The sequence below is a fragment of the Electrophorus electricus genome, chromosome 26 (assembly GCF_041902795.1).
Source record: "Electrophorus electricus isolate QZ-2024a chromosome 26, ASM4190279v1, whole genome shotgun sequence".
Taxonomy (NCBI): Eukaryota; Metazoa; Chordata; class Actinopteri; order Gymnotiformes; family Gymnotidae; genus Electrophorus; species Electrophorus electricus.
Window position 1 is genome coordinate 11,714,789 of NC_137522.1, and position 141,104 is coordinate 11,855,892.

At 43.1% G+C, this 141,104-nt stretch overlaps 9 protein-coding genes across 25 annotated transcripts; 6 read left to right on the forward strand and 3 right to left on the reverse strand.

Annotated features, from left to right (window-relative positions):
• The first annotated feature begins 677 nt into the window (after positions 1–677).
• Positions 678–32,269, forward strand: cdc14ab (cell division cycle 14Ab). Of its 3 annotated transcripts, none has more exons than XM_035523158.2 (15): positions 678–895; positions 2,922–3,012; positions 3,375–3,450; positions 6,964–7,056; positions 11,391–11,470; positions 17,440–17,506; positions 19,876–19,938; positions 20,373–20,460; positions 20,821–21,051; positions 21,606–21,744; positions 22,583–22,754; positions 23,286–23,389; positions 26,385–26,504; positions 27,353–27,758; positions 30,137–32,269. In XM_035523158.2, the coding sequence occupies exons 1-15, from the start codon at positions 802–804 to the stop codon at positions 30,164–30,166; spliced, it is 1,854 nt and encodes a 617-aa protein (XP_035379051.1). In that variant the 5' UTR covers positions 678–801; the 3' UTR covers positions 30,167–32,269. The 3 variants fall into 3 exon arrangements, with proteins under 3 accessions (XP_035379051.1, XP_081564195.1, XP_035379052.1); XM_035523159.2 differs by lacking the exon at positions 678–895 and adding an exon at positions 904–2,582; XM_081708069.1 differs by lacking the exons at positions 678–895; positions 27,353–27,758 and adding an exon at positions 903–2,582.
• A 145-nt stretch (positions 32,270–32,414) lies between these two features.
• On the forward strand, positions 32,415–34,666 carry gpr88 (G protein-coupled receptor 88). The gene has a single exon (XM_027005423.3). The coding sequence runs from the start codon at positions 33,386–33,388 to the stop codon at positions 34,427–34,429; it is 1,044 nt and encodes a 347-aa protein (XP_026861224.1). The 5' UTR covers positions 32,415–33,385; the 3' UTR covers positions 34,430–34,666.
• Positions 34,667–35,989: 1,323 nt separating this feature from the next.
• On the forward strand, positions 35,990–41,281 carry vcam1b (vascular cell adhesion molecule 1b). 3 transcript variants are annotated; one of them, XM_027005555.3, is made up of 7 exons: positions 35,993–36,152; positions 36,287–36,562; positions 36,832–37,134; positions 37,223–37,483; positions 37,877–38,032; positions 39,889–40,149; positions 40,359–41,281. In XM_027005555.3, exons 1-7 carry the CDS (start codon positions 36,104–36,106, stop codon positions 40,514–40,516), a joined length of 1,464 nt encoding a protein of 487 aa, XP_026861356.3. In that variant the 5' UTR covers positions 35,993–36,103; the 3' UTR covers positions 40,517–41,281. The 3 variants fall into 3 exon arrangements, with proteins under 3 accessions (XP_081564643.1, XP_026861356.3, XP_026861357.3); XM_081708517.1 differs by lacking the exon at positions 36,287–36,562 and having other exon boundaries at positions 35,990–36,152; XM_027005556.3 differs by lacking the exon at positions 39,889–40,149 and having other exon boundaries at positions 35,998–36,152.
• Positions 41,282–48,017: 6,736 nt separating this feature from the next.
• Positions 48,018–60,282, forward strand: slc30a7 (solute carrier family 30 member 7). 5 transcript variants are annotated; one of them, XM_081708309.1, is made up of 11 exons: positions 48,021–48,353; positions 48,943–49,044; positions 49,493–49,606; positions 49,826–49,913; positions 50,018–50,147; positions 50,587–50,769; positions 51,028–51,078; positions 52,320–52,455; positions 58,385–58,475; positions 59,000–59,149; positions 59,565–60,282. In XM_081708309.1, exons 1-11 carry the CDS (start codon positions 48,274–48,276, stop codon positions 59,601–59,603), a joined length of 1,164 nt encoding a protein of 387 aa, XP_081564435.1. In that variant the 5' UTR covers positions 48,021–48,273; the 3' UTR covers positions 59,604–60,282. The 5 variants fall into 5 exon arrangements, with proteins under 5 accessions (XP_081564436.1, XP_081564435.1, XP_081564437.1 ...); XM_027005557.3 differs by having other exon boundaries at positions 48,181–48,353; positions 59,363–60,282; XM_081708312.1 differs by having other exon boundaries at positions 48,215–48,353; positions 49,498–49,606; positions 59,363–60,282.
• On the reverse strand, positions 60,195–70,286 carry dph5 (diphthamide biosynthesis 5). Its single transcript, XM_027005558.3, has 7 exons — positions 69,579–70,286; positions 69,266–69,390; positions 66,971–67,079; positions 65,322–65,442; positions 64,151–64,190; positions 61,830–61,933; positions 60,195–61,562 (listed from the first exon to the last, which is right to left on the reverse strand). Exons 1-7 carry the CDS (start codon positions 69,711–69,713, stop codon positions 61,330–61,332), a joined length of 867 nt encoding a protein of 288 aa, XP_026861359.2. The 5' UTR covers positions 69,714–70,286; the 3' UTR covers positions 60,195–61,329.
• A 25,985-nt stretch (positions 70,287–96,271) lies between these two features.
• On the forward strand, positions 96,272–99,805 carry s1pr1 (sphingosine-1-phosphate receptor 1). The gene is made up of 2 exons (XM_027005414.3): positions 96,272–96,403; positions 97,175–99,805. Exon 2 carries the CDS (start codon positions 97,377–97,379, stop codon positions 98,481–98,483), a length of 1,107 nt encoding a protein of 368 aa, XP_026861215.1. The 5' UTR covers positions 96,272–96,403; positions 97,175–97,376; the 3' UTR covers positions 98,484–99,805.
• Positions 99,806–103,148: 3,343 nt separating this feature from the next.
• zbtb37 (zinc finger and BTB domain containing 37) lies at positions 103,149–116,827 on the forward strand. Its single transcript, XM_027005439.3, has 4 exons — positions 103,149–103,645; positions 103,843–104,842; positions 105,148–105,247; positions 108,848–116,827. Exons 2-4 carry the CDS (start codon positions 103,872–103,874, stop codon positions 109,376–109,378), a joined length of 1,602 nt encoding a protein of 533 aa, XP_026861240.2. The 5' UTR covers positions 103,149–103,645; positions 103,843–103,871; the 3' UTR covers positions 109,379–116,827.
• Positions 116,828–116,936: 109 nt separating this feature from the next.
• serpinc1 (serpin peptidase inhibitor, clade C (antithrombin), member 1) lies at positions 116,937–120,008 on the reverse strand. Its single transcript, XM_027005459.3, has 8 exons — positions 119,853–120,008; positions 118,833–119,216; positions 118,543–118,758; positions 118,323–118,460; positions 117,997–118,215; positions 117,564–117,738; positions 117,391–117,455; positions 116,937–117,284 (listed from the first exon to the last, which is right to left on the reverse strand). Exons 2-8 carry the CDS (start codon positions 119,196–119,198, stop codon positions 117,105–117,107), a joined length of 1,359 nt encoding a protein of 452 aa, XP_026861260.2. The 5' UTR covers positions 119,199–119,216; positions 119,853–120,008; the 3' UTR covers positions 116,937–117,104.
• A 611-nt stretch (positions 120,009–120,619) lies between these two features.
• Positions 120,620–141,077, reverse strand: rc3h1a (ring finger and CCCH-type domains 1a). 9 transcript variants are annotated; one of them, XM_035523225.2, is made up of 20 exons: positions 140,942–141,077; positions 137,079–137,515; positions 135,182–135,302; positions 134,557–134,796; positions 133,793–133,968; positions 133,212–133,412; positions 132,494–132,626; positions 131,628–131,746; positions 131,247–131,359; positions 130,864–131,157; positions 130,515–130,720; positions 129,993–130,366; positions 129,193–129,348; positions 128,829–128,981; positions 128,152–128,350; positions 127,784–127,874; positions 127,437–127,524; positions 126,844–127,005; positions 126,268–126,371; positions 120,620–125,906 (listed from the first exon to the last, which is right to left on the reverse strand). In XM_035523225.2, the coding sequence occupies exons 2-20, from the start codon at positions 137,307–137,309 to the stop codon at positions 125,744–125,746; spliced, it is 3,324 nt and encodes a 1,107-aa protein (XP_035379118.1). In that variant the 5' UTR covers positions 137,310–137,515; positions 140,942–141,077; the 3' UTR covers positions 120,620–125,743. The 9 variants fall into 9 exon arrangements, 7 of the variants coding, with proteins under 7 accessions (XP_035379118.1, XP_035379117.1, XP_026861261.2 ...); XM_035523224.2 differs by having other exon boundaries at positions 128,152–128,353; XM_027005460.3 differs by having other exon boundaries at positions 128,152–128,353; positions 129,175–129,348.
• Positions 141,078–141,104: the final 27 nt, after the last annotated feature.

Below are 141,104 nucleotides of genomic sequence, written 5' to 3' on the forward strand. Positions count from 1 at the left end.
GCAAAGACCTGTCTCTTGCACAGCATTCTTCTAATCTTGTTCAGCCATAACAAAATCAGCACAAATAAATGCCACTAAAGTTTTCCAGAAAAACTGCAAAACTGCAATCCTCAAGAGATGGACCATTAAGATAGCCCCTACTACACCAAGCTTACTTCTCAGAGAGAAAAACCTGTATAAGTGCTGACTACCTGAAAACACAATTGAACTAACTGATGTTACATTGCTTAAGCCAAGTACATACTTGTATAGTTGATTCTTTCACTAAAAATCCACCCCTCAGTAACACCCAGGTTAGGATGTTTGCTGTTTTTTTTTCCATGATGTCAGAGGCCTACAGTATCAAGTCATCTTTCTTAGCGTTGCTGCCAACACATGTTAGTATTGACAACGAGGGCAGCAGACTAAAGTGCTATCAGAAGTTGAGCATCTGGACAACACAAGGCCAGTGACGGAAGGCAACCACAACAATCTTGGTCTTGGCCTCTATCTGTGCCAGAAAAAGGAAACAATTGAGACCAATCAATCAGTGAAGAAACCTGAAGAAGCCTGAGAGTCACACCTCGGCAAGCTTGTAACCCAATCACCATGAGTGGAAACCTGAGCGAGTCACGTGAGTCCAATCCACACTGTTCTGTTCCAGTAGTACACTGTGTCCCCACAGACGCGCTGTACAACAGGCAGCTGTGTCTTAGCACGGCCCATAATACAGCCTGTCTCTGGAGTTGGACATTGCATAGGGCATTGTGAGGAGTGACAAGTCTTGTAAGCCCCCTTGTTCTGCCAACCTTCCATGAAGGCATGTCAGACGCTGTGTCCTGGAGAGCCCAGGAAAACAGTGAATGGAGTCAGGCAGCCACAGCTGTGTCTGGAGTCTGGATTTCCCTAATAGGAGGTAGGAAAGATTTTATCTTTTAAACATCCATGAGAGTTTTGCCAGCAAGAGACTCCAGGCCTCTCTGGGTTCAACTGTAGTCCATGTGTGTTTACATTTACACTTGCATGTGATAAGATTGCACTTGTTTCAGTGCAGCACTGGGCGCTCGTAAAATCATGCGCTGCATATCAAAGCTTTTACAGCACTGAAACACATCATGCTATTATTAAAATATAACATACACTGACATTACTGATGATAAACCATTAAGTGACAGAATAGGACTATTGATAACATTTTATGCATACTTCCATCCATTTAGCTTGTAAAAACATTACCAACCAGCATTCTGCAATCAACGTGCATGTTTGGCATTAACACTTTAAACCAATATAACTATTATTAGTCTGGTTTCATCACCTGTCAATCTGCATTATATGACCTCGCATCCTGCGACTTTGTTGATATAGTGCTGAGGGATCAGTCTATAACAAGTTAGTCACTCTCACCCCTTATTTTTTGTGGGTGACCTGGATAAACACAATACTGTCTGGCACAATAGGATGACATGTGATCTGTACCCTTGTCTTTTGGTCTGATGTGCAACAGAGAACAGTGGGAGTCATATATGTAAAAGTGAACCGTGGACGAACTACTCCGATATACTGAGCCCTTTCTTACATCGGTTAACCTTTATTTGTTTACACGTACGTTCTAGAACAAAGTAGGCTATTTTGTAATAACTACGTCTCGATCTTTTCCCGGATTGTTACTCAATATACTGAGGTTACTTCTTCAAATCTAAGAGTGCCACCCACACGATCCTGCTGCAGACATATTATTAGCTACAGCACTCGATCAGAGGAAACTTCGTAGCTAATGTACACACGGCTTTACATTTCACCTTGCGGTAATGTTTGCAATGTTTTAATTGGTCGCTTAGACCAAACCCGAATAGTCTTCCTACGCTCCGTGATTGGACGTCTGGTTACCATGTGACATCTCTTTAAGCCGTTTCTTCCGTTCGCGCACACACCAGGGTAGGAGGAAAGAAATTTTTTTTAAACTTAATGAGTGTGCACAAGACTGGAAGGTGCAAGAAATTCTCTCTTCTTAGTTTGTCGTTGAAGTGTTAAGGATTTATTTCAGCGGCAGAGGTTTATTTTCTGGAATTTGACGGAAATAAATTATTGTGACCTGTTTGCCACTTTATGTAGGCTATGGAAGTCGGACTGAAATGTCCAAGTGACGGACCGTTGATTATTTTAGCAGACTGTGCAGTTCAGTAGTGGTGCTAGTGTTTGTAGTTAGTAACGTTACATTAACGTTACAGTAACGTTACAGCCACAGCTCCATTCATTACTGTTTGCCTGATGTAGCATGCTAACAAGGTAGCACTCTAGATTTGCTGTTCTGAGTAGGGGAGCACAAATGTAAAGAGAGAGAGGTGGGAGGTTTAATTTACTTTGAGTTTTCTGATCTTTCCTTTAACATTGATTTCTTTGTGAGCTGTTTGAAAAGGTGTTGGCCAACATCGCAAAGAAACCAGCTCGCAAGCAGAGCGGAGTCGGTTTCCTTTCGCTCAACTTCTAGTTTTTTGTTTGTTTGTTTTAACCGATGGCTTTAGACAACATAAAGCACGCTGCTTTACTTTCAACTTTGATTAAAATGGCCGATGACAACGATTTAATAGAATTCGTTAAAGGTAAGTTTGTGACTTTTTTTTTTTTTTGTAACAAGGTTTTTTTTTCTAGACTTAACTTTGATTATGTGCTTCTGCGTTCAACTCTAGACCAACGTAGCCATTTCCATCCAAAACACAGTTTATATCTTAACAAATCAATGACTGTTTCAAGTTGAATACCTTGCAGCCTACTGTTTACGGTTTTTAAGGGACAACGCCGATGTAGTAGTTATATTTAAATATCTCTAGAAAAAGACAAATGCGCTCCATGTTATGGTGTCTTTTAAATGCGTTTATCTGGGTGTTCACTGTAACTTGTTTAGTGGATTCTGAGATTCATCTATATATGTTTTTTTCTAGATCGACTTTATTTTGCTACATTAAGAAGCAAACCGAAGAGTACAGTAAATACACACTATTTCTGCACTGATGACGAGTTTGTATACGAAAAGTAAGTGCGAGCCCCCGCCCAAATCCTCTCCACCAAAGCTTCGCTAGGCGGCAACAAGTAGCTTTAAGACTTCGATTTAAGAGCTTTAAAAACTTGAAGACGAATCTGTTACCTAACAGTAGTCAATTATGTCCCCAACCAGTTCATAAAAAGTATTTTCCCACTATCGATTACTTCAAATCGACTTAATAAAATTAACCATTTGCTGCTGGTGAAGTTCCTATAAATAGACTGTAGTTTCAGGCATGTAATTTCTAAATAGCTGCGGACTCGATTCTTTCATATCTAAAGTAGCATAACGTATGCCTTAGTGTTGCCTTTCCGTGTGTGTGTGATTGATTGATTTATTTTTTTATATATAGCTTTTATGCAGACTTTGGGCCTCTCAACCTTGCCATGCTGTATAGGTACTGCTGTAAACTCAACAAAATGATGAAGGTGAGTGGCGCATGTCTTTTTTTTTTTCCACTTTGTCGCCGACCTGCTTCCAGAAGAATGTACAGTATGTGGCAACAGAAGGAATGTGGCATTTCCACTTGCACTCCTTCCTTGTGTTCATGGTGATAGCTCTGGCATTCACATGCCTTACATGCAGACTTCATTGTTATACAGGTGGTTGGGCAGATTGCGTATGAAATGAGACCCGTTATTCAGACTAGTCCAGAACCATCCACTTTCATGGACCAACTCAAATTTAAGTTGGGAAAACAGGTTTGTCTGTGATTGGAAGACAGTGTGGACTCCTACAGAATCGATTCCTTCTCTGTAAAAGATGTGGTGTTATACTCCTTCCAGTACACCACAAGCCTGTCTGTTTTTAGCCTCCGACTCACCTGTCTCAGAGCTGCTCAGGCACTTTTTGTTTGGACAAAGACACTGTCCTTGGGGACCTCGGGACGCTCTTGGCTAAGAGTCTCTAGATTGCTCAGTGCTGTGTGCAGCCTCTGGCTCAGGTTTAGCATGTTCATCACAATTTGACCATTTTCCCCAAGCGGTGGGCCTAGGGGAGCCACTTGCCTGTGTCCTGCTTTGGCTTCTGCTCATGAAGTCCCATGGATGAGTTGACTTGTACTGTTGTTAAAGGTCAAGTGTTCGTGTTGTGCCCTCTTTGGCTGGACTTCAGCCGGCAGCTCCGTTTCTCTGGTTGTGGCTTTTAGACCGCTGAGGAACCAGCCTATATAAATATGTCTATTAGTTTTGCAGCCTGCAACCTCTGTACATTTCAGATGATTCAGTCATATATTATTAGTCAGTCTGTATCTCCTGTTGCATGACGTCAGTTGGGTCTCCGCTCATGCTGATCTGAGCCAGTAAATTGGACATTGCGTCAGCTGTGCCCTGTGGTGCAGACAGGTGATATGGCCTGTGATGCTTAAAGATAAAGATGGGTGTTTGGGACTGAGGTCATGCCACTTATCCAATGTGGTAATGGCTTGTCGTTTAGCTCAAGACCGCCCCTGCTTGCCTCCCAAGGATTTGTCAGAGGAGGATAAGGCATGTTGTTTGAGTGCTTGTTTGGGTTCATTAGTAAGAGTGTGTGAGGGTTGTCCTCTGGGTCGAGTGTTCAGGAAAGACGGTGTATATGAGGTAAGTGAAAAGGGGCAGGCATGATGGGTGCTATTGTAGAAGGGCCTCAGTCTGTTCGCTCATTTTCAATTCATGCCCTGAGCTCTCTTTAATCTCCATTTCTCCATTGTTCTCTCTGTCTCTCTGTCTCTCTCTCTCTCTCTCTCTGGCCTTGTGGTTAAGTGAGTAGGTCACGGAGAGGCACGTATGGCCATCAAGGACCGATACTGTTCACACACTAAATAGTGCAGTGCCTTCTGCGCCATGTACTGGACTTGCTTATCACTCACCTAAACTCTGATATAGTATTCATCAGACATGAGGGTCATGATCTAAGAAAGGTTTTGCCTTTTGTGTAGCAATTGGTAAGTTTATATAAAATAAGATTACACTTTATTGGAGAAAATCTGGGAAAAAAGACTACACTTTATTCATCCCTAGAGGGAAATTAATGTTGCAGCAGTATATGTACAAATCCAACATAGATTTTAGATAAGCCCTCTTATCCTAATACCATAAAATTTAACATTTTGATATAGCTTTCTGTGAATGTCTGTTAACATAAATCTTTGTGTATTCAGTGTTTTCAAAACTCAAGGCCCAGCTAAAAATGAACTGTCAGTACACTTCCAAAAAGGTTAGCTCTCTTTGCCTCAGTTTCCATTTACTCTAATTTAAGAGAAGGTCAGCATGGAGGACAGAACCCCATGCTCAGGAAAGTGCTCATCCCTTGGTGTCTTCAAATCAGTGAATCACTTTCATCTTCATTTGTGGACATTCTAAAAGCAGAAGTCGAAATAATCCCTCTTCTGTCTCTGTCTTTTTTTTGTTTTGTTCTGTGTTTCTGAAGCTGGCCAGGTGTAGTTACCTTATGTGTTCATGTATGGGAATGTTGAAGGTAATTTCCAGCACAAGCATGAAGTTCTTTAGTTTTTTTTCGGTTTACCTTTTTAAATTTTTTTTACCCTCCTTATTAAATGCCTTTCACACTGCACCCCAGCCTCCCAACCGTGTCTGTCTGCCACCGCCAGTTTGTACCGTTTGCTCTATGTCGCTATGGGGACGGCATTCTTTCTGAACCCTTGCTGGTATGGGACTGCATGGGTTATAGACAAGACAAGGAGGGAAGTGGAAGAGAGGAAAGATGTGCGTTTACTATTTTCAGGTGAAGGTCAATTTGACGAAATTGCAGCCCAGTATGATCTGTGGGTGTATGCTTGTGGCTGGTTAAGAGCCAGTTTTCCCTCCTTGCTTAGCAGTGCTTTTGCTGTGTGTTTATGCACAGGCTAATAAACGCAGCTAAGCTTGACTAGTATGTTTTATTCATTGCATTTGTTTTCATTGTCTTGACTTTTTGAATTCATTCTGATGACCCTCTCGCACCCATGTGCCCATATGCATGCGTACAGCCCAGTTTTGCAGTAGAATGATGTATTGAAGGATTATTTAACTTCATTTTTGCATTTAAGCGTACCTTTTAAGAGACAAGACAAGGCTCTGTTGACACAGTACAGCAGCCAGTTCTCAGTAGCAGTAGTGTGATGAGGGAAAAAATAAATCCGTCACAAACGTTTAATTATGCAATAATATGATATGATCAAGTGATGTCCTGTAGGGCTGTCTCTGCCAGGGCATGCTACCTCTGGATCAATTGTCATTCATTAAAATTGTTTTTTTTTTTACCATCCCTTTTAAGTAGTCTGGGTTTTTTTTTTTTTTCCCCTTTACACCTTGCATATTTGTCTGCCAAACATGCCCCAGCAGAGGAGAGGAGCGCTCCGGGGTCCTTTCGTTTCCAATCCAGCATGGATTATTCCCAAGCTTTCGCCTCTGCCTGTCTGCTCCTGGCATGATATCCGCCTTCCCTCTGGCGTGGGCCGCGTAAGGAGAGCTGTTTCCCTGGCACATGTGCACCTGCGGCCCACCTGCTGCTGGCCCTGCTGCGTGCCGAGCCTCCAGGCCCGGGGCTTGCTGCAGAAATAGATGCCGCGGTGTCTGCCTTGGCTTCCTCCAGCGTCCACTGCAAGCCTTCCAGATGCATGCTCTGCTCAGTCAGCAGAAGAACAAGTCATCTGGGCATAAAGCCAATATCTCAGTCTTCCCTTGGTGCATTTTGGAGGCATTGATGACATTGATTCCATGTTGTCCAGGAGTTAGTAGCTACTTTTTGGTAACAACTAACAAGTTGTATTGAATGCTAATGAGTTATGTTTGCAGTGAAGTATACGTTTCATTAACTGCTGTGATTAATCAAGATCTAAACGCAACCAGTGCATTTTTATTGCTCTGCTGTACTTTCACTCTAATGCTGCAGCATTTTGTTTGCTGTTATGGTACCTGGTGATCTTGTATATAATGAACTTTATGCCTGTTGTTACCCTCCAGTGTTTCTCACTGACCAGAAAGAGGATTGTGCACTACACCAGCTTTGAGCAACGCAGGAGGGCTAATGCTGCTTTCTTAATCGGTGCCTATGCTGTGAGTATAAACTTTCTCTCGTTCCTGCACGTTGCATGTAATTGATATTCATTCTTGTGAGTCTATCTTCTTTTTTGTTCTCTTTAATTCTTAATTTTTTTTTCTTCCTTCTGTCCTCATTTTCGGACTCCTCCATGTGTAGCTGGTTAAGATCCAGTACACTTTATATGTTGTGTGTGTGTGACACACTGTCTCAGCTCTGTTCCAACTTCCACCCACTTCCCTGCCCTGTCCCTCAGACAGAGAAACTGCCTGCCAACGGACTGATAGTTCCCCACATTGTGTGCCCACAATAACCCTGCCCTTGACACCACTGGCATGCTCAGTGTGTCCTTGTGCACAGAGCCCATTCATCCAGACCTTCTCCACCATAAAGACCCTTCTGGCCCCGAAGTACCAGTCACACACAAGCATGTGTGAATGGGATCTCTTCAGCAGTGTCTCTGCATCTCTGCCGGGCAGCATTAAAATCCTCCACTGTTTGAGTCACTGGGACCTTGCCCACTCAGCAGTAGTGTTGTAATGTAATGTCATGCTCATAAATTAATGGAATTATATCGTGACATGGGTTAGTGTTTCCCAGGCTACTTGCCCACCATAGTCAGAGACTGTTTGACATGCTCTTGATTGTGTCATACTCATGTTATCTTCATTTTATAGCTGCTTTATCTTGTTCTGAGCAGATGTCGCCTTTTGTTCAAGTTTGAGATTTGAAGTTAAGATGGTAAATGATCACTCTCTGAAGAGAGAGTGCAAGAGAGAGGGAGGCTGTTTAGTGGTCATAAATATGCATGACCGAGGGAAGTAGGGGTAGGAGATATCGCTCCTGTGTCCCTCAAAAAGACCATTGTCCAAAATGTATAAGAAAAGACATCTGGTAAAATGTCGAGCTGGCCTTCTGAATGTCCCTTAACTTTGCAGGGCTGATCTGAGTCTGTGTCCAACTGTGATCCCTATAGATAAACAAGAAGTCATAAACATGCTCTTCTAATCTGTAGCAGAGTTGATGGTCTGTCCAGGCTTTTCAGATGAGCTCTCTTCTCTGGCCCCACAGTCAAGAGCCCCCTGGATTATATTCTGCCTTTATAATCCAGGTTCCTCATCCAGGTTGTTTAGCTGTACTCTGCTCCTGTAGCTCTAGAAGACCGAGCAAGGCGATGGCAACACTAAGGTCACAGGAATGCATACAGTCATGCTGCTAAATATATCTAAGGCATTCTGGAGAAGTAAAAATGCTGAAAGTGTAAATGTTTATGCACGAATCCTCCATTTTGTGACTTTTTAGTTAATCTGCAACTGTGTGCTACATGCAATCAAAGCAATATTTAAATTAAATGAGTTTTGACATATTTATCGCCCTTTCATATAGGGGGTACCAATATCTGGTGGAAATATAGATGGAGGAGAGAAGACCTGTAGGTTGTCCATCCTGTCACTTCTACAGTTTGTTCAGTTTCTGTGTCCCCTGCCAGCACCGCTCACCACTCCCACATTAACGCAGCGATTGGGGCCGCCTGCGCAGCCACAGAGGGAGCTGTCTGTCTGCTGTGCTGTCCGACTCGCAGCTCCCATTTGCAGAACCGCAGCATGACTGTTCTGCTTCAGTAAAGGGGAGTCTTCTACCGCCGTGGCCCCACGTAGTTGCATCGTGCGGTTGATTACTAAAGGGAGACTCCGCTGGTAAGGCGGTCAGGATGAGGTAACCCGTACCGCAGGTGTGGCTGCTGTTGCTGTTTTTGGGTACAGGTTCATAATGGAAGTGGACCTGGACTGAGTAATTCCTGACACGTGTGACGGCAGAAACCAGTAAGCCAGCCTTATTGCATGTCTGTGATTTTGTTTTTCAGGGAAGGCTGATGTGTATTAGAAAGGTACTCCCCGTCCCCAAATTCTCTTGAACAACTAACTTGACGCCGTGAGAAATGGAGTTGGCTGGAGATTGAGACCAGCTAGGCAGCAGTCAGTGTGCCTGTGCTCGTATGGAGGAGAACAGGGAACAGAGCGTCCACTGTTAAACTAATTAGGTGACAGTGGCTCTTCAAAGCAAAAACTATTTCCTCAAAGTCAGTCTCTGAAGGATATGCACACCCTTTTGTCAAGCTATATTTAGTCTGAGTCCTGATCTGAACTCTGATCCTGGGCCTAAATTGGCTCCCTTTACAAAGGAAAACATACTTGCAACCTACAAAACCTTGACCGCCTGAGCACTCTGCACTGAACTTAGAAGTCACCCATCAAACAAAACAGAGTGAAATCAAGAACAACCAGTTGGATCTAATTCTGTGCTGACCTATAAGCTCATCCACCCATTGGGTGGTGGAGTGGCTCTGTTGCTGAACCAAACCTTGGCACTGCTGATGGGTCCTTATCTGATATGACTCTGAGAAGGGCAGTGTTTTACTGCTTTAACGTGATGTTCATCGTTGGCGGCTTCCGGTGCCCTTGAGCGGAATCCCAAAGGCCATTATTACCTAAGCATGTGTGCCTGCGCTCTGCTGCTCTCCATTGACTCTGTGCATGTCCTTCAAGAGGTTTTTTTTTTTAAAATTTGTTTATTTAATATTTGTCTATTGGTCTGGTCATGTGTGGTCTGGGTCTCTCTGCCCCCCCCCCCCCCCCCCCCCGACCAGCTGCACACGTTCTTGGTGTATTCCTGAGAGAGGAGCTGGAGTAACCGCTGGGCGCTGGGCTTCGGCCTTTTCTGCAGGCTGCGTCGGATAAGCGCCCAAGTGCACCCGTACGCATGGTGCCCCATCTTATGGCTGCAGCAGTTAATCTGCTGGGCTGTGGGAAGATCTAGTTGTCCTGCTGCTGCATATTTTATGTGCTCATGCAGAAGTAACGAAGCTGAAACCTCCTGCTGAGTGCAGCCAGCTTCTACATGCACACTTTCTCTGCCTCACAGACATACATACGCAGCCTCTTGGTCACTGGGGCTTTGCTCAGCCACACTCCCTTTTGTTGGATGGTTGTATAGGTATGCCTTGATTACTGTTGAATTTTTATTTATTTATTTTTCTTGTTCTGCCATAAAACACCTGGTAAAGCCATCAAGAAATGATCTGAAACCTTCACAATGCTGTAGCTGGAATTTGATATTAGTCCACTGAATGACGGATGGTGTTGATGATTACCTTAATTGAATAATGTGTGGTCGAGCATGGAGACTGTTTAGCTCGATGGCATCAGTTTTCAGTGTTTGCACATTGTCACCCTCAAGTCCCTGAGGGTCAAGTGTCTTGAATTACACTCTTGGAACTGATTAGATAAATCTGTCTACCAACTTTGCACACCTAGAGAGAGGAATGCCTGAACAAATAATTCTCCAAGGAGGAAAATGCAGTCACCATGGATGGACTTTACACCTGGGTTTCTCAAATAATTTGTATTTGGCTTTGTTCAAAATGTCCACTTCTCTGCTGCCAAGTGCCCAGTCCTAGGTGAAGAGAAAAGCCCTTCCTGGACATAAGACATGTTCCCTCAGTGAAATACTGAGGAAAGACTAAGATGTTGAGCAAGACTTGATGTGTCTTGCCACTTGATCTGGGTTTTTTTAAGGTCATACCTAATCAAGTTAGCAAGTATGCTTGTATACAGGTGTTCACCTATCTCAGTGAGGTATGTTAATGTTGTAATTTTATATTATCTTACTTGCCTTACATGGGTAACTTGTATAGTTTGGGTTTTACTTTTTAATGCAACAAATGGTTAAAACTTGAAGTTGAAATTAGAATCTTCTCCACTCTACTATACCTGTACTGTGCTGATTTGGCTGAAATTTCATTAAGATTCTTGGACCCCCCTCGCCCCCTACTCCCTCGCTCTCTTCCCTTAATCTGACCGTCTTTTCCCGGTTGTCTGTCTCCTGGTTCCCTTGCTCGGCTGCTGAGCGCTGCATGCCTGCGTTCCCTTCGTGGGCAGCGCTGCACCATGACAAGTTGCTCCAGCTGGAGTAGAGCCTGTTAGTGCTGGTCCACCGAGTCTTGTCCCATCTCAGTGCCACGTTCTGCCTCGCCTCTCCTTCTCCTTAGGCAGGAGAAAGGTGTGAAAAGGGGGATAAATAAGCAAAGAGGGGTGGACACTGTGGGCTAGGGGTTAGAACCGAAGCATATGCACACCCTTTATGGTCAAGCTATATTTGGTCTGAGTCCTGATCTGCACTCTGATCCTAACACTAACCTCTGATGAAAACCTTACAAGGCAACAGGGATGCTGGCTTGGCTGCCATTTACGGATGTAGTTATGGCCAAAGCAGGATCCACTGCATGTTGGATTGCTCCTGCTCTGGAGCAGAAGAGGGTGTGTGCTAATGTCTGCTTCTTTTATTCCTTCAGGTGATCTACCTGAAGAGGACACCAGAGGAGGCGTACAGGGCTCTGATCTCTGGCTCTAACGCGTCATACATGTCCTTCAGGTGAGAAAAGCCTTCCCTCGTCTCCCACGGCATGCATCATGACAGAGAGAAGGAAGGAAGGAAAGACGAGACGAGACGAGACAAAAGAAGGGCCCTTGTTTTTGTGTCCCCTGACTGATGTCCTCAGATGCTGAATGCACGCTAATCGCCCGTCACACGCACACCACAAGGGAACCGCAGCTCAGCTAGACACATAAACAATATTAAGTATTTACTTGTCTGTGTATGACCTGCCTTCTGCCCAGTTTCACAGAATCACCCACATAAATGTCTGCTGTCTTACAGGAAGTGCAAATACAAAATCTCCTGTCCAAAACACTGTGTTGACGTTTTGTTTTTTGGCTTGTTGTTGTTTTTTGGCTTGCTCTTGCCTCCCTCCTGGCACAGCATGGTGTAATACAGTTTAACACAACATGAAATGACAAACAAAAGACTAGAATAGGATTGAAGTACTTTTTAGATACTAGATAAACAATGAGGGACATGGAGAAAATATGTTGCATGATCAGTTTTGCTGACAGTTGGTACTGTTCATAAGTAATGAAGTAATGCGCATGTAATCCTCAATGAGGGCTTGCTGGTTTAACCACGCCAAAGACACAAGCAAACGGTTGCCAGGGGAGATCGCCACAGGGCCAGATTTCTCTCACTCTTGCCAGCTGTCAATCTCTTAAATAAGAACTGTTAAGTAGAGCTGGATTAGGACACTTCAGCTTGGAGCATGGTTGTTTGGTTAGGGGATGAGTGTGCTAGTGTGGCTGGGTGTACTCTTGATAGGGTGTGTGTGTGGGGGGGGGGGGGGGGGGATAGTGCCCTTAATAGAGCAAACTGGTGTTCAGGGCTGGTGAACAGAAGGAAGCGTGAAGGAGGGTGGGGTCAGTGGTGTCCAGTTTCTGCAGGATATGTGAATGGGTCAAAGGGTCTGAAGTGAGCAACTGCTGCAATGCAGTTAACATTAGTTAAACAGAGTCAGTAGGATGATTTGGCATTTTGGCAATGTGAAGGCTAGATGCTAATTATGCTTGAAATGGATGACGTCTACGTGTGAAAGTCGAACATTTAATTAAAGGAAAAAGAATCTGCTCATAGCCTGTGGTATGAGTGGGCACTGTATGTGTGTAAGCAGGTTTGATGAAGTCTGAAATAGACGATGCGTCTCTAACAGGACATAAGGGTCGCCTGTTTCTCAATCTCTTGGTATTGAATAAAAGTCACATTGACTTGGCAAGGTCAGCTGTGACATTGCGGATAAGCACCTATGCCAACTCTGCTCCAATCGACACTGAGCCACTGCTACCAGTGCTGTTGTGCTGTGGATGTGCTTAAAGACCTCCTCAAGCTGGTTCTTAGAACTGGGGGGAAACCCCTTGGAGGTGTTGGCACTGCACATTGAAGCCCCATCCATCATCTTGGGTTTAAACACATTTTGAATCCCGAGGAAGCGGAGCAGTGAAATGACTCGCTTTACTGTGACGTGTAGTTAGCATTCTGTGTCATTCTTGCCTCTCTAATGTTCGCTGGTCCCTGGCCAGTCCGTCACCAGCACGGAAGCCCTTTGTGTAGCTTGTTTCATACATTTCAAATGCATCTTAAAGCGCTTCACAGTAAGCCTCCAAATAACCAGCACAAAGCAAGGCATGACCATGAAAAGCCATAAGTACACAAGTATAAAACCTTTAGTGTGATGCATGTGTATGTAATGAGAGGAGTAGGGATGGAGGTAGGGGCAGTGCAGTGGTCTGGTGATGGTCAGGGTCTTGAACCAATCTTTAGAAAGTTCATGGATCCTGCGCCATCTACCATTCTGTAAAATAAGACGCTTTCAGAGCTGATCTATCTGGGCAAAAACACAGATCAACTGCTGTTTTGCTATTAAAAACCATCAGGGCTTCATGAGGGTTTTTTAAGCACAGATGAGATTGGGCTGACTGAGATTTCCACTGGCCTTCAAGACCTTGTAACTGTAAATCAGCAAAGCTAAACAGGAAGTAGAGGCATTGTTCTCAACCAGCACTTGGTGGCTTTCCCAGAAGATTAACTGTCTGTACTTCTACAGATTATTTTTCTTCCACTGTGTTTTTCTTGGGTGTCGCACCGATCAAATTCAGTTAAAAAAAATCAAATTTCTGAACTGTCATTTTTCATGTCGCAGAACTTTATATTGCACACCAGTGAGCCTTATTTTAAACAGCAATCTTTCATCACTTGGGATTCGGAGCTGCTCTTCCTGATCCTGAGTTGTAGCTTCTGAGTCTCTTGCAGTGGAGCGTTGGAAGAGCAGGAGCAGCTCAACATGCGTCGGCACATTTTCTGATGATCCAGTCTCGCGTGGTGCTTGCTGCATGCTGTTTTCACATCATGAGGGAGTTTGTTCTGAGGCCTTTGGCAGTCTTTCTCAGATTTTATGGCCTTAGAGATTAGCTTCAGATTTATCCAGCTGTCATGTTTGAGTTAGTGTGTTGATACAGCCACAATCAATTTTCCGGGCTTGCTGGAACTTGCAGAGGAGCAAATATTTATCGTGCTTCCGAATTTGCTCTGCAGAACCCTAGTCAGCTACTTAATTGTTCTGTATTATGTTTGAGCTAGTTATTGTAAACTTGTGAACTTTCTTCATGATAAACATTGTGTAACTGTCTAAACATGTTCTTTGGTGTGTGTTGGCCTTCCCAGTGGAATACTCACTAGAGGCAAAAAATTGAGTAGTTTTCCAAACACTGTTTTGAGCAGTGTGTTGCCTTCATAGAATGGGAATCCTCTGGTTTGATTCATGTTGAGTGACCATGCCCTGTAGGCTCCCTGACGTCCCTCCCTCACGGATCTGATTGTTGCCCCTGTCCGTTCTTGGGGTTAATTGAAGCCTTTATCCCATCATAAAGATGTGCTCGTTTGGGACTGTAACAATGGCAAAAAAAGCATGGTCGGCATACCCCTCTCTTAAATCGGGTAGCCGTGAAAGTCTCAAGGACCACAGTGCAGTAATTTGGTTATGTAATGTCCTGCAGTTGACTAACGCAGGAAGTAAATGGGCTCATGTTGGTGAGGGATTGGTAGGGGGAGGGTGTTTATTGAGAGGAGCTGAATTCACTCCCTCGTGGGGAAGAATTTAAGTGGACAGGGTTTCATTGGATATAGCGCTGGGGTCAGTGGCTAAGTACTGGGAGTGTAGAAGTGTTTAAAGTGCTGTTCCCCAGGAAGAGCTTAATGACATCACTGACAATGTGGTTTGATTCTCGCCCATCTTAAAAACAAACAAGAGGTGCTTCTGCAGTTGTCTGGTAGTTGAAAGAAAGCGTGGTGGTGATGTTATTTCCAGGCACCTGATCTAGCCCTGGGATTTTTATGATTTTAATTTTTTTAATGGATTTCAATTGCCTTTTGGCCACTTTCAGAGCACTGGTGTAGAGCCATGGTGTTGACCTCAGTGCTAATGCTAATGTGCTGCGTTCATCTGTGGGGTGCTGAGCTAGGCTATGGAACAGCGCCTTTAAAACAAGGGTGAATTTGCATACACACCTGCTCACGCAGGGAAGCGCACCGTCATAGCGGTTCGTACCCACTGAGCAGTGTAAGGAGATGGTGGCCTGTCAGATCCATTGCCTTCCAGGAGCTTATTTTTAGCACTAAAGCTGAAGAATGTTAAATGGCAAGCTCTTGTTTTCTTTGATAGATGAGTCTGACCTAGCCTGGATGGCATATATTGAGGAGGGGGCTCAGAATTGGCAGCAGACTAGAGCACTATGGAAGAACCTGCATCTGCAGCAGCAAGGCTCAGGGACTTGGCTCAGCACCGTTCTTGTGTAAGATAGGGGAGATGGCACTTTCGAGCAGCCAAATATTTGGAATGCCATAGCAGGGAAAGTCGCGCAGGTCCAACAGAGAGAGTTGTGATCTCTGGGCTTCTCTTCATAGGCCTCATGTTATGCAGAATGGCGTACAGCACATTCCAGTCCACATTGAAATCTGTGTTAAAATTTGCAGCTTTGTGTTTGTCAGGCTCTGGTTAAATTTGCATAGACAGAATTGAAATTTGCAGCACTTTCTTCTCCCTGTTCTGAAGGCACCCGACCCAGGAGCCGCAGACACTCTGAGAATCGCTGCTGGCCTCAAGTGGGGCATTCCACACCCTGTCCCCAGAGAACAAGGGAGGGTCCGAGTTCAGCGCGCCTTCGCTTCCTTCTCTTTCCAGTTTCAGTTCTGTGTGAAGATGAGAGGAAGCTTGCTAGACTCAGCCCACTCTTGTGGTTTCCTGTCATCTCCTCCACTGCATCCACATGCCTTCCCCCAGGCTTGTGTGCTGGGGGCTCGGGAGCCCTGTATGATAGAGACCCCATGCACAGGGGCCCTGTGTCCTGGGGCACTGGGAACCTGTCCTATTTTTCATTTGAGAAGTAGCGAAAATCCTGTTAAGGATACACTATTGCACTGCAGAAGCAATTTATTTTCCACACAGCATACAGCAGGTCTTTGAAATAATGCCGTTTTGTGAACTTTTTGAAATTTAAAGGGTGGATGAGGGAACAAATGCAGCTTAATCAACATCAGACCTGGTATCCTTTAAGAGTACATTTACCAAAAATAACGGACACCAATAAATTTAAGCTGAATCCTTCCTGTGTCTTTCTATGACCTTTTATCACCCATGCTGTCCCACTGGTTTCTATCTCTGCCCTTTAATCCTCTCACCATAATGCAGGCTAAAACTTCTCTTACACCTCTTAGAAATGAATCATTCATTGATGTTAACCTCTAAATCTGTTTGAACCGTGAACCATGGTGACGTTTATCCGGGGCCATGAGCACGGCTTTGGATGTGTATAAGGGCATTGGCTAATCACCTGTGGTCAGGCTTGCGTAACAGCACAGGCGTCTGGCACCTGGAGACTGCCTGAGAGCTCCCTCCCCCGCATGAGCTGCTCCGCTACATGCTCTGAGCTTTACGCCCAGATTGAACTTGATTAAAAAACCCCAAAATAAACCCCCAGATTGTACATGAAATTTGGCTCTTTTGCAGTTTCAAGTGTCACTAGAAGAATCTTTTAGGTAGGTCGTGGTTGTGTAGGTAATATAGGTAACCCGAGCTGTCATGCTATAGGCGGATGATAAAGAGGGAAAAATGCACAATTTTGCTTTTCCTCTGCTCAAAGGTTTATTCGGCCTCTAGTTGAGCTAGTGGTGTTGTGTAGCCCCCATGGCATGGCTGTTTAATGCATGTGCCTTCACTCTGCGTGCTGCGTACCTTCCAGCCTGCGGGAGCGACCCAGACCCCCAGCCTTCAAAGCGCCTCCTGATGGGTTAATGGCTGCCCCTGGGGTTTGTAGCCAGTGCAGAAATCAAGAGCATCCAGCTCTTCTCAGCAAAGCCATTGCTGCTAGCATTGCGGTATAGCTGCTCCAGAGAGAAAGCTCATGAAATAATTTAGCATGGAGATTTGTCATGTTTAATTTTTAATAGACGGCACATGTAATTTTTGTCTGCTTTTTAACAATGAAATTCAATGAAACTGTAGCTGATGCGTAGACATGGGTTTTTTGTTTTTTTTTCTTCTGTGCTTTTAACACAGCCTACATGTCCTTTCACTCTCTGGAAGCTTTCTTCCCACCATCATTGTGTTCTTGTTAACATTTGTGCAGGAGTATCTGGGTCAGGTGTAGGAAGCTTTACAGAAAGCCAATCTTTTGTCTGTGCTCTTGTTGAAAAATTGGCTAGCCATTTTTTCTGTGTTTTGGAAGTGTGGGCTCATTACAGAGACTCCAGTAGCACAGGTCTGTGATCTCTGGTTATTAAAATGAATTAAAAAGAAATTGCTGTCAGCTCAGCATGTGACATTGGTGCACACCTGTGTTTTCTATATTTCTTGTTTTTATTTGCTGTATCTCTCACTTGTCATGAACCTTCATCCATACTCATCCCCCCCCCCCCCCCCCCCAAGTACTCTATTTCTCACGTGTTTGTCTTGTTCTTTTCAGGGACGCGTCATTTGGGGAGTGCACGTACAACGTGGCGATTCTTGACTGTTTGCAAGGAATCAGCAAGGTGAGATGACCACCCTGTGAGGCACATTAAACATGGGGCCAGTACTCCGGTGTAAACCGTGAGGGAGAAAGTCTGGCTTGTGAAGTAGTTTCAGTGCCCAATGCCACAAGCCTACAGGGTTTTCAGCTCACGCCGATGACAGGATCCCTGACGCTGCTTAATTGTTTTCTGATATGGATCTGAGCCAGTACCAGGTAGAGGTGAAAGTTCCATAAGGGGTGTGTCAGCCCCTCAGCACATGGTTACTTTCCTTTTTGCTTTTTAGTGGTTATGTAAGTTGTTCCTCATTGTGCTACACCCTCACATGCCCGCCCCACCCTGCCAACCTGCCTGCTGTTCCACTTATACAACTTTGCCAGAAGCAGAGTGACTGGTAGTTTAAAAACAGTTTTCATGACTTCTTAGAACTTGTGCATTGCATTCATATGATTGCTGCCCAGTTATGGATTTTATTTTGATTGCACAGCACCCTCCCGCCCTGGTCGTATCCGGTCGTGCCCATATCCAAATCTAGGTCCCCAAACGCTGCTCCTGTTCTCGCTCTGATCTTTTGCCTGGTGCCGCCCACGCGGTGGCCTGCGCATGCACAGGGAGCTTCGTGTGCGTACATTTTGGAAGGCTCGTTCAGTGTCTGTCCAAAAGGAACGCCAGGACATTCTTCTGCACATTCTCTCCCCGCTCTGGCTCTCTGGCTGTCCTCCCCCATCCTCCATCACGAAACTTCGGACAGCAGTCGCATTGCTCCTCCTGGGAGCCATAACTCTGTCTCCTTTCCCTTTTTCTAGTGCTGCCCAAAATATCGCCCTCCTGCTCTCTGCAAGCTTTAAGCACACCATGTGTGCAGCGTGGTGCAGTGAGGCAGGCCTGGTGCTGGGCTTGAATTCGCTCAGCCCTGCCCCCAGTCTCACATCACCCCCCTCGCTTTCCCACAGACAGAGTGGCAGAAGCTTCGTCTCCAACTTTAATTAACCAGCCATTAGCAGATTAGTGGCTGTAATCAGTTCATTCTGGCTGTCTGCTGTATCTGCGCTGCGTGCCAAACTGCAGCCCATTAAATGAACCAGTCCGACTTTCAGTGCAATCTCCCCCCTTTCTCTCTCCCAATTAAGCACTAGTTGTGTGTGTGTGTGTGTGTGTGTGTGTGTGTGTGTGTGTGTGTGTGTGTGTGTGTGTGTGTGTGTGTGTGTGTGTGTGTGTGTGTGTCCCATCAGAGGTCAGTATGGACGTTTCTCTTGTGGTTAATGTAATCCAGCAGAAAAGTTCTGAGAGGTTTAAGAGGGTAGACTAAGGAACGTGTTCCTTGTGCACGGTCAGTGAGAAGGCCTACCATCTGAAAGGCTGATTCAGAGGTAGGACCTGCTGACCCTACCTCACCGCGTAGCTCCTGCAGGGGAACACAGCCTGGAGCAGAAGCACCACCGACTGGGACTCGGCCTGTGCGTGCGGATAAGGCCCTCGTGCTGATGCTACTGGTGGCTTCCTTGCCTAAGCTCTTAGTCCAATTACCAGTGGAACAGCAGACATGACACCGCTTGACTTGCCCAGGACTACAGAATGGTTAGATAACCAGTGGAGCCTGGGTACCTGATGCATATCCAGCCATCAGCACAGGAAGCGCGAGAGTGTGTAAACAGCCTGACCTTACCATCTGCCGTGTGTATGCGAGTGTGTGTGCGCGTGTGTGCAGACTTCTGTTCCTTGTTAGGCATGTTGGTGATTTTATCTGAACTGTGCCTTTAAGAACGTGTCTATTCGTCCCTGTCTGCGTTCTCCCTGCTAATCGATGCCATTACCCTGCCTCACTTAACCCATGAGTCATCTGCCCACAGCTTAGAGTGGCCTTGCACAGTACCGTTACTTTATTAATGTATTCACCCACTGAATAATTATATAATATTTATATGTTGCAAAAAGCTGCAATATGCGAATCAGCCAGCTAACAAATTTCATATTTTGTGCGCGTGTCGTGATCCTGTCTGATCTCAGAAATTCCAGGTAAGTGTTCTGTAGGTAATTTTAATTTGGGTCAAAATAGTGCTGTCTAGTCTGTCACCATGACACTTGTAGTGTAACAACCTTCCTCCCGATGCCACACCACCTTCCTTCTGCCCCTGGCTTTAAGCGTTGCGAACAGATCTGCAGTATTGCAGCATTTCTGAAGCGGCACACCCACCCGCATTCGGGGACATGCAGAAATCTGTGCGCCTTTGATGCCAAGGAATTACGTGCCTGAGAAATATTCAAGGGAAGCACAGTCAGTCTTGATTCATTTGTAAATGTGCAATTTGTAAATGTGCAATATGTTCACAAAACTTGCCACTTGCCACAACACACTCCCTCTAATCGAAAACTTATTGTGTGTGTTTCAGGCTCTGCAGCACGGTATCTTGAACTTCGAGACGTTCAATGTCACTGAGTACGAGCACTACGAGGTAGCTCTTCCCTTCCAGAACGTTCACACAAGTGCATGCTCATTAGTCTAAACAGCATGGGTTCCTCCCAGCGAGGACCCTCGTCAAACCCCTACAGCAGTTCCCATACCCTTTACATAGCGACGTTTGCACTGCATTGGTGCAGTGGAGTAGTCACACAAGAGCTTCACACGCTTCGCGTGATCCGACGCGTCTTGCTGAACACTTTGCACAATCCTAACGTAGTCAGCTGAAAAGGTTTGGCAAGGTTCAGTGAGCCACTGAGCTCTAACGAGAAGGTGTGCACCGTGTTCGTGGAATCGGCTTGTTTTGCGTCACCTGCTGTGCCACTGCCCAGCCTCATGCCACCCTCTTCTTCCAGAAGCAGGGAAACTGACACCTTCTTACCTTTCCTACTTATTCCTGTGGCTTGGTTCTCTCCCCCCCCCCTTCAGCGTGTAGAAAATGGAGACTTTAACTGGATTGTCCCAGGCAAGTTCCTGGCGTTCAGTGGGCCGCACCCGAAGAGTAAAGTGGACAATGGTGAGCCGTCCATTTTTGCTAAAGTATGTAATTACACCGCCACCCTGCCTGTGTTCCTTGCCCTTATTGGATGAATGTGCATAACAGTATCTAGGATAACAAGTATTGTTGTCACTTGTACATTGTTTTGACTTCAGTGATGTATGGTAGTGAACAAACTAGATTTTTTATTTTATGGTGCTGGCTGCTTGGTTACCTGTAGAGGGAGCTGTTGGCACAATAATTCTGATACAATTGAATAGAAAACTCTAATGAGCAAAACTGCATAATTTACATGGTTGTAAACTGCACCCCTAAAGTGTCCTTGATAACCCTGAGCTTAGAGGTGAGCTGTTGTCGCGACTCTGGTCTCTATCGCAGGCTACCCTCTCCATGCCCCCGAGGCCTACTTCCCCTACTTCCGCAAGCACAACGTCACTACCGTCATCCGCCTCAATAAGAAGATCTACGAAGCCAAGCGCTTCACGGACGCTGGCTTCGACCATTACGACCTGTTCTTTGTGGACGGCAGCACACCCAGCGATGTGATCACCCGACGCTTCCTCCATATCTGTGAGAGCACCAGCGGTGCTGTGGCTGTCCACTGCAAGGGTAAGCGTACTCGCGCACACTCTCCCTCGTCACCCTTTCACCTTCTCTTTGCTTCTCCAACCCCCCCATGACATGAACGCTTGGCCACTTGGGGGCAGTGTTGGTTCAGAATTCATGCACATCTGACCATGAGCAACCCGTGTGATGGTATCCAGTTAAGACGTAGTTCTGCATGAGGTTTCAGATAATCCATGGAAAAAGTGAACAACTCTTGAGAGATTAATTGGAGGTTTTTTTGTTTTGTTTTTTTTAAACCCTGTACTGGTTACATGAAATGCACATTACCCTGTACTGAGAACAATTTCTTTGCATCATCTTTGAGACTTCTATGGGCTGCATTCCTCATCATTACATTTAATAGTTAATGTAATTTAGAATTGCTTACGCCAAGAACCATTAAATAATTTGAATCTGTCTCTTGAAATCATACTCATCACAAAACTAAATTTTCATTTTGAACCTTTTGTATATCAGTGCTATCCCCCCCCTTTCTAAACACGCCTTATTGATGATGGTTGGCTTGTTTGTTTGTCGTCTTGTTTTGTACTTCCCAGCGGGTCTGGGCCGGACGGGAACTCTGATTGGCTGCTACCTGATGAAGCACTACCGGTTCACGGCGGCCGAAGCCATTGCGTGGATCCGGATCTGCAGGCCTGGCTCAGTCATCGGCCCCCAGCAACACTTCCTAGAGGAGTAAGATGCACGTTACCCCTAACCATGTGAACTGGTGAATTAGTATTACTCAGTGCTGTGTGAATCAGCACCCAGCTCACCAGATGCTCTGGGCTTTGCTTGTTTTCTCAGAAGACTCTCTAAAGAAAAAAAACCTCCCTTCTGTGATTTTCTTTTCTTTTCTCCTGATGAAAATGGATGCCCAATCTTTGATTTTAGGCCAACTGATATCAGTAAATGCTCTTGTGTAAATGTGTGTGTGAGATTCCACTCCTCTGTTTGGGGGTAAATCTCTGTGAAGGGAAATGCACAGAGTAAGCAGAAGCCTCATGCTTCTCCTCCACGTCGGCCCTGAGCCAAGGGTTGCCTTTCTCAACCGAGCCATGCGTGTGAAAGTTGAGTATGACTGTCAGTGCTGATTTAAAGCAGACCACGTTCGTTTAAGTGTTGTTCCAGCATCAGCAGTGCTACACAAAGGTCGTAGATTAAGACGCGTTCCATAGTGTGGCTGGAAAGGTTTTTATCTTCCAGCATATTTTCCTCCTGAGGCATTGTGTAGCAAACGAGGTGGCATCCCACCATGGTTCCTCCAAAGAGAGCTTGGGCCGAGCCCAGCAGTGCAAATATGTACATTACACTATTTATACATGTAAACGCATGAATAACAAAATGCTACACTGAACCTTTTGTTTGTTTTTCTGTCTTTCATTCTTTGTCTTGCTTTCTGTCCTTTTTGCTTTTTCATTCTTCCTTTTTTGTTGTATTTCTTTGTCCTCCTTTTGTTTTTATTTGCATCTCTTTTTCGTCTGTCTGTGTCTGTTCATTTGCCCTCCTCTGCGCGGGGCCGTTGTGCCCACAGAAAGCAGGCGTCTCTGTGGGCTCAGGGAGACGCTCTGCGCTCCAAACAGCAGCAGACGGCCCGGCCGTACCAGGAGCGCAGCATGGCCCTGTCCCGCCTCATTTCCACCATGGATGGCTTCAGCATCGGCACCGGCGGCCTCAAGCCTGGCGGCCCCGAGCGATCGGACGAGGTGAGCGAAAGGGCCGTCACCATGCCGCCCCTGCCGGACGCCACCCCTTTCAGAGGTTCAGCTTCGGGTCTGCAAAACCAGCGTTGCTGGAAAATACGAATGCAGCTCCACCATGTGATCCTGATGCTAATGACTCACTGTTGATTTGTGCTTTTGGATTATGTTTCTACCCTGATTAATTGTCGTGGAATTTTTTTGCATATATTGTGGGGAAACTGTGTAGTAGACCATAGATACAGAGAGGTGTGTGTGTGTGTGTGTGTGTGTGTGTGTGTGTGTGTGTGTGTGTGTGTGTGTGTGTGTGTGTGTGTGTGTGTGCAACCACTACACACTAAACAGTATGTGCAAGACCCGTGTTCTGCCAGTTTTCAGGTTAATTTATGCAGCGACACATACCTGGTAATTACCAGGAGCTGCACCTATTGGCAACTAAATACACATGAATTGTAATGCGATATGTAATAATGTAGCTCTAGCATACCATGCAGTTGTGTAATGTGAAAGGCCTATACTGTGTGACTCCCTGAACAGATCAGTGACTACGGTGAGAATGGTCTCGACTTGACTCAAGGAGACAAACTACGTGCCTTAAAGGGCCAGCGGCAGCCCAGGGGGCCCAGCACCGGCGCGCTGAGGTGAGACGCTACTGTCACTCAAGGAGACAAAGGCCATCCTTCAAAGGGCAACACTTGCAGAATTTTAGCCCCGCCTCCCTTCTCTACGCTCTCTCTGGGTTCTGAGTTGACTGCTGCTGGCCAGCCAGTTATGTAAAGATGCTACATCAGCGTTATGGCTAGCAGCTAAGTAACGAGCAAGTTGCAGTGCAATGGCTGACACTGACAGCAGCAATGTATTAGCTAATTACATAAGATAGTTAGAGTAACTTAAACTGGCTAGTCACAGTGTTCTTGGTTACACATGTTCACTTGAAGGTCTCGAGTTAGTGTAATAAAGTGGCAAATGCATGAACATTTCACGGGTCCCTCGCCCGAAGCATCACAGCTAGGCGGCTACGTTAGGATTTCACATTTAAACTAAGGCTTATTGCTTTCTCCCTAGACCAAAGAAACCTAAAATCCTGGCAAGTGAGATTGTTGCCCTGCATATGCTTTAGCTACCTGTATACTACTTGTATGTGCAAGTTCAGTGGTTTTAGGCCAGGCCTCGAGGATGTCAAGGCATTTGACCAAAGCAATCCAGAGGCATTTCTTCTGAGGTTCACTGTCTACAGTCATAACTGATCAAAAGAATACAGAATCAGCTACTGCATTATATCATTGGTGTTGCCCTCATCTCAAGAAGTGTGGTTTTTGTTTTTTTTAACATTTAAAAATCATTAAAATATTGCTTTAGAATATTCATAAATAGTGTTCAAGCATTAGAGGAGTCAACAACCAACATGCCACTGTAGCTCATGCACTTTTATAAATCTTTTTATGCACTTTTAGACAATCTGCAGTCATGTTATTAAATTGATCAAATTCTGGACAGCATTTGTACGTGTGAACAAACTGCTCTGTTGAAAGATGCAGGCTCAGAAGTTACCAGGAGTGTCTGTACCGTGTAATGCCTTCAACAGCAATCTTAGACAGGACATTTATGCTCATAGAACGGATTTCAGACTGGCAACATGAACACACCTTCTTTTGAACCTAATCTTTCTGTAAGGTCTATATACAAACAATATGTAGGTAATGACCACATGATTCTACTTTTTGTCCCTGGTATTTTATTTGTGGCCCACCACTATGGCCATGTCATCTTCCATTAGCTTATAGTTGAGTAAGTCAAGCCAGTGGTTTTCCACCTTCTTAAACAAAAGGAACTAAAGTATTTTACACAGGAACCTGGCAGGCAAAGAGCTGTGGTTGGCATAGTAACCTGCAGTGTGAGTTGTCCTTTGTAGAGAGGTTGTCTTTGTTCTTTAATACAGGTAGACCCCCTCAGAGTTAATTTTGTTCTCTTGCTTCCTCATTTTCTTCTGATTTGCATTCTTAATTTCATGTCATTGGTTAAGGAAGGTAATATAGGCATTTTGGTAAAGAATATGGCTATATGGCTCAATTTCAAGTATGTGTTTTAAAAGCATCAAAACACCCCCCCCCCCCCTACTTTTAGAACAACTATTCGTTCTTTTGAGGTCAATTTTCGTTTGACCGTCAGCATTATGTATCTTTCTGTTTCGTCTTCTAGCTTGTCATTGTTTTCTCTCCAGACATAACATGGAAAATCTGTTCCAGGGGAGTTCCACTCAATCATAATTTTCCATTTTTTGTGTTAATGTACTCCAGGCTTAAACTTCTCCATACTTAACAGACTTTATTGTTCAGGACCAATTCAATCTTGTTTTTCCGTTTTGGCCCAGGCTAGAATTTTCCACAGAGTGGAAAAACAAACATTTCTTTGCAGATCCTTGTCAACATCCCCTTTGCCCCTTTCAAGCATGCATTATGCAGCACAGTGTCCTTGAACCCCTCGAAACTAAGGACCCCCCCCCAGTGTGAAGCTCTCAAAGCCTCGCATGCAGACTTGGCTGATGCTCATGATGACACAGGCAGGCTGCTTTTCAGCACTTTGGGGCCCTGATGCAAATTCAACATCCTCTTTCGACAAGAGTGTTCAGCCATTAATTAATTTTCCGCAGATAGTGGCGAGGGAAGGGGGCCCTTGGTCAGGGCTGCCCTCCCACTCCTTTCAGCGGAGTGGGAGAGAGATTAAGGGAGCTGGCGGCAAGAGAAAGGGAGAAGGAACCAGGGAGAGGGAAGCGACGGCCTCGGTGCTCGAGAAAAGGGATGGGAGAGGATTCGGACGGTCGGAGCGGTGGAACTAGGGCTGGGGCACGACGGTTCAGAACCGTGGCTGCCTATCTAAAGCCCTCCATCTGTTTTGACATCGTAGGGAGTGAGCAAAGAAGCTCTTCACGGTTGAGAGCTGCTCCTCATGCTTGAGTGGAAGTCACAGGACAGGGTGCCCCCGACCTGGCCTTGAACCCAGACTTCTTCTCTGTTCACTCACACGAGCTATTTTTGGACCACTTCCAGAGACGTTTGTGTCTGAACTTGGTGGAATTTTGTAGTGGTTTCAGGTCTTCAGTAGAATTGAAGAAATTTAGGAGACAAACATGTTTGCTTCATGGCTTGCGTGAGAGGTAAGTGGCAAAAAGGTAACTATATTTGCCATGGCCCCGTTGGTTTTGAAGATGGCAGCACTCCAGGATTGGTTGGGAATTTTCCCAGGTTGTTATCTGATGGGTGGTGGTGCGTTTGTGTATATGGGGGAAAGTCCAGAGCAGCACTGGCCAGAACATGAGTATAGCAGGTGGCTCTCCTGTAGACAAGAAAGCAGAAACTACTACCATTTGAGCCTTTTTGGCATTGTAAGATGGCCCAAGCGAGTCCGTAATCAGGTGTCCACAGGTTCATAATCACCCAATTTGTGTGAGGGTGCCCAAATAAAAAACACATATGAAGTGGATTGCTGAATCCTGTAGGACAGCATTGTAAAGGTACATGATTGGGCAGCTGTGTGTTATTACATGTGACTTGGGGACTTTTAATGGACTCATTGCTTGAAAAATGTTCATAAGAGTTGCCAGTTGTGTAAGGTCTGTCTGCTGTTTGTTCTCTTCAGTAGACTGCATTCAGCTTCCAGCACCCAGGGCTCCAGCGCACACCTCAAACCCTCCAGAGTGCCCTCCTCTGCCTCTGCCAAGCGGATCAGTCGAGCCTCTCCTTCCTCCAACTTCAAAGGGTGAGGCGTTCTGTCTCCATGTTGCCCTTCTGTACTTCCCTCTCTCTCCATCCGTCTTTTCCCGTCCAAATTTTCTGCCTTGTCTTCAAGGCCAGAATGTTGTTTTAATTTTCCAAGCCTGCCTTTACTCTTTGATTAATTTTTTTTTTCCTCTCTGCTAGCTGTTTAAAATGAAACTTCCCCTTTTTGTTTCAATATACATTTTTTTCCTTCCACTTTCTCTTGTTTTCCTTTCAGTCCAGAGGTGGACTTTCTCCCTCTCTGTGACTAACCCATGCTCTGATACCTTACTTTAGCAGGAGCAGAGATTCAACTTATGTAGTGGGTGACTCAGTCCGTCCTGCCATTGTAATGGAGAACGACCAAAGCTGAAGCTACTATCACACCCTGTAGTCCTGCTCCTACCTCCTCTTCCTTTGTCTCCATGCAAAATATGTGAGGGCCGGAGATGTTTTCCTTTCTATTTTTGTACCGAGTATTTTCTAACACATCTCCCGTGCTGTTCTGTGCAGCAAACGCAGACGTTTTCTATTGTTCTTAAATGGCGGTCGTCGAATTGCTTCTGGGTGTTCAGTCAGAACGCGTTAAGTTAAACGTGCAGCTTTGGCCGCATCCCCCGGTCATCTGGATGGGACGTGAGGGCTGGACTCTTCCCCTGCCTCCCTGTGAACTGGCATGCTGTGTGTGTGTGTGTGTGTGTGTGTGTGTGTGTGTGTGTGTGTGTGTGTGTGTGTGTGTGTGTGTGTGTGTGTGTGTGTGTGTGTTCGATTGGCTTGCACTGACGAGTCCACCATCCTCCCTCATTACCCCTGCATGTCTGTCCCCCCCCCCCCCCCCCCCCCCCCCAGCTCCTCTCTAAGATCTAGATTAGCCAACTCTCTGGGTAACCTGTATGATGCTGAAGAAGACTTTAGAAGTTCTGGACACCGGCCCTCCTCCTACTCCTCCTCTTTGTGCTCATCTCCGTCCTCTCCCACCCCCCGTGTGACCTTTGGCAACCCCTCCACCCGGGCTGCCCACACCTACCACCATGAAGTCAACAACAATCAGTATAACTCCTCCAATGGCCCGAACGCCAATGCCGTCAGCCCAGCCAAGAGCCTGACGTTAAGTAACCTCAACCATAATCACGCCCACATCAGTCCAGGCCGGGCATCCATGGGGGACAGGTTCGTCATGGAGGAACCAGGTCAGAACCAAGGCAACGCGGGCCTGAGCAGGCCCTCGGCACGCTACCTCAGCCGCTCCATCCCAGTAAGTGAGCTCCGCCCTTCACACCCCCACACAACAAACAGCAGCATCTGTTCTGACTCATCCTTTCTCTCTCACTCTTACTGAACAAGTTTAACAATTCTAACCCTTCTCACACCTCTGCTGTGCAGAAATTCAGCTTCATCTTTAGGCAGCAAGAGTCTGCCTTCTGCACTCAGATTAAAAAACAAAGTTATAAATAAATTCTAAAACTGTTTTTGGTCTTTGCATCAAACCACCGCTTTGTGAGTTTGAGTGGGTGCGTGGGCATGTGCATGTGTGCTCATATTTGCAGGAGCTGTGTAACTGCACTTTTCTAATGCTTCTGATCATTAACAGGCATGTTTCCTCTGTGTGTCTTTCATGCCCTTTTAAAGAAGTGCTGTGTAAAGCATTCATATATATGCCTAATTGCGTCTGTCAATTAGGATTTAATTGGCTGTGGCGATGAAGCTAATTTCCAGTTTTTGCAGCTATGCTCTAGTACATGGTTTTAACTTCTCCGCTTTGTATCCAGCACATACCACATTTATTCAACAAATCGTTTAAAGAAAAAAAAGAAAAGTCCCTGCCCTTCTGCTAACCCGTGGCTTGTTCTGTGCTTGTGCGGTGCAGTCGTAAACAGTGGCTTCTGTTTGACTAACACTGTTTCCGGTACTAACTGCTGGATTCATGCTGCTGTTGGATGCGCTGGGAGTGTCAGGCTACGAGAGACGCTTGTTCAGACCTGCTGAGTAGGTGCCTGTCCTGCTTTATGGCAAAGAGCAGTCTCTCTCTCTCTCTCTCTCTCTCTCTCTCTCGAACTCTGAGCAGTTCTACTTCACAAAAAATGTTCCATTCTCTCCACTAAGCAGTGAAGTGGCAGTTCTTGTAAGCCACGGCATGTCACTTTTGAAATCTTTGCGCAAAAGTCTCCGGTATGTTGTATGCTGGATGATATAACTGCAATTCATAGAAAGAGTCACTTCAGAATAGGAAATGTGGGTAATGCATGAAAGGAAACCACAGTAATAGGCGAGGAAATCAGGGTAATGATGGAAATGGAACAGTAGCGACATGGCATAAAGTAAAGCAGCTGTGTTTTTACAGATGGTGCTGCAGAGAACTGGCAAAGCCAGCAGGCTGCTCTCAGGCAAACAGAATGTGCCATGGAAGAGGAGCTATGCACTCTGACACACAGACGGTCTCTTGGGTCTGAGGGATGGCCAGGAATGGGTTTCCTTTCTCAAACGCGTGTGCTCACTCTGAGTAACTGTCGCTCCTGGTCTTGTGGTGCTCCACAATCAAATGACAAATCTACCGATAGGAAGAAGTGGAGTAATTCCCATCATTTCCCTGACTGCTATTCCCGTCTGTTTTGAAATGTCTACAGAACTGGTTCTAAATACATGCATCCTAAGTTGCAAACGGTTCTCGAAACATTTGTTTATTTATCTTCTTTTGCCATTATGAGCACTTCTATAGCCAACATCACAGGATGCAAGCAGCCAAAGGCCAATGGAAGAGATGATCAGATGTTGTGGCTGTGCTGTGGTGGCACAGGAATTTGCAGGCTGAAAACACCCACATGTTTCCGGGCTTAACGCGACTCGAAGAAGCCTCATTTTGTTTGAACTGCAGCCGAGCACCTCACGGCTATTTTACCATTTCATGTCCTCTCGCAGCTTCATCCATCCCATCTGCATCTGTGTCCGGTGGAGGAAGAGCAACCAGAATACTTGGCTGGAGTATGAAAAGTTGTGTGGGGGTGTGTTTCCCCTCCAACCTCTTTATCCTATGACCACAGTGGTCTCATGTCCTCCTTGTGTAACCAGTGGTTTTGGCTCCCCAACAGCCCAGTAGCACCCAGAAACCAGTAGCGCTCCCGGTCACCATTGCCTGCTCAGGCCTGTTGCGTGAAACCCGACCCCTGTATCCCCTCCCAGCGTCTCTGCTAGCTGCCCTACCGCAACAGTTTCCCTGCTTATTTGTAAAGACCTCTTCATTATTCCTGCTGGATATGTGCTGCTTTGCTTTTTAAAAATTATTTAAAATAAATAAATAAATAATTACCCCCAGGGAGCAATAAGCAGAAATCGGCACTCAATTATGCGTGTTGTACATCTGTATTCAGCAACTTCTATATCCGGAAGCAAAATGTTGTTTTCACTCTGTTAAAGAGCAGATATAATTTGCCCATTTTTAATGCAAATTTCATTCGGCTGTCAGTGTTGACCCCCCACCTTTCCTCTCATAATCTTTTTTACGTCAGCCCAGTTTTAATAGTATGCTTCAAAGCTTTGCCTTTTAGGCTAACATTTAGCCGGTCCCTGATATGTAATTTTCTGTAATTACGTTCAACGTGGTAATTGTTTCATCTTTCCTCCTTCCTTGTTTTGCAGTCCCTTCAGTCGGAGTATGTTCAGTACTAAAACGGCAAGCTTGCCCTGATCCTGGACCAGTCGTAGCCCGCCAGCACCTCCTCCACCAGCCGCCTTCTGTGACTGACTGCTGCTCTCCGGCCTGCCACAGGAGCATCCTGGTAACCTGAGTGAACCGACGGTGCTGTTTGAGACTGCCAGTTGATGCAGGCTGCTTTCCGCCCGCCTCTGCTAAAGTGCCCTGCCCCCAGCTTCGCTAGAGGATGCCTCTCAAGAAGGCTTGAATGTCATTGACTCTCTTCTCCCTGCGACATGCAACTATGTGGGGAGGAGGGGGGGTAGTGGGGGAACTGGGACCCCTGTCCTGCACTGGACTGGCAAGACTGTTTTCATTCTCTGAAGCACACTTGACTAGAAACCAGCCTGACTGTTTACTTTAGCTCATTTATTCTCTAGCTTCTTTCTTTCTTTAAAAAAAAAAAAAAAAAAAAAAGTGGTGTTTTAATGTGGGTGTGTATGTATGTGTATATACACACACACACACACACACACACACACTGTTAAAGGAGTGTTTAAAGAGAGGTTATTTTTAGATTCTATATTTTTTAACAATAGTCCCTGCATAAGTCTGATGTCCAGTTATTTGTTGCTGTATATTGTATGTGCTGTGTTTGCTTCAAGGAAATATGTTCTGAGGTAATGTTTTTGTTGCTGTCTCCAGATTGTACTTCTTTGATAACATATCAATCCTAAAGTACGAGGGCTATATTCAGACCTGGATGTGTGTTAACCAAGCTAACCTTAAGCGAAATGATATCTAATGCATACTTTAGGTGGTATAATGCTATACCAGTACAGAGGGGTCGGGTGTCCTCAGCTGGAGCCGTTATGGATTTTGAGTAGAATTATTTTTGGGAAGCACTGTTATGCCTTACTTTGTGTGGGAGCTGGAACTTCAAATGCTTGTAGTTCCATTTATATGAAATGATTAGATGGATTGCTTTATCTCCATGAGCCATCAGTTCGTAGTGTACATGATGATCACTGAAGTGTACTGGAGACAGAACACTCATTTCCCTGACCCTGGGAGATTGACGCTGGGTTAAAAAAAAAAAAAAAAAAAAAAAAAAAAGCAGCAGTGCTTTGTTTTTTCCCCCAAAGCTTCCACGGTGTTCTGGGTTCCCTGCAGTTCTGACATGAACGCAGGAGGCAGCTGAGGAGTGGGCACTCTGCTGGGGGCTGTCGCTTTCACACAGCTAAACTGCTTGCAGCCAGTAAGCTTTAGGGGCTCTTTTCATGTTTCAACACCCACACACCCATTAGGGTTCAGATTTCTATGATGATACAAGCTCAACTCTTTTAAAGCTGGCTACATTTTCTTTTGTAATGCATGCAACAAAGGTAGCTACAGGCAAAGCTGGGGCCACTTTATGTATTGGTGAACACCATGATTGTTTTAAACTGACAATAGCTGTCGATGGTAAGTTTTGATTTTTATAGGCTAATTTGGAGGAAAATTAGATCATTTGATAAATGTGTTTTGGCAGAGATGCTGAATGTAGATTTGACAGCAGCTATCGACTTAGGAATTGTAAACCAACACCATCCACACACACACCCTAGCCCTAGACTCGGTGATCCTTTGAGATGTTAAGAGCTTAAGATTAGTTTTTCTGACCTATGACAATTAGGTCCAGGGGAGGTTTAAAAGGCTGTTTCAATGAGTTTCTACTGACATTCGACCCATTGTGGGTATTACTGGCCTTACGTGTGTGAAATAAATGTTTGTTGTTGAGTTTATCCTTCCAGTGTGTGTGTTGAATAATGCATATTCCAATAAGGAAGACTGATGTCACCTCTTTGGCCATGTAGCACTCTGTTACATTCAAGACAATGTCATGCTTCGCTATGATGTTCAAACGATTCTCCCATAAATGTATAAAGTATTCTACCTCTTTAAAAATATTCAGATGACAGCTGTAAAATACTCTCTTCCATATACGGAATATATTTGGGGGCAGTATATGAAGAACATCTAACTCTATTTATGTAGGCCAGTGTTTTGCTTTTCATGAGCACATGGGCATAGTGAAGTGCAAATGCTGTACAGATTTTAAAAGAAGAAACAATAAAACACTAACTTTTGACATTCTATGTAAATGTGATGATTTATCTCTTTAAGCATATAACTGCATTCCTCCTAGTCTCCCACCAAGTAGTCATACTCCACTAAAAGGACCAATATTTAGCTATTTAGTAGGCATCATGTAACAAAATCCAAACTGCTTGTAAAAATTGTTTATAAAGACCTTGTCAGCTCCGTAGCACTACAAAAGCATGCAAATGGCGCGTAAATGGACCAGAGTTCGAGGTTGGTCGCGTTGCGCGTCTTTTTGCGCTGTGTCGTGTAGGGGGAAAAGGCAGCGAGGTTCGCTCCTTTGCATCCGTGTTGAGCTCTAATCTCTTTTGCTCGTAATTAGATGCTTTACACCTGTGCTTTGTGAGCCAGATCGGGGTTTTTTTTGGTGTGACTTCTAATGTATCCTGAATTGTTTGGTTTTTTTTATACTTGAAATGTGAGCGATCTGAAATTTTAAGTCCAATGTGACGCTTGTGCTCTGGTTGTGAACGGCTGATATTGTTGGTTTCAGGGATGTTATACTATCGCAATATTTTCCTTTGTAGAAATTCTTGGAGTTTTTCTCCCACGAGAGTTCTTGTTCTTAATTGCCAAGTATATTATGATTATACACAAGAGTGTAAGTATAGCATATAATCAATAAACCCATGGCTTACTGTACCCAAAACCAAAGCGTTTGCTTATATTCATGTATTGTATAAGGCCATTAATGTAAACAATGTACTATTATCGTAGCTGTCCCCTTTATTTTAAATGCTTCTATCATGTTTAATCGATTGGTTTAGGGTCCTATTGTTTTACCTGCGTTTGAGCTGTATGCTCGTTTTTCGTCTTCGTTGAGAGTACAACACGTGGAATGTGACGCGTTGGCGCTTGTTAATCTCTCACTTCTTTGCGTGCTTTAAAGAACACGGGATGGAGATTGATCGGCTGCGCGCCCTCAACATCATTAGAAAACGCCACCTACAAAGCTACTGTCTTCACTGCATCACTACCAAAGAGGAGATGCGCTTTCCATCTTCTCTCCTCGGTCGTCGCAACGTTAGGCTTTGATACAGTGTTGTCCTTATGAAAAGAGGGGTATGGTTATGCTGTTTTTCGTTGATTTGATATGAGGTTTGCCTTTGATCATGCCTAACGAGTCAGAGCCCTTAACTAATTGCGAGATAGGACGCGTGGCACGGATTTCCCTCACGACAGTCTACTCTTTGATGTGCGTTTTTGGCACTGTTCTAAATCTTGTGGTTATATATCTGGTTGTGAGTTTTAAGAAGCTTCGTACTGCTAGCAATGCTTTTATTGTCAACGGCTGCGTAGCGGACCTGTTGGTGTGCGCATTTTGGATGCCCCACGAAGCGGTGGCAATATCCACAGGGAATTCTCTAGTGCTTGGGTACCATGCTTTCAAAGAAGCCCTACTCTTAATCGGAATCACCGTCTCGCTACTCTCCCACTCCCTCGTGGCAGTGAACAGGTATGTTTTAATCACAAAAACCCCCGCTACTTATCAATCACTCTATCAAAAGAGGCACACTGAATGGATGATTGTTGGATCATGGCTCATCTCTCTCGGATCCTTGCTTCCTTGGTTCACGTCGTTTCGGTACCCGACTGACATATGCAGAGATGCGCAGGATGCAACAGTATCCTTTTCCAAAGGGGTGTCAGTCCTGTCAAACCCATTGGCTGCTGGAACACTTGCACTGACCATCATTGGACAAACAGTGGTTGTTTTATATTGTTACTTTAAAATATTTCGCCGAGTGCAGATAAGTGTGAAGAGGGTCAGCATTTTGAATTTTCAAATTGTGAATAACCTCCCTTATTCCTTTCCAAGGAAGGACAAGCGTCTCGGGTTTTATGTGCTGGCAGTATGTTTTATATTTATGTTAACAACTGGACCGATTTTCTGGACTCTGACAACGGGACTCTTCATTCGGGTATCCGTGGCGCTTTGGACTTCTTCATGGATCATCTTCTGCACAATCTTCGTGTCAAATCCTTTTCTGTACACGTGGAAAAACGAAGAGTTTAGGAAGTCTTTCAGGTCCATCATGAGGGGAGACTTTTGGAGAGGATCGACTGTGGGCGTTGAGCCCATTACAATCAATACCATCTCTCATATTTTCCCTCGCCAAAACAGTCGGAGGGCATTCTTGGGAGATATGAATTAATAGGACAAGCACGTTTCGCCACGAGGGAGGCCAAATTGTGCCTATAAGCAGTATTTGTGCCAAATGCATGCCATCTGTCTCTTAAATGGGGAAATGTGAAAAATATAGCGCTTTTGATATTGTAAACCATTGTAAGATTTGTGACTTTGTGAGGACTTTCCTAAACTGTCCATACATTGCTCCTTTTTCAAGTTAAACCAAAATTTGTATTAACTTGTATTATATGGAAATAAATGATAAGATCCATTTGCCTGTATGTGTTAACATATTATTGCTTTATTTATGTTAGTCCATGCTTGATAATCATCTACCATTGTATTTACTGGGTTGTTTCAGGTCAATTTAATCTTTATTCATAATACTATCCTAGACATTGCCATGGGAACAGGCAAAGCAGGCAAATCTCTTACAGGCCTGAAAGATTTAGATATGTGTCTTTCAGCTAATCAACACCTAAACAACTCTAAGTCAGTTGTAGGCTGTTCATGATAAGGTTAATAATAGAATGCTGTTCAAAAGATGATGCACTTACTTTGCTAACAGGTATTCTGGCCAGCTAATATCTTGTTTAGTAATATCTGGGGGGGGGGGGGGGGGGTTGTTTGTTTTTGTTTTTTTAACATATTACCTAATGCAAAAACATTAGAAGTGCTGTGTTTTATACAGGACATTCAAGTTAATGACTCTTGGCTAGTTTATAAGAAACAATATGCACTTACACTTAATAAAGTTAATTGGAATTTCTTGCTCAGCTGTTTGATGATACAACTTGCTCTCCTGATGTAACAGGTATACTTTGTTTTTATTTTAATACACATGCTGTAAAGAAGCAATAATTAGCAAGGGTATTTGGTTATAATAAGTTTCATTTGGCCACATGGCTGCTTACATGGACTGCAAGACATAAGAGCATACAATTTCTTAGTTGTTGGCACATGAACGACAAAAGTAGTTTCCTAGCTGATACAGATTGGACTAAGGCTATTTGAGATGGTTTCTGTAAAACCATATCTATTTTTCTGAAAGGCCATGTGGAAAGTATGACAGGGATTTGTGCTATTTTTAAAATAGCAATTTTCTAGTATTGTCTAATATAAAAAAAAGTTTTCAAAGTTAGTTTCAAAAACCCCGTGCTGTATAAACAGAATCACAATCACTCTCCATCCACTGGGGGCTGTTCTTTGCATTCCTTGAAGCAAAGCGTTTCGGGGAAGGACTCAGTCTGGCGCAGAGTCCAAATCTTACGAAATCTTTTAGTAATACAAACAGTAGCCTACTAAAAGAAATGTAGAACTTAAGACAGAATATTCAGTATTCCAAACAATGGAAGGCAAATAAATAAAATTCTAAAATTAAATCATTTTCACGACGTTAGAATAATATAAAAACAAAACCAAAACCAAAACAAAACAGCAGAGGGCGCACGTTTAAGCAACGTTTCTGATCCCCTCCGAGTGCGAGGCAGCAGTAGGGGAATTCATTCATGACATATTTGGTCTTTATAGGGGGTGTGTTATACTCCCCAGCCATCTGCTTCTGGACCAATAACCCCCTAATCACAGCTCTCAGATAAACTATAAATGAGAACTGAACTGTAGTTCATTATTGCTTTAAGCAGTGATACGGACTTAACAATTAAGTGCCATTCTCGTTGGGGCATTTAAATATTTCGACATGGTCCTAACTCTAGCTGTTATACTACATTTTATTTTGCCACTTGCAGGTAAGTTTTATTCGCCACTTTTCCAAATTTTCTAAACATTAGTAATAATCTAAAAAGGACCTTTGGCGCACATAGTGTGCACTGCAAAGCGTTATGCGCTTACCTAACGCCATCTGTTGCGTTGTATTTTTAAGGAGCCGGTCTCCGTCTGCAATTCAGTCCGAAGAATGCGCTGTTTAAACTCGGAGACAGACAGCAACTTACATGCATCTTAAGCGATTGCGAGGAGGATGTGAAATACATTTGGAAACCGCTTGAGGACAAACCACTGTATGGGAAAGTTATATCTTCTCCGGCAGAATCGAAGTTGATCTTTAGCAATATAACTAAAAATCATGAAAACACAATCATATGTGAGGCAAGGTGTAAGGACGTCTCAAGACAAGCGAGGGCAAGAGTAAACGTGTACTGTAAGTTAATCTGTAATTAATCTTGTAACTTTTAAAAAAACCAAAACTTTTTTATATGTTAACCTCAAACTCCAACCCTATCATCTATTCATTTTAGGATATATATATATATATATATTCAATACCTACTGTAAATTAAGTATGTTTATTATAACTATGTTTATGACGTGAATGAGAGTCGGGAGTGGACCCCCAATAACTTGCTAGAGCCAAAATTAACGACATTCTTTATTTTATTGCAGCCCTGATCAGTTTTCAATTTGTTTCAGCTTTTCCAAAAGACCCAGTAATCTCAGGGCATGAACGCTTGGTACTGGGAAAGGAGGCTATCTTGACCTGCAAGGTCTCTAACGTCTACCCAGAGGAGTACATCAAATTTGAGTGGATTCTGGGCGATGAGCTGGTCCCAACGCAGGACCCTAAAAATAACATGGAGACCACCGAATCCTTTTATACTTTCATACCACAGAATGAAAGCGTGAGGAACGTAACCTGCAGAGCCTCACTCGAGCTAGACGGCCTTCCGTCAGATCAGAGGACCAGGGAGACAACCGTGTCCATGCATGTGCTTTGTAAGTTCACCAACGCTACGTGGACACCCGAATGTCTGCCCTTCTCATGTAACGCGCGAGCGTTCTCATTCTCTTACGTGTGTTTCAGATGCACCACGCAGTGTTAGAACATCTGGAGCAGGCACGGTCCAAGTTGGCTCCAACCTTTCTCTGACCTGTGAAGCGGAGGGAAATCCGAAGCCGGAATTTTCATGGCGAACTCCGAAGCACGCCGGGCAGTTGGAAGAAGTGAAAGTGGGTCGGGAGATTCTGCTGCTCAACGTATCGCAATCCGATGCCGGGATCTATGAGTGCACAGCCAGCAATGAGCTCGGGAGACAGACAGTCATGGCGACTGTTACTATTCACGGTTAGTGGGAATTTCCGTTGATTATAAACTGTTACATACCTACTCACAATTTTATGTCGTTCAAGTTAATGATAATATCAGTTTCTATCTCGGTAGTCCTTGTGTCCATTCATTTCTCTCGCAGCTATTTTAGGAAATGTGATTTTTACAGCAGAAAAAAAAGGCTGAAACATGGTTGAATGAACTCTGGGCTTTTTTCGAGCCCACTGAATTTACATAAACAGTGTATGTTTCAACAATGGGATTTTTGTGTTTGTAGAAGTAAATGGCTACATTTTAAGGCAGGTTTCGTTAACTTTTCATTTTTCAGTGAATGTACATTAGCTACATTGGCTGGAACTCACTCCCAGCACTTTCCTTTGAGGGTCATTCATTACGTGTGTCATTCTGCAGGTCCTCCTGTGGACACTGTGATCTCTATGTCTCTCAATGAGCCAAAGGAACAGGGATTCCTCAACAAATCCTACCTGAGCAACAGCGTCCCAAAGAGCCGCCCGGTGCTGAGCAAGGTGCGGAATGGGAGCGAGACAGAGCTGGCGTCTGTTGAAAGTGAGTCTTGGTGATATAATTTTCTAGGGATTTCTTTTTTAATATGTTGGGTAAGTATGCTTCTGCAGCTGAAAGAATTTACAGTGGAAAAAAAGTTGAATGTTGTAATTAAAATTCAAGAAAAGACCCAGGCTTTTAATATAATATGCTTAACTGGTTTTGACTTTCTGGCCATCTTCAGCCTGTCCTATTATAAAAATTGGATCTTGAGAATGTGCTGTAGGGAAAACTACTTCAAACAGTCTCTCTACTCTTCAACTGATTAAAAGTACTAAAGTTCAGTGAAGGACATTTGATTTCTCAAATGTTCCATTAACTGCTGCATGGTTCACTGAGCTGAATATATAACTATGGGTAATGAGAGCAACTGATGACATGTCTTTTAACATATGAAAGAAACAGCTTTTGGTTACTGAATCAGGCCTTCTGGTTAGTATCAAGTCTATGCAGTTAAACTAATCTGGGAGGAATTTTACCACCTTTGAACATTTAGCACTTCACTACTGTGAACCTTTAGCACCAGGCAATCAATCAGTCAAGGTCTGAGCTTAAGATTTAAAGCAAAATATTTAAAACCCTTTTTTCCAAACACAGATTTAGTTATGTGTTGGAAAAAAACAAACAAACATGCATTGAAGTTGGACTTTCTATGCATAACACTGTTTTGTGTGGTGTCCGATGTTCTGTGTGTCGTCTTAAATTCTTTCTTCATAAACTGAAAGTTATATATTACTGAAATCTAATAAAATTCACTGGTGTGTTATTTGTGGTCAATTTATATGTTGATCACTGTACCTAGTCATAGTGCCTGCTCTGGAAGACCTGAGATGTACAATTAAGTTACCAGACAGAATGACCTGTCGTCCTCTATAGTAGTGAATCTCTCCTGAGACAGAAGCAGAGCTATGACTGCAGGTGCATGTCACCACCAACACACTCTGCAGTGTGTGACAAGTACTGAGGGTAGTTGATTCTCGTTTTGATGAGACGCAGCCCATGAATGTAGTTATTAAGGAGAGTGAAGCGGGACAAGTAGGTCTCTCTGGAGATGGGTGGTGTGCCAGCTGCACTAGCAGAGAAGACAATGTCTATCACAGTGGAAGCACACAGTGAATGAATACAGTTTTGGGGGGCAATTTGTGGTATTGTTTCCTAATTTAAAGTGGTTTATATTTTAAAAACAAATCGCGGCATTGCAACCTTACAGTGCTCTCACAGTAAAATGATTCTTGACAAAGCTTGTTTGTAATGAATGTGCTGGCAGTAGGCACAAGTGGTCATAGCCTTGCATCTCGATTGGGTGTTTATGGCTCAAAGCTCTACGGGGAAAAGACAGAGCTTGCTTACAGTGAGGGAAATGAAAGGAGGTTTATGATTCACGCCGCTGAATTGTCAGACTCTGGGAGTTATGAGTGTTAGGCTGTCAACAAGTGCGGCAGTGAGACTGACAGAGGCAGTGTCACTGTGCAAGGTAAGAGTGATGCGTGTGCTGTCTAACTGGCTTCAGAACTTCATCCTGACATTTGAAACACGCACTATAACTTTGTACTGTATAGTAATTACAAACTGAATATTAAGATACAAGGGCACCAAACCCTGGTCTTGGAAAACAGTGGAGTCCAACATCCCTTCATACTACATCATGTGCTCTTCAATAAAGCGTGGCCTAAATCATCATTTAATTGTCAGATGTTCCAAGACTACAGTCACTTCATCTTCATAGACTCTTTATCTTACCTGAAGTTCTAGATTAGGCCTTCACATTAAATTCTACACGACTCTTTATTGTCTTACCGTAATCAAATGCCTAGTTAGAAGGGGGCATTTTACTTAGCTGCCCAACCCCCTTCCTGCAGCTCCTCCCAGGAACACTTCAGTGCAGGTCCTACCATCCAAGTGGGTGCACGAGGGCGAGAACATCACTATCTGCTGCAATTCTGTGAGCTTCCCACCACCTGCCATTGTTCTGCGGAAGCTGGATGGCGGTAGGGATATCTATTCCCCCAATGGCACGTTTCTGCTGGTCAACCTTACAGCAAATGACACGGGTCAATACCAGGTCAACGTCACCAACGCCCTGGGATATGAGACTAAGAACTTCACAATTCATGTAATGGGTAAGAGTAAAGACTCTGGAGGAACATGTATCTGAATGGACTCCATTTGTCTTGAGGTGTTGAATTTTGTGCTAACGGTGCTGTTTGGGGGGGGATCTCACCTTTTTGAATTTTTATTTTTTTTTTAATTAAGAGCAAGGATAAACATAATTAATTTAAAGCTTCAGTAGTTCCTAATTTTTTCATCTCTCTGTTTCTTTCCACTGTAGAGACATTCACCAGTCCATTGCCCACTTGGAATGACTATATAATTCCAGCCACTGGCCTGGGAGTTCTGGCCTCAGTGGCTGGCATCCTGGAGTATTTAAGAAGAGCTAAGAGGAAGGGAATCTATGAACTGAGCAAGTGCAGACCTGGAACTGTGTAGACTGACTGAACAGACCCAGAGTCAGGCAGACTCTGATGAACTTGATCTGGCTCTTCTGAATTAAAATGCACTGTTGAACTGAATCAAAAATGTGCCAACCCCTAGCAGACTCCACTGAATGGAATTATATTCAGCTGAACCAAATGAGAATAGGACTCTGCTAAACTGAATCAGACCCTGCTGATCTGAACTGCACTGTCAGGGCCTGCTTTTCTCCAGCGCAGACCATGAGTGCTACACCACATGTCCCCGTAAGACGCCATATCTCAATAGAGCTCAGAGAAGAATGAGAGAGAGAGAGAGAGAGAGAGAGAGAGAGAGAGAGAGAGAGAGAGGATTATATGAAGAAAAAGAAGTGATGTATATATTTTTATAGAATTACCTTTTCTTCTAATGTAGCTGCCTCTTTTTACTTTTGGCAGTATCTGGTATGCAAGACAGGTGTATTTTCAAGTAAATTTGTTTTTCATTTGTCAGAATAATTTAAAGCTGATATGCAGGAGCACAGTACAAGTCATGATGTAATACAAGACGTGCTGCAGACTCAAAAGCATTAAAATAATATTGCATTCTCCTCTGCTTAGGAAGTATTTAAAGCTCATCCATAGCACACAGCTGTGACAGTACAGTTGGCTGGTAACATTGAGGTGACTCCATCTTCACAGCTCTCTTTATGTGTTTAGACCTCGTGTGAATTGTTGCATCTTTTGGATGTGTGTATTCATGTCTTGCCTTTCTGAAATAAATGGGATTTTCATAAATGGATTTTGAAATTGTCTCCAACCTAATAAATATTTATTTAATAAATGTTGGTATGAGAGTGAGTCAGCAGAGGGATTATGTGGAGTTTTATGGAGGTTTTCACTGACCTTCTTAACTGAATATACACCCTAGTTTAATTTATACTTTCAGATATGTTTTCTGGGAATTCAGATATGTTCACAAGGAAATCACATTAAACCATAATTGCACCATGAAATGTGGCTAGATTTATATTCTGATAATTGTGCAAGAAATGGCAGAAATACAAAAAACAAAAGCTAAAAAAGCACCAAAAATGTAATAATATTGCTCATAATATTAATAATAATTATGTTTCTTCTATAAAACATATTATAACCTCTTTGACATTTTCAAACAAAGTGTCCATTTACTAAGATCATTGGTACGGTCTAGTCTCCCTCTATAGATTATACAAAAAGCCCCCAGAAACTATTCAGGGATCAAAGGGCAAACTCTTTATTGCACTCTGGTGTTTCCCTCATATTATCAAACTCCAACATGTTCTATCTCTGTATTTAAAAGGTGAATGGTTTTCTGCTGATGTTCACACAGGAAAATATTTGAAGAGAACACAGTGTTCATGGTGAATGGATGAATGAGATTTCTCATCATCGCCTTCCAACCATGCAACAAGTGCAGCACTGTTCCCTGCTATTGTCACTGCTACTGCTACTCACCAAATCTCGGGCTTATAAAGGAGCCCACATATCACACCCTTTCTCTCCCTCTTTATAACACAGCACACAAATGGGGGTAGAAAGTGTTCTAACAAGCCTGAATCGAGTTTCTTGCTCCTTTTTTTAGCATCTATTGATTGCTTTTGCTGATGGTGCTATAACAGGCAGTCGTCATGGAGACCAGCTGGTTTCCATGCCCCTGGGGGGGTTGGGTCGTTTTTCTTGCACTTCCCAGAGGGAAAAGACTAGATGCTGTGGCAGCGGAGGTGCAAATGGCGACGTATTCCTGGGAAAACGGGAGAACCAGGGCAGGCTTCCTCCCCTGCTCAAATCTAAGACATGGGCAGGTCTGCATCCTCTCTCTCCTCATTCAGTACTTTTTTTTTGCTGACTACAATATTGCTAACACTTTGTAAAATATGACCCGTACTCTCTTATTTAGCTCTATTTTTATTTCTTTCATATTTTATTGACATGACTGAGTACAGTGTTCATCTATGGCAGCAATAAAACTCCATATGCACTATTCTGTAAAAAACATATTTGAATAACATCATGAATAGTATGCTCTCTAAAAGCTTAGTCTCACAATTTACAGTGTTCTAAACTCTAGAACATGCCTGTTGGGGGATTGGGAGTTATCAAATACAGTCAATTTGATCTCTCACAAAATGGCATTATTGTCAGTTTTAAATATAATCATAGTGCGTGATTACACGTACCTGGGTTTTGTCTGTTGAGGGGGAAAGAACATGCATTGTGGTGGCTTTATTGAAAAAAAAAATCACCCACAAGGAAAAGTTAGTTGTACTGCGTGCTTCACTTTAAGAACTGCTTCAAGGACTCCGGGCACCCCTCCTGACCTTCCGGCCCCCGTGCAAGTCTTCAAAGGAGGATGTTCAGCAAAAAATCAGCATCTACTCTGCAACTCTCATTTGTGCTGTGTCCTGTCATGTTTAATAGCTTACAGCTGCTGGTGTTTACTGGTTGTTGGTCGCAGGGGGCAGGCACTGTCCTCCGTGCCGGAGGAGGAGACACCACCTCCCTTCCAAGTGCTCTTTGATTGCCACATGAACAATAACAGAATATTTATGGAGGAGGAGAAGCTCCAGGTTGAGCAGATGGCATGTGACCCAGGGTCCCCACTCTCACGCAGAGCCTCCTTTCCACTAGCACAGCCGCTCTCTTAACAGATGATCTGCAGCTTTCAGCAGCTTTTTTACCGCCTCCACACTGATCACTGCTTTCTTTGTGAGGGTGCTTTTACGGAACACACGTGTCTGTGCATGCATATCTTATGTTTCCACAAGCATATAAGGACCCCGATAGACCCCTGAGTGGGTCATTTTGCTTTCCTGCTATTTGAAACGGATGATTATCGAATTTGTGACCCTGCACACATGGATCACATGACCGAACGTGAGCTTTGGTTGGCTTCATGTCCTCATCTGTGCACATTTGGTGAATAATCTTGCCCTCTCTCAAGGATAGTAATCCTGGACTATCTGATGAATCAAAGTTTACTTTTGCTTTTTGAAGCTTATCACATCGGACATTTTTTGACCATGCAGAGAGAATTCACGTCACTGCTTTGATATTGCAGAGACCCTTGCACCAAATTACAGCTTCTTTGCATTGAACTAGAGAGACTTTGACAAACGCAGGCCATGAGGTCAGCATGTATGCATACAAGGCATCTATGAAGAACAGAGCCAAGCAAATATCACCTCTATTGCAATCAATTTTAATAAGATATGAAAAGCAAAATCTCATTTAACCTCTTACGTTCCAGCTTATTATTTATGGGATAAATAATAACTTTCATCTTTTTCAAACATAGCAGTTTCATACATATGCACTCTCTGCTCCAGGATCAGCACTAGTTAATAGTAGTGACTAGTCACTAGTATGTGAGGATACACATTGAAGGTTCACTTTGTCCAGCCTTCCCCTTATTGCTAATATATTTCTTAGTCAATACTTGTGTGCGTCCCACATCAATCTGCACTCAAATTCACAAAACCTCTCAATGGAGTCCGAAGAAGCATTACAGAAAAAGTTAAAGTGAAAAGTTACAGGTACATTTCACATTAAGCCCACAGTAAAATTGGTCCTTATTCCCTGCCATATCTTTATTCAGGTTGTGGCAAATGGACAGAAAGCCCGTGAGTCTACACACATAGAATAATACCAACCAGAACTATTCCAGAAACCCCCCAAGTTTGGTACCCCAATAGTACCAACCAGGAACACTCCAAGCATCACAGCAGGATGCACTGTGTGGAAAAGTGTCGTTTATCTCTTATTTCATAGAAAGTGCAATAACCCCCACCAACCAAAAAGGTCTTAAATGAAAAATAAGTACCTGACAATAAAAATGCACTGTGTGGAGTGGACTTCAAGGTTTGCACCATAATCTTTATGCGGACTGAAGACCACAGGAGGCTGAACAGAAAGCATCAGTAAACAGCAAAGACCCTGCGAAGAGCGTAAAACGTTTACTGAGATCCAATACTGGCTTCAGTTCAAGTTCCACTCGGGTCCCTGCAGTGCTATAATGTGGTTGACAAAATGCATGATCTCATACTTTTACACAGGATTTGCAAGGTCACATGTCATATTAACACAATGGGCATATTATGCATACTGTTTGACCCCTGATAGGACTGCTTCACCTCACTGTATATCTACTGGGACATTTAGGCCAAATTAAGGAATGCCTGGGTCATGTTGCTGGCCTCAGCAGAACACCCCACTGTACAAACAGTTCTCTAAATGTTATGGAATTTTGTTATGTAAGAAAAAGCCCATGACTTTACTTCCCACTGAGGTAGAAAAAGCTGTTTACTTCAATCTTTTTTTTAATTATTATTACACATTACAATACAGATGCTTAATTATAAAATGTAATTATAAAATGTATGCACATGATTCTGTATGTCACTGAATCCCATACATTTCTTGTTGTTGTTGTTTTTTTTTTTGTGGCTTTCTTATGGTTTTTGCCACATATGTTATCAAACAATCCATGATTGCCTCGATTCTAAAACGGATCTCTTCAGTTCAGTAAAAGTGCTGCACTTCAAACCAAAAGTAACCCACCAGCTCTGGCTCTGTGTATGGGAATGCGTAAGGGACAAGTGGCCTCTCCATGGCTCAGCACTGGCAACTCCATTCTGAGTGCAAAATTTGACCAAGAATAATAATAATAAGACAGCAGCACTCTGCGAGCTGTCCCTCGCAGTGCCCTGTGCGTCTGGCCAGAATTAAGCCTCCTATGGGCTATTGTTTCACTCTGACAGCTTTGTAGGCCAGAAGTCTGCCGTGGATAGCACTTGACTCTGGGCATTTCTCCACAGAAAGGCACAGAAGGCCAACCAACACATCATAATGAGAGTTTCTGTACTCTGGCTTACTGATGTGTGGTGGCCTGATAAACCTGTTTTGATTCTGACTACAGCTTTAATTGCACTGGCTTTGTTTACTTGGTGAGAGTTAATGGTTAGGTTCTAAATCTTTTATATGCCACAGGAAGCATGACACAAATATATCTGCAAACAGAAACAGGTCTGATTTTAAATAGATATATACCCAAAGTGAGAATCAGAATCATGCTGTAAATTTAGATTGGACTGATACTGCATACCCTGTTTAATAACTCCACATAGACTGCTATTGAGTGAGAGGATGGGTGAAAGATTATTAATAGAGCTGGTCATGAGTTCAGCTTCGCAAAGGTACACTATTGCTAGAACGTGCATATTTATGACTAAGGAATGAAGAATATTCTAAATCTTTGAGGATCCTACTTTGAAGTATTTCCCCTAACATTTGACATTAGTTCTCCCCATGTTACCTATAATCTATTATTTGCCCATTCTGGTTCCTATTAAGGATCATTTCTATTAATATATCGTGCCATGCTGATGGCATAGTGTGTTGGAAGAAGTGAAACTACATGCTCTGCCCACTATAAACATATTTAGTAACCCCCCCTTCTCTGATCATGGGTTTCACACTTCTGGTTTTCTGGGTATCTGAGCTGACACATTCTGAGTATCTGGTTCTGGGTAACTGGGCAACTGTCTGAGCTTTAGTTCTCTCCCATTGCTAAAACAGTTTCCATGGAAACACCTTTAGTCTAGAGTTCTAGAAGTGTAGATTATTTGTTCTATTGTGGTTTTACGCATTTAAAATGCAGATCTCACACAGTTTGCTTAAGGGTTTGGTGTTTCATTATCCTAGATGGTAGTTCTTTTTTTTGTTTAATTTTCTTTATTTCTGTGCAGTTGTTGTGCATAAAAGGGATAAATACTTGAAAAACATTTAATTTTCTGTAAAGCTTGGTTAGAATGGTCTGCTGGTGTAAAATATTCATATCGACTCCAGAAGATTATGGTATTAAAATACTAAGACGAAGCCGCACTTCGATTGTGACTGACACTTAAAAATATTGTATACCATCAGTGCCATAACTATGATCTTCTGCCACTGTGCAAAATGAAATACGACCAACTTCCAAGTCCAAATTTGTATCTGGCATTTTCAATGAACAACCAAACCATTAAGCCTCAACTGTCTTCAGAAGTAAACATCCAGTTCAGAAAGTCTGCCTAAGTCAGCCAGGTGCCTGTGTTTTTCTCTACTCTTTGGAGCTCTGCTTGTGTGCTTGAAATGATTTAGCATCTTCACAGCTACCACTAGTACACCACAGAATGCATAAAAATTCAGACTCCTATAACATTAACCTAGATGTCTATCTACACTGCCTATTTAGACTGCAATAAAAATTACTTTATATTTAATTATAACTACTAGCCAAAAAATAATCTATCGAATGACTTTCATGTTTTAGGATTTTTGAGTCATAAATAGAAATAATGTTGCATCAACTATTTGTCTATTTGTCTACCAAGGATGAGACCCATGAATAAGAGTCATAAATGAAATGTGTAAAAGAATGCATCTTTAGAATGTTTCATGAGGGATACTGTTAAGTTAAAGAACTAAACGCCTCCCGCGTTACGTCACCTCAGCAACTACAACTACAATCCACTCCCCACTCTCCAAATGCACTTTAGCCCCGCCTCCAAAGCCCCTTCGTCTCAGAGGAGGCTGCCGTACACATTGTAAAATGTTAACATAGCTGCCCAACAAATAATTGGAATAAAAATAATTAAATGTATAAATAATGTACAAACAGAAGTTGTCAAATGATGAAAATCAAACTTAAAGGACAGATTTAGACAGCGCTTGTGATAAAGCTAGGATAAACAAAGATTAAAAGACACATTTACGCTTGACAGGTAGGTATCTAGCTAATTATCTATTAAGCTATTGCTATTAATGGAGGGATGGACAATTTTCCAGTGATGCTTATCTATCTACCATTGCTTTTCCGAAGTTCTTGAAGCCGTTCACTGATTGCCCTTGACCGAGTGAGAGCATACGCGTAGCAGTAGGAGGCGAGTTACCTACTGCTGCTTTAAATATTGGAGTTCAAATGTTCATATAAATCTGATACGATACAAGGGTGACACCTGCTGGTTTAAACTTGCCATTGCTCGACGAGTCATTCATTTTAAATTCAGTCTCTGTTCAGGTTCCTTTTAATTTATAAGTTACAAAAACTTTTAATTCACTTGCAGTACACGGATGCAGAATATTTACAAATACATGGCAAGAAATAATCGAATATGAAGTAAAAATTGATACCTGTATTGATACAATGTAGGTAAATAGGTTTGAAAAATAAAATAAAATAAAAAAGTAAAATAATTTTTTGCTTGTCATATGGTTTATTGGTCTATTACCATCTGATCTTGACTAGCTTAGTATAGCCACACTAACTAGGCACTGGAAATGACTGATTTTGCACATGAACTTATGAGAGAACGTTGATGATATTTAATTATCATTGTGCGCTTGCTATACAAAGAAAAAAAGGAGAGTAAAAATTGCACTCATGTGGGTAAAAGTCATAGCCCAACATTCATACAGCGTAGACATATCTTTCAAAATGGTTTATATCTGTAGACATAACGCTGGATGGATAGATAGAGATAGATAGATAGATAGATAGATAGATAGATAGATAGATAGATAGATAGATAGATAGATAGATAGATAGATAGATAGATAGATAGATAGATAGATAGATAGATAGATAGATAATGGTGTATAAGCGAATCTGTGTAATGACGATTACGCTGATATCGTGTAGACGTCATTCTATGATTTTTTTGCGTCAAATAGTTGGGAACACGAGCTTAGTGCCAAGGCTGCTGGCAAGCTAACATGTTACCATTATCAATTAAAGATGACGAATATAAACCAGCAAAATTCAATTTGCTCGTCAAAGTATCCGGATGGTTCAGGTAATGTGAATAAAATTTGTTTCATTTTAGTGGCTTGTTAAATAAAACCACATCATCTCAAGCTAGTTGTCCAGCCAAATGGTTAGTATGCTAACTAGCTAGCTCGTCTTTTCAACTGACTGCAGTAAATTTAGCTAGCTGAGTATAAATTCTCCTGTCTCTTTAACATATATAATTAGATCTAAGCGCAACTGAATACGTTATATTGATCATTGCAGTGTTATAAGTTGGCGGTTATACGTTTTGTGGGTCTGCAGTTGGGTAGATTACTCGGTAGCTAGCCAACAAGTTACACTGCTAGCTAGCTAACTTACCTAACTAGTCTAGATTTCAGCCGATGGTCAAGATAGTGTCTAAACACGCTGGCTGGCAAACTGCATATGCATACCCACCTTTTATCTGAACTAAAGGAACTGAAAATGTGATTTGGCCATTTGCGGTATACGGAAACGAACACAGCAAGCTATCGTATAGGTTTGGCTGGCTGGATAGCTAACGTTGTTGTGTGTGAGCTAGATGGCGAACCCATTCTTTGGGCGAGGTGTTTCGGGTGAAATGACATCGCTACTGATCTATCCTCTTTCCTCAGATCGATTCTCGCTGACAAGACCTCTCGGAATTTATTTTTCTTCCTGTGTCTGAACTTGTCATTTGCCTTTGTGGAATTACTGTATGGCATATGGAGTAACAGGTAAGAAGAGTGGTTCTTTAGCTAGCTAGGCTAGCTTACTAGCCGAAACAGACGTCGCTAGTAACTCAGGATATGCCACGTAGGTCTAAACGTGAATGAATCAGTTTTGTTTGTAGCCGGCCAGCTTGGTCAGCAGACGTAGACGTTGCTTGTGTAGCACAGAAAAAGCGATTTCTTTTTTGTTGTATCAAGAAATGTACGACAAGCGATAAGACCTTTTGAATGTGTTAACTATAACTGAGTTGGGAACTGAAGAAGCAGACGTTTGTGATTAGGAATCAAGACATATTCCAAAACATGTGCTCGCTTGATAAATTATTTTTGGCCAGAATACCATTAATGTTAAATCTTTATTGATTTTCTTGATACAAAAAGCTGTGTAGTTTTGAAACAACTCAAGTGTTTTTCTCTCTGTTTCTCTATCCCCCGTCATCCCACATCATATCAGTTTAGGATTGATATCAGATTCTTTTCACATGTTCTTCGACTGCACTGCACTTTTGGCCGGCCTTGCAGCATCAGTGATATCTCGGTGGAGGTCTAATGACTCCTTCTCATATGGGTAAAACCTCAGACAGATTGTAGCATTTTTGTTTTAACCATGATTTAATATTTAGATGCTAGTTTTGTTTGAAACTAAATTTGAGGAGCATGTGTATTTTTCTATTCAGTGTCTAAAAGATGTGGAAGTTTACTGCTGTGTTGTATGAGTGCTGTATTATGCAATTGCTTTAGTGGCCTCTGTTCCAAGTTTTTGCAATCACATGCTTCTGTTTTGCAGCTACGTCCGAGCAGAAGTGCTGGCGGGCTTTGTGAATGGCCTGTTTCTCATATTCACTGCCTTCTTTATCTTCTCAGAGGGAGTTGAGGTGAGTACACTCCTCGTCTGTGACAGTGTTCACTTCCCAGTTTGCTGGCTGGGTGTTTGGTTGACGCGTGGTGTGTGACCGCTCTTATTCCTCTCCTGCTCCAGAGGGCGTTAGAACCTCCTGATGTGCATCATGAGCGCTTGCTGCCTGTGTCTATAGCAGGGCTCCTGGTCAACCTCGTAGGCATCTTCGTGTTCCAGCATGGGGGGCATGGACACTCTCACGGAGGCGAAGGTTTAGCACCTATCTATCACCTGGCAAACTCCCAACACTGGCAGGTCACAGCACTGCACAGCTTAGTGGCTTTGCTGCTCTCCCCCATGTGACTGAACATGATAATTAGCCAATGAGCCAACGGAACTGTGCATTTCTGCAGCCTGTCAGGAGAGTTTGATTAATCCTCTCTTCTAGGCTGCCTTGGAGAACTACCTAACAATTAAGGTCCTGCTCAGATTGACCTTGTATGGCTTCCAACACCAGATTAAGTCTAAGCCCAAACTAAAAGGGATTTATTTTCTGTGGTAATTTAGCCAATGGTATTACAATTGAGTCCATCAATGGGTCCAATTCAAATCCAGGTCTAATAGTAGTGCTTTGCCACCTTGCTTTGGCATCTTGGTTATGAGTCTCTGAATAGTGAATAGTGCACTGGTCTCATTTCTCATTTGTTTAGGTCATGGCCACAGCCACTCTCTATTCAATGGCACTGTGGGCCACGGCCACGATCACGGCCACGATCACGGCCACGATCACGGCCACGATCACGGCCACGATCACGGCCACGGGCACGGCCACGATCACGGCCACGATCACGGCCACGGGCACGGCCATTCACACCAGGAGCCACACTGCCATGGTAAGGCGACGGAGCTGCATTCACAGAACACGCAAATGTGATTTTTTAATTTTTTTTATTTTTAAATTAAGTTAATAATTACAGTAAAACCTCCATCCCAGAAGTCCTGTGATGACCATTAAGCATACACACCGAGTTGTGACATTCTGGTTTGGCTCTGTGGTTACAGAACAGTACATATAATCATGGTTTGTTTCCTGTGTGTCTCTCATCTGTTGTTTATTTACTTTATATAAATCAGTGTCTTTCTTTTTCCAGATGATTTCTCACACACACCAGGAAAAGGGTCCAGCCAACAGATTTTGCAAGGTAAAGCACTCATGGTAATGCCTCTGTTTACCAACAGATGGCATCAGTCCTCTCATTTGTTTCCTAAAATGCTGATCACAGTGCAAGTGCACCATGCAGTCAACTTGGCTTTCCATGCATTTGATATGAAAGGTTTGCATTTGCAACAGTTCCATCTAGACTGTCCTCTATGGCACGGTTTGTAATGTTAATGCTTAAATGTTCCCCGGTGACATGAGAGATCTCCCGCAAGTGCGCTGAGTGGCTAAGACAATCAGAACAACCTGAAGTAACCAGTAAGGATTAGTCGTCCTGTGACCACTTTTATTATCGTGAGATAAATTGGATGATGGAGTTTTATTTGTAGCAAGGTGATGGGTCAGACCAGCCCAGCAGGCCGACCTTTGGCCCATGTCTAACTGGGTTAACGCTGACATCTATAAGAGCAGAGGAGCACTGTCACTTTAAAATTCTTTGTATGAGCCTGTGTGGGAAAGGAGCGGAGAAGAGAAAGTGAGTTTGTCCCCTGCACCCTGGCACACAGAGCGAGAGAATGGGTCCTTTGGGAGGCCTGCTCAGGGGAATCTCACTGGGGGCAGGGGGGCATCGAGCGGTAGGAGGAGGAGGTGACAGTGCAAAAGGTTACAGTGTCCTTCCATCCTGGGTTTTGCCTTTGCTGAGAGACCTTTGCGCCTTTTGTCTGCCCCCGTGATGAATTGAGAGTCAATTTTGTCCGCCCTTCCCGAAAGCCCTCAAATCCTCTCCATGTTCCTTTGTGTCTGACCATGAAGAGGATTCTTGCTTCTGAAGGCCTTAAGCATTCCTGTTTGTTTTGCTGGTGGTGCTCTCGGTGCACTTGGATGGGCTTTTTGTTTAATTTGGGCTTCGTTCACTCACTGTGGTTGTGCATTCTGGGAAAGTGACCACAATCATGACATCTTCCTTTTAAGGTGGTATTTATTACTACCCATTTATTTTTGACATTTGTCATAGTGCAGATATCCATATAACTGTCTGGATGCAAGTTATTCCCAGTAGTGCAAACTGCAACCTTAGCATGACATGCGCATGACTGGCTGCTTCTTGCTAGGCTGCTGATTCAGGCTAAACAAATTCTGGCAAGGCTGCTCCTGGTTGTTTCACACGCAAAGCTACAATACAAGGTTGAACAACCTGATCTTTTTTAAAAAAAATCTGAATCTTTTGAAACGGAGGGTTTTATTTATAGAAGTCAAGTAAAGTGCATATGTGGTGTCTTGCAGGAGTTTTTCTGCACATCGTAGCGGACACGCTGGGCAGCGTTGGTGTCATCATCTCAGCATTCCTCATGCAAAAGTACAACCTGATGATTGCGGATCCCATCTGCTCCATGCTCATCTCCATTCTCATTGGAGTCAGGTGGGAACACAACCCCACTTACAGCCCCACAAACAAATTCACACCGATACCAGAACATAGTGCTGGTCTACGGAAGTTTTAAAAAACAGGCCAAATGAACTACACAACCTTTTAAATGAATAATTGCCTTGAGCTAAGTTACAGCATCTTTTCCCCGTTTTTTTCTTTTGCCTTTTGAAAGCGCATTTTCAAAAGTGAATTTGGTTGACTGACTTTATTTAAAAATTAGAACGTTGTTCAGTTAATTCCAGAATATTTTTGATATATTCATGCTTCCCAAGTTCAAATTGGTCGTCATAAATTCATTCGGCTTGAATGACATTGTCATACTATTAGTGACTCAGAATGAGATCTTTTTGTTTCATGCACGTGTTTGTGGGTTCTACGCCCAGCTATTCTAAGCATCGGAGTTCTTTGTAAATTATTCTGCAGTTAGACCTCCTCCCTCAGCTCCACCCAAAACCCACAGCAGCACCTAACGCAGAGCAGGCAGAAGCCACTTCACAGTGGACGATCTCCCAGCGGGCTCTTCAACGTCTACCTCAGACGGTTGAATTACAGGACAAACACACACACAGGGCGCAGCAGGGTGCTGTCACATGTGGTAGTAGGAGTTAACTCCCTTATCTGCTGTTCTTCTAACTGCTGCTGCTGACAGCCAGATATCTGCAGGTGGCATCTTCTGCTATGCGTTTGAGCCTTGTCCTGTTTAGCTGTAAGATCTTATTATTTTCACCTGAGGAAAAATGTGCTTGAGTTTTGTCTGATTACCTTGTTTCGTATAAATACCTGATGAAGATGAACTTGGGCTGTGGAGTATAATTGAATTCTTTCACTTGTATCAGACCAGAGTGGGAGACTGGAAGTCCTGTGTAAGTTTGCATAGCTGTGAAGATGTCTGTGCCCAGCATGAACAACATAACTGAGCTTGAAAGAACACAGTTGTGATGGGAGAGAAGGGGTTGCCTCCTGCAGATGCATGGAGCAGAGCAAACTCTCCTGAACATTAACCCCAACCCCCTTGCTCGAAGCTTTTCTTCTCGTCCCTCTGGAATGTGGCCGTGATCAGTGACTGTTACTTTAAAAAATGTGGGAACAAAGGCATCTTTTTAAGATGGATTTTCCCTCCTTTGTAAAACGGAGAGAGAGAGAGAGAGAGAACCCTCTCTCTCTGTCACTGAGACCCGGCCTCCTTGCTTTGCCTCCTTTTTCAGTAGCAACTTGGTAAATTCAAAGAAATTAACTGTTCAGGTGGTTGACAATAAAACCCGGCCTACCGCTCATACCTAAAACTTGAAGACACTTCATTTCACTGCACACACTGCCTGAAGAGTGGTGCTCAGCATAGTCAAGCTTACAAAGCTACACAGCCAGAGGAGGCAATTAAAACTGGGCTGAATAACTAGAAACGGGTGCAAATGAGAGAAAAGGTATTGAGTGCCCTGTTACACTGCTGAATGCACATCTTGCTTTGAGGCATTTTAGCAAATTCCTTTGAGGATGTCATGAGTTGAGGGGAGGTAAAATTTCCTCTTTCTGATTTCAATTAGTTTCACTCTGTTGGAACTATTTTAATTAATTGTTCCAGTCCATATAGTAACTTTCTCTGTTGACTATAGATGGCACTACCTGTTCCATGGCATCTCCTGAAGTTTTTTTGTTGAGGGTTTAAGACTGTTGTGTAAGTGTGCTGTACTCCACTCAGCTTCTGCCTCTCATTGCTGTTCATTCTCTTTAGGATGTTTTCAGTAGGTTGGAGTCATTTGTCATTTGAATGTTCTTGCACCATAATGACTGGAAATGCCTGTGGTCACTATAGTTGGACTCCAGAATGGAGGTTTTTCTTTTTGGAGAGCTACAGCCTGCGTTTCTCCCTTGAACCTCTTGCAAAGAGTTTGATGGGCTCCACAGAGACACTAACCCCTCTTGCATTCTGGCACTCTCGCTAGGCTACGGGGCACATTTGCCTACCTCGGCACACGACTTTTGAATGCATCACCTGGTGATGGCCCTGTGTGTATGCAAGCAGCCACGAGTGGAACTCAAGCCGATCTTGGGACCGAGTCATCCAGCCATGGGGGAATATCTGGGATGTCTGTGGCTGCTGAAACTGTGTGTGCTGTATGATTAGTGTGTAAAGCAGCAGTTAAAGTGCACATAGAGGGCCCCTGCTGCCGTGACCCCGTAGACGTTCTTGAACCTTATGGCTTTCTAAGGTACTGCTAAATCGCTTTAAGACACAGACTGAAGCCAAAGGGTAGGACATGGAGAGAAATATTAACATTTGTTCTGCATTTCCTAGATGTGCTTAGTTGTGAAGTGTTTGGCTGACTCCTGTTGACCGTTTCAGTGGCTCCATAAATTCCACCCCCCACCCCCCTTTGGCTACTGCCTAATTAGCCTTGCCTTAAAGAACAGGATTGAGAATTATGGTATTTGAATTAATTGCTTTTCTGAAACCCTTGTCAGGAACAAGCTGTTTAGTTTAGATAGCCTTTAAAACTTTACACTGCTCTTACTGAAATCTACAAGCTAAACTTTGCAAGCAAACAAAATGGATATCTACAGCAGGCAGGTATGTAGACTTTGGCTTTGGGAGGGTCTAGTTGATTTTGTGTTTGTTGTGGGTAGTTTACGGTCTGATGAGATGGCATGCCACAGCATGCTGTTTGATGCCAGCAGCACCAGTGTCTAATGATAGGCTCTACCCAGCTGGGGCTTTGAAATACGTGGGTTTCCATTTCTGTTGGCTTTGACCAGTGACCACGCTCAGGCTGCACTTGTAATCCCATGGTGTCCCCTGTAAAAGACTAAGGCATTGTTTCCCTGGCAGGGGTCAGTTTCACAGAAGCTTTCATATTTCATTTATATTTGGTCTGTTGATGGCTTGAGCATTTTTGAATGGTCATCTATGAATGTGTAATGGCATGATCTGGTTAGGAAGGTAGATTTATGGAAAGCCTTCGTTTCTAAGCATCAGTATAAGATTCTGTCTCAGGTTTGGTTCCATATGAAGCCAAATCCAGATGTTATGGCAATGGCAGACAGCTGTAGTTGTCAAAACTGGCTGACACGTGGCTTAGTTTATTGCATTTAGATATAGCTTGTAGAACAAACAGCTGTACAATAAAGAAACTGTTTGACAGTTCTGCCAGAAAGTCATAGTTATATCTTAGAGAATCGGTGTTTATGCTTAAATGTAAGTTCTTACTCTGTAGTATTTGACAGCTGGACACAGTTTTCATATTTTCATCCAAATGACCATTCGTGAAAAGGAGCCAAATATTTAACTGTCAGAATGTGCATCAGATTTGAATACCAAGTACACATACTACATATAAAGGTTAGACGTGCCAAGACTGTATTGCAGAAAAAAATGACTTCAATAATTTCTACAAATATGTGAACACCACAGGACCTCTTGCACTATGTTGGGCTCCAGTATTGTGTTGCAGTATTGTAATGTCCCTCTTGTGCTGCATAAGGAACCAGGTAAAGCTGAGGGGCATGCATGTTTTAACATTTTGGTGCCTTTTATTTTTAAACTACACTCATTAATTAGGTCTAGCTTTAGTAGTCTACTTTGCACATAAGATGTTGGTTGTTTATTCTCATTTGATGACCCGATCTCTTGGCTAAACATCTCGTAATTATACCTGTGCATACCTTTGAATGATCTTATAATGGAAATACCTGATGTCTGGGAGTTGGCTCACTTGGTAAGATGTAAGGTATCAGCTCTTAACACCTTGACCAGGCAGTGATGGGACTTCTAAGGCTTTAGCCTTGCTGGTGATGTTCCAGTGGGGAGAGAGATGCCATGTGTGTAATTTATGGATTGACTTGCTCATTCTTTCGGGTCTCTGTGTACCGCACACTCCTCAGTAGGCCCCATTACTATGTTGGTCCAGCATGGAGTTGTAAATGAGCTCCTCCCCATATCCTTAACAAGAGTTTAGGTTGACTCACAGTAATGACTTTCTCTTACTATGTGGCTGAAGACTGCAGCTTTTCATGGACATCTACTTTTGTAACAGGCATGGCTAAACTCATCCCCAGCTATTTTAGCTTGTATGCATTATTGAGAATCACCTTGCTAACATGCACAGAACGGCGAAGGTTGGGTGTTGGTTGTGTTTCTACCACCAGCTTTGCATGTAGTCACTGCTTCATGACTCATCTGTTTCCAACCGTCTTTCTAACCTTAATGGTCCCCAGTGACGATTGTCTCTGATGTGAGTCACTCTGAGTAAGGAATGTGGTGCTCAGCTTCCAGTCTGTTGGTCATCGAGAGTGCCCTCCGTCACCACGCCGGAAAGCTGGGAACAATGTCATGATGTCAGAGCTTGGAGGTCCCCTCATGTACCCATTTCCTGTTTTTATTTCGTTGTCCAAATGGGGGGCAGGAGGAAGGAGTGGCCAGGCGTGTCCTGGCGTGTCCTGTATGTATTTGAATGTGGGAAATGTAGGAAAGAACAAAATGATAATCTCCAGAAGTAAACATGGCTAATTGGTGACTGTGACGAACATTCTATCCGTAGCCAAATATTTGCTCTTAACCTATAATTGGAAGCAGATATCTTCTAAATGAATAAATGACCTAGATTTTGAATATTCCATTGAGTTTCTTTCAAAATTGTCTATTTTTCTAACTCATATGATGGCATACAGCACTGGCTAAACCTCTACAACCTTGAGACTCAATGCTTGAAACAGTACTGTGACTTGCCCGCAGACTGTTTTTACAGGCCAGAAGTGCTGAGCTCACAAACTTCTATGGATTACACAGGGGCTTGCTATAATGGCTAATGCTGAGGCCAACAGCCATTACACATTCATTCACATACTGGCAAGAGTGGGTTGTATTTCTCAGGAAGTTCTTGCTCGAGGTGCCTGTTTGGAAATGTCACACACAGAGCCTGACCATACATGATTTTTTTTTTTTTTTTTAAGATTATATTGTTTCAAAACATGGTGTTAACTTTTTTGTTGTTGTTGTTGACATTTTGGTCCTGAGTTTCAAAAAGTTGTGAAATCCCATTACACTGTGAGGGTTTTTTTTTCTTGAGTGGTGGGGGTATAATTGTGGCTCATAAAGCTGGCCACAGTAGAAATACTGATGAGACCATGGTGTCTCCAGTAGTACTGAAAGGAAGAGCATGTGGAGGGGGACAGAATACAAGAGGGTAGAGGAAAGCAGTCCAAGCCCAGCAGCCCTCTGATGGTTCCCATATGTGCAGCTGGGTTTGAGGGTTTGGACGGGAACAGGGATGAAGGCCGTACTGCAGACTCTGCTCTTCGTTTAGGGACGAATAGGTACAGGGCCATATGTGGTTAGCCTGGCACTGGAGCCCCCCCTGGCCCCCGGGCTATGACATCACACTGCAGTCATGCTAGTCACCTCAAAAGCAGCAGTTATACACCACAGCATGACCTCAGCTCCAATGGGTGGAATCAAAACTCTGCTGCTCCAAATGTTCCAGGAGCCCAGGATTTTCAGGTTGGATAACATCAAGGTTGTTTTCCCACTAAGGTTTTGTATAACTAAACAAAACCTTCTCACTGGGGTGGATTAATATACCTTTCTTGCTCAGACTGGTCAGTTGGTTCATAAGAAATGGTGCGTGGCTTCTTTAAAGCCTCTTGTCTTGTTTTGATGTTAACTGTTTCCTTTTGGTACCACACACTTTGGTGTGACATTCTCAAGTGGCCAGGTTATCATATGTCCCGGAAGAACAGGAAGGCCTGGAGGAGGAGGGTGACGCTGGCCCTTGTTTTCCCCTTTAGTATTATTATTACATGCTATCAAGGGACACCTTTTGAAAGCAGTTGAAGATCAGTACCTTTTATGCACCGATTGGGCTTCTTTTTAAAACTCTGGGAAATGGAGGGGGGAATAACATGGACCTTACCTGTTGTGTTTTTGCAGTGTGGTTCCTCTACTCAGGGAGTCCATAGGGATTCTGATGCAGCGTACGCCTCCTGCCCTGGACTATGCCCTTCCAGAGTGCTATCAGAGGGTGAGTGCCCCAGCTCTGTGGAGGGCTCCGCAGGAGAACGACACTTCTTAAAGGGAAACCACCAGTGTGCAATTTCGTCACCATTCAGTGGTGATTTAATTAGATATAAGCAAATTCTGTGAGCATCCCACACCAAAACATTCTGGAGTCACATTAAAAAAAACAATCACGTTAACATCTAAACCATTGAAAGATGAAGGAATTTTGCAAAATTTGTTTCCTTTTAAAGGGATAACCTGCTGGAAGAATGCTAATGGTTTTAGCAGACTGATTATTAATCACTGTTAATAGTGTAACATTAGAAAGGTCTGTGGTTGGTCAGGATACACAATATTTGGTATATTCCAGGTCTCTGCAATATTGCAAAGGCTATATATAAATTTTTTTTTTTTTTTTTTAAATATAAAAATAATTGAGGCTGGCTATACCAGCAGGCTTTCTGGGTTCTAGTCATTGCTAACCTCATTTTTCTAGTCGATCTGTGCTTTTAATCATGACTTGTGGGTTCCTTTTGGGCTTTGCAGGTGCAGCAATTGCAGGGTGTGTATAACTTGCAGGACCCACACTTCTGGACGCTATGCACAGACATCTACATTGGCACTCTCAAGCTCCTGGTTGCTCCCGATGCAGATACCCGGTGGATCCTCAGCCAGACGCACAACATTTTCACACAGGTGAGGGTACACGTATAGCGAGGTCATGAGGCCTGTGGACATTTGTCAAATGTCTGCTCAATGGAACCAGATGTGGAAGCCCATAGCACATCTGACCACACTTGTCAATTAATAAGGAAAAAAAAAAGGCCCAGAAAAGATGCTGAACTGTCCAGTGTTGGTGCATCCCCCACCTTAGAGGACCATATGTTGATGACCTGTTTCTCTGCACAGGCGGGTGTGAGGCAGCTGTATGTTCAGATAGACGTGGCAGGAATGTAGGAGTTGCAGCGGCATGACTCAGGAGTCCAGGGACCAAAGCCACGCGTGCTGCTCTGAGGAAGCTCACCACCAAAACCTGTCCCTCTGTCTCTGTCTCTCTCTCTCCCCATTTCTCTCTGGGTTCCTGCTGCTCCACCACCTCCCTCGGACCAAGCTGGAGCAACTGCAGTATTGTACACTGACTCTTGACTAGAAAAAACAGTCATGAAAACAACTCGCCAAGCATGTGACGCGTCCAAGGGAAACAAGATCTTATATTGTGAAGATCACCAGCACTGGAGCCCTTGGCCAACAGTTCGTTTTCTTTTTTTTGTTTAAGCAATCTTCAAAGACATTTGTCGTCTCGTCTCCTTATGGGGTTTAAATGGGGTTTTAATTTTTTCTGATGTTTTCTTTCTGGTCTGAATATGTACGATGTTCCATGGACATTTGTTTTTTAAAAAAAGAGAAATTCATCTGCTACATTTGTAGCCAGCAGGTGCAGACTTCAGTCACCTGTGGTGTCACTTGCTTCAGCTCTGCTATTGCCCTTGATCTCTCTAAGTGCCTTTTTATGGTGGACCTCAGTCAGTTGTCCAACATCTGGAGTCATATCCAATGTGCTGAGTGAGCATGTGTCTCTCCATGCACACTGGGAGCAGGCTGGTTTTAATGGTTACCATTCCTTTGTAGTTGGGCTGCATCTGTACATAGTATCACATATCTACCCATGTAGTCTCGCGGAAGCACACAAGCTTTCTTCAGCCAGAAATGGATGGACAATTATGAAAAATGAAGTTCATGATTTAATTACCTTCCTGGATTTTTATTAAATAGCCCACCTTTGCCACTGGCCAGTACATTTGTGCAATGTAATAAAGGATATTATGTAAGATTCTAGCTTTTTTTTTTCACCCCCCCCTCCCCCTCTGACAAAGTAGAGGACAATCTTATATGAAGACAAGTTACATCTCAACTTTCAGCTGGATGAAAATGGGTTAGAGATGTAGTTACTTGTTCAGTGAAAGAAACCATTTAAGGCAGTTAGTGGATAATAGCACAAGTAACAAACTGCTTCAATGGATACATTAAGGTATAATTGATCAATGCCTTCATAAAATGGATTTTAGTAAATGCACTACTTTTTCCAGTGCAGTGTTGAACATTTGACAGCTACTCAAATTAAGTGTGTCAGGGTTGTCTGCATACACAATTGCAAAATAACTCGACCCTTAATAATAAATCATGAGACATTTTTGAACAAATGAAAAAACACAATGGAAGCAGTTTTCCAAATGGCACTCACAGAAAATGTCATATAGAGACTAATGAAGAGAGGAGAGTCCCACCAAGCACCCCTAAGGCACATCCAAAAATGTCAGGGACTGGGAGAACAGAATGGAAAACGTAATTTTTCACTGTAGGAACCAAACCATGGCCTAAGCATCACGATGCGGTGTAGTACAAGTTGATATAAGGTCAAACACCTTATATCCACAGGTCAAAAATACACTGTTCATCTTCATACAAATCATTTGCATTTAGGAAGTCATCCATTCAAATGCAGGATTCCAAATTCACTAAGTTACTAATTCAACCCAGATGAGGTCTTTCTCTCAATTACCTTTTTTCATTTTCTTCTGTGTAATTTTATCATGCTGTTCTCTGACAATACATGCAGCAGCCACACATATAGCTAATTAAGTGGCCCTTACTCAAATCCTATAATGAAATGCAAGCTCAGCTCAGCTGTTCCTCTGAGAGCAGTTCTGTTTGACCTGCAATAACAATTATGTAATTCATGTGGTTTCTTTTAACCTCTGGCAGCTCTGGGGTTCAGTTGGATAACCTTTGAGATTTGATTGCTTTCCTTCACAGCCAGTCTCCTGCATGAACATTTGGGTAGCAATTTACCAAAGCCCACTGTTCTCCAGAGGATCTCAGGAGGTGTATGTGGAGCTGTCTGTCATCTTCAAGCTGTTGAGACCCTCAGGGTCACTGAAGAGCTTGAGCATGTCCACTTCAAGAGGGTGGAGGTGGCCAGTGATGAGCATGGAGTGTAGTGGACCTCCCAGATCAGATGAAGCCATCTCACGCAGAGAACCTGCTCGGATGGCCTGGTTATCGTTGCCCACCCTTGCCAGACCTACACATACTGTCTCCTCGGTGATTGCTGCAGTGATGTCAGAGGTGACACATGCACACATTTAATAAGAATCTTGAATCAAATGTTCAAACATTTTCAATCAAGTGTAATCACATTTTCATGCAGTGCTTGACAGATATTTGGTGGGGGGGTTGACCAGGACAGATGGTCCATTTTCTCTTAACTTTTATTTTATTGGTGTTACACTAGCAGTACTTAATCTCAGTTCTTGGTATCTGGTGTCTGTTTGAACATACAAAATTCAGACCCCCCCCAAAAAAAAGAGATTCTCACCCAGTTTCTCTCCTTGCTCTCTCCGGTTCTCTACTATCTCCAGGAGCTGCTCGGCCGCCTGAGCCACAGTCATGAACCTGGGTGGCTCGTAAATTTTACGACCCCTTTAAAGAAGAGACGAATAGCAAGCAGTCAGTTTGTGGCAATGAAAACAAAAGCCATACAAACTAAATAGACTGTGTGTGTTTGTCTCCCCCCTGCTCATGTTCTTATAGCATGAGCTCTGGAGACAGGAAATATTACGTTTGCAGGCTTAAGTGAGATCAAATAACCTCCATGAGGGCTTGGTGCTGTTAATATATTACTGAGCTATAGGAAAGAGCTATGAGTGCTATGAGCTATGACACTATACAATTTGCTTCTCGGCCGTGTAAACATTACTAAAAGCCTTAACAGCATTTTAAAGTGAAAACAGATTATGTTTCATATTAACTGTACATAAACTATGGCCAAAGGTATGTGGACACCCCTGCTAATTACTGAATTCAGTTGTTTCAGCAAAACCCATGAGTAACAGGTATATAAAATCAAGCACATATGCTGAACTTCCACAAACACTGACGGTTGTACTAAAGACCTCAGTGACTTTAAATGAGGCACTTGAATTGTCTTGGAGCAACTCCTCATCCATGAAGCAGTAGACCACACAAACCTAGAGAGTGAGGACACTTGAGTGCTGAAAAACATCCAGCATATAAATCACCTATCCTTTGCTTTATCACTCACTACTGAGTTCCAAACGTCCTCTGGAAGCAACATCAGTACAAGAACTGTGCATCAGGAGCTTCATGAAATAGGTTTCCATGACTGAGCAGTTGCACACAAGCTCACTACATGCATTGCAATGCCGAGTGTCAGCTGGAGTTGTGTGAAGCATGCTGTCGCTAGACTCTGGAAACGTGCTCTCTCGAGTAATGAATCACACTTCATCTGGCAGTCTGATGGATAAATCTGGGTTTTGCAGATGCCAGGAGGACACCACCTGGAATGCACAATGCCAACAGCAAAGTTTGGTGGAGGAGGAATAACAGTCTGGGGCTGTTTTTCAGGATTTGGGCTATGCCGCTTAGCTCCAGTGAAGTGTAATGTTAATCCTGCAGCATACGAAGACAACTGGATGCTTCGAACTTTATGGCGACAGTTTAGGAAAGGTCCTTTTTTGTTCCATTATGACTGTACCCCTGTGCACGATCCATAAAGACATGGTTTGATGAGTTTGGTGTGGAGGAAATCCAGTGGCCTGCATGGAGTCCTGGCCTCAACCCCACTGAACACGTTTGGGATGAATTGGAATGTTGACTGCGAGCCAAGCCTTCTCATCCAACAGTGTCTGCCCTCACAAATACTCTTTTGACTGAATGGCCACAAATTCCCCTCACACACACTACAAACTCTTCCCAAATTCATCCCAGAAGAGCAGAGGCTGTTACAGAGGGGTGGGGGAATGGGGTGGAATGGGATGTCCAACATGCTTATAAGTGTGATGAGGTGTCTACTTTTGGCCATATGGTATATGTCTTTAATTTTATGTCTTCAATTAGGCTGTAGTGGAAACAGGGAACATGCTTTGATTTTTTCCTGTCTGCATAGTGCAGGGTAGCAGGCTCACTCAGTAGGCATTCTGCTCAGACCAAAGCCCCATCCAGCATGTGCTTTTTCCATTTCTGAATAGTAAAAGTACAACAGTATATCTGAGAAAAATGAGGCCACGTTCCATTCTTGCTTAAGAACGCGGTCTTGGACAAAAGCTCTGCTCCCTTCACCATACCGACCAGAACGTGGAAACCATTTGGGCTCACGTGAAATGGGATATAAAATTATAGTGCACGCCCAATGGAGAAATAATTATGGGACACAGTGAAGTAAGCAAGGAGTTAACAACCTTTCAGAAAGCTGGGACATGGTTCATATGTACTCAAGTATCAAAATCGCTTAAAATGTGGCACCACCATGTTGACAGGTCAGTTAATTTGGAAAGCAGAAGACAAAGACGGTATATTTAACTCTTGCTATAAATTACAATTTTTTGTGAGTGCTTGTATGGGATAATTATAACATGGTGCTTTTGGAAGCAGCCCAGGCCGTTACAGTGACAGTAGACCATAAATACAAGTCACAAACTGCCATGTGGGTTTTTCTTTCCCTTTTCTCTGCTCGCCTGGGTCCTGGCCAACAGCATGTATGAATGTATGTTAAGTGGATGTTTGGAATAAACCTCAAACTCAGAGGGCCTCATCTGACAACTGCCACAGACCAGATAAATCAGAGTGGCCCCACTCCCTCCCAGTGCAAAGCATGAAAAAAAAAGAAGCAGATCTTACCTCATTAGATTCTCCGTGGACTGCTCTTTGACTTTGATATCTGTAAGACGGAAGATGAGAGTGATATGGAGAGCGGATTCATAATCCTGTGCCTTCACGTGCGCTGGCTGAGTTTAGTGAGTAGGTTGGTCTTCACTGCGAGCTGCTGTCGTGTGCTGGGCTTGACTAGACACCTCAGATGCAGCCAATTACAGAACAAGTGTCTAAAGTTCTTTGAACTGCAATGACTTAACAAAATGAATACATGCATCATATCTGCTGTCAGAAAACCATTATCTACAGAGTGTTATTTATTTTGTGGTCTCAGCAGTTACAATAACGAGCTAGTGTGATTGTGTATGGTAATCTTTGTCAGTTTGATGAATAGTCTCTGTCTTTTTAGCAAATATAATGATGGATGGACCAGTTGGCATGTGCTGTCTGGTTTCTCAGTGTCTGTCTCTTTTATGGTGTTGAATGAAACTGAGCTGGGAGGTGAGGCATCTAATCTCCACCACTCCTCTTTCTAATGAATAATGATGTTAACAACACTGCTCATGTTCTTTCTTTGGTTTTTCCCCTCTTTCTGGTCCTCCCATATTTCTCTGCACCCCCCCCCCCACCCAGACCGCACCTGGGGACTCCACCCTTCCCAGCCGTTGGGGGCGAACCCAAACCACCGGATCCAACACTTTCACTGCAAGTCATCACGCACCCCCTGCCCCTGGAGACTGAACACTGTGCTTAAAGGAGAAAGGCAGAAAGGGGATTTACTGGCCACACACCAATAAACCCAAATCTCACTCCCCATGCAGACCATCTGCCTCCCCAGCAGAGAAACACTTGCTCTTTTGTGTGTCAAAATTAGATTGGTTTAATGTGCACCCCAGGGATGACACAGAAGGGAAATGCCATCTTGCAGGTTTTTGGGCGCAAAACCAGGGAAGCACCGGGGTCTGCCCTCTCCCTAGACTGAAATCTGGCTTTGACCTGTTCATCACCATGGCGACTGGCACATGATCTGGGGGTCTGCAGCCCTGTAGAAAAATGGGACCCAAGGGACGAACTGGAGAGTCGGGACCACGTCTGAACAGTTATGAGTTTTCCTTAAACATCTGATTCAGGCCTTATACTCTTCATTAGCATGCATTCCATGGAGAGGTGGCTTAGCTAAGTGGAAAAGACCCCTTACCTAGCAGACAGAGTGTGTGCATGCCCATCTCCCTATTCCTCTTGATCTTATCATAGAAGCTCTCTGGTTTCCAACTATCTGTCCAGAACACAATGGATACAGTCTCGCCAAAGTTGTACAGCTAGGGAAAAAAAATACAAGTTCAGTCAGCACACAAGATCTGTTCTCATTAGTGGGCAGTGGTAGCTCAGTGGTTAAGGTACTTGACTTGTAATCAGAAGGCTGCCAGTTCAAGCCCCGCCACTGTTGGGCCCCTCAGCAAGGCCCTTAACCCTCAATTGCTCAAGTTGTACTCAGTTATAACTGTAAGTCACTTTGGATAAAAGCGTCAGCTAAATGCCATAAATGTAAATTAATATTTGGTTCTGATTGGGGTGCTTTAGGATTACTGTGGATGTAGTTAACTGGACTGCAAGCCTGCTGCAGGGAGATCTGTCAAAGTCACTTTAAACAGAGGCATAACGATATCAATACAAGCTGTATCAACCGTCCACCTGCACTAAAGCTGATTTTGGTTACAATGCCCCCCCCCATCCATCCACCCACCCACTCCCCACACATTTGAGGGTGAGATTTTGGACCTGACACTGAATGGAGGGGAAAAAAAGTGGTTCTTGTGCATATCTGTCCGTTCTTGGGCTGCATTGTAGTCATTGTTCAGTATCCCCTGCGGCATAAAGTTCAGGTGTGGGTCCGACTGCTGGAGCAGAGCAGTGACATAACATGCTAGCCACAAGGTGCTTCCTGTTATTCAGTGACTGGGCCTGTAGGCAGAACTCCAGAGCTGAAGGCTTTTCTTCACACAGCAACAACAACAACATGCACTTCTGCTAATGTTTATCTTTTTGTGCCTGTACAATGGACACATACACAGGCACTAAAAGACATTAATTCACAATGAGCAACGATGCAATCCCTGTGGTAAATCTTTTCACACAAAAACTGATGTCAGACAAGCTAAAAAACACACTTTTTTTGGGGGGGGGGGGGGGTACAAACTAATCTATCTGAAGGCAGCCCCTCTGGGTGCAACCGACACTTAATTAAAAAAGCAAAAGGTCCGCCATTCTGCCATCGCACGCCAGCGAGTCTTTGTTTTGCAGATCACTTCCAATTAGTGTTTGCAGTGTTCCCCAGAGCAGAAGTGGTAATGATGTCCCTGTTAGGCTAATGCTATCATAGCTAATCCCTAAACAGCTAACGGAGGCTTCAGTGCTTTAGTTAGGCAAAAGCCCCTTGGCTGATCTACAATCAGTTCTACTTACCAAAATTCTGCTGAGAGATAACATACACGCACAAAAAAGAAACACAAAGCCATTCTCAGGTCAGTGGGAAGAGGCACTCTGAAGAGACCCATGCCGTGGCCCTGCGGCAGAGCCGTGTGTGGGGACAGCTGGAGTCTCAATCTGCACAATGCCACTCTGACAGCTCAATGCCGGAGTGCGTTATTGATGTGCCGGCTAGGCATGCTTCTACGCTCCCTCCTCCGTTCACGTGCTCCGCCCGCACGCCGGAGGCCTGAGGCCTGTGCTCTGTTTGATTCCGCTCGGGGGGTCAGGCAACGGATGGCTACTCTGACAGCCCCCTCTGATCTTCACAAGTGGGTGTGAACAGGGTGGGCTGGTGAGTGGGTCGTAGTGAAGACCTACCTGCAGTCCACAGCACCCCACTGCATTCAGAATGGAGGCATTGTGGATGACACGGTACTGTATTCCTGCATTCACTGCTCTTAGGACCAGGTCACTGTGGGTTGTTGCTCTGATAGACAGAAAAAGAGTGAAAGTACAGTTTATACAGCCATGCTATAATCTAAAAACAAAATGAATGAGGAACCCAAGCAAAACATCAGCAAACCATCAAGCAATCAAAGTACAAATATGAAAAAAGGTTTTTAATGATGTCCAAGCATAATAAAAACAACCTGAGTATTATTTACAGTGCAGAAAAAACATAAATGACACCAAAAACACAGAGGCCCTGTTCTCAAAATATACCATTAAACTTTATTAAACCCAGACTTTCTTCAGATATGGAAATACAGAGCATGACTCCCCATGAAACTGAGAGGTTTTTGAACGGCAAAAAAAAAAAAATGCAACCACTCAGCAGACCTCTATGTGACATCAAGTAGTGGACCAGGAGCACACTGCAACCGGTCCACCCTCCCAGAACATTCCACGTTTCCATAGTGCTCATACTATTCTCTTAACGAGGCCAATCACCACAAGGCCCCAGAGCCTGACCACTGAACCGCCCTGTGGTGTTCAGTTCAGGGTTCTCATCTGACCACATGAACTTAGAGAATCAGAACAATTCCCATTACGCGTGTTCCATCATAGCGGGACTCTACAGAATGTCCATGGGACGTTGGTGCTGATGGCGATAGGCTGCACTGACAGGGCTGTAGCTGTGTGTTGAAGGTACGCTCTCAAATATGTTCAAACCTCAAAACTGGGCTAGAACCCATTTGAGTCAAATAAACAAGCAAAAACAAGATCAAGACAAATGTGCAATAGAGAATAAACATTATGAAGTGTTTTAATAGGACAAAAGCAAACTTAAGCCTATTCACAGGCAAATGACTGCTTGTACCACATTCATGATAAAGCAACAAACCAACACCTACTTTCAAATAACCTTGCAACTGAATTCAGGCAAATTTAAAATGCTATTAAGACAAAAAAATGTCTCTATCCCATGGCTTGCATCATCTAGAAAAGTGGTGACGCTGCACTGCAGGAGGGTCACAACAAGGTCGGTTTTATATCTCTAACATTTTGATTGTCCCTGCTGCAGCTTATGTAGGGCTTATCATTGATAATGGTGAGTTAATTCAAGTATCCTAAAGCAAGCAGAACCCTCTAGTGCCATGGAGAGTAGCCAAAGACTGGCGTTCCAGAACATAGGTTTCCAACCTTGAAAAGAATTGCATAAAAGAACAAAGATTCTGTAAAGAGAGCCACCAAGCTCTGCCAAAATCAAAAGCCAAGCATCACAACCTAGCATTGCTGGATGAAATGAAATACGGTAAAATATGAGCCAGTTATGTTTTACCATGTGCACCGTGGGAATCCTAAGTGAGAAGGCAGAATCCTGAAGACCTTATAACTAACTGGATAACATGCCAGTTCTCACGTTGGTGTCATTCGATTTGACATGAAAGGTTCCAAACTAGAAACTATGGGACATCACAGCTAACAGAAACCTCAAAGGACGTTTTGCCTCCCACAAGATGAGAGGGAAAGTTAAGCCCAGATTGTAAACCCAGCAATTAGTGGGTAGGATAGCTGTCTTTTAGGAATACCCAAACAGTGCTCAATTAGCACAAGAACACACTTTCAGAAAGCAATGGAGAGGCACTGTGACTGCAAACAGGTGTTTATTCAAACCAGTGAAGATCTGAAACAATGTAAAGTGGTGTATCTGTATCTCAAGCTGTGCTTCACCAGTAAGCAGCTTGTCACAGTATCGCCATCTTACGCAAATGCAAAATAGGCCTATGGCTATACATATAAAGTAGATCTCAATAAAAGAACCAATAATTTAACAAATCACATTTATGATAATTGCGCAGCTGTGATGGCTTACTGTGCTGGGTTAAGGTGTGAGGATAATGCTGGCATTTCAGTGTTCAACGTCAAAACAGTCATCAGCAGAGAATGGGAAGAGGCAGCCGAAGCTGCATTGCCTAGCTGGGATTTAGGCGAGCAACACTTCACTTATGACAGAGCACTACTAATCTACTAAACCACAGCCACTCCTTACGAACTCAGACCACCAACTAAGCTGCATGTAACTTGTCGACACCGGATGAAAGTTAATGAAAGATGACACATCCTTTAAAGCTACATAAAGAACGAGGCAGAGCTGGTAAATAAAACACAGGAAAAGGCTCTAAGATAATGACTTAACATGTCAAGAGTCTGGAGACTTATCTCCCTTACCCGAATGGATCACCCACCACCAGAAAGGCCACGTCACTGACATCAGCGCCCTTAAGGATCTCATCCGCCGCCTGCTCCACCATATCTCTGTCTGCCAACAGCAGCTCACGACCATAGAACTCCTCCTGCCAAGACACATACAGGCAGCAGAGCATTAATAACAACTAACACTTGAATTATAGCTTTATTGATTTATTTGTGTACACACTGCCTGTTGTGTTGGTTAAGCTACATAAGGTAATGAACTACTACGCTGGCGACACGGAGGTAGTCCGCTAACGCTAGCCAGCCTACCAGACTGCTGCTTCCTTACCAGTGCTTCCTTCCCGACGGTCAGCACGGACGTGTAGGCTTCCAGATAGACGCGAGTACATCGTCGGATAACTTCTAATCCTTTTACAGTGATATCCTTCACATCACCAAGACCAAGACCGATCAAATAGAACATTGTTGCATTTACATTTAATAGCACGCGTATCCAGTTATAGACTAAGATACGCGTTAGCTAACTAGCTAGCTATCCAAGCAAGGCAAACTATTATTTTCTTGACATTAGATACCCTCTTTGGAGCACACCAGAAAATCATGTCATTACGCTCGCTTTTTTTAGACCAGACTCAACTACGATTTAAAACGGAGCGCGACAAAGCTTAAAAACTGGGAATAGCGGTTTAAACCTTCCACTTCAACGAAGATCACGTGACTCTGCTAGAACGACTCGCTAACATCCGACCTGCCGTAAAGGCGAGTCGTTTTACGGCAATGTCGCGATCTTCATCATGGTTTGGTGTGCTAATGCAGGCATGAGGGGACGTCGTGTGTAACTGAGTTAACTACCCGCAGCAATGGATTTAAAATCCGAGACTCTGCTAATATCGATATGAAAGCAGCACATCTCACACTCTATGAAATTAATCTCGATATTTGAAATATTTTCTACGAAATATTGTATCGATTGATTAAAAAAAAGTGTGAAACTTATGAAATTCAGTAAATGAAATTCAGTATCTTGATGTGATGTGATGTGTGTGAAAATAAAATAACATTTACAATAACTGAAAATAAATCAGCATTTTGTTACAGTGTGCATTTTTTGGTGTATGTTTTTTATGTTTGTTGTGAACCTGATGTTTCTGGATGTTCTTTGCGATTACTGGCAGTTGATGTGAACGTCATGATTGACGTGCTTGTGAGAAATGTCAGTTTTCAGTGACAGCAAGTGTGCAGTTTGAAAGTGTAGTGTCTGAGATTCTTCTCACTAGTAGGAATGAAAAAGAAGTGGCCAAGGAGAGAAAGGCTCACTTATGATCAAGGCACTGAATAAGTCACTAGGCACTGTAGGTACTGAATGAGCAGACAGACTAATTTAATCCTTTAGTTTGTATTGTAACTGCATTGAAACTCATGCCACAAATGGAAACAAATGGACGTATACAAAACAAAAAGAGACAAAAAAGAAGGTCTCACTGACGTCCAAGAAATGTAATCCACCGTCCCATGGCAGAACTTAACGGCTTATTAATGATTCCCTTGATAAGCTCTGAGTGGGGGTGTGGATAGTTTGGTATTGCCAAGTCACAGACTGGAAAGATTGTCTGGAACTGATAGCTCCACGTGTGACATTAACTGCTAAAATGAACAGGCCTGAGGTTGAATGGCTGCACTTGAGAAATGGCATCCACGTAACAACAGGAGAAGGAGAAGAAGAAATCAGAACAAGGAAAAAGGCAGAGATACTCAAGAAGGTTACTGCGTAGATACTGATTAATAATCATGTTTATTAAACCTTGAGCTTGACCTGCTTTATTCACAGGTTAACAGGCTCTGAATGAAAGTGCTAACCTTCATGCTAATGCAGCCTGTACCTGCACTGAATGGACACAGACTGGAGTCAAAGGCCCACAGTCTAAATAGTATGCCTTGTAGCCTTAAAGGAAAAAGCACCATCCACCCACCTACAAGCCACAAGCCTTCAGTGAGGTCACAACGTGGATGGAAATCTAAACAGGCTTAGTGTTCATCCTGCGGTTCTCAATCAGCAGTTACTTTTTTATCAGTGCAAACTAATGGATTAAATACATTACAAAATAGGTGTGTGAGTGTGTACAACAGAATGACTCGTCAGAAGGCCTCTCCAGTGGTGCTTCCTTGTCGTTTGTTAGGCTCTGAAAGGGCTCTGTCAGCATGCATTGTGCCTGATAGAATAGGCTTGCTGAGGCCTGGCAGAGGGGAGTTTTGCGGCAGGACTCCGGATCCCGAACTGCCCGATTCCTTCACTCCGATCGGCACCAGGCTGCCTGCCCCCTCCTGGTCCGTCACCACGGCAACTCTGCCAGACCAACATCTGAAAACAATTTGGCACTTAATGAGAATTTACTTTGTGGAAATGGTGGGAAATGGGGGGGGGGGGGGTGGAGACAGTGCGTGGGGGAGAGGGAAATGGGAGGGGGGGGTGGAGACAGCACGTGGGGGAGAGGGAAATGGGAGGGGGGGGTGGAGACAGCGCGTGGGGGAGAGGGAAATGGGAGGGGGGGGTGGAGACAGCGCGTGGGGGAGAGGGAAATGGGAGGGGGGGGGTGGAGACAGCGCGTGGGGGAGAGGGAAATGGGAGGGGGGGGTGGAGACAGCGCATGGGGGAGAGGGAAATGGGAGGGGGGGGTGGAGACAGCGCGTGGGGGAGAGGGAAATGGGAGGGGGGGGTGGAGACAGCGCGTGGGGGAGAGGGAAATGGAGGCTGGGGGCAGGAATGAGGTAGTGAAGCTTTACATACGTGTCATGTACCGCCCAACAGACATATTTGCGTGAGAGCTTCTGATGGAATGTACTTGTGATCACCAGCTTTTCTTCTAATGACATGCTCCTGCCAAGATAAGACTCAGAACAGACTCTTCTCCAAAACAACCTGCACTGATAAACAAAAAAACACGCACGCACACAAAAAATCACGTCACCTAAAGGCAGTAGGTCACTCGTCAGCTTTGAATGTCTCCTCCTCTCTCTGTTTAATGAGGCTTCCTCACATATATGAAGGGCCTATAAGAGGCATTGCACCTCAAATAGCTCTACTGAATATTGTTTCTGTGTGGGCGATTATGTAATGGCTCTCCCATGTTGAGCGTGTGAGTGCTACTGAGCTGTAGCAGCCTCCGCTGGGTTCCCTGCTTTATGCCACCATCCCCTTCTCCCTGGTTTTGTTTGGGACCAGTCAGCCAGTGGCAAATTGTCCCAGAAACCAGCGCCAACCCGGTGAGGCTGCGGGAAAGAGCAAGTCTCCCCGGCAAACCCATCCCCTCTGCAAGCTCTCGCCACACAGCCGCAGTGTCCGGATGGAGAGGTGCACAGTGAGCTGGAGGACAGGTCAGGAGGAGCGGCTGGGGCAGAAGAACACTGGGCAAGGGTGGTAGAAAGTGGCAGTTAGCGTTTTTAGTTAGCGTTCAGGCTTTATCCATTTTCCATGAGGCTGAATGCATTTAACATGGGTCTTTGTTTGTTTGTTTGTTTTTGTTTTTATTTGCAAAGTGAATAAAGCCTTAAGAATTTTGTGAGGTTGTTGAGAGGGTTTTTTGGTTTTTTTTTTGGACTCGACGTGATTTGATTTGACGAGACTCTTTCTTTCATTTGGCCTTTGAGGAGCCCATTTACCAAAAGCTCTGGATTTGTTTAATTTTCAGTCACCACTTCAAAACCAGTCTGAGTTTATAGAGGTTTTCCCTCAGTGTCATGGCAACAAAGGATAACTCAGTGCATGGTATCATTATGCATATTAAACATTGTGTCTAATGGCAGGTCAGGAGAAAGGACCTGTGTATTTATTACAAAACAAAACATTTCCACAGATAGAGCAACAGAAACTCTAAAGAACACTTAAATCCCTTCCAAATAAGTGGATGGCAGGATGGCTGCCCCTGTTTCCTTATTCTGCAGTCTGAGCATGGAGTGAATGTTTTTCCCAGTGGTCTCTCTGCCTCTCCCACGCCTCGTGGTGGGAAGTCGCTGGTCCCTTGGCTCTTTCTTTTTGAGAGACGGAAGTGTTAGGGGAATATTTAAGAATGCCTTTTTTAGGATTTGTGATGTCCATCTCTGTGCTTTTTCCTTAGGTTTTCCAAAGTATTGAGGCATCGTTTAATATCGCTCCCAGGAACAGTGGTGGTACCATGGTACAGAGTGCAAAATAACCAGATAGAGAGCAAGAGAGAATGAGGACTTGTAATCGCTTTGGGTCTGGGTGATACTTGTATGCCATAGGTCATGAATGAGTAATTCCACTTAACCAAATGGATGCCATTTAACTGGTCAGATAAAGCCAAACATTTCCATTAATTTCCTACATGCGTAGTTTTTGGATGAATTTCTGACCATATCACCCCATGTATCAATTTCTTTTAGGAAACTCATGAGTATTAGAGGCATTGCCGTTTCATGTGCGTGCAGTGTAAAAGCACATCTATTTCAAGTCCAGCCTTTCAGAGAAACTGTCCCCAGGCCACACACCACTGTGAAACGCGTGACAGCTGGGGTTAAACAGCACCAGTGCAATCTGAGGTAATGAGGCATCTGAGTGCAGGAGGCATGATGTGGCATCGCAGCACTGGACCCTCCTGCATCGATGATGATACCCGGTGCAGTGGACCTGCATGCACCGATGATGCACTGGTGAGCTCTTCACCTTTCCCAACATTTCTCATTTGTCCTTGTTTTTTGGGGTTTTTTTTTTTTTTGCAATCCTGTGCCAGGAAGGGATGCCAGGCCATTCTTTCATTTGACCTGTATCATAGAGTAAAGTAATGAATGGGGCATTCAGGAAAAATGAAAAGCATCTAGTGTGATTTCCGTTTCAGCAGTTACGGGATGTGCAGGCAGGAGTGAGTTATTTCCTAAGAAGTGTGGGTCTGCCTTCACTAGCGTGCCTGTGAACTGTTGCAAAGAAATGTGCATCCTTCCACACAGATACCTGCTGGACCCACTTCAGAGCAAACATGAGATACGAGCTGTGATTAAATGTAGGGTGTGACAGCTGTATCAGTCACAATGACAGTGATTCCCTGCCAGATTTTTTAATTTATTTTTTTTTGTGTGGTCGCCCTTGGAATGCTCGATCAGCACAGCTGAGAATGCAAAGTGAAAAATAAAGGAAACGCATTAGAAATATTCCGAATGCAAGGAAAGTTTTGAAGAAGACGCATGTTACCTAAACCTCCACGCACAAATAAGAATGATTCGTTATTTTCCAAGGTATTTCTCACCCTCCGCCCCGCCCCGCCCCCATGATAATATCTGTGTGTGTGTGTGTGTGTGTGTGCACGCATGTGCTCCTCAGAGAGGACAGGGAGGCTGTGCAGAGTGTCCTTTTAGCATGCAGCATGGCACTCATTACACATGCAAAGTCTCAGTGCTGGAGTCTGTGCCTCCTGAATGAGTTCCTTTTGTATAGTAATTGGAGATCGTTCAGTGTTACTGACAAAGAAGTGCAGGGCCCCTCTTTCTCTCTCTCTCTCTCTCTCTCTCTCTCTCTCTCACCTCTTCATTTTCCCCACATCTCTCGTTCGTCCTTGTCCTCCTCAACACGCCCCTCTCGCTCTGTTTTCCCCCAGCAGTTCTGTAACTTGTTGCCTAAAGATATACTTGCATGCAACTTTGCTGTGAGTTATATGTTTTTGGAAGGGTTTTTCTTGGCCCCCAGTGAGCCGTTAATCTAAACTAATTAGGTTTGTCAATGATCTGGATGAATCGTTTTCCCATTTCATCTCTATGCTTAAATTCCCAGTGTCTGCAGTATCAGCCGGCCTGTCCGTGGTACCATGCCCACAGCTGACAAAACACAAAGCCAAGGGAAGGAGTCCCGTCTGGATGCATGTGTTTACACTGCCGATCTACTGTGGTGGAGGAATAGGATCCCAGGCATTGCGGTTACTCTGTTGGAAATGCATCATCCTTTTCGGAAAATCAGAAAACCGACCATGGAAAATTTCGCATCATCTCAATGAAAACAGCATTAACTGAAATTACAGCCTCTTGCATAAAACATGCGAGGAAGAGTTTCACCTGGTTACCAGGTTGGGAGCTCAACACAGTGTCATGCACAGTTTGGTTCCTGCTTTACCCAGGGATAAATGGCTAATGAGTTTTCATGTGTATTATATGTATTATATAGCTATGCTTCTCATAGTGAGTGATGTATTAAGGCATTAGCGCACCCTCTTGTCTCTCAGTGATTATCAGTAATCATTAAACCCTCATTTAGATAACACCTAGTCTTCTATTTCACTACATACTGGCTGACTTTCCATTAATTCACAGGAAAAGCATTTGTGTTAATTTGAGCTTCACTCCAATTGATTTCCTATACAGGAGTTCATTTCACTGTGTGTAGCTATTTCACTGTGATGCAGTTCCTTAAGCGATTACATATTCTAGTAAAAGTCTTTCACTGAATTCTAGGCAGGGCACATTTTCCTGTATAATACTATGCATGTATCTTTAAAAGAAGATAACAACTGTCCCTTGATTGTCAGGGTTCCCCTGGGCCTTCAGATAGCATCTCTCTGGAGTCTGCAGCTGAAACAGTGGCCAGAACGTGACTGGGCCCGGTCCGTATCCCACCATTGCCATTTGATTTATCAGTATAATAGTCCAAGAGTCGAGTTGGTGATCGTCTTTTTGTAAATACGAGTCGTGAGTACAACAGAATTGAGTCCCCAGGCAACGGTGTGTTTATAAACACTTCACTGAGATGTCGCTGTGCTGAGCTGTGTGTTTTACACTTGTCCTGAACATGTTTGGTGTTTGTTTGTTTATGTCTAATGAGGGGCTGTGAAGAGAGCAGAGGAAAAAAAGGTTCATTATTACCCCGGAATTCCTGTGTCTGGACAATCAGTTCACAATGGGGACATTTTGGAAACGTTAAACCATGGCAAAATGGCACTATATATGTGTATTTTTTTTCTATGCAGGCTGCGTGTTTTCCACTTCATAGTGTCTATGTCATGATTCTGTTTCTTATTCTTAATGGCTTTAGGCCAGTTTGCAGAGTCAGTGCTAAATAAAAATATATTTACCCAACAGTGGTGTTCAACAACTGTCACGCAATACGCAATGATGACTTACTACTGTCATCACCAGTGTAAAGGACATCTATTTTATTCCGGTTACAGACAACGTGTTATGTATTCTCAGTGTACTGCATAATAAATATCGTATGTCTATGTACAGAGTGCTACAGGAATATACACCTTTCAGTGTAAAAGCCAAGAATCCAGACAACAACCTCCATCTCTGATGCGCAGACTAGGATCTAAAGGGTTGGTGTGGCCATACACAAGGTTAAAGCAGGAGAGCCATGGCTTGCTGATAGTGACAGATAACCCTACCCATATATTTCCCTGTGTGTGTGTGTGTGTGTGTGTGTGTGTGTGTGTGTGTGTGTGTGTGTGTGTGTGTGTGTGTGTGTGTGTGTGTGTGTGTGTGTGTATATATATATATATGGCTAAACTCTGCATGTATTTGAAAGCTGTTTACATGAGATTGTTCATGCTGGTCATTGAGTATTTACAAAGTCTTTCCTTAAGAGATTTTGAAATTACTGACCCTGGTGTCTGTTTATATGATACAATATATGTCATCTCTGTCCCAGGCTGCCCCTATGCAGTGACCACAGCTGTGCTGCTGCTTGGGTTTGATTACTGTAGTTATCCAGTTCAATGATGATGCATGAGAAAGAAACACTGGGCCTCGCCCAGACCAGCGTGTGCTGTGACGTCTGGCTTACTGTAATGGGAAGATGTGGTCACCACCCCACTCTTTTCCCAACACCATCCACCCCCACACTCACACCGAAACACACACACACGGACACGCACACACGCACGCACATGCACAGCTGATCACCGAGGCTCTTTCCCCATCTGATCCGACAGATGCTTGTGTTTGTTTAAAGATTCCCATCTTGTGGAAGCACAGAGAGATCTTCTCTGCTCTGGTGCTGCAATGAACCAGCCAGGGTGACCACAGAGCAGCCTGTGTGAAAACATTCCGTCGCCGCGCCAGCCCTTTCAAGACAGCGGCAGTGGGCACTCTGCACTGCGCTGGAATGTAGGCAGTATCATGTTGTAGACCAACTTCCAAAGGGTGACTTCCAAAGGGCTACACACTCGCAGAGAGAGCAAGCCCAGCTCTCTGCACCAGGATGCATCTCCCCGTGGACTATGACAAGGTCTCTCTGCCTGCTGTTTCACAGAGCCGATAAGCATCTGCCCTGTTTCTCTCTGCCTGTGTGTGGGGGCAGAATCGGGGCAGAGGAAATCTGCATATCGGCACATATTAGCTTGATTCTTGTTTGTTTTGCCCACTCTCTCTTAGCAGGTGGTACAGCCCACCATGATGGCATGATAGACACTGATAAACAGTAAAAAGACTATCAAATAGAATGTGACCTGACAGTGTGGCCTATCATTGATTTTAGATTATAGTTATACCTTCCATGGATAATTAGTAGTAGCAGAATTTTGCACTGTATTTGATCAAAGCATAACTAATAACATGCTACAAAACACAGAAGTGTTTGGTTGTGGGTTTGCCATGCTGGAATCCTTTACCTTTCTTTGCACAAGTATGAGAATGATGCTTTTTCTGTCTTCCTGCCTTCTTGAATCTTTGATCGCGTTTGTACATGATCAAACATACATGTTTATATCTCTGTTGCCCTTAATGGACGTTCTCTTACAGGATGCGTTTCAGACAAATGCACACCATCAGGACAAGACTGGGATTTCTAGAAAGTCGGACTAGACATTAATTGCTTATTTTTAATTTTTTATTTATTTTCCTCTTAAAATTGTTATTATGTGGTCATCATTGTCGGCGAGAGGAAGATGGGCCCCCCCTTTGAGTTTTGGTTCCTCTCAAGGTTTCTTCCTTGTGCTCTAGAGAGGTGTTCCTAGCCACTGTGAAACTGGAGACTTGGACATTTGTAAAGCTGCTTTGTGACAACATCTATTGTAAAAAGTGCTATATAAATACATTTTTGATTTGATTTGATTTGAGATATTCAAAATTATACCATGAGAGACCTCAGCTTCCAGCCTCTATAATTGACTGCAGTGTACAATTATGCCATGGCTTACAATATAAATATACCCTTACAATATATCTGAAGAAAGAGTCACACTTTGGTAACCACATTTTGTCCCCCAGAATGGGGTATTTCAGCTACTGCAGCCCAGTTAAGTGAGAATGTTCAGTTTCTGGGCTACTCAAAAAGAAGATGATGTCATTATAACCCCAAACTTAATGAAGGAGGAAACAAAACATGATAATGTGCTTATGTCACAGACACGTAACTTCAATTCTACTTGGTTTCTTTGACCTCAAACGAATGCGAATCCGACATTCGTTGGGATAATGTAGTTATCAGGACAAATATACTTTCCTTCTTTAGCATAAAAACGGCATTTAAGCATCCTCAATCCTTTGCTTTTCCATTTTCTTGTCTGTTCTTTTTTTGTTGAAAAAGGGTGATAAAGTGTGAAAAAGAGTGAAAAAGAGTGAAAAAGTGTGAAAAGGTGTGATCTATTACCTGTAACTGCTGCAAATGTACCTGCAAAGAAAGGTCTCACACCAACAACCTTAAGATTTCCTCACATAATCCTGACATGACATAACCAGCTTCAAAATTTGCTTTCTTGTCTTTGTCTGGCAAAGACACCTAACAGCATTCAGCATGCAGGACACCGAGGGCGCACAACACGCTGCCTCTGGGCTGGAACAAAATAAGATCTGTGTAGGACTTTTACATCAGTTTATGCCGACGGTGAACTTAAGGAGGCAATATTTAATGCACAACATGCTCCCTGTTTTTATCGAATTTATCCCTGTGCTTTCAGAGCGGGTTCAGCTTGTGGAGGGGATGAATGTGATTGTGCCAGAGGAGTTCCTGGCACGTTTAACGCTACTGTTGTGTCTGCAATACGCTGCAAACGGTCCAGTCCTCATGCATCTTTCAGCCACAGCAGTGAGTGAGAAGTACTTTAATAGCTTTAACCACTCTGGGTAGACACACTGATTAAAGCACTTTCAGAAATCATCATTTGTTCAGCAAATCTTCTCTTTAGAGCTCCTCTGTTGGGGACTTTTTGACTCTGCGGCGTCTTATAGGAGGCATTTACCACACGCTCATTCATACAGATTCCTTCACACTGAAGTGTGTAAACGTGCGTATTGTCCATGTGACACACATGCTGCACCAAAGATGAAAGCATATCTTGGTAAGAATGCATGCACAATAATGCACACACATAAGCAGACAAACACATGCGCGCGCGCGCACGCACGTTCCTCTGTTCGTTGGCATCCTGGCTCACACCCCTCGGGTCATTAACATGTCTCTTTACGGGGATTTCACACAGCGGGAAGTTTTTCCTTCCTTTTGCTTTCTTTCACAGGGTCTCTTTCCCAGCAGTGGCCTGGCAGCTACTGTATGGGGATGCCACACTGGCACTGAGCACTGAGCACTGAGCACTGAGTGCTAAAGCTGACCTGCTCCAGGGTTTCCCTTATGCTCGCTCTCTCTCTCTCTCTCTCTCTCTCTCTCTCTCTCTCTCTCTCTCTCTCTCTCTCTCTCTCCTTCTCTTCCCCCCACCTCTCTCTCTCTCTCTCTCTCTCTCTCTCTCTCTCTCTCTCTCTGTCTCTCTCTCTCCTTCTCTTCCCCCACCTCTCTCTCTCTCTCTCTCTCTCTCTCTGTCTCTCTCTCTCTGTCTCTCTCTCTCCTTCTCTTCCCCCACCTCTCTCTCTCTCTCTCTCTCTCTCTCTCTCTCTCTCTCTCTCTCTCTCTCTCCTTCTCTTCCCCCACCTCTCTCTCTCTCTCTCTCTCTCTCTCTCCTTCTCTTCCCCCACCTCTCTCTCTCTCTCTCTCTCTCTTTCACTCACTCTCTCCCAACTGCTGTCTTTCTGTTTTCTCTCACTCCTAATTTCTCTGACTCCTATCCCCAACTCTTGCATTTATGTCCATCCCTCTCTCTCTCTCTATCTCTATCTCTCTCTCTCTCTTTATCTTACGCTCTTCTCCTCTTTCTCTTCCCTCGCTGATCCATCCTCTCTTGCGTTCTGCCCAACCTCCCCTCTTTTCTCTGAACCTTCTTTGTGCTCTGTGCTGTATTGTACCTTTGGATTTTAGGATATTCCAAATATGGATCTTTTTAGGAATGGATTTTTCATAAATGTGGACTTTATAACAATGTTCTAATAATAGTATTAACTCTTGCACTTTCCCATATAATTAAAGCATGTTTTTGCTTAACAAACATCAATGTATACTACGTAATGTCAACAATGTAGATCATTTTAGTTTTGAAGTTGCCTTATAAGAACAAAAGGTAGAAATAAAACATGATAACATCTCTTCCGGAAGGCACGATGACTAGACTCACATCCCCTAATTGTTTCCCTTTTCACCATTCTGCCCCTGCAAGTCCTTGTTTGGTTGCATGGAAGGTTGACTTGACCTTGAGCTCTTGTTATTGTTAGATAGGTGAATGCTAAACCGTGGGGGCCAGTATCCTGCACCTCAGCTACAAAGGCATGTTCACTTTTATTTCTAGGATTAACTAACACACAGTAGTGCTGACTGTAAAACTAAATACATGGATGGTTCAGTGCAACTTTTGCTGTTAAGTTTCCTTCATTTTTTTGAAAAGTGTATCGCCCACTGACGTTTGTTTCCGAACACAATGGAAACTGTGGGTTATTATCCCTAATGACGCTATTAGTGATGCCTTCCTCTTGCTTTCTGAAGTGGCAGTGAAGTGTTTTGATTGGTCTAAAAGTTTCTAAAATGACATCTTTGGAGTATTGAGAGACGACAGGAAGAGGGATTCATTCCACTTATGGAAGAGCTATTATATCAGCGACAACTCACTCTCTCTCTCTCTCTCTCTCTCTCTCTTTCTCTCTCTCTTTCTCCCTCTCATTTGGGGTCATAATGAAAGTCAGAGAACTCTTCCTTTCTCCACTAAATCCCTGGCATTCAAGACTACTATCTACAAATGATGCATCACATCTGTTTGGAATGTTAATTATTCACTATTTGAAAGGCAACTAACATCCCGTACAGTTTCTCACAGAGGAAATGACACATACATCACTAATGAAATATTCCCGCCATGAATCAAAAGCCTTGTGGTGTGATGTACTGTACTGTACTGTACTGTAGCCTTTAAGAACAATTTTCCCAGCACTCCTGTGGGTGTTCCCTCTCATACCCCATTACAGCTCATTAGTAAATTGCTCTGAGGAAGCAGGGAGGCTCCTCCCATTGGGGGGGCCGCCTGCTTCACTGGGCTGCTACAGCTCAGTGCCGTTCGCATCTACATTCCCATAGCATGCTCGGCTGGCTCCTTTAATGTGCTGCTCGGTTTGAGATGCTCGCCCCAGCAAAGCCCTGTCCCAAGCCCCCAAGCCCCCAAGCCTATCACTGCTAACAACACTCCATCAGCCACAGACACCCTCAAACCCTCCAGAACCTCTACACACACACACACACACACACACACTCACACACACACACACACACACTCACACACACACACACACACACACTCACACACACACACACACACACACACACTCACACACACACACATACATGCACACACACGCACACACACATACACACACACGCACACACACACGCACACACACACGCACACACACACGCACACACACACACACACATGCACACACACATACACACACGCACACACACACACACACACGCACACACACATACACACACACACACACACACGCACACACACATACACACACACACACACACGCACACACACATACACACACGCACACACACACACTCACACACACGCACACACACACACGCACACACACGCACACACACACTCACACACACACACACACACACACACACTCACACACACACACTCACACACACACACACACACACACTCACACACACACAAGACACAAACACACACATGCGCGTGCACACACCCCATGACCACACACACACACTCACACACACCGTCTGAGGATGGAAGGTTAAATATTGGCTAAATGTTTCCCACAATTCCCTCTTTCTTGTCGTTTTCCTCGTTCACGTTCTTGTTCTCTGGAGAGTGTGTATTAATAGACTCGGGGGCATTTGCGTGTAACATCTGCTGGAATACTACATCGGATCGCGAATGCTCTGAATCAATAACCTTTGCTAATTTCCTTTTCAAACACAGACAAACCCTTTCTTCCTTGAGCTCCCGATACCAACTGCTGCTACCACTTTGTTCTCTGGGCTTTCTCTGGCGCACATAAGAGCAGATCTGACAGCAGAGTGCTCTTTCTGGAAGGTCGATAATCATACCGACCTTTCCATCCTCTTTCAGAGAGGTGAGTGTGGTCTGATACAAAGCCTCCTGAAGAGAGGAGGGCACTGTGCCCCAGTCTCTGCCTGCCCCATGCCAAAGGATGGCTAATCAAATTTGCGTTTTTATTTGCATGCATAATGAATCAAAATGCCTGTGCAAGGTGCTGGGGCACCGAGATAAAGGACTAATTGGACACCAGAGGCCAGAGAGAGAATTCAGCACCCTGAGCCATTTGCATGGTTTTATTTTTGTTTTATTTTGTTTTATTCAATTATTTTTTGATGTTGTCAAGCGTAGGCCTAACGTTTTTCAAACCTGCAGTTGATTTACTTTAGATATGAATAATTTAGCACCGAGCTGAAGTTTGGATTGTATTTTAAATTATGGAAGGATCAGATTACATTTTTTTAATGTGAAGAGTGCACAACTCTGGGTACGGAGTCTAGCGTGGCTTGGTATATTCCCCGAGCTAACACTCTCCTAAATCTGGCAATTAACTGATAGGTTGAAATTCCCATGATGCCGTTGTCTCTGACATGCCACATCTGAAGCCGTTCCTTATTCTCAGCCCTCTGAGTTGGTTGGCAGGCTTGACAGCGGCTGATTCTTCCACGCTCTCTCCACTGAGAGTCGCTTTTTTTGTTGTTTTTTTGTTTTGTTTTTGGAAAATCAACTGAAGTTCTTTGCGTTATAAAACCCCCACTGAGCGGACTGGTATGAAATGTTGACATTTGTGTAGATGATTTATGAATCTTTCACACCCAGCATATGTGTTTAGGTTTTCATGGCATTGTGCTGACAGTTTTTTAATCCATAGCTAAGACTATGGTAACTGAAGGCACAGCCTGTGATGTGGGTGCCCTTTCATATTTTAATAAGTCCCTTTAAATAGAATGTCAAAAATATGCAAATCACTGCCTTCAAGCATAATCATTATAAGGTTTATGGAATTGTCTTGTGCCCACTGGCAACTAATTAATTAACTAGACATTAATCAAAACATATCTTGAATGTTATTAATGACAGGCATTCTACTTCTACTAAGATTTAAAAAATGTATAGCAGTTTGTCTAGCCATTGTCTGGGCGGGCTGCATCAAAACCTTTATTGGTATAGCGTCTGTTCGCCTTAGTTATTTTTATTGATCATACATTATGCATTACTGGATTAATCAGAATGTCATTAATATTGAATTTAGTGATGTGTCTCGGAGGGCAGACGCCTATATGGGTTTTAAGTCCCAGCTGGGACATGAAAGCTGGAGTGACATTCCCCATGCTGCCTTTGTCTTGGGTTCGACGTCAGCTGCTCGCTGGGATGTGCTTGATCATCTGCACCTAATGCTCGCACCCAAGCTCCACCCACCTCGCAAAACCATTCCATTTGGGTTTCATCATAAACAACACCTCAGCCACAGCACAGAAAGAAGTCCCTCATAATTTTAGAATGATTTGATTTTGATGCTGATTTTTTTTTATTACCATGACGTATCTATGACCTTGTCGTCTGCTGACCTCATCTGCGGCTCATCCTCTCTCTCCTCGCTCTTCCTGACATGTCGGTTACTGGATGTGTCTGAGCTGTGAACTCCCCCCCCGCCATCAGAGGAGGCGCCAGGTGATGGAAATGTGTCAGCAGAAATAAGCACATGGGTGCCAGTGTTGACATGAGAGCATGGTGTAGGTCCAGGCTACAGTGTTGACATGAGAGCATGGTGTATGTCCAGCCTACAGTGTTGACATGAGAGCATGGTGTAGGTCCAGGCTACAGTGTTGACATGAGAGCATGGTGTAGGTCCAGGCTACAGTTTTGACATGAGAGCATGGTGTAGGTCCAGGCTACAGTGTTGACATCAGAGCATGGTGTAGGTCCAGGCTACAGTGTTGACATGAGAGCATGGTGTAGGTCCAGGCTACAGTGTTGACATGAGAGCATGGTGTAGGTCCAGGCTACAGTGTTGACACGAGAGCATGGTGTAGGTCCAGGCTACAGTGTTGACAGGAGAGCATGGTGTATGTCCAGGCTACAGTGTTGACATGAGAGCATGGTGTATGTCCAGGCTACAGTGTTGACATGAGAGCATGGTGTAGGTCGTGGCTACAGTGTTGACATGAGAGCATGGTGTAGGTCCAGGCACCAGTGTTGACATGAGAGCATGGTGTATGTCCAGGCTACAGTGTTGACATGAGAGCATGGTGTAGGTCCAGGCTACAGTGTTGACATGAGAGCATGGTGTAGGTCCAGGCTACAGTGTTGACATCAGAGCATGGTGTAGGTCCAGGCTACAGTGTTGACATGAGAGCATGGTGTAGGTCCAGGCTACAGTGTTGACATGAGAGCATGGTGTAGGTCCAGGCTACAGTGTTGACATCAGAGCATGGTGTAGGTCCAGGCTACAGTGTTGACATCAGAGCATGGTGTAGGTCCAGGCTACAGTGTTGACATCAGAGCATGGTGTAGGTCCAGGCTACAGTGTTGACATCAGAGCATGGTGTAGGTCCAGGCTACAGTGTTGACATCAGAGCATGGTGTAAAGCCAGGCTTCTTAGCCGTAAGAAACAGTGCTGTAATAAAAAGCCCTGAAACCTTCCGTGCAACCGTCAGCCTTTCCATTAGTAATAAGAGCTGATGGATGTAGTCATTTGTTTACAATGTCTAATCATGGAAAGTGGGTTATCTCCAGACCTCAAGTTTTCCTGTTCTTTACTCAGTATTTTGAAGGCTATTTTTTAAAGAGAGAATAAAACTGCATCTTTGTTTTACAAAGCTTTGTGCAGGATGCGAAGTGACAGAATGTTGCCCAGCCTCCTCCTGGAGACCTAAGGCTCTAACCTCACACACCTTCAGCTGCTCCTGAGGGCGGGGGCTCACCTCTGCAGGCTGGGAGGTATTTTCGAGGTCCGCAGGAGCAGGGCTGGCCCGCCCTGGCTTAGAGGTTTTGTGAAGTGTAACAAGACCCAGGGACAACTCAGCCATGCCAGAGGAGCGGTGTCCAGGGTGGCTCTGGTCATGTGTAGAACACTGGGGGGTTTGAGGGGCTTGGGTTACTTTGGCAGAGTGACCGCAGTGATTATCACGGAGATCAATCTGCAAGAGGAAATAAGACAACTGGTGGAGCACAAAATGTTGAAAGCTCTGGTAAAAGAAGGGACAGTGTCCTGGCTTCAGGACTGGTTTAAGAGTGGAGAGAACGAGAGAGCAGACTAAGGAGTAATGATTATTACATAATGTAATTTCTGATTATTATTATTGTTGGATATCAGATTGTGGCTTAAATGAAGATGTACTGTATCAGCAGTTGCATACTGGGCTTTATGCATACAAATGTATTTCATTTTATTATATTATTATTATTATTATTTACACTTATATAGCATCTTTCTTATTAGTCAAGCATGCTTTACAATCAACACACCTGCACAGGAGGGTATAACCCATATCCTTCATATCGCACACAGCCTGCAGGAGCAGCTAGTGTAATCTCCTTCTTATATCATCTCAGGCCAGATGTGCGGGGACATATGACATATGGAAAGACGCCAGAGTAAAAGTGAGTAGGCTTTTCCAACAAGTAAGTAACTCATCTACGGCATTTGGAGTTGATTCTGATGTAGGAGAACAGGCTTCACATGAATAAACAATCTTAGAATAAACAACCTAGCTTCTGCTATGTCATAACATTTATTTCTGTTCAGAGCTGCATTAAGTTTTCCCCAAGATCCTGTATTGATGATGGGAGATTTGGACCACTGCGCAAAGTCTTCTCCAGCACATCCCAAAGATTCTCAATGGGGTTCCGGTCTGGACTCTGTGGTGGCCAATCCATGTGTGAAAATGATGTCTCATGCTCCCTGAACCACTCTTTCACAATTTGAGCCCGATGAATCCTGGCATTGTCATCTTGGAATATACCCGTGCCATCAGGGAAGAAAAAATCCATTGATGGAATAACCTGGTCGTTCGGTATATTCAGGTAGTCAGCTGCCCCCACAGGCTTGTACGGTAGGCACTAGGCATGATGGATGCATCACTTCAGCCACCTCTCTTCTTACCCTGATGCACCCATCACTCTGGAACAGGGTCAATCTGGACTCATCAGACCACATGACCTTCTTCCATTGCTCCAGAGTCCAATTTTTATGCTCCCTAGCAAAGTGAAGCCATTTTTGCGGGTTAGCCTCACTGACAAGTGGTTTTCTTAAGGCTACACAGCTGTTTAGTCCCAATCCCTTGAGTTCCCTTCGCATTGTGCATGTGGAAATGCTCTTACTTTCACTATTAAACATATCCCTGAGTTCTACTGTTGTTTTTCTACGATTTGATTTCACCACACGTTTAAGCGATCACCGATCACGATCATTCAAGATTTTTTTCACACCACATTTCTTCCTCGAAGATGATGTTTCCCCACTGGCCTTCCACTTTTTAATAATGTGTTGGACAGTTCTTAACCCGATTTAAGTAGTTTCAGCAATCTCCTTAGATGTTTTCTCTGCTTAATGCATGCCAATAATTTGGTTGTTTAACAAATGAGAAGCTACTCACTGCATCAGTTAGGGTTAAATAATTTGTTGCCAGCTGAAACATAATCACCCATGCAGTAATTATCCAATGGGAGGCTCTTACCCATTTGCTTAGTTAAATCCAGGAGGTGACCTTTTTTTTTTTTTTTGGCCAGGCAGTGTATATTGGAGAACAAAAACTACATACTCTGTGTAATTCCATTTCAAAGAACACTTATACTGATAAATCAATATTCTTTTTAAACGGAGCTTAAATGCTATATAACACACATATAGAAGTCAGACAGAGAAATGTCAAAGTATCCAAATCCAAATAACATGGAGCCCTCTGTGTTCAGCCACAAACCCTGGTGCAGGACTAAATCATCGGCTGGAGCGTCTGCAGGAGATTTAGAATGGGAGGAATGGTGAAGAAGAGGAGAGAGGAGCAAGAAGAGTATTGGGGGGGCTGTTTCCTCCCACAAAAGCCTTGTTCCTCTCAACGCTGCTCTGTCTTTTCAGAACTTCACATAGCTTGCCCTTCTCCATGGAGACAGGCCTTTGGACAGAGGCTCTGGGAACAGCGAGCCCCTGCTCACTCCTCAGCCTGTCGCACTGTGTCCCTGTTGCTCTCCGAAAAGGAGCCCCGGGGTAGAAGCTTTCCATTCTCTCCCCAGTCCAGCAGCACAGACCTCCTCCAGAGTCCTGAGCTGAACCATAACAGGAGAGGCTTTCCGAGCTCAGCCTTGTGGTGGTAGAGAGGTCTCTCCGGCCAGCCTCCCACGTTTCCTCCTGGTCGAGGAGCTTTCCCAGACCCGCATATTAACGGACGTGATAAACCTGAGCCCACGCTGAGACCGCTGCAGCCCTGTCTGTTTGCTCCCTGTTGTTGCCCCGGCAGATAGGCAGCTGACACAATGAATTCAGTGAGTCAACTGTTTCAACATCCATTGTGGGATTTATTTAGATAGCTTCCCATCTGATGACTATCATGCCATTCTGTCAGTTTTAATATTAGCACATCAGTCCACAAGCCACATTGGTCACACTTGATAAACTGGCTACAATTAGTTCTCAGGTTCATCTGATGGTGGAGTGTGTAGGATCCCAGTACTGTGTATGGTAGGGGGTTTCCCGGCTCTCAGCACACCATCTAATTAATGAGCCCTTCATGATGTTAGAATGGGTTTGTTAGAGTACTAAATGTGACCACTGAAATGTGCAGAGCAGGACCAGTCAGGAGCAAGGATGGGAACAATAACATAGACCACCCTGCTGCACATATAGACTTGTGTGTCTACACCACATGCTGTTTGTATGCTTGTGTGTGTGTGTGTGTTTGTGTGTGTGGTTATTTTCCCCTGTGTTTAAAACACAAAGTCCACCATTGTTTGGGAGTCTGTAAAGTCTTTTTAGTAAAGAGGCAGCACAAGAAGACTTACACAGAGTTGAATCACACCGCCCTGGGACAGAGAGACTACAAAGAGCCGAGGACTCAGCACGGCTCTCACTCTGCTGAGCTCGGCTATGCACATCATGGGATGACATGGAACTGAGCATCCTGTCTCGTCATCAGCGAAGCTACCTACCTGCTGTGAAATGATGTCATTCTGATTCAGAGTAATAAAGAACTAATGAACAAAATGAGTGTGAAGTGCTCTTTAATGAAGGTACATAAAAGAATGTCACTGACAATCAGAATCTGACACACAGCTTGTTGTCAGTATAAATCATCCAACTTACATTTACATTTATGGCATTCTACGTCGTAGGTCATACAACAGGGAAATTGAGACTTGGTAATCGGGCCTAAGCGAGAGATTCGGAATTTGTCCCCATCAGGCATGGGAACCTTGTCCAGAGCTTTTGGAAAACAATGGCTTTGGGAATAAGGAAAGTTCACATTCCAGGGTGTCTGCAGCTGGCCATATGGTGCTGATTAGCACAGAGGAATTTAACGCAGCAAGTGAACAGAAAGGTCTGTGGTATCTTGGGCACATCTGACAGAAACCACCAATCAGCATAACAGCCATGTTAGTCCTGTTATAAGACTGGATTTGTATCAGTTTGTAATCTACAGCTAGTCTGTTCAAGGAAGATGGAATCTCAGTCCAGGAAGCCAAAATATTTCATCAGCTGTTTCTCTTTTTTTAAAATTTGGATTATTGATTTGGTGGCCAGACATTGTGAATATCTGTCTGCCCAGAGTGTCTTGGCAGTATTGTAGGAACATTACACTACATGAGCTGGATGTTGTTCGGAAGCATTGCTCAGAGGAATTGTCAGTGATGGGAACTATATCTAAATATTGAGATGAGATGGGGGGGGGGGCCTGAGGGTCTCAGTTTCCTGCTTCTTGGTCGACCTATCCGTCACCTCTCCGTCACCTGATGTTTGCAGAGGTCCTGAGGCTGTTTATTTAGCCATTTGAAGTATCAAACAAAAAAGCAGTTTGTGTGTGTGCGTGCACGCGTGTGCGTGCATGCTCTCCGGAATCAGCTGGATTCAGAAATCAAATACATCTGCTGAGTCTCTGACTCGCTCTCTGACTCTTTCCTCTTCTGTTCTATTCGTTCTTTCTCTGACTCACTCACCCACTCTCCATTCACTCATTGTAGCTTTCCTGAGATCTTATTGCTTAAGAATGGTTTCTCAGGCCAGTTCGGTGTTGTGAGTGAATGTGAGGCCATTTTTACAGTCTGTGTTTCTGGGGCACCAGGTTTCTCTACCTCTCTCTCTCTCTCTCTCGGTTCTTTTTTGTCATGTGACTTGATGGCTAGATTGTATCTGAAGTTTATCAGGAACCTATTTCATTTATAAACTACAACAAAGTTTAGAGCTCTTTACATTAGTAGTTCATTCATATCACTATCTCTGTCATACTCTGTCATATCTATGTCTACTTCTTCAAAACACTTCACACTCACCATATCAATAGATTACGTGACTTAAACTGTCTATATGTTTGCATTGTTTTGATGCAAAAGGCATTCAATCTCCACTTCTTCCAGTGTTCTTGAATATCTCTCTCAGTTAGTGTTCACCACCAGCAAACATCTGTACAACTACAGCAATCTTTGTATACATGTAAATATTCTGTTCAAAACTTCAGTACAAAATCTTAAGTTTAATTTTAGTTCAAAACCAGTATTCTAATCACTGTGGATGGAAATATGTTGTATTTTCACAGAGAAATAAAATATATACTTGAAATACACTGCCTGGCCAAAAAAAAAAGGTCACACACTCTAATATTTCGTTGGGCCACCTTTAGCTTTGATTACGGCACGCATTCACTGTGGCATCATTTCCACAAGCTTCTGCAATGTCACAACATTTATTTCTGTCCAGAGCTGCATTAAGTTTTCCCCAAGATCCTGTATTGATGATGGGAGATTTGGACCACTGCGTAAAGTCTACTCCAGCACATCCCAAAGATTCTCAACGGGGTTCAGGTCTGGACTCCGTGGTGGCCAATTCATGTGTGAAAATGATATCTCATGCTTCCTGAACCACTCTTTCACAATCTGAGCCCGATGAATCCTGGCATTGTCATCTTGGAAAATGCTTGTGCCATCAGGGAAGAAAAAATCCATTGATGGAATATCCTGGTCATTCAGGTATTCAGGTAGTCAGCTGCCCCCACAGGCTTGTACGGTAGGCACTAGGCATGATGGATGCATCACTTCAGCTGCCTCTCTTCTTACCCTGATGCACCCATCACTCTGGAACAGGGTCAATCTGGACTCATCAGACCACATGACCTTCTTCCATTGCTCCAGAGTCCAATCTTTATGCTCCCTAGCAAATTTTTGCAGGTTAGCCTCACTGACAAGTGGTTTTCTTAAGGCTACACAGCTGTTTAGTTCCAATCCCTTGAATTCCCTTTGCATTGTGCATGTGGAAATGCTCTTACTTTCACTATTAAACATATCCCTGAGTTCACCACGTTTAAGTGATCGCCGATCACGATCATTCAAGGTTTTTTTCCCACCACATTCCTTCCTCGAAGATGATGTTTCTCCACTGTCCTTCCACTGCATCTCCTTAGATGTTTTCTCTGCTTGATGCATGCCAATAATTTGACCCTTCTGAAACAGATTAACATCTTTTCCACAACTACAGGATGTGTCTTTCGACATGGTTGTTTAACAAATGAGTTAGGGTTAAATAATTTGTTGCCAGCTGAAACATAATCACCCATGCAGTAATTATCCAATGGGAGGCTCTTACCTATTTGCTTAGTTAAATCCAGGTGGTGACCTTTTTTTTGGCCAAGCAGTGTATGTAAGACTAATTCTGATATTAGCAGAAAGTTTATTTAGATTACAGTATTCAGGTTCTATTGTTTGCTGCCTTGTTACCATCAGTGGTCATACTTGAAATTTGCATGTATATATGGAAAATATAGGGGGAGTTGTCACAGAAGAGATTTCTTTTGGTGTACGGCAAGAGATAACATTTGATTTTATGTTGATGAAAATCTTATGGCCAAATGCAGTGGACAGGGTGGATAGATCAGGCCATACTGATACTGATACTGATAGGTGGACAAATATGTGCGAATTACTGTAATATAGTGAAGATATTGATTTGGTATTACTGTATTTATTATTGATTGTATATATTTTTATTTTCTGAACTACAGTATATGGCACTGTGAGTATATGTATTCAGTATATGTCGCATTTGTGATTTGTTTCTTTATCATATATTGTTTTACATTATACAGTAAGTATTGATACTGTATTCCAGGATTCCAATACAGTAAAACATTAATTCATTTACAGTTTACTGTAAACTTAACACAGTCAAGACATCTATCGTGAGAGGTAGATCAAAGGTTACTCTAGCTTGAAATATTTGTGAATGCAAAAATAGAGGAATAGGATTTTGCAATCTTACAAGTTGTTTACATTTTGAAGTTCATTGTACATTGAGTGCCAAAGCAGTCTTGTGGGAGAAAGGATGTTATAGTTATGTTATAGTTGTGTAATAGTTATGGCAGTAGGAGTCACTACTGGATGAAATATTAAGTGTTTTGGTGGTTGAAATGCATTTTGCACCAAAGGTTAACTGATGTGCAGAAGTGTGTGTTTCGAAAACACACTATATGAGGAGATTTGAAGAAGTGGACATGGTGTTGAGACAAGTGTGAAAACGAATGTATAAAACTGTAACACACGAAGTGTCACTTTGTCATGTCATGTAACTTTCAAGTGCATGTAATGACATTGCTATTGCCAGAAACATATTTCCCACGGGCAGCACGTTGATATGAATGTAATCAAATCATGTTTCCAATGTTTTTTTTCTATTAGGGCTGCAGCTGGATGGAGCCCTATCAGAAATAATGATGTTATTAGTGTTGTAAATGGGCTTAGCTTTCAACCACCACACGAGGAGACCACTGTGATTTTAGCGCTGACCAATTTGTGTGTGAATATCAGACGGCACTTTTTGGCCCCGGAAACCCTGCGTGTTTCTGTAATGGTCCATTTTAATGGACGCAGACCGTGTGAGCATTGCTCAGGAGATGACAGGAAACACATGGCATGTGAAGGCACAGGCTGCAGTGTAGAAAGCCTGTGCAGAAAGAGAGGGGGAGAGAGAGAGAGAGAGAGATAGATAGATAGATAGATAGATAGATAGATAGATAGATAGATAGATAGATAGATAGATAGATAGATAGATAGACAGACAGATAGATAGATAGATAGATAGATAGATAGATAGATAGATAGATAGATAGATAGATAGATAGATAGATAGATAGATAGATAGATAGATAGATAGATAGATAGATAGATAGATAGATAGATAGATAGATAGATAGATAGAAAGAAACATGGGCTGAGATGGTAAGATGTGTACACCATATGCATCACGCATATGTACAAATGTGTAACTACCATACACATCATGTGTGTGGTGTGCTTGTACATTCAGTGATGACTGTGGCCATTCTGAGTGTATAGCGAGGGCAGCTGCTCCCTTGTCTTCTGAAAGTCACACTGTCTTCCCTTCTCCCAGATTCATGAAGCAGGCATGTATGTGAAGGCAGGGGGTCTTTAGAAAATACAACAACAGCAAAAAAAAACAGGTCTCTGTTTACCATCTGCCCCCTCCGGCTCTCTGCTCCCTCCCCATTTTTACTCGGTGTGTTTACACCCCTTTGAACTCCTCCATCAGCAGGGGAGTGTGTGCCCAACCCTGCAAAAACACTTTTTTCAGCTTCTTGTGGTCTCACAGTGCAGTCCAGAGCAGTGACATGTGACCTCTGTGACCTTGACCTCTAAACATGACTTCTGATGAGGGCGATCCTGTGACTTGTTGTTTCCAGGAGCATCCGCTCTTCAGAGTCGGCCCTTGATTGGATTTCCACTCGGGGTGGGGGGGGGAACTCTGCCATACAGGACGCTGAGCCGAAACACACAGACGGCAGCCAAGGTGGATTAAACAGTTGAGTGCTCAGGGTCCTATTTGCGTTGCGTGGATCCCTGTGCCTACCGGGCCCTGTCTTTCTGTTATGGATGGCAAGAGGGAGAATGGTGGTACTGGATGAAGTGGAGAGGTCCAATATAAACAAAGAGTAACAATGAAAGCGCCACTAAAACAGACAGCCAAGTGGGTTTTTTTGTCGGCCTGAGGAGGATGGCCCCCCCTTTGAGTCCTGGTTCCTCTCAAGGTTTCTTCCTCGTGCTTTAGGGAGTTTTTCCTTGCCACTGTCGCCCTTGGCTTGCCCACTGGGGGGTTGGACTTGGACATTTGTAACGCTTCTTTGTGACAACATCTGTTGTAAAAAGTGCTATATAAACCAATTTTGATTTGATTTGATTTGATTTTTTTCTCACTTTAGAGATGAAGGAATTTGTTATCAAACTTGTTCATGTGTACTTTTGCCAACTTTGAAACAGCAGCACGACACAAGCAACTCCAGTTACGTAAATGTTAACTGCTTTGTGATTTACATGCATGACCCTGTGAGGCAGTAATGCATGAGAACAAATTTTTCCTTTTAGAGAATGAGTTTAATTTACAGACTTTACAAGCTTACGTCTGAAAAATCCTTGAAAGCAATCTAGAAAATATGCTTTGTATAAAGTGATTGACAGAATTAATCAACCAATTCAGACAAAGAAAAACTTTGTTTAAAACTGAAAAAATTAAGTTGAAAAATGCTGGAATTTTCTTTTAAGATGCATAAATATTATGTCATTGTAAATTACTTGGTTTACATAATGTAAATATTACAGTTTTTCAGGTGCTAAATTACACCATCATTAGGCCATCAGTGTAAGTACTCAATTCAAAATACATAAAAACATCATTGGCTGTGATCATCTGGTAATACTAAAATCACATGAAAGTGTCTGATCAAGCAAATTACAACCCATTTACAAATGTTAATTACTAATCCTAAAACACTTCCTCAAATTGGGCATGACTTGAAATTGCTTAGCTGTTTCCTGCAAATCTAACTCTAAACCAATCAACAGTTTACTACTGGTCAATGGCTAATGTTATGCAGTCACACTGGACAATGTTGCATTCCATCATATCTGCAGTAAGGGATTGGTTTATGGCGTATCTACACATGAATAGCATGACTTTTGAATTTTTGCTTCCATATTCCCCATAAAGGATTATTTTTTGTCCGGAGATGGAAAGTATATGATCACCGTCCCTGTGACCAAATGCCACTTTTAAATGCTATGACTGAAATATGTAGGGCAATCACAGCATCAGACTGTCAGGTGTGCCCAGAGAGTTTTCCCATGCTGAATTGATAGGGAAAATATTCTTTTCAGTGTTGAAGAACATATGTGTCCCAATATCACAGTCAGAGTAGATGGAACAGAGTAAAGCAAACGGAAAACCGTTGTCTTGTATTTTTTATCATACAGTATTTTTTGTTGTTTGATATTTTGTGTTTGAGTATGCACCTATAATACAGTACAATGTTGTATTATGCCCAGTAAAAATGAATGAAAACATAGTGAAAAAGTGTTATCTCACTCTTGCATTCCACTTTTTTTGGACCATCTCTGTGTGTGTACTGGTGATTTTACTGTAGTTGTAGTGAGTCAATGTGGATTACAAATAGTGTCCTTTGGCATTGTACAGTCCTTTAGCATTGTACACCATAGTAAGAAATTAATCCACAGCACTTTAGAACTGACCACAGGTCGGTTCATGTAGTTAATGTTTCATGTACATTATTCAAATAGTTAGTGTTTTGCTTCATGAATATTTTATGTGTTTACTGTTGAACTGTTGTGTATTACTGTTTGAGTCCGTTATACCTTTTGCACCTTGCATTTACTGTTTGATTCAAGAAGACAGTTTTACAGGGCGGATGTGTGTAGTTTTGCTATATGCGTTAGAGTTTTGAAGTTGTGTTGGCTCCTTAGATAATGTGGCTACTGTTTTGACCAGTGTAGATAAATGCTTGAGAAAAACTGTAAATAGGATTAACAGTTCTGAGTTTAAACAATCACCAGACTGTCCCGGGCCGACTGCAGAGATGTGCTTGGCAGTGTTCACCCCACCCTCCGCCGTCTGTGGCGGTCAGAGTCCCATATCTGTCTGCCACTATTGCCCCTGAGGTGGAGGAGCAGTGGGGCAAGAGACACCGTCCAGGTCATGTGACTAATGTGCAGAAGAAACTGGAGCAAATGGGTACCTTTGGGGTCTGAGGGTTTGGGGGGGGGGCATGGGGTCCGCCCACAGTTGGTGCATTCCCAGAGAGAGGAAGAATAGGATCAATACCACTAACACTCAATTACTACTACTGCTGCTAATAATAGTGCTGTGCCATTTATGTCATTGCTGTTGGAGTCAAGTTAATCTATTTCTCAAAAACAACACCAAACTAAAAATAAACAAATAAAATGTCAAAAACAAGCAACTCTTGAAAATGTTCCCATTTTTGGTTCACATTTGAGTTTGTTTGGGGTTTTTTAATAACCGTACGTTTTGTGTCGTGTCATCCATTAGCCGTGCATTCCTGGAATGTGTGCAGGATTCACGGGAATAATGAAAGACTGCTGAGAGCAAATGGGAGGGGTAGTGAATCGGTGGGCTGAGCTGTAGAGGGGACCAGAGAAGCAGAGTCTCTCCGCCGTCAGAGAAACGGTGCCTGTCCTAAAGCAAGAAACTCCGTCCGGATACAATGAACACAGCAATCATTTCAAGCTACATCTATGCAGAATAAAGCGACTTTAAGGATTCTTTTTCATAGTGTAAAGGTAAGAATTCTTATTTTTGTGTCTTAAAATGGATGATCTTTAATTTAGTCTACATATTTAAAATGCTTGTAAATAAAATGTAGATAATACGACGTAAGCTTGTAAAGTCTGGTAAGGAACTCCCAAAAGAAAAGGAACTCCCAAAAGAAAAATAAAAAAACATGTTATATGCCGCCAATATCCTAACTTGTCAGTAGAGCGCCTATTCACCTGCGCCTGACTCAGTAATGAATGTCCATGTCGGGGGCAGAGATTTTTAAGTTTTACTATGAGGCATGTCTACTCACGCAGAGATACCGGGACATAGACAGATGCTTTAGAAAACCGTGTTTTCCATCAATTAATTTTTCGTTTAATTTAAGTGGTAAAATTAACTCAGATGAGTTCGAGGGTAAAATTGTGAGACATGGTCTATTATTTGTCAGACTTTGTGCGAAGCGCTCAAAAAACACACAACGCACACTGACAAATCAGAAAAAGGGTGAATAACAGTTGGCTAAAACAGTTAACAACACGTAAAGTTAGCTTTCATTTTTTAATATGTTATTTCCGATTTAGTTACGTTTTACTGCACATTTGTAGTGGTGGTCTGGTCATTTCAAGTGGTCAAGAATTTCAAGTGGTTTAAATCGTCTAAAAACATATATCAACTACACAATCAGAGAAAGTTATCTTAAATCTGCTCCTTCCCAATTACAGTGTAATTTATATATTGTGTAACGTAATGTATATTTTTGTATATTCACTCATTCTAATGTTCATTTTTCTCAGCCTTTTCACGATGCGGTCCTTGGACATGCTAACGCTATTCTTCCACACTGAGGATTTCTACCTGACTTAGGACACTTACACATGACATCACGCCAAGCGAGAATCGGATACTCCGCCTCCTCGGTCCGCCAGCGCCCCTCAGTGGATTAAAGGGTGGATTACTCGAGTTGCAAATCATAAACCGTCCAGGCAAAGCGGGACCATGGCTGACTCAATGTACTCGGACCTGATAGCCAAGCACTACAACTTCACAGGGAAATTACGCAAAGTGGACAAGGACCCTGGACTCAAGGCCGACTCCGTTGTCTTCATCATCGTGTGCTGCTTCATCATTCTAGAGAACGTTCTGGTCCTTCTCACCATCTGGAGGACGAAGAAGTTCCACAAGCCTATGTATTACTTCATTGGGAACTTGGCCCTATCAGACCTACTGGCAGGCATGGTGTACACTGCAAACATCCTGCTCTCGGGGCCTAACACATACAAACTGAGCCCCACACAGTGGTTCTTCAGGGAGGGCAGCATGTTCGTGGCGCTGGCCGCATCGGTCTTCAGCCTCTTGGCCATCGCCATCGAGCGCCACCTCACAATGCTGAAGATGAAACTCCACAACAGCGGCAACACATGCCGCGTCTTTATGTTGATCAGCACCGTGTGGCTCATTGCCGCCATCCTGGGAGGCCTGCCCGTCATGGGCTGGAACTGCATCCGCAGCATGCCGAGCTGCTCCACGGTGCTGCCACTCTATCACAAAGCCTACATCCTCTTCTGCACCACCGTGTTCAGCGTCATCCTCATGGCCATCGTGGTGCTCTACGCCCGCATCTACGCCCTGGTGCGCACGCGCAGCCGCAAGCTGGTCTTCCGGAAAGTGTCCAATGGCCGCGGCGGAGCCAACAAGAGCTCAGAGAAGTCCATGGCGCTGCTGAAGACGGTCATCGTCGTGCTGAGCTGCTTCATCGCCTGCTGGGCGCCGCTCTTCATACTCCTGTTGTTGGATGTGGCGTGCGAGACCCGCGCCTGCCCCATCCTCTACAAAGCCGAGTGGTTCCTGGCGCTGGCCGTGCTCAACTCGGCAATGAACCCGCTCATCTACACGCTCACCAGCAACGAGATGAGGCGAGCCTTTATCAAGACGCTGCTGTGCAGCGCCTGTGCTCAGCCAGCCACCAAGTTCTCCAGGCCCATCATGGGTGCTGAATTTAGCCGGAGCAAGTCGGACAACTCGTCACACCCGAACAAGGACGAGCCCGAGTACTCGCCCAGGGAGACCATCATCTCCTCAGGGAACGTCACCTCCTCTTCCTAAAGGGACTGTGTTCATCTCTCCCCCCCCGTTAAGTAGTAAATGTAATGTGATTGTGTATAAGAGCGAACATCTGTCGGTGTGTGCGCGTGTGTATGTGCGTGTGTGTGTGGTTGTATTAGGGGTTGTATTAGTCTTACAAGCGCTTGAACTGTTTCTAAGCCGACTTCATCAAAAGGTATGAAAATACCAACAGAAAAGGGCTAAGATGAGAGAATTTGTGACTGAATTGCGAGATCCGGAAGCCCTCGTCTGAACTGGAAAGTGCTGCTCTTACGTGAGACGTTTATTTTGACACTTCCGAAACACATGCAGCACTGAAATGTCTTCCTCCAATTTCAGTAAAAAACTAGGGAAGCACTTAACAAACTGAGCTCTGTAAACTCAATTAATCAGTATTGTGCTTTCCTTCCCACTACACAGAAACACACATCTGAACGTGAGAAACATTTAGAATAGCACTTGTTGTAAAAGTGCTCTTTCAGAGCCTTGCTAAGCCTTACTGACTCTCCTTATAATGGACTGATTAAAAAATCCATGTTCATTTGTACTATTTCATGGAAATTAAATTAAAGAAATACAGCGAAAAGGTACTTGTGTTTCTTTGACTTAACACAATGGTTTAGTGAGATTTATTCTACCCCTGATGAAGAATGTATTTTGATCATTTGTTTGTTCTCACGTTCTCATCTGACAAGCAGTTGTTGTAGAAGATACTTGTACAGTTGTAGTTTTCAGTATTAATTTATCTTTAAAGTAGTGAATAAACCTCTTGTGACTTGGATTACGATTAAATGGCAAAACACAAAAAATTATTTTGTTGTATTTTTTTTACTGTTCCTTTGAGGGTTTCAGATGTGTCCTGGTAGCTAATACACATTGTGGGGGTTTTTATGGTGGTCTCTCTGGTGTGATGTACTTCACCCTGTATGGAGGGCTTTGCATTTGTAATGTAGTGAGGTTCAGACCTATGGAAATAAGAAGTGGGGGTCTGCCAAGTATCACAGTTGGATGCTGGGAATGTAAATCTGACATTCCCAGACATTCTAACATCTCCCTCCTGCCACCTTTTAGCTCAATATCTGTACGGAAGTACTGTAGAATGTAGAATTGGGTAAACACCTCCTCCTTTGGGAATAAGGATGCTGACAACTAAGCCGATGTTCAGCCCATCTTGTCCCTGTGGTCTGTTTTTGCACATTGTAACATTTGTGTGTTGTTTTGTTAGTTTGTCAATAAATGTTTGTTGCAGAAATGTGACCTTCAAAGTTTGTAATTTATGGTCATCCGATGAACTGTCTATTTTTGCAGCTTGTGGAAGCAGCCACGTGGAAATAAAATCTGCAGATAAAGTCACAATAATATTGTTTACTAGTATTGTTTGTTCATCCAAAGCTCTCTTCCATCATCATGAACATCAACACATGCATTTAAGTTCATAACAGTGCTGAAATACTTCCATTTAAGCAAGCCCATCATAAAATAAATACAGAGAGGTACTCATTTGAATAATCATATCAGTTTGCACTGAAAGAAAAGCAATGACACACTTAAATTCAAAGAAGCACCAAACATATAGACCTTACTTGTGATTGCTCGTATTCTTATATAGAGCACCACCTTGTGGCCGATAACTGAAACATACTGATCATGATCTTCAAACATTGATCTGTTTTAGATTGGTGATTATTGCGTTCAAGTGTGGCGGTTGCTTTTAAAAGCACACACATGCGCACTCACAAACACATACAGGAGTAATGCTTATGATACGATAAAATCATTTTAAACTTAGAATTTAAAAGATTACATTGACCATTTTTGCTTGTCAAATGATTTATTTGTACATATCTAATTTAAATATAACTTATACAAACATAATTTAAGTAAACATTTCAGAAAATAAATGCACTAGTGGAAAACTGGTGTCAAAACTTAAAGCAGTGAACTTTGTTATGTGTTATGTTATGTGAACTTTGGTTTTGTATCTTAGGCATGCCATATAATATCATATACTTGTCTTAATACAGCACATCTAATATTTGAAAATTTTATAGTTGTGAAATAAAAAGCTTCATACTGTCCTTTGGTGTTACAGCATCTAATAGGCAGATTCTGATTGGCTTAATAAAAAAACACTAATGATATAGCAACTGTCTACACCATGAAGAATACTCTGAACAGGTAAAATGCTTTGGGTTCACCTATAATCCTACTGTCTTTAGATGATGTCTGCAGTTGATAACTGATCTTGTGAGAACCATCAACAGTCATAAGATGTGGTCTGGAATAGAGAAATTATAAATTGTTTAATAATTTAAGGAATTCTATTTTAATGTGAAACCTATAATAGTGCTAGAGCTATATATGTTCATTTCAGTGGCACATTACGAAAAACTGTGAAAGTGTAGTCGAGTTAAAATGAAAATCTGAAAGCAGTAAAATTACAAAATTATATTTGTCAAAGTCAAATGTATTTACATAGTGATTTTTACAACAGCCATTGTCAAAAAGCAGCTTTACACATATTTGAATCCAAGACAGCAGTGAGCAAGCCAAGGATAACAGTGCCAAGGAAAAACTCCCTAGAGCATGAGGAAGAAACCTGGAGAGGAACCGAGACTCAAAGGGGGGGCCCATCCTCCTCTGGCTGACATCGGTCACAATAGCAACAAATTCAGTCAAACATGCTAATGATTTTAATGAAGATCAATTTTAATAACACATTTTTTAAACAGTTATTAATTAATATGGACAAGGTTTAATTGAGCAGAAACTAGAGATTAGAGGAGTCTTCCTAAGTTCCAGTACTAACTGACTCAGCCCAGTTTCATTGTAACCCTACCATGGTGCACCCAGTTGTAGGACTGTCCAGCCATCACAGTAGAACTCAGGCTCAACTGGCTTCATCAAGGCTACATCTGAGCCTAATACTCCACTAACTGTGTAGATGGCATGTAAATAATGTAATATGCCTGTGTGTAAAAAGAATAACAATTTATAGCCATGATGATTTCATTTCAAATGAGTCCTGCCAAAAGCTTCAGGGCTATTCAGGGTTTAAAGCAAAACAAGAATGGAAATACACTATATTGCCAAAAGTATTCACTCACCCATCCAAACAATTGAATTCAGGTGTTGCAATCACTTACATGGCCACAGGTGTATAAAACCAAGCACCTAAGCATGCAGACTGCTTCGACAAACATTTGTGAAAGAATGGGTTGCTCCCAGGTGTTCCGTGAATTCCGGCGTGGCACCGTGATAGGATGCCACCTGTGCAACAAGTCCAGTCTTGAAATTTACTACTAAATATTCCACAGTCAACTGTCAGTGATATTGTAACAAAGTGGAAGCGATTGGGAATGACCGCAATTCAGCCATGAAGTGGTTGGCCACGTAAAATGACAGAGCAGGGTCAGCAGAAGCTGAGGCGCATAGTGTGCAGAGGTCACCAACATTCTGCAGATTCAATCGCTACAGACCTCCAAACTTTATATGGCCTTCAGATTAGCTCAAGAACAGTGCGTAGAGCTTCATGGAATGGGTTTCCATGGCTGAGCAGCTGCATCCAAGCGCAATGCAAAGCGTCGGATGCAGTGGTGTAAAGTACGCCGCTACTGGACTCTAGAGCAGTGGAGACGTTCTCTAGCGTGATGAATCACACTTCTCCATCTGGCAATCTGATGAACGAGTCGGGGTTTGGCAGTTGCCAGGAGAACGCTACTTGTCTGACTGCATTGTGCCAAGTTTGGTGTAGGGGGGATTATGGTGTGGGGTTGTCTTTCAGGAGGTGGGCTCAGCCCCTTAGTTCCAGTGAAAGGCACTGTTAATGTTTCAGCATACCAAGAGATTTTGGACAATTTCATGCTCCCAACTTTGTGGGAACATTTTGGGGATGGCCCCTTCCTGTTCCAACATGACTGCGCACCAGTACAAAAAGCAAGATCCATAAAGACATGGATGGGCGAGTTTAGTGTGAAAGAACTTGACTGGCCTGCACAGAGTTAAGTTATTTCACAGTTTTTGTGGTCGTGCTATAATGTATGAAGAGACCTGTGGGACAGGGAAACACATGAAAAAAGGAAGTAATTAGGAGCAAGTAAACAACTGAGGAACATAAGTGTCATAAAAGTGTGCATTCAGAGGTCGTAACATTGCCTGTAACTGAATACCTGAGTGCAATTCAAAGCATTTCATATTTACACGTCATAAATTGCCTTAATTTTATAAATTAAACGAGTAAACAAAAGGCTGTCTGCGGCGTGGTTAGCCTGCTGCATTTTCACTTTCATATTTTAAATAAGCAATCGTTTTTATAAAAGGATTAATGTCCAGTATGTTTGTTGGTCTAATTATTCATGGGCGAATTCTTTAAGTCTAAATACTCGTGGCCAAATAAACTGTAGTATATGTAAAACAGCTTCCTATATCTCATAAATACGACCAGAGGAGAAAAATGAACAAGTTACAACAAAAAAAGGGGGGAAAAAAATGCAACCAAACTACAGCCCCTTACCCAACAGTGACATCGATACAATGCATTATGGGAATATAAGTCCTCATTTGTCGGCCTCTCCTTCTTGCGCTCCCACAGAAGCAGAGTGCAGAACGCCACTTCCCAGAGCACCGAATGTTTTCTGCACATTGGCTCGTTTCATACATGGGGAATATGAGAGCGGCGAAGAAATGGGAAGAAGCAGGGCGATTAAGTAAAATTGTTAAGCAGTAAATACGTAATGGAGAAATGCTGATGCAATTCGATAAATGTTGTTCGTCAGAGGAAGAAGAGAGCGTGTTTTGTCGTGTCAATTTTTCGTATGATTTTACGGTGACCGGGCAAGGCACCTCCCTGTAGCTAACAACGCCGGGCTGTTTTTCGGGTAGGCTTCAGTTCATCACCGTGCTGCAGTATGTTACAGTAACCGACAAGGGTGCCACGCTGCTGCCGCAGTTGTTGAGCGTCGTCGGCCACTAGAATGGCACGCACTGAAATAGTCGTTTCCAAGTAGCCCGATACTGCTCTTCACTGGAATTAATCTATGCAACCGAGAATGGTAACTTTAGTCGCAAATAATCTTGTACCCGTTTTGGCAACGAACTGCCGATTGTAGCCATAAACAAGTGCCGAAAATTAGGGGCGTGATTTGTGATTGATATTAAAAAAGGTAAGTCATGTGAATGTTTTTGTCATGCCCGAACTTGATTTTTTTTTTTTTTAATGAAAACGACGGATTTTACACTTTAAAAAAACTTTTGCCACAGTATTATCTTTTCAATTTGCTATTAAGACTATGTTAATAACAATGTATAGGCTATTTAAATATAACTGTAGTACCTTCACAAGGTTTTGTTCCTGTCGTAGCTTTCAGCGGCAGCGATAAGGCAGTCCGCATGGACCGAGCAGGAAGCATCCAGCTTGACATTCCGGACTTCAGCAACTCCGTTCTGTCCCACCTGAACCAGTTGCGCATGCAGGGCCGCCTGTGCGATATTGTGGTTAACGTGCAGGGACAGAGTTTCCGCGCTCACAAAGTGGTCCTGGCCGCCAGTTCCCCATATTTCAGGGACCACATGTCACTCAGCGAGATGAGCACGGTGTCACTCTCGGTGATCCGAAACCCTTGTGTGTTCGAGCAACTCCTGTCTTTCTGCTACACTGGCCGCCTGTGTCTGCAGCTGGCTGACATCATTAGCTACCTGACGGCCGCTAGCTTCCTTCAGATGCAGCACATCATCGACCGCTGCACCCAGATTTTGGAGGGCATTCACTTTAAGATAAGCCTGGCAGATGTGGAAGAGGAACTGGCAGGTGGGCAGTCCCACAGGAGCATGAGCCGAACCATCGAGGCCGAGAGGGGCGGCACCGTGCTTGGGGTCTCCCACTCCCTCAGCCCCAGACACAGCGTTTCCCGGGTGATCACACCCCATGGTAGCGCGGGCGGAGTCATAGACGTGCGAGACGTCAGGGAGGTCCGCGAGGCGAGTCCCCCAGAAGAGTCCATGAGCCCACAGATCGTCGAGCACAGTGGGCTGGGCTCCGAGGTGGTGGGGTCCGGAAAGGAGCCCATACTGCGCATCAACCGGGCGGGCCAGTGGTATGTGGAGGCGGGGCCAGAGGTGGAGAGGGGCGGGATAGAGGCGGTGCGCGTGGTGGAAAGCTTGCGGATCAAGACCGAACGCATGGAGGAATGGATGGGGGCGGAGACTCAGGCGTCAGCAGAAGAAGGAAGTGGGGCAGAGGAAGGGCCCACTGTGATGATTGACACCTCAGGACGCAGCACTCTGGTGCAAGAGGGCTTTGTCACGAGGGCTTCCAGAGCGAAGATCTCTCAGCCATCCAGCAGCTTCAGCGAGTCTGAGAGGTGTGTACTCGAGGGAGTGATGGTTTAAAGGCACTTAACGCACTTAATGAAATATGAAAACAAGCTAACATTCGGTTAGTTGTCATGTGACGCACAGTGAGGAAGTGAGCATGCTCTTTAGTGAAAAAGTGGGTGCTTGCGGAGTATTACATAAATTCCCTAGAAATAATAAATTCTGAATGTTGTTGATCCTTTAAGTGTAAAAAGTGAGCTGAAGTTTTGCCCATGATATTTTGTAGTGTAATTGCCTGCAATCTGAGACTCTTTAGAAGTTAAAGCTGACGGGATTTTTGTCTGTCTGGCAGGTTCAGCCCAACAGGCAGTGTAGTAGTGATGGCTGAGCGACCACGAGCCAAAAGTGAGTCTCCAGGAAGAGTGGATGACCAAAGGAATCCGACCTCTCAGGTACACTCGTCTCCACAAAACAAATGACAACAAAAAAAAAATCAAGAACATGGGTCAGGATTTGGCGATATGTCTCGAAAAACGTTATATTGTGGTAGTATCACAATGCAGACTGATGAGGGTAGCCTGTAGTCTTCTACTGTCACAACATGTTTTTATATATTCTAAATGAAACTCAATTAAAGTGCACCAAATTTCCACCAAAGTCAGTTTCCCATGTTTTAAGGTTAGTATTTAGTGTATAGGAGAAAAGTGCTCTAGATAACATGTTATTCTGAAAAGGATAAAAAGAAAAGGTTTAGAAAGTGTGATCTAACAAACATTAAGGAGTAGGAACTTTGGGAACTTTGATAAAGCTGACTTGGGATGTAGTTCTTAATGCACAGTCAAAATACATATTTATTTCAAAAAAATTTTTTGGCAGATAGTCTAAGTATTTAAAGGTGTTTTATTGTGGAATTCAAAACTGAGCTGTTGGTTGCTGTGAGCTGCAAGTGATCAGCACTCAGATAAAACAATTGAATGTCATAAGAGAGGGTTACCAACATTCAGAGATGGACAGAGTTGTGTTGTGTTGGGATCTGCCTGTTCAGTGATGAGCTTTGTCAAAGCTCCACCCACCAGCCTACACCTTTCACAGGGCTGAAGATTCTGAAGAAAACCTGAAATTTGCTTGGCCAGCAGATTTTAGTGCAATGTGTAAACAGAACTACTAGAAAGTGAATGATTTTAATGCATATATATATATTAAAAAAAAAACAACAACTTGTGGCTCAAGAGGCTCATTAAAAGCACCGGGAGCCAGTTGGGTGTTTTTGGTGACATGATTTTGTGCAAACCGTAGCTTTCAGACATTTCATTTTAGTCTCTTAGTCCTTCAAGGTTTTTGTCTTCTTCGGTGTCTTGAGTTCTTGCCCTTTCTTGTGTAGTCCTTCTGCTTTTGTGTCCATTTTGATACACTATATTGCCAAAAGTATTAGTTTGTCTGCCTTTGCATACATATGAACTTCCCAGTCTTAATCCATAGGGTTTAATATGATGTCGGCCCACCCTTTGCAGCTATAACGGCTTCAACTCTTCTGGGAAGGTTTTCCACAAGGTTTAGAAGTGTGTTTATGGGAAATTTTGAATGTTCTTCCAGAAGCGCATTTGTGAGGTCAGACACTGATGTTGGATATGAGAGCCTGGCTCCCAGGGTATCCCAAGGGTGTTTTATCGGGTTGAGGTCAGGACTCTGTGCAGGCCAGTCAAGTTCTTCCACACCAAACTCGCCCATCCATGTCTTTATGGACCTTGCTTTGTGCACTGGTGCACAGTCATGTTGGATCAGAAAGGGGCCATCCCCAAAATGTTCCCACAAAGTTGGGAGCATGAAATTGTCCAAAATCTCTTGGTATGCTGAAGCATTAACAGTGCCTTTCACTGGAACTAAGGGGCTGAGCCCACCTCCTGAAAGACAACCCCACACCATAATCCCCCCTCCACCAAACTTGCCACAATGCAGTCAGACAAGTAGCGTTCTCCTGGCAACTGCCAAACCCAGACTCGTCCATCAGATTGCCAGTTGGAGAAGTGTGATTCGTCAAGCCAGAGAACACGTCTCCACTGCTCTAGAGTCCAGTGGTGGTGTGCTTTACACCACTGCATCCAACATTTTGCATTGCGCTTGGTGATGTAGGGCTTGGATGCAGAAGCTTGGCCATGGAAACCCATCCCATGAAGCTCTCTGTGTGCTGTTTTGGAATTAATCTGAAGGCCACATGAAGTTTGGAGGTCTGTAGCGATCGACTCTGCAGAAAGGCTCATTAAAAGCACCAGGAGCCAGTTGGGTGATTTTGGTGAAAAATGACTGTGCAAAACGTAGCTTTCAGACATTTCATTTTAGTCTCTTAGTCCTTCAAGGTTTTTGTCTTCTTTGATGTCTGATTTCTTGCCCCTTCTGCTTTTGTGTCCATTTTGATAGCTTTTGAGACCAATGGTCATTTCTAACTTGAAATTTATATACACTAAATGCATGCTTCATGTAGACTCTGAGCCTGTGTCACTGATAATGCACCATCATTGACCCTTAGTGTCACTTGGCCATACAGTGAAAGTCTGAGAATCACACAGCCAAAACAAATGAAGCCTTTCTTGTATGGACTGTTGGAAGTCTGGAACAGTACAGCTCTTTTATCAGTAAGACTCCGCACAGCCTGTTGCCACTCATGTCTAAAAACTGGCCTCTGTCCAACATCCCACTCATTTATCAAGATGTCTTCGTTTTAATACAGTACCACTCTCATTTAAGAAGTTGAGGCAGTGTCTACCCATAAATCAGGATGGAAGGCATGATCTTGCAAGCTACCTTTTTGTGTTACACCATCAATGATTTTATTACCTGCCATAATTATTACCCTGGCTCTCAAGTTCCTTAATTTTTAACCCTGGGTCTTTTTTCCAACATGCAAGTTAAGATTTACTCTGAAGCTTGACAGGTAGCTACTTTCTCTGATGTCTTTCCCTGGGTTTTAGCTGCTAGATGACTGTGTGGTATCCACATTCCTCTGCCAAGCCAGCAAGTCCCATTTCTCCTCCTGAGAGGACTCCACTCCACCAGAAGCCCTTTCTCACGCCAACAATTTTGATTCGTTTGGTCAGAATAAGCAAAATAAAAAGCCTTTTTGTTCTGCTTGGTCTCCCCTGTGCTTCCTAAAGCCAGCAAGGCAGATCACTAGTGCCCCTCTACAAACTGCAACCGCTGCATACAGTGACATTATCCCTGCCACATACGTCTGTACCACAATCAGTAATTACAGAGATACAATTAGCCACTGGAGAATTTTTTGAAGTATGCCCTTTGACTTTTAGGTAAAGTGCATGTTGCCAAGTCTGTACATGCTGCGTCATTATCATATGTCTTTGACACATCCTTTTTCATTAAGATTTGGGGAGGCAGTGTAATGAATGGTATTTGCTTCTATTCTGCCATGGCCTTCAGTGAATGAATTTAACAACCCCCGCACTTTTTTTTTTTTTTTTTTTTTTAAACACACATGAAACACCACATGGGGTGTCAGAGCCTCCTAAGGACGGCTCTTTTGCGACCGTGAAATCTCACATTTTTATACCACAGGCTGCCACCATATTTTTTCGGATCTCATTTATTGTTACCGTTACTGAGAAATTAGATATGTGTCCACATCTTCCTCTGACTCAAGGGACCCACTAGAATTTAAGAGGGAAAAACATGTTTTGATAAAGGGATTGGTTTATTACAGAGCTAGCGCTTTTTGTTCATGGCAACTTGGCACTGGAGTTCTAAGTGTTGGATATAAAGATTTTACCACTGGTGGTGGAAAGGTTAAGCAGAGTGAGTGTGCAGTGTTGCATGTCAAAGCATGTCGCTGATTCAGATGCATAGCCTACTTCCTGATTCCGATAGTAATGTTGAAAATATTGTTTGACAACTAGCAGACATGTGAAATATATAACTTGCCATTAATTGTTTTTGTTCTAACAGCTGTGGCCATCATAGTCACAGTTTAGATGCTTGGCAAATGGTTCATTATAATGGCAGATGCCAAAGGGCTCTTGGTTATTGTTGTTTCTCCTGGCCAGGGGGAGGAGCCTGCCGTGTTTGACATGGGCGGTTATGAGGAGTACCTGCGTGAGCAGGTGGGCGACCGCTGGTTCCGCTACAACCCTCGCCTTACCTGCATATACTGCTGCAAGTCCTTCAACCAGAAGGGCAGCCTGGACCGGCACATGCGCCTGCACATGGGCATCACGCCCTTCGTGTGCCGCATGTGCGGCAAGAAGTACACGCGCAAGGACCAGCTGGAGTACCACATCCGCAAGCACACGGGCAACAAGCCCTTCCACTGCCACGTCTGCGGCAAGAGCTTCCCCTTCCAGGCCATCCTTAACCAGCACTTCCGCAAGAACCACCCGGGCTGCACACCCCAGGACGTGTCCCACAGCGCCTCGCCTGAGACCACCACCACCGTCACGTCCCGCGGCGGCCCCAACGAAGACGGCTCGCCCGCCCAGGAGGAGGCGGAGGGCAACGGGGCAGGTGGCCGGGGCGGAGGGGCGTCAGCCTTCGGGGAAGGCGTCCAGCCATCCGTGTCCACCACTGGGCCTGACTGATGGGCCAGGTGAGGTTCCAGAAGGGGCGAGCGATTGGACGGCAGGGGAGGGGGAGGGGGGGGGGAGGTGGAGCTTTTTTTTTTTTTTTTTTTTTAAAGGGATCTGGGGTTGCCGTCCTCGATCCTCACTGTTCACTCTGAGCACGTGCGGAGGGCGTCGAGAGCAGCGTCGAGGCACTCTGGCTGTTCGGAAAGCTGCTGTTGGTGAATAACAGAATTTATTTTTTAAAAATACAAAAACAAAATGAAAAAGGGAGGATCTGCAGAATTTGGCTCCGTTTACTTTAGTAAGTCGTGGGCCTTTTTTTCTCTTTAGCTATAAAAAAAAAAAAGAGAGAGATGACAAAACAGATGCATTGAACAGGATGATAGAAAACTAGAGAATGCTAGTGTTCCTTAGGTATTTATGAATAATATCTGCGCTTTAAACCACATCTACCTTCACTTTACAAACTGCACCGTTATGTCAACAAATGAAGACAAGCCACACTCCAACAACCTCACACACCACTGGATGCAGTAATTTTCTGTTTGTTTATTTGCCTTTCCTGTCTTTTATATATGTTACAGTTTTTATATTTTTGTACAACTTAACAGTGAAGCTTCAGAATTCAGGACAAAAAAAAAAAGAGAGGCGTTATGATTTGGTCAAATAATGTTAAAATTGCCAAACTTCTCTGTGCCAGATGGTGATTATGGGGAAAAAAGAGGACAACCCTGTCCTCTGTTCTTTTGCCTTGAGACAATCTTAATCCTGATCTGGGGACTGACGCTCCCCAGACGTAGCTAGGCTCAAAAAAACGGGTTCTATTTTTCTTAGGGCCCCCTCAGGTCTGATCTAGAATCAGATTCCTAATGTGTCTGTTTGATAAAGTGCCAACTTGGCTTGTGATTAAATTCTTATGTTTGCAATTAGTTGATAGGCCTAAAAAATCATTAACTTTTCAGGTCAAGACCTTTTAATTAGCAGTTACATTAAGTAACTTTAATATGTTTGGGTGGCAGAGATAGGACGGTGGCACGTCGAAAAACAAAAGCAATGATGTTTATTTATTTGTATTTAATCTTCCCTAATATGGCCCCCTGACACATATCCATACTCCAAAACTAGCTGCTGAATGTTAATAGTACAGTAATGCAGAAACCAGGAAAGTCTTCAACCTCAGATAAGCTACAATACCACTCAGTTACCTCTCCTTCATATCACTACGCAATATAAATCTGTTCCACGCAGATTTGGTGGATGCACTCAGCTGTCTTTCACATTTAAAATCACCCCTCACCCCCCAATCCTTTTTATATATTTTAACTCTTTCTTTCTTTTTTAAATAAGCGAACTGTTAAGAGAATTTTAAAGTCTCTCCAGCTCATTGCATTGCTAGAAAGTGTGAGAGGAAAGGTTTGGCTTCGTGGATTAAGCTTTCAGCCTCAAAGCAGCATGTCCACAAAAAGAGGCCAGGAGCAAAAGAAGAACCAAAGCCAGGACATGCAGTGGGCGTCGTCGGCCACGGGGGGCGTCGTCCAGGCCTGTGCACGGGAGTGAGTGGGGGGGGGGGAGCAGAACAGTACAGCAGGATGGCTGCCAGTTGGGGATTTGTAGTTAAAAGAGAGCAGAGCACTTTAAGCTTGGGGTTGAGTGCTTTTACACTTGACTGGTGAACAGATGTTTCTAGCCGGTGCTATGACATGGAGCTCTCGGGAACCAAAGGAACAGAAATGTGTCATGATTGTTATACCTCTGATTAGGCGGAAGATGAGCAAAAACGAGAGATCAAATCTGGCACTTACAAAGGGAGGTGGGGGGGCTTTTTTTCTTCTTTTAAAATATCTACTATATATCACTTATGCATATATAGACAAATTTGTATCTGTAAAAAATGGATAAAGATGCATTATCTAAGATGATAGGAAAAAAGGTTTTGTAAAGGTGAAAAGCTGTTATTGATGATGGCTTTTAGAGTCTGTGAATCACACATGGTTGTGACTGTTTTTGTTCCATAAGGACTGAGAGAGCAGGAAGAGAATCAGCTACTGATATTTTTAGTGGAACACACTTCTTATGAATACAGGTCAGAACTTTTCAAACTTTTACTGCTTTCTCTTCTGTGAACACTTTTACAAGCGTCAGGAACTTCGTGTTCACTCTGGATGTTTACCTTTATTTCCACACTAAGCCGTTCGGTGTGCGTGGGCCACACAGTTCTCACACTCTCAGTTACGTTCACAAGTGCAGCGACGAAACAAAAAGTAACAAAAAAAAAAAAAAAAAACCCTAACAAAACAAAAATCAAAGAAAAACATCACAGAAACGTCTCCACTCAGTGTAAATACCTATGCCTCAGAAGCAGTAGCAACAACTTTTATCAAACTGTGTAACCGCAGCGTCAGTGTGTACAGCAGATCCCAGGTCAGTGTTGGGGCACGCTGAGGCCGCGACTATGTTTTTACTCCGGTGCAACCTCATGAGAACACAGCCAATATAGATTACAACTTTATTCCCTTGTAAACATAACTTGCAGTTACATAGAACAAAAATGTTGATGAACTCTTTGGAATTATCTAGATTTTAGTGGCTTCTAAAATGTTGCATGATCTTTATGTAAGTCAGAAATAATGTCTTATTTAAAAACAAATCATTTAATATGGTTATTCTCAGTTGAGAAGAGGACAGTTGGAATCAGCTCCCATCAGGCACTATGCTAGCAGATAGGAATGCAGCAATAAGCATAATTCCAAATACCAGTATAACTGAAACCTGCAAACTAGTATGTCAATGCAGTAGTAATGCTTGAGACCCTAGGCTACAAAACACAAGCCACAGGCTACTCCCTTGGAAACCAAGATAAAGGGAACTCCAGATGGGCATAATGATGAACAACGGTGTCTGGCTATGGAGGAAATGCGATGTATGGCCCATTAAATGAGGCCCTTGCAGCAGCCCAAAGAGTAAATGTCTTGACCAATGAGCCATCCAGGGTATTCTTTCAGTTCTAGTGCAACAGAGCCCTGATTGTGGATCCGCCCAAGGTTCAAACAGTACTGGAACAGCATATGGAAGAATGAATCACCAATAAAACATAAGAGCTCAGTTATTAAGAGATCTGAACTTGGAGCACGACAGTCTTCCGGAACAGGAAACAGCACTTGTCGAAAAGCAGGTCACAAACATGAAGAACTGGAGAGCACCTGGTCCTGACATGATCCATGCCTACTGGCTAAAGACACTAACAGCTCTGGATGGCTGACTATCAAAATAAATGATCCTGCTACTCATTACTGGTGCCCATCTGTGTGGGCTACCACAATGCAAGACAGTATTGGTCATGGAGAGCCCCAACAAAGGCCAAACACCACCTAGTTAGAAACCATCAACCTGCCTGTCCACAACATGGAAACTCCTGTCCAGATTATTAGCCAACAAGCAGACTTGGCACATGTGCAAGCACATGATCCATGCTCAGAAGGGGATTGGGCACCCAGGATCACCACCAGGATCCCAGGACAGACCCTAAGCCTCATTCATTCATCCAGAACTCAGTGGAACACTAGCTTGAAGACAGTTGCCCTGACGACCTTAAAGTGTCATGTATATACCAAATGACACACTGCCCCCACTACTGTTCTGCATAGGCTTGAATCCTCTCAGCCAGAGAGGTTACCGTCAGGAGTGGAACTTCTACTTCCTGTACATGGATAACATCAAGTATCAAGACACATGGACTCAGTGATCCACCTGACCAGGATCTAAAGCAAGCACATGGTCGTGTCATGCAGGCTGGAGAAGTGTGGTCAAATGATGGTGAAAAAAAAGAAAATGTGATCAGGATGGGGAATTGAACTACCACAAAACAGACTGGGATTTTCCAGTCAGACAGGAACCATGAGGCAGAAAGAAGAAAGACAGCAATATCCAATAACCTCCATATGGAAAGGCAGGTCCTCAAAAGTCAGTTGAACAATAAGATCAAAGCCCTAAACACGTATGCCCTGCCAGTCATCAGATACGCAGTAGACACCTTAAAATGGCTAAGAGAAGCGCCAGTGCATGGAGCACACCAACCAAAATCCAGCATCCAAAGGCTGTATACCAGATGCAAGGAAGAGGGTTGGGGACTACAAAGTTTAAGATCCAGTGTCCAGGATTAGACACAAATTATCCGTGAAACAGTTTCCCCCAAGAATGAGAGATGAGTGTCTGAGAAATATTGACATGGTCACAATGGAAGCAGCAGAGGTGCCATGGAAAGATGAGCCCCTCCATGGAATGTACTACTGATGGATGGAGGAGATGGCTGACAAGACAATCCTACCAGTGGCTGGAAAGGGCAGGATTGAAGGACAGTAGTGAGGCACTAATGGCAAAACATCAAGCACTAAGCACTAGGCCAATTAAAGCAGGGTTGTATCACACCAGAAAAGACCCAAGATGCAGAATGTGAAAAGAAAACCTCCAACAATCCAGCACCTACTAGCAGGATGCAGAATGCTGGCAGGGAAAGTTTACTTTGAGAACTAAGTGGCAGGAATCATGTCCAGAAAGGTATATGAGCTGGACACCTCTGAATGGAAATAGGAGGAACCATGGGAGTACAACAAGGCTAAGCTCCTCTAGATCCAGACAGAGAAGCAAGTAGTAGAAAAGCAACCAGACATTGTGATTAGTAGATAAGTAGCAGGAAACAGCAGGAGTAATACATGTCACAGTCCCACACGATGGAAACATCCAGAGCAAGGAATATGAAAAGTTAAGAGGTTCCAGGGACTCAAAGAGACAATGGAGAGAATATAGAAGGTCAACAATAAGGTGGTTCCAGTGATGTTCGGGGCACTTGGGCCTGTGACCCCTATGCTGGAGTCCAATGGCCCCAATAAATCCCAATAAAGACATTACTAGTCTCACTCAAGAAAACATGAGTAGAAGGAAAAAGATATGACCACCCAATGGAATAGTGAGACAGGAATTTATTTTTATATACATACAGTGTACAGTATGCATGTGTATATTTATATACTACTACCTCTACATCTTTTACTGCATTACACTGCAGTCACTTCCTGGAATCTTATATAATATATACACATTCCATGGAGTAACTAGTGAACTTTATTAAAAATGTAGTAAAAGTGTAGTACACAAGGAAACATGATGTTTTGGACAAAGGTCCTTCGTCAGCTGAGACATTTATATTACACTTTAGTGCTCTCGTGCGCTCTTGCTCGCGCTCGCGCGCTCTCTCTCGCTCTCTCTCTCATTCATTCGTGCAGTAAAGTGTAATAAAATTGTTCGATCAAATGAGATCGTTTTACTAGGTAGTAATTATAGGGATTTACATACTTTTAGATACCTAATATTTTTAACAAATTAAAGCAGTATATGACAATTTATTATAAACACAAGGTGCTAGATAATTACAAAGAGTTCAGACTTTTATCAAACTAAGAAAATCTAGTTTCCTGTAAATGTTTTTGTGTGTTTATAACGGATAAGTCTAGGAGAAGGACAAGGGTCTGCTGTTCTATTGGCCAGTCCCGTACTGGTAAGAGGAAGGTGATTGGTAAGGCAACAGATCTCTGTATCAGATATGTGTGTTTTTGTTTGTGTGTTTATTTTCCTCTTCAATACAAAGCAAAAGCAAAGGATCTCTGTCTATAAACAAGCATTCCAAGTGTTGTGCAGCATGTTATCAGAATTACAAACAATGAATAAATAAAAAGGACGGTTTGGGGATGAGGGCTAATCATCATGTCCAGTATATTAACCCTTTGTTCAAATCTGCCTTGTCAAAAAATGGTCAAAAGCTTTGGCCCAGTTTCCTCAAAAGCACTGATCTTACATGTTTGTTCATGTCACATTCACTCATCCATGTCATTGTGTGGCAGGGCTCTGAGGAAATCCAGACCTTTCTTGGTCTAGTTAGTTTTAATCCATTGGCCTTTTTGTCTGCTTTCAAAGCTTTAACATAGGACAAATGTATTGTTGTTATGTAAATAATAGTACTATTTAAAGTTTCTAATAATCAAACAGCTACTGCGGATAAATGGCATTGACTGAACAAGCAATCTGTAATAGGATACCACAGTGTTACACAAACCATGTAGTGTCTACAGTCCGATTTCACAAAAGTAAGCTGATTGAAATGACCGCCAGAGTGTTTTAACCACTGGTATCAGCCTGAAAAAATGCTGTGGAGCTGAACAGATGCTCTCCTGTTGTAGTTTTGAATGTGTAATTCAAGAAAAAGATGAGATTATGTTATTTAAATTAAGAGCATAAGAGATGAACACGCCCTTTAATAGGAAGGTCATATAAGGGCCACAGGGTTTCTGCAGCTGTGTGGAAATGGCCTCCAGCTCCACAACCACATTTCACCGACTCCATTTACCTCAGTTCTTCAGTCTGTTATCACAGTAAGCTTGTGAAGAGTTTTCAGTTGCATGTCTATACTCATTTTTTTGTGTTTGTTTCTTCTTGGGAACACTGAATGACAGTACTGAGCCATATCAGAGTTGTTCAGTCTTGTCTCATCGTCCCTATAGAATACAATAGTTTGTACAGGGAACACACAAAGAGTCTAATGCAAAGTTTTATAACATTATAGATTTAAATTAGAAAATGTGTGACAGTATCTGAAAAAAAAAAAAAGGGTTTTCTTGACTTTGTTTTTGCTTCAGTCTTTGATCAAGAAGATGGGGGGGTGGGGGGGAATGTATACAAACTCAGTAGAAATGTTATTTGTTAATTTGCATGTCTGTTGTGATGGCCAAACATTAACCTGTTTAGTAGAGCGTTTTCCTGTCATCTATATTTGCACCAATATATGCCAAAATAATGACCTTTATAATTGTCTTGCTATATTGTTTATGGCCAAAAAGCAATATAGTGTATAAAGTTATTTACATGTCTTATAAGATGTTGATCATGTTACATTTTAGCATACATTACAATTTTACATAAACATGAATTAAACATATTTTTTAAAAAAAAAAAGGTATTTTACTCTGGATTAAGTTAAAATGATTATGGTATTAGATATCAATTACACACATATTTAAATTGTAAAACATTTATTGAAAACAATATTGTTAAAACTGCAAGTAATAGAATGTAAGAAAATTATTACAAATCACTGAAATTTTTTACAAGACTCTTATATTCCCTTTTGAAATGGTACAGAGTTAGGTGTGATTATTAATGATTTATAATGTGAATGGTTATTTTCACAACCACTGGTTTTTTGGTTTTTTGTTTGTTTGTTTTTTTGTTTTTTCTTGCGAGCAGGCAGATTTTTGTGTCCATTCTCCTAATAGGAAAAGCACTTTAGGTGTTAACTGTGAAGGATTTGTTGCGATGTTCTATACATGTCTGATTGATTGATTATAAGAGGCCCAGATTGTGTGATGATGCTAAACCCAAATTTCTAACATGGAAAATAAACCTGTTTTAATCCTAGTATTGTCTCTAAAATGGTGCACTTTATTGTGAAATCTGATTTCCCCCGCCCCCCCCCCTTTTATTTAAGACCTTTGATCAAGTGCCACTTTGTGATAAAGCTACTACATACTTGCATTAACTTTATTGTTCTTGTTTATTTGTAAATAATAACAAATGAAAAACAAGAACACCATATTGTCTAATGGGCAAGTAGGAAATATTGCCTCGGAGGTATTCTTCCTCTTCCTCGTCTTCCCCCTCCTCCCTGGTTATTACTGAAAGGAAGGTACTCCGTTTAGCTGCTTTTACAGGGGTTGGCCACACGGCCAGCGAAGATGATGGCGTTGATGGTGAACTCTCGGATGAAGAGCAGAAAAGGTCGGTTGGCTACAAAGCTCTCACGGTTCAGATTGAGGGAGCGACCGAGGAACGCTAAAGCCGTGGCGCCTGCTGCCTCGCTGCCTTCTTCGTTCACCTGTAAGGTCAGCCAAGGTCAGTTGACATCTCACTACATACTCTGTCCGTTTTCCTGGCATGCAGTTAGCGTGAATATTCTTCTACTTGGAATGAAACAAACTTACTTCAAGGAAAGCTTTGTGGTAGGCTTCAGAGACATAGAGGCCTTTGGTGAAGTTCGCCACCATGCCTGAAACAGCATTGCCAGAGAATGGCGAGGTTGGACTACACTCTTAGAAGGCTGAAGTCAGTGAAAGTGGTCCATACTGAGCTCCAAAAGCAATGAGTGGTGACCCACCTGGGAGGCTGGAGTGCTCTGCACTGAATAAGTGATGAAGGCCCATAGCCTCCATCTTGTCTTTGAGGCTGAAGCTGTCCTCAATGCGGAAACGTGGGATTTGCACTGCCACCGTGGTCTCAGTTGTGGCATTCAACCAGCCACTGAGCTTCTTAAGAGTGAGTTGTGTCTCCACCTTTATTAAATGGTTATATTTTAAATGGTGTATGTGTACACACACACACACACACACACACACACACACACACACACACATATATATATATATATATATATATATATATATATATATATATATATATATATATATATATATATATATATATCTCAGTCAAACTCCACATGCTTTTAAAGTTTTTGTTTTTAAGGAAAAAAAACAAAAACTTTAAAAGCATGTGGAGTTTGACTGACAACTGCTGATGTTGAAACATACCTCAGACAGCTTTGTGTTTTCAGTTGGTAACACCAGTACCATTGAAATGCCTCCTCCATTGTAGGGCAGCTCCAGGACCTTCACTCCATCCTCAGGGAACCTTTGGTACTGAAACTTGGTCTCTTGGTACATCATGGGCACTGGGCACTTTTCTTTCTCACTAACATGGAATGGTAACTCGGTGACATCAGCTTTATCAAACTTTTTTTTCCACTGGCCCTATAATGCAAACCACTAGATATGACTTTGCAAGAAAATATGTAAAGCAGGGAAAAAAGTGTCTCAAGGATTTTCATTTACTATGATGAGCCTCCTGATGTGTTTACCTTGAAGTAGATGGTGTTGACCAAGACCAGTATGGTAGTGGAGTCTATTGAGCCTTCTGGCAGTGTCTCATTTATTTTGCCTTTTGTCTTCTCGGAGACCCACGCGTTGATCTTCTGCCTTGACATTTCCGGTTTTTCCTATAAGAGATTAAAATAGGGAAACGTGACTAATGGTTTATGGTTGCTTTTATAAAGAAATAAACTGACGAAAGAGAGTAACCTTGAAATGAAGTGGCAGCAGTTTGGCTCCATAGACTATTTCACTGATGTTTTGATAGTTCTCATTGAAAGTCAAAGACTTCTCTCCAAACAGTCGGTTGGCAGACACCAGTTCTACTGTGTTGTGCTTTTTACGGTAGAGGCGACAGTTTAGCTTGGCGAAAAAAAAGTGAACCTGGTCTGATGTCTTCTCCTTTATCGTATCAAACTCGAACACCTAAAAGAGGACAGGAGTCAACCTCAGATCCTGATCAATGTCATTTCAGACAGATTACCATTTTGACGCCTTACTTTCATGATCTGCTCCAGCGTGCTGTTACAAGCCCCCAGCTTGGTCATGGCGAACGCTGTGGAGATGCTAAGCGGGGACATGAAAATGTTGCCCTCAGCGCCCTTGTCCTTAGCAAGCTGCTTGAAGAGGGACAGCGCGAAGCGCCCGTTGGCCTGGGACAACTCCCACACACGAGGATTGGTGGAGTCCGGGACCTGCTCAGCTGTTTCAGATGATGGTTTTGCTTCGTCATGTACGTTTGGGTTGCGGTAGACGCAGACGGGCAAGGGCAAGCCTTTGGGCTTAGCGCTGCAGATGTCTATGGTAGCGTGGGCGAGGGCCATGGACAGGATCCACAGACCTCCCAAGCACACCAGACAATTCATTCTAGTCCAGGAGGAGAGCTTGAGTAAAAAAAACCAGAAAAACACAGAATTTTCATCGCTGCTCCCCATGCCAAAAAATGTAAATTCAAAAATGGATTTGTGACTGGAACATTTCCAGTGCACTTAAGAAATGTACTTTACTGAAAAGTTGTCACAAAATCTTTTCTTAAAGCATTTTTTTTGTTGTTTTCTTTTTGGTAATACGGTGTGGATTATTTGCGATTAAAAAAAACATTTTTTTTAGGGTTCCATTCATACCTTAACAGAGAACTAACATTTCATTAAGAGAATATAATCGTCTATTAGAAGGTATATTTAATGCATTGTAAAGCCCACTGGACCAGGTTTAGTTTTATGCTCCTACAAATAACATTTCCCTTTAACACTAGAAGGCACCTGAAATATCAGTGAGATAGATATTTTATTTATATATATCTATATCTAACACCGTATTGCTTTGGGGGGGGGGGGGGGGGGGTTCTGTTTTTAGAAAACAAGGAAACAGATATGTATTAAGCAACAAGATACATACTATATGCAAGCCATGAGATCATATGGGTGAACGTAACCCCCCCCCCCACCCTTTCTTCGAACAGGAGCCCATCAATGCCAACATAATTATTTCTCATCATTTAAAAAATGATCTCCACTTACCTACTGTGATCTTAAATCTTTCTTTAAAAGAGCAAATGTAGGGTAGTGTTGGTCGCTGTAAGAGCATCAAGTGAACTCAGTAGCTACTGCTCACTATGGAGCAGGTCAGTGGCCCATGGAACACCGCAATGGGAGCATTTGCTCAGCACAACCTTTGAGCTATTGATCAGTTTTGTCCTGCTAATCTACTCATGGAGTTGTTTATTATGTAGAACATACATGCTTAAATATTAGTTATACTTCAAAAATAAATAAATAAATAAATAGATAAATTTTAGGTGGTGGAAAAGGCATGTGTGCCTTCTTACAACAACCCAAGTTAAAAACCTAAAGGAGCATTCCAGACAAGATCCATAATTTAATGGTATTTTCTTTCCTTTATGCTTGAAGGAGTTTAGGTACAAGCTCCACACGCACCGAATATGGAGGAAACAGGCATTGCATTATGGTCACATGACTTAGCAGTCAGCATAGACATAAGGGGAAAAATATGGAGTTGATATTGTGATTGATATACTAAATTATATACATTATTCTACAACGGTCAACAGTTGCCAGCACATGATTTTGATCTCTTTCCTAAGGCAGAAATTGCTCAGATTTCTTTTTTAAACATGTATACAGAAACCCTTAATGTGGTCATAGAACTTAATTGTTTCCTAGATACAATTACAACAGTAGATCTCCCAGTTATGTATTCCAGTTACACTAATAATGTTAAAAACAGTTTTAAACAAATATGTAAAAAAGCACAAGAAAAGCAGCGGTTTGAGATATCGTTTAATCACAATCCCTGCCAGTACAGAATCATTGTAGCACATTAAGTTACACTTCATTTTAAATAATTTTCACTTTTTTTCCATCTAATTCAAACTTCCAGTCAGTTATCCCCCCTTGTCATTTTAAAAACAAAAGCAATTGTATTATACAAAAAATGCAATTCAAATTTTCACACAGTGAATTCTTTAACAAAGAAAAAGGGTTTAACAGCTAAATCCACATCGGAGAAATATAGTTCTAAGCATTCCTTAATGGAGTATAATATATTAAAAAAGAAGAAACAAACCCCCACACACACACACATTCTTACTTATGTTGCAGTAAATTGTGTACCTTAATCTTACATGAGCTAACTTGGGAGTAATCATCAAAAGTAATCACATGCCCAAACAGCAACAAAAAAAAACCCCAACAACAAAATGCTTGAATAGCCCCATGTCATGAAAACCAAATCAACAGGTGAGTGCAAGCAATGAACATGTTCAGCGTGAACAAAACGAAAAAGACAAACGACACTCCCATCGGGACTCATACATGACCATCCATTTCAACACAACCCCCTACAGCTATGAGCTAAAATACTAACGCTGGTGTGCACACAGGCTGAGTTCTTCTGCCATTAAAGCTACTTCTCCATGCTGTTGATTTTCCAACTTGGGTGTGGTTTTAAATATTAATGATGGGTCCTTCCTGATCCAGCGTTATGTTAATGTGTGTCATAATCGGAGAACAAACACTCCAGTCTGTCTAAGCGTCCTGCCCTCCTAGTAACCCGTTTCAGACAGCATTTGAAAATTGTTTCAACCGTTTTACAGCTTAGTCACTGTAACGTTACAGCCTTGTTATTTTATTCAACACAATTAGTAGTTTAACAATCTAAACATGTTCAAACTCAACTTGCGTACGACATAATGTGCACGTTTACATTACCCTATCAGGAGTCAGCAGTGGTTAATAACAATTATATTTTTCCTTAGAAAATGAGCCCAGAACAGAGAAACTGAGGCTTGTTACTGATTGCTGATCATAAATAAGACTTGACACTGAGCCAGCACTGGGTACACATTTTGGTTCCCTTTATACTCATACGGTGTTTCTCCCACGGGCTGATGGGAGGCTGCAAGTTGCTTTGCAACAATAAGTAAAATGGCAGAAAATAATAATAAAAAAATAAATCTTTCAGTGACTGACATTCAGCAACTCAGTGAGTCAGTATCTAAAGCCCTTGTGAGTGAGACTAGTTTATTATCACTGCGTTTCATGCAAGGAAACAAATTCAAACCAGTCTCCACATTAAAAAATTACAATGGATTACTTTCCCCAAACTAACTGATGTTACAAAAATCTGTATGGTATAATGTTTTTGAAAAACCAGACCCAGGACTGATTGTGTGTTTAGCATTTAAAACAAGATGTAACAAACTCTGAGGTCATAAGAGCTGGGGCAAAAAATATTTAAAGAGCATGTAAATACCAGTAGAGACTGAGTGAATGATTTTTGTAATGCTAATGCTTTAACTGCTTGTTAAACCCTGATCAAAGATCAGAAGACTAAACAGTGAAGATGTCCAACAATGAATGCATTTGTAACTATTGGTCTGCAAAATCCTAAATCCTGGTCAAAATGAACAGATTAGCACTGATGATTCAGCCAAGATATTTACAAACAATAAAAATGAATCATGCATTAAGAACTAAGATAATCCTTAATAAACCAAAGAAGCTGGTGATGCATGTAATAGTACAAGATGCAAGTGTTTCCCACAGGTACTAAGGAAAACGTTTGCTGTTTTTTTCTTACATGGCAATATGCAATAAGTGGTTCTTTAGAAGCCATTTTTTCCCACTGCAAAAGTTATCCTTTAGTGGTTGTGAAACACGTCAGAAATGTGTATTAGTCTTGCAATTTAGTCTCTGCATTTGTATCTTCTGCACTGTGTATCCACTGCATGTGTATCTACCTATGAGGCATTTTGTATGCAATCTTGAAGACTATGTACATGTGTCAAAAGCTCTTATATAAGCAATTATAACATTTAAATAAAATTTAAGCCACATCAAATAGATGCATGAAAGGGGCAACAGAATATCTCCAGAGATCATTAAACAGCAGCCATTAAAACAAAAACACATTAACAAATCCAAAAGTTAAGATGACAATGCTATAATAGAGAAGAAAGCAAAAGTTGTAATTGGATGCAATTTAGTGAACTCTGTGCACAGAAACTGCCAATGGAGTTGACACAGTGACTGATGCCACATAACAGCCTCAGCAATTAATGCTCTGATGGTGGTGTTTACTACACAAGTTTAAAAAAACATTTTTGGATAGCATAGTGCATTATTGCTGGTGGAGTGGGCTGCATGGTCTTTAATATTTTTCCTGAAAATATAAAATAGCAACTACTATACTGTACAAAACAACAGAGAATATGACACCAATTTATAATCATCGATTTCTGTGTTGTCCAAATTCAATATAATCTGCCGTTGTTTCTCATAACATGCATGGCTAATTTTTTTGCAAAAGGAATATTCCATTACGTGTCAAATAATTCACTGTAGTCTCCGTCACACATACGTTTCACCAGTAGTTAAACCTGTACACAATTTGCTTCACACGTCACTGTTTAACCCAAAATTACTGCCATCACCAGAAATCCTTATTATAGTTGTTTTAGTACATGATGATTCTTGACCTATATGAAAAATATTTTCAAATACTGCACGATGACAAAAGTTGGACATACTGAACCATACTGAACCTGCTGTCTCATCTCAGCCTTTAATAGATGCTCTAAAGTCCACTTGCAAAATTGCTGATGAAATGATGCTAGTATTACTCTGGAAAGACGTGCCCCATTACCCAATCTCAGATGTAGCGCTTAAATACATAGTCTGACCATTCCTGCTACATTCCGGAGGACTAGCGCTCATGCAGTGAATGAGCACTGGGCAATGGAGAGGTTCCATACTTGATGGAAGCTCTCAGTAAATCTCAGTCCCAGCCCTGTTACATGCTGTGGTTTGCCTGCTCAAACACACCAAACTCACCAAACTCAGCTCACTCAATACAGTATCAAACCCCTTTACATGCATTTGCAGTCTGGTCTGTAGGAGCAGGGAAAACGCAATAAAGTACAAGCCACACAGGTCCCCAGGCCTTGGACTGAAAACAGATGTTTTTCAGAGTCTGGTCACTCAAACTCAATCCTCACTGTGGCCCCCTGGAGAAATCATTAACCTGCCAATCAAAATGTCAAAGCAACTTCACAGAAGTTAGAGTCCCTTGCAGTTTGAACAGAGGTGATCAAAACAGTCTCTCATCTCAGGGTATATGCTACTTTATACAACACAGGGGTACTGGCAGCCAGTGTGGAAAAAAACAAGTGAACCATTTAATAGGAACCACAGCAATGTGTTGTGCTTTTGGACCAACATTATCACTTTGACTTGCCCTGAAGATCTGTATGTAGAACATGGGTTTCACTGACGAAGTGAAAACAGATTGCATACACATTCATAAAACAGAATGTCTCCTGTCTTTTTGTCTCTTAGACGTTTTCTCCATCCTCAGGATGAAACATGTAAACTGGTGTTAAAAAGACATCAAAGGTGAGAGGTATATCAGTGTATTTGTTTCTGACCACCTCTGAACAAAACCAGCTGAGCAAATCGCCGAAGCTGAGCCGTGGCACAAAATCAAAACGTAACAAAAATATACCCGAATATCAAACGCTCCAGATTAGTTTGGCTATATTTCTTCAGGAAGGCCAGCACAGCGGTTAGAGTGAACAACAGACTCCCTGGAGACCAATGACAAGGTACAGTCACTAGTTCAAGCAAGCAAGACCTGTGATGTCAAGACTTAAGACCCATCTCAACCCCTCCCAGAATTTACAGGACTCATAAAGGCACCCTAAAATCATCCTGAAAAACCAATCAATCCCTTTAGTTTTTAGCATTTCCTAGGCATTTGACAATGGCAACAATAAAATAACGCATATCTATCTATTGTTTCATATATATTACGCATAATGATAATACACAGCCTGCAAACAGGGGCCAATAAAAGCACATCTGAACTTACTGGACTGGTGCCAAAGCATAAGATCTCTGCTTCTTTTTCTTGGTTGGGCCACAATATCCAAATACTGACAAGTAATAGACTTTGAGGGGAAACAATCCTGCATTCCTCTAAAATAAACTTCCTTGGTTTGACTAAAAAGTGCTGGGGTGACATTTTTTAAACAGTTTTTGTGACTCCTGTCCATTTATCCTTTTTTTCTAGAATATGCAACCCAATGTCAACCATGCTATGAAGCACCACGGATCCACCAACTTGTGTGAAGAGAGAAACAACTACAATCAACAGAACAATGTAAACTGTTCAATTGAATTTACATTTATACAGGCATGAAAGGTGATAAGTTAACTACCAAGAATGTAGTTTGAGCCCATTAGTTCACAACGAGCAACACTCTAGTGAGTTTGATAGGGAAGATAGAGGACTTCTAACTATCAAAATTGTTATTACTGTGTAGATTGCTGTGAGGCCAAGAAACACTTATATTGATATAATGCTTCTCACATGCCTTGGTTTCCAAGGCAATGAGAGAAATTGTTTGTCATAGAAAAAAAAGAAACTTCATTCACAGAACAGAACCAAAAAAGAAGACGGTGAATAAATGGCAGATACTGCTTATTTCTACAAAAACCTGTATGTGTAACTGAACAAGACTGATTTGTTCATACACACTACCCACACATCTATCTGTTAGTGGTTGTTTTCCCAAAACGCAGCTCTCCTCCACGTAGCCCTTATCTCATGGAACATACGGAATGCTCAACATCCCGATACTGCTGAGTCCAAAAGAAGTAATGCGACACAAGTAGAGCACATCAGATGGTCAGAGCGAGGGAGGGAATCGTTTACTGGGGCCATAGCGAGTTACAGGGCAAGTTGAGAGATGAGCCAGAGCTTTTGTCCAGTGAGCGGTAGTGGCGTTACTACGGTGGCAAACTGACAGAGAGGGTGAAAGAACAAGCGAGAGACAGACACCCCAACTGGTAATGAAGTGGCAGAGCACGCTGTCAGACACAGCGTCTAGCTAGGAGCAGTGGTGAACCACCCCGTTCTTTGACAGATCTGGGCTGCTGGCCACCAGCTCGGACGACAGGCTGAGTGAGGAGGTCTTGCTGGTGAGGGAGGAAATGCTGCTGCTAGCCAAACCGCAGTCCTGCACGACAGAGCTCAAACCATTTGAGCCCTCACTATGAACAGAGAGAGAAATGAAACAGGCTCTGAGTGAGACGTACCAGATGTTTCTGGCTGACAAGTCCACTGTGATGAGAAAGTTTGGGGCTTTTATCTTGACCACTTACATTAAAAACACAAGTAAAGACATATGTGTGAGTAGCTATAAGAGCATCAGCATGGGACTCGCAGCAAACCCCAGCCTGGGGTGACATGTAGCACACGGATGCTCAACTCTGTTACAGTATTTCAGAGCCTAGCTCCAACTCTAATCTAATGCTCTAATAAAACAACTAACTCAATTGAGAACCTGCAACTAAATCTGAGTCAGTAGCTCTCCATTGGTAAAGGTAATGCAAGGGTCAGTGTCAGTCTTACCTAAGAGCTAGCTGATGCTCTTCCCGCTGCAAACTGTGTTCGCTCTGTCCATTCTCACTGGTTGCTACTAGTTTGTATTTTAGAACAGGCGCTACATGACCCTCCTGCAACACAAGTCATACATATAATAGCAAACATTAAGCTCCTCCCACGTTGAACAAGGAAAGGCGAACAACCACAAACTATTGGGAATTCTCTAGTTCAGTGATCATCAACCCTACTTCTCAAGATCCCCCTTCACACAGAGTACAGCTCCAACTCTCATCTAACACTCCTGAGCCTCTTAATCAAAGTTATCTCAAAACCGGGATAGGTTTTGGAAACAGACGGGAGACTGAACCTTGCAGGATATTAAATCCCTCAGAACCACGGCTCCATAATGCTCTTCTTCAATCACATAGCTTCATTTCGGTTCATTATTGTCCTGTACATTATAAATCTAATTGCCAACACTGACGAATTGGCCTAGAGAACTGACAATCATCACACAGTTAATACTAATCATCCAAATTTACAAGGACAGCCCTAGCAAAGTGTGGGTTTCCGTCTGGGTTCTGGCTCAGTGAACTTGCTCACCATGGCCATTTCCCGCGTCCTCATGCCGATCTCCCTCTCCACCTGATGCAGTTCCAGGCTCAACTGTTCACAGGACACGTTAGCGGTGGGCCACTCCACAGGGGGGGGCTGGCCAGCTGCTGAGCCCGTCTCCCTCTGCAGAGCCACCCCACTGCTCGAGCTCTGTATCAGAGAATGTTACAGCCAATACTATACTATGTTTTGGACAACAAAAGATGAAGGTTCTTTTATATTTTATATATATATATATATATGTATGTATGTATATATGTATGTATGTATGTATGTATGTATGTATGTATGTATGTATGTATATATATATATATATATATATGGAGAGAGAGAGAGAGAGGGAGAGAGAAACAGAGGTGTACAAATACTTATCTGTTATATCTTCATCCAGGTACCTAGCAAACTAATGTATTAACTGTGGCAAATCCCTCTTTTCAAAGGCTAAGAATTCTACATTTAAGTTTTAACTGATGTGTTTCTTTGAGAAATGGAAATACACAGGTATCACAAAAATTCAACATTCTGCACCCTCAATAAATCAGCTCCTATGGAACACAGTTGAGAAGAGGAGAGAAGGTTACCTCCAAACGAGTCTGCTGCGTGATCTGCTGATTGACCTGTTGGAGCTCTATCCTCAGCTGTTCTCTTTCCTGGGCAGCAGGGGGCAGACTGGAGGGAACAGGTAGAAACGATAGCATGTCTAAACACGATGATGATGATGAAGATGACGGCGACGATGATTTTATTCTGATGAGCATTTCAGAGATTTCATTGCTGTTAATACATGCTTCTGTTTAGGTGGTTTGCATCAGAAGAATATTTGTTAAAAATCTTCCAGTCATTGAAATGTGCAGTATTATATAAATGTCATGCTTTAACGTTGCAGCGACGTCTGAGGTGTATGAAAGGGTTGTGCAAGTGGCCGCACCGTTCACTGAAGTGTGCCTGAGATGGCATAGTTGGATGCTGGGGGAAGGAGGCTTCACTCCATCCTCCATGACTTCCATAATTATAATCCACTGGATTAAAAAAAAAAATGCAAAGGACCATTGGGGGGAAAAAAAAAACACAAATAAAAATCTGAAAAACGTAGATGAAAGCAAACGAGAGTGATAGAAGCTCATGAGCTGGCACCCCAGCGTTCAGCTATGGGCTGGCATAAATGCCATGTTAGCTTAGTGTCAAGTGCTCGTCATGTTAGCGTTTTCAGGTGTTAGCATTCTAGCAGCCAACCCTCCAACCTGAATATCGTGGCCCAACCTGAATTGCTCGGAATGCTGAAGGATTGTCCTTTACCTGCAGTGCCAGCGTGTTTGGCATGGGGGCCTGGCACTAGGCCAGCAGGCTGGTAGCCCGATTTAGATGTGCGCGAGATGGCACCGAAGCGTGAGACAGTGGGCAGCGAGCCGAATGGGATGATGGGGTCGTCATCTTTGACCTCTGCTGCTCGTCGCTGCAGCTCCAAGGCAGGTTCTCTCAGGCCCTGATCAACATTCTGCTGTGGGGGAGAGTGATGTTTACAACCATAAGCATTAAAATAATCCAACCTATATCCAAGAAAAACATTTTACTCACTTGATTCCATAGGGAGAACAGATAAGGAAGGAAAGCAAACACTTATAGATCAGTAAAATCAAATGCATTACACAGAGCTCTGACTCTCCTTTACTACATATGAGACTTCCGGTGGAAAGCCTCATAGAAGGATAATAAACATCACGGATTCCTATTTATGGCTTCCCTTTGGTATGGCCTTTGGTCCACCGGTGTGGGAGAACAGAACAAACTCAATAGAGCAAATACTGATAACCTTCAGCCTCTGCACTCCCACTTAAAAGTCATGATAGCACACCACCATACAAAGGTCTGTCTTCTTTAACCCTTTAATGTTTCCAGAAATAAATTCTGAGATTATCATCAGGTACTGATTAAAAAGTTTCTTCCTAATCTTAACATTGGCGCAGAGCTCTTACCATTTCCATGTAGCCTACAGCCATGCCCTCTTTGGATTTCATGTCCTTGGTGCCAATGTAGGGGACAAATGTGTCGCATGACCATGGAGAGTACTGAGCAGCGTAGTCTGGCTCCCTGAAGCTCACGAAAGCAGGGGGGGTTTCCTCCATGGACTGATGATCACATGTAACATGCTTTTCAGTACTTGTAGCCAATGCCACTTGGAGATGCAATACATTTGGTTTTAGTATTCAAGTAAAGCAGCTTGGAACTAAAGGTTTGGAACTAAAGCTCTTCTGATACATTTCAGGTGAGTTGCTGGCAAACAGTAGGTTGTGTGCTTACATGACTTTGTTGTGTGCTTACGTGACTCTGTCCCCTGACCTCTTGGCTGTAGCTGGGGTCATAAGAGTGGGCTGGGTTTGGAGAGGAGGCGAAAGGCGGAGGGGAGACCACTTTCCGCTCCTCCAGCTGGGCCATGATCTCCTTCCTGCGGCGGTGCAGGTAATCAAGGCTGTGCTGAGGCCGGGCATAGATATTCTGCATAGACACATGCACACACACGTTTACCACTGAAGAGAGACAGAATGTGCAGAGGTCAATCTGGGATATGGATCTTTCTCCTAAGAGAAATATGTTTGTATATGTACAGCCAGTGACATTTGCTTATCAACAAAAGGAAGAGGCAAAAGCCTAAGTCACCACAGATCCATTTCAATGTCTATATATCACTACATGCAATGCCTGTTGGCAGCCAGATAGGTCAGCACATGGACACTGGGCTCTGGAGCAGTGGAAGTGTGTTATCTGGAGTAATGAATCACGCTACACTATCTGGCAGTCGGATGGATGACTGTGGGTTTTGGTGGATGCCAAGAGAGTGATGCCTACTGGAATGCACAGTGTCAACAGTAAAATTTAGTGTTGGAGGAATAACTCCACAGAAAAATTCCACAGAATATTCCACAGAAAAACAAAAATCTTGTGGAAAGCCATTCTAGAAAAGTAGAGGCTGTTCAATCAGCAAAGGGGCAGGGAGAGACTCCACATGAATGGCATTCCAATATACCTATATGGGTGTGGTGGTCAGGCGTCCACATCATTCAATCTGTAAGAAAATCACACTTCCCCATTACTTGTATTGAACATGTGTTCCAGTGAAACGATGGGGAATCATGCCTTACCCTGCCATAAGACCTGCTTTGCCCCACGTGGCTGAAGCTCTCAGGGCCGTATCTCTCTCGTGAGGGCTCTGGGAGGTAGGCGGAGGCGCCCGTTGTTTGTGGCTGGGATGGTGGAGGTACATCCAGGGGCACTGGGCTCCTGTGCCCCAGCTCATCCCTGGTGTAGGACTGCGTCGGCGGCGGTCCTCCATAAGCCGGGTGCCGGCTATTGTGGTGCACAGGGTAGGCGTATCGAGGGTCGGATGGATGGCCTGTGTACTGGCGCTCTGGGGCATAGGAATAGGGGTCCGGGTAGGATGACAAGCCTGAATCTGCAGGTGGGCCAGGGTTGCGGACATAGCGAGGCTGCATGTGTGTGTAAGGGTAGGCGTGACCTACATGAATAGAAAGGGGGGAAAAAGAAAAGAGCAAACATGAACCGACACACACACACACACACACGTAAGAAACGTAATGTATTATGCATTCACCCATACTTAACTTAAGTATTTAAGTATTTTTCTAAAACCTTAGCTCCTTTACCTGTAGGATAGTGAGAGGACTCGTATTGGGAGGCAGCTGGAGGTGCTCTGGATTCAGGGTAATATGGCTCAGACTGGGCTGGAGGGTACTGGGGCATCTGGGGGACTCTGGGGACTATGGACGTGTGCTTGTGTCCAGCCAGGCTCTCTCGTGCCACTCTGGGATGAGATGGCGCAGGCATCACCACTTTAGGCATTGCGTCCAATCTGGACAAAATGAAACAATTTGCCCTACTATAAAAAAAAAGTAGCAACTTGAAGTAACATCACATTTGAATTCAGGTCTTCTATAATAGGTGTGACAATGTAATAAACAGATCAGAATCATCATACTGAAAGAATGTACTCACAGGTCTGGAGGTGAACCAGGGGCACTGAGGCTCCCCGGGTCTGCCTTTCCCAGCTTGTTCACTGGGTTGTATGAGGGGTCAGAGCCCCGGGAGACCAGGTGACTTAGCCCAGATCCAGGCCCCACCTGGATGAGGCCATTGGCGACAATGGCCGATTTGTGGGGCAGTCCCTCCCCAACCAAGCCCTCATCAGGGAGTAGGCCCTGGCTGCAAGTGACGTCCATTTCGTTGAGCTGGGTCAGAGACTGGCTCAGTGGCTTCCTGATGGGCAGTCGCTTGTTCATCTTGCGATACCTGTTATTAGACGAAGGCGTCAGAGGCAGCTGGTGCAGGCTACAACCGCACAGTGAGATGTATTAGTATATCTGAGAGCAGTAACTCACTTCTCCAGTTCTTCCTGGGAATGGGCAAAGGTGCAGCTAGCTCCTCTAGGACAGCCTCCCTTCTGCTTCATGTCTCGACACATGTAGGTCTTGTACTTACTGTGCTGAGGGGCCTGGATACAGTAGTATTAGACAGGGCTAGGTTTAACATGCTATTAGAGAGGTTGGCCTAAACCTTCAGCTTGTGTGCCACTCTCCTGCAGATCAGGAGCAAACATGATCTAAAATCTAGATATTAGAGCCAGTTGCTTTACAGCTGAACCTGAACTCTGCAGGGCAATAAAGGTACCTTGCCAGGCATGCTTTATTAAGAGTTAATCGATGTTTTAATGAGCAAGAGGTGAGCCATATGGCAGGAAGTGGATGGGTGGAGTTACTGACCTGCTGTGGGTCTCCTCCTTTCTTGCTGTGATTCTGGATGAAGTCCACTAGGCCATGTACCACTGTCTTCACTGCCACTAGCCCTTTGTCCAACTGCTCCCATGTAGGTGCAGGGGCATCTAGCAGGATCAGGAGAGGCAAACATAACACTGAACATTTCCACTCCTACCATGAAACCTCTCCCTCAAAACCACCAGCTAAAAGGTTTCAAGAGCAGGTATAAACCTCAAAGGAAAAAAAAAAAGATTACCAAAAAGAAATGTTGAGGTTTTTAATTCTGTACCAGTGACTTGTGGTATTTTGTGGGAGCAGAGTAATATTGATGCTTTACATTTGCTTTATTTAGATTTTAGCAAACTTAGCCTTTTTTTCCTTTAAGAATATATATACATATACAGCAAAACAGAGGTACAGAATACTGGCTAGGATACCGTCAGGCAGTCCAAACCTAGACAGGAGCAACAGAGGGTAAAGGGCCTTGCTCAGGGGCCCAACAGCGACAACTCGGCAGTGGCGGGGCTCGAACCAGCAACCTCCTGACCACGAGCCAAGCACCCTAACCACCACTGCCCCTTCTTTAAGAATATCCAATACACATTCTGCACTTTAACATCTTGTCTTTTATGTTAAAATCTTGTGTGTTGGAGCACAAAGCCAAAACAACAAACGCTATCAATTTCTAGTAAGTCATAGTCTACACTATAGCTCCAGAAGATTAGCTTGGTTTAGCATTCTCTGAAAGAACTTCCACTTGTCATTATCTGACACATACACCTACATACACACAACCCACTACTGTAGCCAAGTCTGTAGAAAACAAATGAGCTGATCATCAGAAAAAGGGACCTGCATGTCCGCACACCCACCTGGGCTAGGGTCAATGTCAGCCAGCAGCTCTAAATGTGGTCTGAGGCGGTTGAGGTTGGCTGGGTCTCCTGTTCTCTGTAATGCAATGGTGAGCTCCTGTACACTTTGAGCAAAGGATGCTGGAGTCTGCAACTATGGACAACAAAAAAATTACAATCCAGATTAACATCACTAACAAAACATGATACTATTCAAAATACATGACATTAAAGGATATGACAGGCATGCGTAGATCTAACCAATTAAAAATATTTATCAAAAGGTATAAACCAAAAGTGGTTTAAAAGTATAAACCACACTATCATGTTTAGTGGGATATTCTGCTCTAATGTACATAATTTAATTATCAAGCTGTTCATGAGTGTGTAAAGCACATAAAAACTGACTAAAAGGACAGATGTTTCTAGTAATGCAGCCAAATAAATAAGATAAAGCACTCAACTTAAACAATCTCTGGCACCATCTAGTGAGGAGTTTTATTAGTGGTATTTGTATGTCTTATCACAATCAGTTCCCTAGCACAGTTCTGGATGTAGGATTACATTGTACAGATAGAGACCAAATACTTCAACTAGAATGAACTTGACAGATGCAAAGTGATGTGAGGAATGCCAGACATTCTCCTAGCTACTTCTTCAACAAGTGTTTTCTTTTTTTATAAACTGTGTTCAAATGTGTGGGAGAAATACTGAAATACTTAGTGTGTATTCCTCCTACCTTGTCTATGATGGACTGCATGTGGGACTTATGGGACTGGTCCCCGTAGAGCAGCGAGGACCACTGGTCTGGGGCGATGCGCAGTCCGCCTTCCATGGCAATCTGGACGATCTGGGAGTCGTGCTCCCTCCGCAGGGCCTCGTATGTACGGAACTCCTCCTTCAACTGCATTAGGGAGGAGTCCTCGTCCCGCTTGGTCACCTGCCGGGAAATGTGGGGGGAAATAAAGCAACAAATACCAAGCCGTTTACTGACAAGGAAACAATGGCTTTTTTAAGTTGAGAGTCCTTTACTTAAGTCAAGACTCATGGAAACAAACCTGCTTGTAATACTAAAAATACTCCTTTATAAAAAATTGCATTTTGTATTGTACAGGAAATGAAATGTATACATTTGTGGGCTTTTTTTTTGTGTATTACAAGAGCTTACACTTCCTTGTCTCTGGACTGTGTCTGACCCTATACTAGAAATCCATGTATTCTTTCATAATGTCCCATGCAACTATGCTTGACTGATCAGAAAGCAAAAAATGACAAGAAAAAAAAAGTAGCGTCCTAAAAGAGAAAGTGGAAGAGAGTAACCTTAAAGCAGGAGGCTCTGTAGAGGAGCTGCACCACATGTCCTATGCTGGTTTTAGAAGCCTGAGGGAAGCGTGGCTCCAGCCTCTGGACCACAAACAGAACCAAGACCTTCCGGGACAGGGCTGAACCATCCTCTAGAGCCAGCAGCACCAGCTTCAAAGCCTCCTCCTGCATAGCTAAGGAAAGAGGAAAACAATCATTCAATTAATTTATCGATCGATCAGTCAAGGCAAGAATAATCTTCCTGCTATCAAATAAGGAAGAAGGACCTTACCAAACCAATTAGTGATGTGTAATACAGTAATAGTACATTACTGATGTACGAGACCATGTTATTTTCTTATTTCGCTGAGCTGTTCTGTCCCACCCACAAATACAGGTCCAAAACCACCTCATCTTATTAAGACAAATACAATGTACAAATGCACTGTATGCCAACATCTGAAACCACAGAATACACTCCAAACAAACCTCACCCAATTGAGCTATTAATTCTTCTAAAGGTGCTTTTGACTGAGCACTCTAACTTACTCATCAACAAAGGTATGCATGAAAATACTACACCTAAAAGGGCATTCCAAAATGCATTCTTGATAGTCATATATTATATAAAGAAAGCAACAATAGACTAACTGCTGGGCTTTAATATTTTCTTAATGTTTCTAAAATACTGGCAGAATGAAAAAAGATTACGCCACTCAGAATGATGTTCATGTTGGACCATTGATGTAGTGTTATATTTGTGCTGCCAGAACGAGTGTTACCAGGGCCGAGGAACTGGCAGCCCCGTGCTCGGACAGCAGCCCACAGGTTGGAGGAGAGCTGCTGAGGGTTCTGGTGCTGCAGGATGAGCTCTGTGACCGTGCGTTCGCCCAGGGAGCGCGCCGCCCGCATCGCCCGCACCCGGCCCTCCTCCTCCACCAGCTGGCAGTGCACGAGTGTTACCAGCTTCCTCTGCATGGGCCTGCTGAGAAGGCTCTGGGTAGCACTGCCCAGCCCTACACCTGCAAGCACACAGTAAAATGACTAGGGTTACATTACAAATGAGTGTGGTGGGGGGCAATACCTATTTGAGGTACTGGAGATTTATGGCTTTGCAGCATCTCAATGCAGTGTACAGGCTTTACTCTTTTTTCTCTGTGTTTTAGGATTTTGTTAAGCACCTGCTTGAGACTTAAGGTGTGTGTTGATCCTTTGTTTCCATATGGCTGCATCTTAAATAATGAACTTTTATAATGCTTATAAGGTTTAATTGGACTGCAGCTCAGTCACAATTAAAATGTGGCTAGATATGCACTGGATGACAGCACTTATGATCAAAACGTCTAACATGGTGAGGATAAACGCTGTTTGAATGCTATCCAAACATTATGTGAATGTTATCCAGACCTCTCGTGTTGCTGAGGGGTTTGAGGTAGAGAGCCAGCTCCTCCACACAGGTGCGGGCTTCATCATAATGCTTGGTGTCCTCAGCACCTCTCACTAATGTGACAGGCTGAGGCTTGGGTACCTGCAGGAGGAAAAATCACTGTATGCATCAGAGGATTCTTCACCGATTGTACTCTGGATAGATTATTTGCATAGCTAACACAGAGAATAGTTAAGTAGTGTAATAAATCATAGTAATCCATGATTAGTATACTGAGAAATTCAAACTATTCTAAGGCTACCTGCTTAGGGACTAAATTGCACTGTCTACTAATTTTGTATTTTGTATTTGTCCTGTCCTGTATTTATTATTGTTTATTTAATGTTTATTTAATGACATTTTGCACTATATTGGACTGTTTGCACTTGTGTAGCATGTTGTCTATTGCACTGTTGTTTTTATGTTGCACCATGGTCCTAGAGGAACATTGTCTCGTTTTTTGTTGTGTACTTGTATATTGTTGAAATGACAATAAAACCTCTTGAACTTGAACTTGGGGAGAACTAATTTGTGTAGCTAGTAAACAGCTAAAATGGTTGCCTAATTGGATCTGCCATATTAAAAAGTTCTAACCATATTAAAAGGTACAGTAGCAGACAAAACAGGAAAAACATCTTTGTTGTTGTATTTGGAAATGGGAAAGTCTGAAAGGTGGCTTGGCACACAAGTTGTAACACGTTATGCAAAGTATGCAAAGCGTTGAGTGTCACATTACAGGCATTATATTTAAAAAAAACAAACATATTAAAAACAAATGTTGACTGCAGTCAAAACTGATCCACCCTCTCCTGCAAGTTCCAGGGCAGTGAGTAATTATGGAAAAGTTTGGACTATAAAAATGTGTAATCTGACTCAGCAAACACAAGCACGTGCGTGCGTGCACAGGCACTCCTCCCCACCCCCACCACGCGTGCGTGCACGCACACACACATACATACATATACACGTAATTTGTTTTATATATATATATATATATATATATATATATATATATATATATATATATATATATATATATATATATATATATATATAAAATCTATCTCCACCATTTCAGTGATACTGAAAGCACAGCCATAAGGTCTTATTATTGGAAAGTTGACACCCCAGAAACCTCCGAAATAACAAATGCCTCTCTCTCTCACCCCCACCCATCTCTTACTGAACTTCACCTCCAAAATAACAAATGCCTCTCTCTCTCACCCCCACCTATCTCTTACTTCACTTTTTTTTGTTGTGGTTTACTACCCACACAACAATACTGTACCTACAGTACAGGCAGAGTGTATGCATACATGGCACCTTCCTTAGTGATAAGCATGTGTCTGAAATAACAAGCTTCACTGTTGACTGGAAATTACTAAAAAGGAAAACGAAATCTGTTGCCCTCATCATTAACAACACAACTGTTTTGCCTAGGGTAGTGTGCTTGTGTGTATGTTGAGAGTTTCTGTTTCTTTTCCGCAGGCTGTTTGTGGACACACAAAAATCACAAACATCCACACAGAGACCACATGCCAGTGATCGTTTTTGGAACATTGACACTGCAGAGGGCCGTTGGCAGATCAGCCATATAATACAAATTTGCTTTTTTTTCCTGTAAGCATCAACCAATCTCAGATTCTCCGTTTGCAGATTTGGGTTTTGTGGTGTTTGGATGAACTGTATTTACATGATTTGACAAGTGCAAAAGAATTTGGTTCAAAACGCAGGCCTGTCACATCAAGGTTTCACTGATTTGTTTTTAATACTTTGCAAGGCACGTCACAATCACAATGTAGCATAACAGTCATTAAATGGCATCTATCCACACTGCACAGCCGATCATGTCCCCGTGGTGATGTGGGAGTGACTCACCTGAGCGCAGACCAGCTGCAGCAGCGCAGTGTTGACAGGCAGCAGCTCGATGTCAGTGCTGATGGCAGTCTGGTCGAAGGGGCAAGCCTTGCGGTGCAGCTTGTTCAGGCACATCTTGCAGACAGTGTGGCCACAGCCCAGGCTGATGGGCCTGCGCACGTTCTCCTCGAACGTCTGGGTGCAGATAGGACACAACAGAAACTCCGTCCATTGCGGCGCTTGTACGGGCATCGTAACAAAGGTGGGCCTCCGATGCGCTGGTCACCCTGGCTCAGATCTGCGCTCTTTGAGGACGTGGGTAAGAACGTTTTGTTAAAAACAAAGAGGTCAAAACTCCTATAGATTCCACAGGAATCAAAAACCGTCTTCTGAATGTCCAGATTTTTAAATATCTTCAGGCACTGTGAACATTTAGCACACAGTGCTGAATACATAACCTGTAAGAAACAAAGACAAGACAAATTTAGCTGTTTTCCTCAACATATCAGCTATTCAAACAGGGTAACCGCACCAGACGAGATTGGGATTTCTAATCTTAAAACCAAAAGTAAAAAGGACAGTTTGTGCAGATGGAAATGGTTCTACCCTTTTCAAACATGAGCTAAATGATCTTGTTGAGTCACCTTTGAGACACAATGATCATGCCAGATTAGTCCTTTTATGCTACAAGCTAGTTAAACCACAGAATGTGCACACTCTGCTGTAAGAACACAATTATCATACCTTTTGTCTAAAGAAAGATTTTAACATGAACTAAAATAGGGGATTTCAAGTGAGTAATGAAATTTTGTAAAGCTAGCAGTTTGCTATAACCAGTCTCACCAGGAAACTCAGAGTAGAAGCAATTAAACAAAAAACACAAAGCCATTAGTTTCTGCACTCTGAGTCATCAAACATTATAAATAGCAATGATGTGGTAGGCCACATAAAAAAACTCAACTCAGACAAAACAATAGAGCTAGCTATTAAGATCTGAATTTTCCTGAAAACTATGTTTATATTTTTTATATACAATTCAAATTTTTTTAAAAATCTGAAAGGCATGCAAAGTTGTGTCACCAATGACTTTAAAATTAAAGCAAATAGGCACAAGCTTCATCTTTGGATTCCGAAGTATTCAGCTATAGTTTATGGATTACCTTCACAGAAATTCTGGAACTCATTCAGCTGTGCCATGCTGTAGCATGCAGCCATTTGAATCAAATGAGCTGTTTTTAATACATCACACCTCCAAAAACAAACCACAAAATGAAGCCATTTGTTTAAAGCCCATCCAAGTCCAGTCTAACATTTATGTGGTCTAAATGACAGTATATGATATACAAATGGGCACTGCCTATCTCTTCATACTTTTGTGACATTCTGGCTGCACTTCCTCTTATAAGATTAGCCACATATCATCACGTGTGCTCACCTCATGCAAGTCTGGCTTAGGAGGACTTCCCTCTCACTAAAATTAGATCCTCTGCAAGTAGTGGGAGTCCTTCCCACAGTTTTTAATTATGTGCCTGAACTGTGACACTAAAATAGGCAATGTGTAATAACGCATTAATCACAAGGATAATAACCTTGTTGTATATGTACAGGCATATAACTGAGCTAATGTGTAAGCAAGAACATTTCCTTTATCGCCAATGATGCAGGAAAAGTCTGCACTGAAAATGCAGTGTGATGGTAAGAGGGAAAAAGCAATACCAAGCAGAATGGGAGAGAATGGTGCAATAAAACCCCCCAGCAGGTTAACATTTGGATCCTGGACTAAATAAGGTTCTTATGAGTAAGCGTTGCCCACTGGGAATGGTGTGACTCACACTTGTGTCACTAATCTGTTTGCTGCTACTCAAAAGGCAGTTTCAGTAATTTGTGCCTTGATGGAAACATTTCTTGAGCTTTCACTTTGTACTCTTTCGAAAAGGTTGAAAACATCTACATGTCCCTTCAAGACAAAGGCAAGGGAAACTCTAAGCAAATGTAAATAAGATTCAGATTCTTTTGAACAGTACAGTACTGAACTTCTTAGTAATTTGAATTTCTAAGTAATTGGAATTTCTAGATAGCCTACCCAACAACTGATGCAGATAAAAAGATATAACCCCAAGTTCTCAAGGAATTGAAGGCTTAACCAAAGATTTTAGTGTGGCAAATTGTACTTCAGTTAAAAACAATATTTGCACATGCCAGAGGCAAACCAAACCCACCTAGTAATAATGTGGTGATACCAGGCAGAAGTATGGAAGCAAGATGCCTTAATTTCTACCACAGACCTGGCCTGCATTAGGCCGTTAGCAGTTCTGTTCCTTGGTAGCAGCACACTGCCAACGTACCCTAGGCATTTCAGAACATACTGCTTTCATATGGCCATACTGCGTAACACCCGAGTCTCTCTTCTGCCACCAACATCGTTTGGAGAGAACCTGAGCATCAAAGCATTTACCGCATCTACCCACAAATCCATGCGCAAGAGTCCATTCTCTCACACCTCACCCCAAATATTTCCATGCAATACTTTCACTTCTAATGATTTTCCTATGCGTAATACTTAAGGGTAGAGACATGTTTTTACTTAAGGTTTTTGCGCGTTAAAAAAATTGTTGTGCGCATAAATGGAAAATAAACATATCAATTCACTGAGCTGTTTATCTGAATTTAGTCCATTTCCCCTCTGTCCAAGTGGGATTGTTAAACTATTAGATACCCACCGCAAACTTTCAATCAACCTAAACATTAAAGCCCTTGGGTTGAAATTTCCAGCGCTACCAGAAAAAAATCTTCGATAACTTCTTGCAAATGTAACAAAGAGTTAGCTAGCTAGCAAGCTAACCTAGCTGTACTAGCTAACTAGGGACGTGCGCTTAGTCATCAATTCAGAAACAGTCCTATTACATCAAGCTACACCGATTTATTTGTCGAATAATTTTCTGTTAGATTGCATAAAGCCAATTTAGAAGTGCAAGTCAGCTAGATGGCTACATAGGTATTTAAGCCAGGCAAATGAGCTCTTGTGTTTTGTGACGTTAGCGTGCAGGTTCAGTTAGCCCCACCAGAAAATACAGGACAAAGCCTGTGGGGAGACGTCTGCACTTTTACAAATAAGCTTAGTGAAACACAGGTTGTACATTTCCTATGGTAACGAGACTCGCGTATCTAGCTAGCGTTAGCCAACTGGCCATCCTAAATATCAACAACGTATCAATAACTCGCATTCTTTTACCGTCAACGCCAAACGACGTTCAAAATAGCCACAGACAGCTACCACCATCTCGAAAAAACAATGTAGCTAAATTAGCTAGCTAGCTAATGCTACCTGTCTAACTAAGGAGCTAATCAAATACAGCAATAGTGCAGAATGCCAGGCAGTATGTAGCTAGCTAGCCTACTTTCACTAGTTAGGATAGCTGGAGGTAAACGTTAACACTAGCAATAGCGAGTAATAACAAAATAGCTACAAGATATTATGCAGAATTTAAATAAACGTTACGCTACTTCGCTTTGTAATGACGCTTTGACGCTGCAAGTGGACATTACATCTTAGTTCGCCCGCTGCATAGCTAGCTACAGCTAACACTGGGAACTAGCGTGCTAGCTAGCCAGCCATATTTATGTTTATATATGTGTTGGCAGTAGCTGAGAGTTTCGTGAAAGTTATTACGATGTGTTAGTGGTTTGTATAGGATGATTCAAGGCTTCGTGCTCAGCTAATTTAAGTCAAATATTCAGACTTAGCTACCAAAAGAAGAGAATACTAGCTAGCTAGCGCTAAGAACCTAGCCAAATTAGCTGGCTAGAAAACTGATTTAGCCTGCTATACAGGCGAAATGAGAATCAGAGTAGTGTAAGAAACAAATATTCAACCATTTACTTACAATATATGTTTGAACGTGCTCATGCTTCAGCGGTTTATGGCGAAATATAACGGTGTAATCTTGGTCGCCATCTCAACAGAGGCGTGTTTACTGGGCAAGCTGTATCAAACTAATCAGCCAGGCAGCGTTAGCTAAGACAGGGAACGGCTCTGAGCGCAGACAG

Bases quoted from the DNA above. Each gene is read 5' to 3' on its own strand.
- cdc14ab (XM_035523158.2), top strand. From the start codon at position 802: ATGTCAGACGCTGTGTCCTGGAGAGCCCAGGAAAACAGTGAATGGAGT. The intron at 3,013-3,374 runs GTAAGTGCGAGC...TTTTATATATAG, and splicing joins GACGAGTTTGTATACGAAAA to CTTTTATGCAGACTTTGGGC. The intron at 19,939-20,372 runs GTAGCTCTTCCC...CCCCCCCTTCAG, and splicing joins CTGAGTACGAGCACTACGAG to CGTGTAGAAAATGGAGACTT.
- gpr88 (XM_027005423.3), top strand. From the start codon at position 33,386: ATGCCTAACGAGTCAGAGCCCTTAACTAATTGCGAGATAGGACGCGTG.
- vcam1b (XM_027005555.3), top strand. From the start codon at position 36,104: ATGGTCCTAACTCTAGCTGTTATACTACATTTTATTTTGCCACTTGCA. The intron at 36,563-36,831 runs GTAAGTTAATCT...AATTTGTTTCAG, and splicing joins GGCAAGAGTAAACGTGTACT to CTTTTCCAAAAGACCCAGTA. The intron at 38,033-39,888 runs GTGAGTCTTGGT...CCCTTCCTGCAG, and splicing joins AGAGCTGGCGTCTGTTGAAA to CTCCTCCCAGGAACACTTCA.
- slc30a7 (XM_027005557.3), top strand. From the start codon at position 48,274: ATGTTACCATTATCAATTAAAGATGACGAATATAAACCAGCAAAATTC. The intron at 49,607-49,825 runs GTAAAACCTCAG...TCTGTTTTGCAG, and splicing joins AATGACTCCTTCTCATATGG to CTACGTCCGAGCAGAAGTGC. The intron at 52,456-58,384 runs GTGGGAACACAA...GTGTTTTTGCAG, and splicing joins TCCATTCTCATTGGAGTCAG to TGTGGTTCCTCTACTCAGGG.
- dph5 (XM_027005558.3), bottom strand. From the start codon at position 69,713: ATGTTCTATTTGATCGGTCTTGGTCTTGGTGATGTGAAGGATATCACT. The intron at 69,391-69,578 runs GTAAGGAAGCAG...GTGTCTTGGCAG, and splicing joins CCGTCGGGAAGGAAGCACTG to GAGGAGTTCTATGGTCGTGA. The intron at 64,191-65,321 runs GTAAGGGGTCTT...TCCGTCTTACAG, and splicing joins GCACACACTCTGTCTGCTAG to ATATCAAAGTCAAAGAGCAG.
- s1pr1 (XM_027005414.3), top strand. From the start codon at position 97,377: ATGGCTGACTCAATGTACTCGGACCTGATAGCCAAGCACTACAACTTC.
- zbtb37 (XM_027005439.3), top strand. From the start codon at position 103,872: ATGGACCGAGCAGGAAGCATCCAGCTTGACATTCCGGACTTCAGCAAC. The intron at 104,843-105,147 runs GTGTGTACTCGA...TCTGTCTGGCAG, and splicing joins AGCTTCAGCGAGTCTGAGAG to GTTCAGCCCAACAGGCAGTG. The intron at 105,248-108,847 runs GTACACTCGTCT...TCTCCTGGCCAG, and splicing joins AAAGGAATCCGACCTCTCAG to GGGGAGGAGCCTGCCGTGTT.
- serpinc1 (XM_027005459.3), bottom strand. From the start codon at position 119,198: ATGAATTGTCTGGTGTGCTTGGGAGGTCTGTGGATCCTGTCCATGGCC. The intron at 118,216-118,322 runs GTAAACACATCA...TTTGCATTATAG, and splicing joins TCAACACCATCTACTTCAAG to GGCCAGTGGAAAAAAAAGTT. The intron at 117,285-117,390 runs GTAAGTTTGTTT...CTGACCTTACAG, and splicing joins ACCACAAAGCTTTCCTTGAA to GTGAACGAAGAAGGCAGCGA.
- rc3h1a (XM_035523222.2), bottom strand. From the start codon at position 137,309: ATGCCCGTACAAGCGCCGCAATGGACGGAGTTTCTGTTGTGTCCTATC. The intron at 133,969-134,556 runs GTAACACTCGTT...CTCTTTCCTTAG, and splicing joins CTGCCAGTTCCTCGGCCCTG to CTATGCAGGAGGAGGCTTTG. The intron at 131,747-132,493 runs GTGGGTGTGCGG...TGATCCTGCTAG, and splicing joins TGACATTGACCCTAGCCCAG to ATGCCCCTGCACCTACATGG.